The sequence below is a fragment of the Thunnus albacares genome, chromosome 21 (assembly GCF_914725855.1).
Source record: "Thunnus albacares chromosome 21, fThuAlb1.1, whole genome shotgun sequence".
NCBI lineage: Eukaryota > Metazoa > Chordata > Actinopteri > Scombriformes > Scombridae > Thunnus > Thunnus albacares.
The window spans coordinates 27083281-27215749 of record NC_058126.1 but is presented as its reverse complement, the minus strand read 5'-3'; the positions used below and the strand labels follow the sequence as shown (position 1 = coordinate 27215749).

At 38.7% G+C, this 132469-nt stretch overlaps 6 protein-coding genes and 1 long non-coding RNA gene across 11 annotated transcripts in view; 3 read left to right on the top strand and 4 right to left on the bottom strand.

The window, feature by feature from the left end:
- abcd3a (ATP-binding cassette, sub-family D (ALD), member 3a) overlaps positions 1-10630 on the top strand; it is a 26088-nt gene extending 15458 nt beyond the window's left edge. For all 4 annotated transcript variants that reach the window (XM_044339406.1, XM_044339404.1, XM_044339405.1 and 1 more), the window contains 10 exons: positions 386-477; positions 584-656; positions 760-823; positions 1032-1109; positions 1203-1268; positions 2066-2155; positions 2289-2408; positions 5971-6075; positions 6568-6624; positions 7895-10630. In XM_044339406.1, the coding sequence (XP_044195341.1) occupies positions 386-477; positions 584-656; positions 760-823; positions 1032-1109; positions 1203-1268; positions 2066-2155; positions 2289-2408; positions 5971-6075; positions 6568-6624; positions 7895-7972 (823 nt within the window). In that variant the 3' untranslated portion in view covers positions 7973-10630. The remainder of the gene's footprint in view (positions 1-385; positions 478-583; positions 657-759; positions 824-1031; positions 1110-1202; positions 1269-2065; positions 2156-2288; positions 2409-5970; positions 6076-6567; positions 6625-7894) is intronic.
- Positions 10631-12593: 1963 nt separating this feature from the next.
- Positions 12594-18199, top strand: acp5b (acid phosphatase 5b, tartrate resistant). The gene is made up of 6 exons (XM_044339870.1): positions 12594-12858; positions 13405-13595; positions 15337-15464; positions 15678-15869; positions 16058-16205; positions 17211-18199. The coding sequence occupies exons 1-6, from the start codon at positions 12783-12785 to the stop codon at positions 17448-17450; spliced, it is 975 nt and encodes a 324-aa protein (XP_044195805.1). The 5' UTR covers positions 12594-12782; the 3' UTR covers positions 17451-18199.
- A 2404-nt stretch (positions 18200-20603) lies between these two features.
- On the bottom strand, positions 20604-27159 carry f3a (coagulation factor IIIa). The gene is made up of 6 exons (XM_044340291.1): positions 26942-27159; positions 24750-24861; positions 23919-24112; positions 23210-23388; positions 22947-23115; positions 20604-21308 (listed from the first exon to the last, which is right to left on the bottom strand). Exons 1-6 carry the CDS (start codon positions 27015-27017, stop codon positions 21157-21159), a joined length of 882 nt encoding a protein of 293 aa, XP_044196226.1. The 5' UTR covers positions 27018-27159; the 3' UTR covers positions 20604-21156.
- Positions 27160-44322: 17163 nt separating this feature from the next.
- Positions 44323-45207, bottom strand: LOC122972873. Its single transcript, XR_006399864.1, has 2 exons — positions 44686-45207; positions 44323-44573 (listed from the first exon to the last, which is right to left on the bottom strand). It is a non-coding gene; the product is annotated as an uncharacterized LOC122972873 (long non-coding RNA).
- Positions 45208-73548: 28341 nt separating this feature from the next.
- cnn3a (calponin 3, acidic a) lies at positions 73549-99522 on the bottom strand. The gene is made up of 7 exons (XM_044340120.1): positions 99281-99522; positions 77678-77799; positions 77480-77546; positions 76099-76236; positions 75862-75978; positions 75353-75499; positions 73549-74653 (listed from the first exon to the last, which is right to left on the bottom strand). Exons 1-7 carry the CDS (start codon positions 99335-99337, stop codon positions 74312-74314), a joined length of 990 nt encoding a protein of 329 aa, XP_044196055.1. The 5' UTR covers positions 99338-99522; the 3' UTR covers positions 73549-74311.
- An 8319-nt stretch (positions 99523-107841) lies between these two features.
- Positions 107842-117013, bottom strand: alg14 (ALG14 UDP-N-acetylglucosaminyltransferase subunit). Its single transcript, XM_044340481.1, has 4 exons — positions 116827-117013; positions 115810-115961; positions 115011-115133; positions 107842-108164 (listed from the first exon to the last, which is right to left on the bottom strand). The coding sequence occupies exons 1-4, from the start codon at positions 116969-116971 to the stop codon at positions 107934-107936; spliced, it is 651 nt and encodes a 216-aa protein (XP_044196416.1). The 5' UTR covers positions 116972-117013; the 3' UTR covers positions 107842-107933.
- Positions 117014-118021: 1008 nt separating this feature from the next.
- steap2 (STEAP family member 2, metalloreductase) lies at positions 118022-129785 on the top strand. 2 transcript variants are annotated; one of them, XM_044340441.1, is made up of 7 exons: positions 118022-118607; positions 118784-120033; positions 120167-120618; positions 121533-121699; positions 124696-125223; positions 126400-126564; positions 128384-129785. In XM_044340441.1, the coding sequence occupies exons 3-7, from the start codon at positions 120225-120227 to the stop codon at positions 128675-128677; spliced, it is 1548 nt and encodes a 515-aa protein (XP_044196376.1). In that variant the 5' UTR covers positions 118022-118607; positions 118784-120033; positions 120167-120224; the 3' UTR covers positions 128678-129785. The 2 variants fall into 2 exon arrangements, with proteins under 2 accessions (XP_044196376.1, XP_044196375.1); XM_044340440.1 differs by lacking the exon at positions 118784-120033.
- Positions 129786-132469: the final 2684 nt, after the last annotated feature.

The following is a 132469-nucleotide window of genomic DNA, read 5'->3' as shown; positions in this document are numbered from 1 at the left end:
GTCTTTATAAACAGGAGTTCAGCCGACTTTGCTACATTTAACACTGGAGCTGAGAGCATCAAAGTTCGTGCTGCTGTCCTCCACTTCCATCATCTCACACAGATTCATTTTGAAAGAGCAGCAGCTAACGGAGGAATTCCAACACTTTGCTGGCTGACCGGTGATGTAACTCCATCACTCACTCAGGCACTCACTCAAGGACAGCCATGGTTATAGGACTGGTCCCTGGCCGGTCCAGCCCAAAACAGCAGCAGATGCAGCAAGGTAGCAAGGGAACAAAGAAAATGATCTCACCTTCCAGATGAGACAGAGCTACGATCTCCTCTGATTATTTCAAAAGTGTCTGATCAGATCTTATTGATTCTTGCGTATGTCCCCCCCACAGATTCACAGCTCGTATCACTGAACTGATGAAAGTCCTGAAGGAGCTGAACTCTGGCAAATACGAGCGCACCATGGTCTCTCACCAGGAGAAGGGTATGCATGACTGCAAAGAAATATGTCATAGAAATGAGTTCTCATCTCAGAGCTGAGCAATGACTTACATTCATTGAGTTTTGGTTCATTTCTTTTACCTTTTTAGAATCTGACACTGCAGAGAAACTTGCTCTGGTACCAGGAAGTGGTCAAATTATCAACAGAGATAACATCATCAAGTAGGTCTCTCATTCTTGAATGGAATGTACATCGTCTTGTTTTTTTTTTACCTCAGTTATTTTCATGTGCTCAGCTTTTAATGAACATTTTTTTAATTTGTAGATTTGACAGTACCCCACTAGCAACACCGAACGGAGACATCCTGATCAGAGACCTCACATTTGAGGTAAAGCTTTGACCTTTCAATGTCATACAGTATTAGGCTAACTGAATAAATGAATGATTTGAATGAACAAATAAACGAGCAATTTGTTTGAACTTGTTTTTATCATACATGCATTACTTTGCATGATTTGATGAGATAAATTGAGTGAGACAAGTGTATCTCTGTAGTAATGGACTCCAACATGTCATTGTGTCCTTGTTCTATGAAGGTGAGTTCTGGCACCAACGTTCTAGTGTGTGGACCAAACGGATGTGGCAAGAGCTCACTGTTCAGAGTGCTCGGAGAGGTGAGAAACTCTGTTAAGTGATGTACATACATTGATAACGTTTTTTTCTTTGGTATTGGTAAAAAATGATGCATGTTTTTTTTTTTTTTTAAGCTGTGGCCGCTGTTTGGAGGACAGCTGACAAAACCAGAGAGAGGGAAGCTCTTCTATGTTCCACAGGTAAAAAAAAAAAAGCATCTCATCGCTCTCCTCTGTAGGCCTTGTTTTCTGTTCCACCTCTAATGAGTGAAAACCTCCTCAGTTCCAGCTATGTTCCAGCTTTTAGCAGCAACTGGCTGCAATCAGGAAAATTGAACTTGACAAAGCAAATTGTTATCCAGTTTCCTGGTGAATGATTGATCCTGGATTTGTAACGACAATAAATATTTCACTTTGATAACAATATACTGGTTGATAATTGTGACAGATATAATATGTACTGAGACAGGACATTTACTGATTATAACTCAAGATCATAGTAACAGTGAACCTCACTGGAGGTTATACCATTATTACCGTTTTTATAAATGATACAATATTATTATATTACACATAAAAACACAAAGACAATATATCATTTCATTATGAAAAATAAAGAATAGAATTACAGCCGCTTACAGATTAATGTACTACAATTTCTTTTTGCATATTATCCAACATTTATGTTGATTATTTTAGAAAAAACACAATATATACTCACTGAATGAATATAGGTGGAAGTCCACTAACATACAAATGAAATATTGCAACAATCAGACACTGCTGGCAAGAATAAAACCACAAGGTTTATGGTAGCATACTTGTACTGGATGTTTAGGAGTAATATCTGTCACAGTTCTGTTCAAACATGCTCAATTCAACAACTCAAAGAAAATTTAAAAAAATGAACATAGCTACAATGTAAGAATTTAAATAATTAAAGTGTCCATATTCTGAGATATGCAGTTTGAGTTTGATTGGACTGTGTGTTTGTCCAGAGACCCTACATGACTTTGGGTTCTCTGAGGGACCAAGTCATTTACCCTGACACTCTTGAAGAACAGAGGAGGAAAGGTATCTCTGATCAGGTAGGACACAACACACTCTCACACACACAAATCCAACCTCTCTTTCACTTGCATTCTCTGTGTGTGTGTCTCTGATTACGTGCCTTATCTTCTTTGTGTGTGTGTGTGTGTGTGTGTGTGTGTGTGTACCCAGGTGTTGAAGGAGTACCTGGACAATGTTCAGCTGGGTCACATCCTGGACAGGGAGGGCAGCTGGGACGCGGTCCAGGACTGGATGGATGTGCTCAGTGGAGGGGAGAAGCAGAGGATGGCTGTAAGGACTCACTCATTCCCCGTCACTAGGCTTTACTGGAAACATGACACAGTCGACCCAGTATTTGCTACAAAGTCATTTACATCACACAATCAAGGGCTTGATTTCGCCACTGATCTCCCAATTTGATTCAATTTCAATTCACATAGTCCAGAATTGATTTGATTCGATTCTCATCCCAGTTACTTCAGATAAATACTAACATTTCATAAAGCACTTATCAGTTATTCATGGGAACTTAAATGACTTAACATTACAGGCTGAACTGTAAACACATTTCCTGGTTATAAAACTATGGACCAAGGATTTTTTTCTTGAGCAAATGCAAAAAGACTAAAACATGATATGTGGTTTAGTCTATGATTATATTTGTTACAGTTGAACGAGAATGCTAAAATACCTGCACCTCTTGCAAGGGTTTCATCATTATGCATATTTTTAAAAAAAAAAAGCTATCCCATACAGCCACACAGTACCTGTTGTTTCAACTTCATGATCAGTATGAGTACAGACAGCAGAAACTGAAAGTCTGCTCACTGATTCATCAGCACTGTTTGTTTTTGCATTTGTGTTGACAAGACGTCAGTCTGATATCTTCAAACATCTGCTAGCTAGCGTTAGCTCCCCATTAGGGAATTTACGGACCATCACAGTTCCTGTTGTGGGTCCACAGACTGTAACTATTGACACCATGGTTTACAGGATGCACAGTTTTGCTGAGTAAAGGCACAAATGCAAAGTTTGATCTCTGGATTTCAAGAATTGATATTGGATCATTCAAATAAGAATAGCAATTACTTTTTTTTCTGTTTCTTTTTTTTTTGTTTAATCCATCCCGACAAAAAACAAACATCCATCCATTTTCTTGGGCATTTTCTGCCTAGTGACAGTGGAGAGATGAAGGGGAAGAGAGATGGGGAGGGGGCAAGATAAAACAAAGGTCACCTGCTGGATTCGAACAGCGGATGTTGCGATTATGTGACACGCGTGTTAACCAATAGGATACTGGGGCACGCCCCATCTATCCATTTTCTAAACTGATTGTCCTGTGCAAGGTGGCAAGGCATTGTACCTTGGACAGGTCATCAGTTGATCATACAAACAGTGACGGTGGCTGAACCACTGATCAGGTCATGGCATTCAGATGAAACTGTCTATCAAGCCAGTGGAACCAGCCACTGTAGTTTAGCATGAGCAAGTACAATGTAGATATAAGACCGCTGAGTGTCTGCTCTTTGCTTTGGGTGAAAATAGAATTCAAAGGCAGCTCACAGTGCGTTAGGTCAGGGTTAGATTAATGAAGGCACAGCCTGATACCCACTGCAGGGCCTAAAGACAGGTCAAAACATCATTTAACAAGAATATTGGCCTTTGAAAGGAATGTTCACCCAACTTCCTGCACATTTCATAATGTGCATTGATAACTGTCACAGGGCACACATAAATTTCAACTCAGGCTGTGTTCAGACCGACATTAGCTCTGCTTCATAAAATGCAGCCCTCTCATTCATTTCAGTGAGTGACACAGAGAGCTCCTGCACAAAAATAAATAAAAATAAATCAATCTCAGGGGCATTCATTATAAAAGCTTTCAGTAGCTCAGCATTTGCTGTAACTCAGTGTCATCAAGCAAAGTCTTCATATGTTTAATGCTTTGTAACAAGAATAGTGTCATTACTATTTACCTCTCAATCATTGAGACAGAGTTTGAAATTATATTTACTTTGATCATTATCCTGTCTCCATGCAGAAAGACAGGGTAGATTTAAAACCAAGACCTTCTCTCTGTGAGGTGTCAGTGCTAACCCCAGTCCCTGTTGTGCCCTCCACAATAGTGACCTGTAACACATAATACTATTGTTGGGCCTCATACCACATGCATGAGACAAAAGCAGGCCTGCACGCAGTCACAAAGCCTGATAACAAAGACAAGCGCCAAGTCAGACAAAAGGAGTCCAAACAGGCTTCAACTCCCATCATGCTTTTGCTCAACTCACACTTCTAATCCACTAGAGTCAAACTCGGCTCCCGCTGGACAAGACCCGCCGGAAACCACAGGGATTTCCCCCTCGACGGCCTTGATGTCACTGAGAGTAGAAACACCAGAGGTAGCCCCCAAACTGTGCTTCCAGCTGTTTTGCCCGGCTAACGTAAGGAAGTAACACCCGTACGCACGTAGCTGGAACTAGGCTGCACAATCTCAACTTCGCTGGACAAGTAGAGATTTTCTCTGTGTTCAACCAAGCACGTTACCAGATCCAAAGAAGACCGCTGCGCAACCCAGCACTCTCCCACTTCTCCTGCAGAAGAAGGCAAAGGATAAACTCTGTGTTCCACTCCCCCCTTTTAAGTGAGTCGTCTCAGCTGTTCCATTCACAACTCCGCAAAGGATCAGCTGCCATGAAAACCACAGACAGAGTGAGAGGACGGTCCTGTCATCACCGAGCCCACCCCGAAAGATGGACTGAAACACACCTTACTCGCTTCCGTAAGAGATCAAAGTAAGAGGCTTATGTCTGGGCAGAGATAGGATACTAAAGTGTGTGTTATTTTTAGCTTTATTGCTGTTGTTGTTGTTGTTGTTGTGAAGTTAACGGACCGGTGAGTCCGGTTGTTGTTGTTGCTGAGAATACTGTGAAAGTATTATTGTTGTTTGCTGCTTGTTTGCTTGTGTTTATCACACTAAACTGCTGGGAGCACTTCTTTGCCAGGGTGTGAGTAGCAGGGCTTAGTGATTTTATTGTTAGAGACACGTGTTAAGCCGGCAGACGCCGTTAGCCTTTGTCTCCGTTCAAATCTCACGGTCACCTCCTCTGACCCCAACTCTTGCATGATGTATTTCCCTCCACACGGGTCACATCTGCCATATTGCTCCTCCCCCTCCTCTCTTGCACACACATACATATCTACATGTGCCATATGCTTGCTTGTTGTTTATACCTGCTTGTGTTGGATGATAGATGTTTGTTGACTGAAGTGCTATTGATTGTAAATTGATTGATTGACATTTTTAAAGCGAACACCCCCCTGTGTGGTTATTGGTCCCTGACCTCAGGGTGCTGCCCCGTAACTATTAATTCATAGTAATAATTGGATTGATTTTTAATAATTACTAATTATTTTTGATAATTATTACTTATTGTTAATAACCAAACCTGCTCCTAACTGAGTCCCAACACTATTTATTGTATTATTTACAGTGTGTTTGTATATTGGAAACAAGCCTCAAATCCAAAACAAAAAGCCTCTTAGAGCAGTGATTCTAAAAATCTTTTTTTTATTATTGTTGTTTAATTACATTTTTTTTAATGGAGCAGTGGGTTGATGAATCATAATGAGATCATTGATCCATTGTTCTGGTAAACTGTGGCCTGTTCTTTTTCTGTTAATCATGTCACAGTAACAGTCTGCTATCGGTCATTTTTATTGAGTCAAACTAGGCAGGTTTGAACATGTTAAAGAACACTGTGGATCATACTTTATTCTTAAGTCCTTTAGCCCATTTGGCTTTGTAATGTTTCTGGTGTCAGCAAATGATGAAGATGTGTCTGTTTCTATATAGATGGCCAGACTGTTCTACCACAAGCCCCAGTTTGCCATTCTGGATGAGTGCACCAGTGCCGTGAGTGTGGATGTGGAGGATTATATCTACAGCCACTGCAGGACGGTATGACCCAACCACACATCATACAGGCTCATACTGTACATCTCTGAGAAACACCATCATAGTTAGTCTCAGCCTCACATCTGCAGTCACTCTTTGACAGTATCAGTGACTGGTGTGCAGGTTCACACCAACGTTTTTATTTCCTCTCGGCAGGTTAACTATCACCCATTGCTGTTTTTACTTCCTCTCTGCTTTTGCATGAGGACTGGCTCTCTGTCTGTTGTTGTTCAGTGAAACCAACAGACAAACAAAAGCAAGATGCTTCTGGCAGCTGCAGTTAACACAATGAAACAAACCTAACACACGCACAGTAGAACCCGGCACACACAGTCATGTAGAGCCCAGTTGAGGCTGCCACAGTTTATAAGAGTCTCTGTTTATGATCATTAAATTGTCTCTGTGTCTACATCCATCAGATATGAATAGTTTTTGAAAGGTTTCTGTCTTGTTGGTATAGAGCTCAGTAGTAATTGTGTTGTCTTTGATCCACAGGTGGGTATCACCTTGTTCACCGTGTCCCACAGAAAGTCTCTGTGGAAGCACCACGAGGTAAGGACTGAATGTCATCCATGACTTCAAAGAAAGTCCTCACATTCACACAGCCATATTTTCTGCTCTCTCTCTCTACAGGCTGTTATTGTTGTTGCCACAAAAGTTTCCTGCTTTGAGCAGATTTTTCTTTTAGTTTAAAGTGTAGTTTTTGCGTGTAAACAACTATGAATACATTTTTTTTTTTGGACAGATGATGCATTCTGAACAGATCCGACAAACATCAAGATTTTTGCAGTAATATTCGCCCCTCCCCCGAGCTAACACTGATTAACACAATTTACCACACCACCACTTCTCAGACTCATAGCTCAGCAGAAATACACACACACACACACACACCTCGCTACAGTTAGTGGAATTCACTCTTTACTGTGTTGTCCTCAGATCTTGGCTTATAATCATCAGATTCAGACAACTTCTTGATTATCAGAAGTACTCCAAGTCATTGTTGTGTGTACAGTGCGAACAGGAACTACCAGCGTTCAAAGCAGCAGGACTGTTCATGATGCAGATATGACGGAATATAAACCAACAGGCTATTGGTCAGAGGTGTAGATAATTTTAAGTTTCATTCTGAATATCTCCCCGTCAGTTTTCACCTTTAGTGGTGCAGTGCTACTGAAAGCTTAACTGATGTTCCACATGAGTTATTTTTACCTCATGATGATTCAATAGCGAAGCCTGGCACCGTGTGTGACTGCACAGTAGATGAAAAACTGAGGAGATGAAGTCAGAGACCATCTTAAAGATTCATGCCGAGGAGGCCTCTTGGATTTTTGTGAAGTGCGTACTGTTTTGTAATTTTTTTTTCATTGACACATCAAACCAAAGTTATTTTCATCTAAGCTTCTTCCCATTATAAACACAACCTCCAATTTTTAAAGAAAATCATGCAAAATAAGCCAATGCAATTCTGACTCATATTTTTCCACTAATCTCCCTCTCTTCTATTTCCACCCAGGTGTTTAACAGTTTCACAGCTTTTATTTGTTATCAGTTTAGACAATACTCTACGTTAGATTACAACAGGGCTGCCTCTAAATGTCTATTTTTAAAAGCATTAGTTGAGAGAACTCCAGTTCCAACCTCACTGTTTTCTGCTACCTCATTATACACAGAACACAGTTGTACAAACCCTGTCTTGTGTCTTTGTTAGCCAAACAAAAGGCATCAATCCAACGTGTCATTGCTCATAGCCTCCTCCCGGCTGCTGCTCCTTACTTTCTTACTGACATTATATTTCTTGTCATCTCATCTGTCATTTCAGTATTACCTCCACATGGACGGGAGAGGAAACTACGAGTTCAAGCCCATCACAGAGGAGACTGTGGAGTTTGGCTCGTAACTGACTCCTGGTTCTAGTTGCAAATGCACTGCTCTAATAAAACCAGTCCATTAATTCTTTGCACTCAAGACAGAAGGTATATCTAAAACTAGAAATGTTTTTAATCATTTGTAACTCAGCTTTGTTTCCTGTATGTTTTCTGTTATTTAAAGCATCACTTTAGTCCTGTCTAATCATGCATTTGTTGAGTGTGATTGTAAAAAAAAAACCTGTAATTTATATTGCCAACTTCTAGGTTGTGTTTTACACATGCAAGAGATCTGTAAGAGAAGGTGGAAGTGTAGTGTACTATTTTAACCATCTCTGCACACGTGGTTATAGTAACAGAGGTTAGCCCGTAGAATTAAGCTAGATATAACAGTGGTTGTTGAGGCATATTGTCCCATACTAAACTGTGTCCTGCACAGAAAAATAATGATGCACACACAACATGATGCTTCTTAGATAAGCACTCACACAAGTGATGCTCCTGGCGGCCTTGTAAGTTCTCATTAACTTTCCACAGCAGACACATGCTGAGCAGCTGAGGGTGCTAATCATTTTCAGGTCTGTTCACATCAATTTCTTAAAATACCAAATTAACTTTTTTTTTTTTTCTTTGCGAAAGGAAATGCCTTTTTTTTTCTCAAGGCCAGATAATGAGAAAAGCCATTGGATTATCCATGAAGTAAGGAAAACTTATCCTAACATAATGAGACATGGACATCATTGTCACCAGAAAACAAGTATAATATCTCCAGAAATCCTTGGAATCAATATCTTAGGAAAAGAGGCTTTAAACTGAAACTGAGCTGTGATCACATGACATAGGGCCTAAAAATAGGAGTCAACCACAGCTGCACTGTAACTACTGGATAAACTGATCACTGGAACTCAGTGAACTTGTTCAAAGCCAACTCCAGACTGAGCTGGCCGACATGAAGGTTTTTGAAATGTTTACAGTGTAACATGGCAGCAAGCCTCTTGTGTAAAGTATGAGCAATCTGGTGAATGAGTCGCCCTCTTTTCTCTGAGTGTGCTGCAAGGTAACCCCACTCCATAACCATCACTGTCTTGTATAGCTAGACAGAACAGGAACACTTCAGTCATTCAGAACATTGTTGAAAATATGAACTCACCAGAGAGAAGGGGAAAAAAATCTTGACCAAAAAATGACTTAGCCTGATGCACATGTGCATATTTCCAATGATGTCAGAACAGCTCACATTAAATCAAAGATGGTGCGAGATTTCCTCCTCACTTAACAACTGGATTGCTGCCTATCAGCATTGCCCTCAGTGCTGCCACTGGTGTTGAAGATATTTTACAACAATACTGGCGTAGAAGCATTGACTGTTGCAAGGCAGACCTCTGCCACTTGTGGAAGCGCTCCACTCCCAGTGATCTTCCTGTAATGCATTTTATGAATGCCTGAATACGTAAAACGTTAACGTGTGTGATGGCCATCCAGGACCCTGATATGTAGTATGATGATGCTGCGTCAGGTGTAGCTGCCAGTGTAGCTGTTCACAGCATTGAAACAGCAAATTTTTGGACCAAAATCTGTTCACATCAATGGAATCAGTGTGATTCACTAACAAAAGAGTTCAACTTTAATGAACATGTGAATTGGCAAAGTTGACCAACTGCTAACAATCATAGCAGTGCCATACCAGAAAGAAAGAAATCATGTTGCTTCATCCAGTTCATGAAGCCCTGCTCCACAGTTGTGATACAGCATTATCTGCTGTCAAAAGACAGCAGTTGATTCAATAAGCTCTCTTAAATGAACTCTGTTCATTTTTCACATGGCTAGCAATTGAGCTAGCGACCCTCACAAGTAGACATGATCTCACCAAGCTCCCAGCACCACCTTTTCTATTTTCACAGTGCCACAGCTACAAAGTGAGGGACTGGCTGATGATTAAACATTTTAATAAGTGATGTAACTGAATAAACACAGCCAGGTAGAAGGCTCTAATAAAGAGGGGCCCCCTTCTGAGTTTATTTTTAGTTCCAACAATTAATTCGTTCTTCAAACATACATTTTTAAGATGCTTTCTTCTCCCCTGTTGTGTTTTAAATGAAAGTTGTCAGATTGTAGTGGTTAGTGTCAACTCCATTCTGTTCTTGCCAGGTTGAGCTGTAATTCATGAAACATAAGGCTGTCAGTAAGGAAACAGAACACAATGAAATCTGATATTCCCTAGTTGCTCAGCTGCATTTGACTACTTCTCCTCTGGCTTGTTTATCAAGTTACCTGGAACATGGGATTCATATTGATTGAACAGTAAATAATAATTATTATTAAACATGTTTTCTTCTTATTATAAACTCATTATGGACTTTTTCCATTAATTAAATTCTGTTAAAAATGTTATGTTTCCTGGGTGGTGGTATGAAGAGTTCTTCCTAAATTTTGGATAATTATCTTGATCTATGAAGCTGGGGACTGGATCTAAAGTGCAGTGATGGCTTCTCTCAGTTGATCACAGGTACATGAACATGCAGATTTCCCCAGCCTGTCTGTTCAACACCTTTCTCTTCTGTCAATCTGATGTATTGTCACTTTTTTTTGGAAAATGTAAAGAAGCCTCACCTCTACTCATGGTTTTATATTGATAATAATACTGTTATGATCTCACTCTGCATTCAAAAATAAACTGTAGGAGTAATTAATTTTCAGAAAGAGGTCGTCTTTTGTCTTTGACAAATGTCAGTGGGTTGTGTATGTGTGTGTGTGAGAGAGAGAAAGTGAACTAATGTGCTCTGCAAGTTTCAATGAATGACTGTTTGGTTGACATCTAACTCGCTCTTCTGTTAGCTTTGTTGCACCTGACATGGTGTTAACATAGTTATTTTTACATGGACACCGATCACATCACGTAATTCCCAGTTCAGCTCTGCCTACTTTCAACCTGAGGATAGGTTTAATCAGCTAAAATATCTGAAAACACGTGTGGATGTGCATGGTCTTTAAACCTCTGGTGACCATTAGAATCTGCTGCTGATTGCATGGAAATATAGCAGTGCTTCTTATGATATATATGATATGATATCTGTTATTGTAGCTGAGCTAAAACAAACAAGCCATGGTGACCAGAGGTGTGAGGAATAAGGATTCATATGTTGCACTGATGCATTTCTGCTAACTGATGACATCAGTCTGTTAAAAGAAACAAATTAAGATACTCTGACCCTGGTAATAATCAATATGAAACACATCAAATTGAACAGAAACTACTCCCTCTGTTGCAAAGATTTAAAGGACAGGTTCACAATTTTCCAGTGTGTCTCAAAAACATCATTCAGATGTCCATATGAACAGTGAAAGAGGTTTTCCTCACTGTAATCATTCCTCCTGTTCATACTGGATATTAAAAGATCCTTCAAATGTGCTTTCAAGGTAAGTGATGGAGGCCAAAATCTACAGTGTGTCCACACAGTCATTTAAAAGTTGATCTGGAGCTTATATTCAGCTTCAGCAGTCGGTTGAGTTAGTCATATCAAGTGGATATCTGACACATTTAGCATTTTAGCATCAAATCCCTCTTTGTGTTTCCTCGGACAGTGTTTCCCTGTTGAGCTGCGGTAGAAGTATAGTAACAAAAAGAGGCACTTTGGTGTTGAAAGATATCTACTTGATTTGACTCATTTGGATGCTTGAAGCTTCATATTAGCTTCAGATCAACTTTTAAATACATTTTTGCACAGAAGGAGGACTGTGGATTTTGTCCCCCATCACTTCCATTGTAAGTACATTATGAAGGAATCTTCTAATGGTCAGTATGAACAGGAGGAATGATTACAGCAAGAAAAACATGTTTCAATGTTCACTTGGGCTCCTGACTGTTGTTTTTAGAAAGACTTAAAAAATTGTGAACCTGTCCTTTAACTGAAACAGGTACTGTCACTATTTCTATTACTGCTACTACTGTTTAGTAATACTAGTACTACAGGTCCCCACTGCTGCTGCTGTCACCATTACAACTATAGTAAAATGTTTGGTCAGGCAGACATTAGTTAACACACTTTGGGACATTGTTTCATTCTGTAATTAATTTTGTTATTTATATTCAGTATGGCATCTTTAGATCTCTGTTTTTCTGTACAGTTCTATAAAAACTGTCCGACAACTTCAGTGTTTGGTGTTCTATTGAAATATGAAAAAACAAACATTACTTTTTGTCTCCAATTTTAGAATATGTTCTTAAACATAATTCTGCTGACTACTCATGTAGAGGAAAAAGGATAGTTTCAAAATGTTGTACATTATAAAGTTTAATGAATGCACAGCTTTGGCTTTAGTTAGTGTACTGAATCAAAATATTCAGTATTTCAACTTGATTTTATTTTTTGATCAAAAAATCAAGTTGAGAAAGAAAAAAATCACTTGTGAATTAAATGTCCTTCTTACAGGCTAAAATTGAATCAAACCAAACCTCTAGTGATATGGTAAAATATAATAAAATACACAAGACACAAATGTATCTTGATGTCCAAACCTTTGTTTAGTGCTTCACAGTTTCACAGGTTGTGAATGTATTAAGACACTGGACATGCAAGCTGTGTGAAAGAACATCCAATGATTTGTGCAGCTCACACCTTTACATTCTCCCAGCTCTCACTGTGATAAAACAGCCACATGTGATGAAACACGTGACGAGTAAAGACAAGTGCAATAAATGAGTAACTCGCATTGACCTGCTGATCAGCTGATATTCTGTTTTTCTAGCCTAGTCTGACACAGGAAGTCATACTGCAACAGCAGAGAAGTTACTTTCACATTTAAACAAAGCAGAAACAGACAAATTGACTCTGGTAAAGAGTCATGGACAGAACGAAGTTTGTGCTGTTGATACTCTCCTTCCAGACCTTCTGGCAGCTGCTTCAAACTCTGGAACAAGGTACTGTACTGCAGTGTGCACACAACGCAGCAGACAGGGTTAACCGGAACTGTGTGTCACCCTGTGTATCTAGACCAGCAACCACCTTATGTGCCATGTGATCATTTACAGTATTTGGTATGACTCAATGTGACAAAGTAGCCATGTGCTGAGAAATCTAGTCTAAGCAGCATTTCAATAGTCCAGCTTTATAGTAGTATTTAATTCTGGTCAAGTGTTTGTGGATATGCTATGAGTCAGTCCACACATTGTGACGATTTTTTCATATGAACTAAATTCACTGTAAAATATTGTTCTCATAAGAGTGGCAAGACACAAAGGCTAATAGTTAGGAATGAGATTGATTTGATGTTTCCCTACTTATACGTTTCATTTTCTTTTTTGTAATCTTAAACAACATGTCAATAGTGTTTCAGGAAGTGTGATGTAAGATGTTATTCTTCAGCAAGGAAGTCTGTCACAATCTCTTGAAACCTCACTAACTGCCCAGAAAATGAAACCTGTGAGAGAGAGGAAGTGACAGAGGAGTGTTGTGATTTTCCACAGCTGCTCTGCGTTTCATTGTGTTGGCTGACTGGGGCGGTGTTCCAGTGCCTCCGTACTACACTCCTCATGAGGAGGCTGTTGCTGCAGAGGTGGACAGGTTGGCCCGCACTGAGGGGTTGGACTTTGTCCTCAGCCTGGGAGACCACTTCTACTTCAATGGGATCAAAAGTGTGGATGACCCCCGCTTCAAGGTCAGCACACAAAGCAAACACTCTGAGAGGGTGGGACACACCATGGATTTATGAAGTTCATATCTGGTAAATGTTTGTTTTGTAATGGTCTCATACAAAGTAACCATGTTTGTTTTTATGGATAAATGTCATAAAATGTCAAAAATGCTTTCTTCCTTTAAGATCTTTTTCCTTAAAGTTAATGTTAAAATAATAAGTCCCAAATAGAAATTATATACTTGACATATCCCTCTTATCCCCATATCTGTCCCCACCCAATGTCTCCTTATCAACACATGCCTCCACCTGGCTGCTCAGACAGATGCGGAATGCATGGGACAAATCACTATTACTGTTACCATTATCATCATCAAAAAAATAAGTGAATAATAGCCAGAATGTTTTGTAACACAAAAAGGACAAAACGTTACTCATTCCACATATGCCACATCATATAGCTCCAGATCAAACACAGCAGACCTCTCTTTTTGGAGACACTTTCTCATTCAAGGGAATGGGAAGGTGTGTCCAATTTTTTGACTGGTACTGTATGTATTCACTAATACAAAGGAACATTACAGTAGTGCATTATAAATACACATAGTATATATATATACACACACATACAAACATAGTGTAATGTGAGTGTGAACATTAATTGTTAACCTAAGGATTAGTAGTTGAATAAAATAATCTAAATTTCATTATAGACACTGACCCACTAGCTATAGTGATATATTCAAAGAGGCTATCACAAATTTTATAAAACAAATGAAATGATACCCAGATGGAACAACAAATCTTCAGTAGACTAAGACATGACATGAAGTCATTCAACCAATTAGAATACGTGGAGGTAGGGCTGCTTCCCTCCACTTTAACAAAGTAGTCTAACATGCCAGAGTGGGAGGACGTTTGGTTCTGCTCACAGATGTAAAGCTACAGGTGGTACACCAAACCGTGCAGGTTCAGTTGAATGTTGTGTAAATTGAGGTAGATGGTCGAACAGAACTCTCCAGAATTGTTGCAGGTTTGAGCAAGACCAACCCTGGCAATGCACTTAGTGTATATGAGAGAGACTCCTGCTAATGGAGATCAAGATGATGTAGTGCCGGGGTGACCACCTCAAACATCAGGGTTTGGTCTAGAGGCCCTCTCCTTTCTAATAACCAAGAATGAACCCAGCACCCAGAGTCCAAATGATATTCAATCTAATAAGGTCTGGAAGGGTCTTGTTATATTGCTGCAAGTCTCAGTCTCTGTGTGTCAATACATCTTAAACATAAGTGGATCCAAGCAGACTCTCTATCAGAGATATGGGGAGTCATCATCATCACACAGTTTGTGAGATTCCAAGATTATAAAATAAAATCAGGAATTTGGCTAAATATGTGTAATATGATAGAACATGGTTCCTTGGGTTTGATTTTTTTCATTATGTAGCTTTGGTTGGAACATGAACGTTCAGTACATACAGTTATATTATTCCGGGTTTTTTACTAAATAAAAAAAACAAAACATTGAAGGTAATTTTTAAGTGAGAATTAAAGATTTAAGAGGTTAAAATAACATGAAAGGATGAAACTACTGGCTGGATTTTAGGTTTGTGGTTGACTTCAGATGTGTTCAGTTATATTTATTTATTGGTTAAAAGCAGCATATCCTTAACAGCAGAGCAATTCCATTTTAAAAATTAAATACCATGTTAAATGTGCTAAGCAGAATAAATATGACACAATAATTATCTGTTTCCTGTCCACAGTACACATTTGAAAGGGTCTTCTCCCAGCCCTCAGTGCTGGATATCCCATGGTACCTCATCGCTGGAAACCATGACCACAGGGGCAACATCACAGCTCAGATAGCTTACTCTGACATGTCACATCGCTGGTAAACATCAAACAACACATACACACAGTCAGAAGAAACATTTGGAGGCACAGATGCAGCACACACCAAACTCTCCTACAACATTTTAGTCTAACTATTTTGTTATCAGTTTTACATGCAGTGACGTCAGACTTCTGATTTCATGATCTTTTTACATCTCCCTGCTGCCTATGACTGTATCAGTATATCAACAGGTCTGTTTTGTCTCTTTAGGAACTACCCCAGCCTCTACTATGACCTTCTATTTACTGTTCCACACACAAATGTGTCAGTGAGCATCCTGATGATTGACACAGTGGTGTTATGTGGAAACACCTATGACCAAACCCAGCCTTCAGGACCTGATAATCGCAGAGCAGCAGACCATCAATGGGAGTGGATCAAGTCTAAACTGGCCAGTAGCAGGTGAGCCAGTGTGTTTAAAAGGATTTAGAGAGTGACATTTCTGTTGCTGCGTGCTCCAACGCACTGGACTTTAAGTTACAAAGTCTTCCAGATTTAGAGGACAAATGAATATGAGCTTGAATGTGAAGCAGTTGACTGTGCTCGTGTTGCCAGCCCACTGATGAGACTGGTTGTATGACTCGCCCCAGGTCAGACTATGTTGTGGTGGCTGGTCATTATCCTGTGTGGTCCATGGGCCATCATGGACCAACATCCTGTTTGGTCAACAGACTGAGGCCACTGCTGAAGAAGTACAGAGTCTCTGTGTACCTGTGTGGCCATGATCACAACCTGCAGGTATGTACTGTATGCTCAGTAGGGGTGGGCAGTATGGCCCTAAAATAAGATCACAATATTTAAGGTTATTTCTGGGGTAATGATATTCTTGATGATATGACAAAATACTCCTGGCGGGAATTTTGGCTCTCCTTGTATTCAACCAGATGCTTCTGCTTGACGTGGTGTAATGCGTTTGTTGTATTGCTGCCTTTTGTTTTTGCAGTCTTCTTGCACTTCTTACATACTATCCTGGTTTGTTGTACATCAGATCTTTTGTAACCAAACCACCTCTTAACTACTGAAGTTGCTCCCCTTTTTAACTCCTCCACTGTGGAGCTGATTGCAATGCTACTTTCACTTTCACCCATGCTTTTTGTTGACATCAACAAATTGGAATATTACCATCATCACATCACATCATCCTAATGCTCAGTCACATAAATATTACCATGTGTCCACAGATTCAGTCAAATAAATGTATGTGTTTGTCCACCAATTGATCAGTCCAGGCGTCTGTCCTTCTGTCCATTATTTACATGATCTTGTGAGGAGAAACCACATATTGGTCAAAGACACATGCTGGCAGGTGCTACAGTGAATGTTTACTTGTTGCATCTTGGTCCACAGCTGGTTTGCATCATTCTTGAGCAGGTCTGCTCAGCCTTTATAGGCCTGTAGTCACATTTTGAGTTTCAAGACCAAAACAACATTCCAAGTCCAAAATGTTCCCAAATGAAGACATTAGAGACAGGCCAAGTTGTCACAGTAATATTTATGGTATTCTGTTGTATTTTCATTTTTCATTTTCAACACATAATTAGGTGCCAGTGGAGTTACATAGAATGTATGTTTAGTTACAGCGCTTCAGTTTTAGAAATGCAACGCCATCTATATATGACAACAAGAGGGTCTGATATATTTTTTTTTTAATCTAGTGAAGTTGTTGTAAATACAGTACAGCTGAGACTGACAATTTAGATGCCTTTTACACTGTCTGTTTGTTTGTTTCTTCACTTCAAACAGTTTATCAGAGAGGATGATGGGAGCTCGTATGTGGTCAGTGGGAGTGGGGCTGTCAGTGACCCCGCCACCAGTCACAGGGAAAGCATTCCTCTGTCCTGGCAGCTCTACTCCAGTCCTGTCAATCACACAGCAGGTGGTGTGGTTTACTTCCAGGTCACTGAGCATCACATGACAGTCGGTTTCATGCAGACAGATGGGAAGTGTGTTTACCAGGCAGAGCTGCCGACACGCAGAGTCTGAGGCGTTTCATCAGTCTCCATCAGACATGTTTTGCTGCAGTCACAGTTAGAACAGGTGCCATACATGTATTGTTTAGACATTGTTTATTCTCTTTCATAATCCCATGTATATACTGCTACTTCACTGGCAGAACATCATTTTAATGCTGTTGTCCTATTTTAATACTGTCACCATTAACGTGGCTCACTGGCTTTGGAAAGGCCAGTAACATTGGTGTAATGCTGAAGGTGATGCTGACGGTTTTGGGTGATGTATTCTGTTTTTGAGTCAATTAATATCTAATTACATGATGAAATAATTTATACTGTATTTACTATACTATATTTTATGTTATGTATGTATTGAAAGTCTGGCTATGTACAATAATGTAGTTTTGGCATTTAGTCTTGATGATCAAAAACGGTCAATGACTGAATGTTGACATCAGTGTCAGTGTTTGATCAGATAGTTCCCGATGTAAATCAAAATGTTGTGCAAAATTCTTGTACAGCTGCTTGTGTTTAGACGATTTAAAATTTGAGAACTCCTCCTTTTGTGACATAAAATTGAGCTTTGTAGATAAACAGGTTCATTTTCCTCAAAGATGAATTTCCTCAAAGGTATCAAAAAAGTATTGATTTAGTGTCAGTACCAAAATTCATTTATTGCATCAGCACTGGTATTAAACGACAAGTTCACAAATTTTCAAGTCTTTCTTAAAACAACAGTCAGGAGCCAAAATGAACATTGAAACATGTTTTTTTCTTGCTGTAATCATTCCTCCTGTTCATACTGACCATTAGAAGATCCCTTCATAATGTCCTCCTTCTGGGCCAAAATGTATTTAAAAGTTTATCTGAGGCTAATATGAAGCTTCAGCATCCAAATGAATCAAATCAAGTAGATATCTTTCAATGTTACAGTCTTTTTAGTACCAAAGTCCCTCTTTTTGTTACTATACTTCCACCACAGCTCAACAAGGAAACACAAAGAGGGAATTTGATGCTAAAAAGACTGTAAATGTGTCAGATATCCACTTGATATGACTAACTCAGACTGCTGAAGCTGAATATAAGCTTCAATAATATATGAATATAAGCAACTTTTAAATGACTGTGTGGACACACTGTGGATTTTGGCCTCCATCACTTACATTGAAAGCACATTTGAAGGATCTTTTAATAGCCAGTATGAACAGGAGGAATGATTACAGCAAGGAAAACCTCTTTCACTGTTCATATGGACACCTGTTGTTTTTAGACACACCTGTCCTTTAAGACAATTGCTACCCAAACCCCTATTGCTGAATCGTTGCAAATATTTTGAGTATTTTGAACTATTAGCATGAACTGCATAGTAGTTACAATACAAGGTATTCTCACTATGCAATATTCACTGATTGTAAGGAATGGTGGCCACCTAAATTTGAGAAATGTCAAAAAGCCTGAGGACCAGTGTGGAGGCAAAAAGAAGATTTCACATTGTCTCTTTTTTGCTATGCCAACTTCTCCATGTCTGCCTTTTTAAGCATTGAAATGTGAATAAAAACAGGTGAATAGAACTGTATTGAATGTTTCACTTCTCCTGTCTCTCTTTACACTTTACACTTCATCACAGTTACTTTACACTTACTTATTACCATATATTATTTCAGGCTAGCTTGAAAATTCAAAAACTAAATGGCACACTGTGCCTGTTTCATTGTGTTTATAATTTTCAAAATATTTGCATATTTTCTGTCCTGTTCTTTGAATGCAGCATTAGACATTTAAGGTCCTCTTTAAAGCTTCTTGGCCCATGATTTCATGAACTGGAGCCAGTTTTTTTCAATAGAGGGCAGCAGTGAGCTGCAGAAGGACAGCTGCTAAAAACTGTACAAAGTTATGTTAAACAGACTATATTTTACATCAAAACTACATAACTCAGTGACTATATTTGGTAAACATACATTTCAGAGGGGCAGTTGATCTATACAGTACTGTGCAAAAGTATTAGGCACCTTACATGTTTAGATTTTTAGCCATAATGCAATACCAACAGGGAGGCATCTGGGTGTCTTTAACGTATTCTGCAGCATGACAACGAGTCCAAACATCAGCCAGAGTCATAAAGAACTATCTTAAGCAACAAGAAGAACAAGGAGTCCTGCAAGATGGTTTGGACCCCACAGAGCCCTGATCTCAACATCATGGAGTCAGTCTGGGATTCCATGAAGAGACAGAAGAAGCTGAGACGCCTAAATCCACAGAAGAAGTGTGGCAACTTCTTCAAGATGCAGGAACAACCGACCTGCCAATCACCTGAAAAACTGTGTGCAGGTGTACCGAGGAGAACTGCTGCTGCTTTAAAGGCAACGCTGCTCACAGCAGATATTGATTTATTTGATTAAAAACTATTCACGGCATTCCCTTTTTTTTTTTTTTAAAGCATCCTCACTTTACTTTTAGTGCTTACAACTTTTGCACAGTACTTGCACAGTAAAAGCCTGTCCGCCTGCCTGCATGCTGCCTTTAATACCGGTTTGACATCGTTCTTTAACCTGTCTTTATTATTCCTTAGTTCAAAATGAGTTTGTCCAGACAGACTACACATCAAATTTAGGAATTTTAATGTTACCAGAGTGTTAAACTGGGTTTAATGTTTTAGTCCCATCACTGTATCATGAATGTATTTATATCACAAAATGTGGCACATAATTTCTTTCCTTGTTTCCTTTCAATAAATCCCACTGAAGATTAATCAATACTGTTTATGTAAGTGCCAGCACCTGATCAGACTCAGAATTACTAATAGTGCCTGCAAACTCCCTAAATGCCTGTCTGTCTCTCACAACACATCCAGTGTTTTGAAGGTCAACAGAGGTCAGTTAAGTTCCAAAACATCGACACTGAACTGAGAGGACATTTTGGAGGCAGACTTCACTTGTAGCCTGACTTCTACAGCTCACAAACATTCGGTTCATACAGCATTATGAAAGTGTTTGTATCAGACGATCGTGTCACACTGGTATATGAGCACTGGTTAGTACGTGTGATGATGCATCACATTTTCTGGTCCATCCCAGCTGTGTTTGTGTCTGAGGCTTGAATCTACCTGATTTACGGACGTCTCTTCATCTGAATGCCACGACTACACTGTTTTTTTCAAAATTGAACCAAATGACAGTGGTTGATTCTTGTTCTGTAAAATGTTTATTACTTTTTCAACATTAAATGACATAAAATGATCTGCAACAATCAGAAGTATAAAACAGCTAAAAATATCAATATTTACAAATATGTTAATTCCCACTGAACACAATAAATTAAGCATTTGATACAAAAATAAAATATACTAGGTCTTGATCCCATGAAGTGTAGATTTCTCCCCAAAAAGCATTTAAAGTTAGAAAGTTCACAGTAAAGTGAAATAAATAGGAACAGTTGGTAGTGTTTATCTAAAGTCATCAGAAGTACCGCTCACCAAAAGACAATGAATAAAATATTACAGCTTCAGCAATATGATTCGTGTACAGCAGTGTTCAAACAGTGTTTTCCAAAAGTCTCTTCATCTGCAGCATGAAATGATATAGAAAGAATAAAATATGCCTGACAGGATCAGAGGCAGTTTCACAGAAACTAAGGAAGGATTGATTCCGGTGTTTGACAGTGGAATGTTATACTAGATCCTGATCCATCCAGGCCAGCTGTACCGCATGTTCCCACAGTGATGTGATGGAATACACATTCTATACATTCTGGAGTGGAACTCCTTCTTTTCCACTTCTTCGTCCTTCAGCGTTCTTCCTGCGGTTGCAGCAGATCACTGTGACAGTGATGATGATAGCGATCAGCAGCAAGATGACTAAGATGGCACCAGCGATCACACCCACTGAGTACTCTGTGGAAGACAAAACAAGACACCATTACTTTAAAAATGAGACGTTAGTGATTGATGTGAAAAAAAAGATAATTTTTGCAGTAATTGGATGTGGTATGAATAAAGATTAAAAAAAAAAAACAGACACAAAGTAGAGTCTAAAATAAAATAAAAAATACACACCACTAGGGGTTATACTTCATTAACTGGGTGGGCTGTGCCCAGTGCACTGAAGCAGCACTTTTGGTGTGGAAGATTTTAGAAAGATTCACTCAGTCTTAATCTGTCTTGCTGGTATTAATCGAATTAACATGTTTTTTTGTTGTTGTTGTTGTTGTTTTTCTGTCAGCGTAGAATGAAAATAAATGAAACAGACGAGCAAAACATGAAAAAAGAAGTTTGCGTGATTTTAGCGAGGCTTGTGTGAGTATAGGGACAGAGCTGCAATACTCCCTATTCCCCCAAAGGGCTTCATCATAGCTAATAACACAAACATTACGCACGGAGAAGCTTCTCTAGCATTTACAGTAAATACATGTAGGAGTTGGTCACATGTAAAGACACAGCCCATAGGGAGTATAGCTGAACTGCATTTTGTTACAGTTCAAACAAAGAGACATGAGTAATCCTTCCTCCCAACATCCCATCATCTTCTGAGAGATGTGTTGACCTCCAACTAAACAACCACCAACAACTAAAGATTGAGGTTTGTGGGAAAAGACATTTTTAGTTGCATTATCATCTGTATGGGTGCAGAGGGCAAAGAAGAAGAATTCCTCATTGATGCTTCTGTCTGAATCAAAGTTTGAAACCTAAATTCCAATCAGCCTGGTTTGTACATTCCATGTCAGTCTGACACCTGCAATGTGTACTTTCATACATATTGACTACTGCAACTGATATGTGATGAGAGGATTGGCACCAACGATCCATTTATGTCCAGCAGAGCCTTGTCTTATATCCTAAACCTGTTATCCTAAAATTGAGAAAATGAGAACTAGTTGCAGTTCAAGGCTGGATAGTTAGCATCAGATCAGGCTTCATGTCTAGAAGCCAAACAAGTAACTCAAAGGATACCAAAGGGGCTGAAGGCTGCTGTGTGTCTCTGTTGTACAGCACTTGTACCTGGAAACACTGTGATATAAATCCTTAGCTGGGATTGGATAACATTATTTTTTTTCACACAGACAGCTCCTTCAGTGGTAGAGGATCTCTGTGCAATAACTTAAGCATAACTTGTTTTGTTTAAGCAGTGCTTTTGTTGATATACTGATTATCTCTCTATGTTTACTTTACACTGTAGTTTATAACAGAGGACAGAGCCATGTGAGTCTCTTTGTCAGATGGCTGCTAAATCAGCATGAGTGTTAGCTGTGATAGCGAGGGGACAATCTGTCAGCGCTCTCCATCATCAACTCATTACTTTGCTTATGTAAGAGTCTTTGTTGTAAGAGGTCTTCAGTCAAAAGTTGCACTTGAAGAAACTGAACATTGACCATGAACACGCTGACCGTTAACATGCATCTATGTTCTGCTTCTGCAGGAAATAACTAGAGTGAGATCTGGACGTTCACTCAGAGGAACACCTGTACACATTTTCTGCTTGCCACCTCTTGTCTGTCTCTTTTAAAATCCTCTTTAAAATCCTTTCCTCCTCACCTTCAAAGATGGACAGGTCTTTGTCTTCGGAGCACTTGGTCTGGCTCAGCTCTCCCAGCTGTTTATCGGGGCTGCGGCTGGAGATGAAGGCCTGGACGTTGAAACAGTAGCTCTCACCTCGGTCCAGATCAGGCAGCTCTATCACATTGGTCTTGGAGACGTACTCTTTCTGACAATACAGAGGGATAACATCAGGCTTACTGCATGTCTTCTTTGTCATTGGTGTGTTTGAGGCTGATGTTGTGGTGTGTGCTGCAGCTCACCTTGCCAGTGCTCTTATTTCTACGATAGGTGACTTTATATTCCAGGTCATCTGCGAAGATATCCCTGATGTTCAGCTGGCGACCATCTTTAAACACGGCAGTGAGTGGGTCAGTCACATACAGCGTGGTCTTTTTGTTTGCGCTCACCTCCAGCTTGAAGTCAAGTCTGCCTATATCAGCTGTGGTGGAGGGACAGAGGATCAGATGTGTTTTACAGGCAGACAGAGAGTTCACAGGTCTATCTCTGCATCTAACGGTGTGTATAATGACCAGTCTGATCATGACAACATGATAACCTTTAACTTTAATGCATTGAACTGACCAATCACAGTTCTAACCCCTTAACTCAGACCTATTAATCCACCTTGAGTACAGTAGGTTAAAGTTGAAGGATGGTAATAATTCTACTGCTCATCTCCTCTTAAATCATCTGACTCCTCTTGTTTTGACTTATTATTACTGAGGAGAATGATGACAAAAGCTATGAAAATAAAACACACATTGTCATAAACTGGAATTATCCTTTAAAACATGTTTGTTGAGGAGAAAACCATAAAGTCACTATGTGTGTAAGCTGTTTGGCTGTATGGTGTGTTCGTGTGTCAGCTGCCTGGACATGCTTCTAAACAGTCTGTATATTATTCTCACTTGACTGTGTGCTTCAAAATGACATTTTTTCCAACACATTATGTTGATAAAAAGAACATACTGTCTTTGTAGGGGCAGAATCGTGGTGAGATGGTGTAGGGGGGCTCAATGACATCAGAGGTCTCCCCCCGCGGTGGTTGAGACTGGACGTCAGCTGTGTAGCAGGCCTTCGGATCTTTCAGAGAGCTGGACAGATCACACACTGTTGCCGATCTCCGGAAGCAGTTAGGGTCGTTCTTTTTGTTCTGACCAACCCTGCAACAGTTTGACAAGACAATCTCCTTATTATACACAGACATGACTGGCTGATATAAATCTAACATATTAGAAGAGCATTCAAATAACAGCAACGTCAGGCACAAGATAAAAGATTCCAGGATTCCAGTAATTACTGCATTCCTGCAAGTACACTGCAAGAATGCAGTAATTACAGTCACAACCCTATATCATAATCACAATGCACAAAAAATGTTTGACAATTCGATAATTTAATGAAATGAATGAATGAAATTGCAAGAAAAAGTTGCCTTTGCCTCAGTTACACTTGTAATCTGTCACTAATATTTCATAATACACCCACAGTTTTTGTTTTGTTTGTTTTTTATTTGATATCCATTCGTCTTTCATGAAAGTCCATGTTCCTTTTCATAATCTTTGTTGTTTAAAGATGACTGGCATAAAATCAAGATTCCCTGTAAAAGCTTTTAGTGGATCAATAATGGCTTCTTATCATGCACTGCTGCCATTTAACTTTCCTTCAAGACTACTCAGCCAGGATGTTAGAGAGGAATGTACTTCAGTCTACACACTAACAACCTGAATGTACTTTTGCAAAGAATGAAGACTGCAATTAAATGTAATTTCTGGTTAGGGTTTGGATGCAACTACTTACGCAGAGAACTGCACAGTGTAGGAGTAATCCGCTGATGGTTCTGGACCCCAGGTCAGTATGGTTTTAAAGTTAGTGGATTTCCAAGTGACATTCTGTGCTCTGGGATAGGAACCTGAAAAATGAAAATAAAGCTGTGTAAAATACTATTTGAAAACGTTGTAAAACCCCTATATAGGTATCTTATATCTGTAGATACATTTCCTTATACATGTAGTCTATGTGGCATTCCAAAAGCTGTAGAGGAGACACAGTCACACACGGTGCCTAACTCAAACACAAGAGGAGATTGCCCCAAAGATTCTTTTTAAACGGTAAATGCTGCACTTTTTATGTATTAAAACTGTAATAATTTATTTTATATTAATCTTATTTTGGATCACACTAACTTATTACTGTGTTATTACATAAACCTTGATAAATATTTGGACGCACCGCTGCAGAACATCATGGTATCTACAAGATGAACATAAGATCAAGCGTTCACACGCAACATTTCATCAGGTTCATGAAGTGATCTCATCAAAGTGCTACCCCTTGCTCTTATCAGTGTTATAAAAGATCTCCGGTCATCAACTTCATGTACTGACTGTCTGCTCTCTGCCACAGACACTTGTGGTTTATTTTTCCAACTACAGAAGAATGTAGAAGACAAAAAAAACTGCTTTGATAACAAAATACTTTCTCTGCAATAATGATAAAGATAAGATGTTGCCAGTGCTTCCTCTGGACAGAGTGGGCAAACAAACACACACACTGATGCCAGTTATGTAATCACTTTGGGAGGTCCTCACTTGTGACAATTTAGTAACTTTGCATTAAAAAGTAGGATGATTGAAAATGAAGACGAATGGATGACAGATTGAGGGGCCTGGGTGGTTCCACAAAGAGCAGAAAGAAACTTTCCTAGCTGTAAGAATCAGTAATGTGCATGTTAGTTTAGGTGTAGCAGCAGCCTGAACACTAAAGTGTTGCAAGTAATCTTCATTTAAAATGGTGAGGTTACACACAAAGCACACAGTAAGCAATTTACATACTAATAATGTATTGCATTTTAAATAAATTATATATTTTGTACAGTATGGGCAGCCTCTTCTTAAAGATATCTAGATATTTATAAGCATGTTCATTTGTGCTCAAAAATCCAGTTTGCAGAGTGTGAAGTGACCTGTTGATTAACCATTTAAAATAAATGAAACAAAATTGTGGTGAAGGAAAAAAACGCTTAACATGAAAACAATTGTTGTAAGTACCCCAAAGTAGACTTTCAGCAAAGGCAACGCAAAATAATTATATATGTGTGTAAAATATGAATATAAATGGGAGGAAAAAAAGTGAAGGCAGAGTGTGACCTGATGAAGGACCTCTGTAGATGCACTAGTTGTATTTAATGCAACTACAAGTGACCTTGGAGTCCTGATTGATGAAACTCTAAACTGGAAGTCATATTCGTTTTGTTTACAATAAAACGTCCAAATCTATTGGCATCATTTGAAAATGAAAAAGCTGTGGAAAATTTATATTCAAATTGCATTTCAGTCTACTTCTCTCTAGAATTTCAAATAAAAGCTTAAGACCTGTCTGATGAACCAAACTTAATTATTCAAACTTGTCATATCTGACTATAATTGTCTTTTCTCTCTCTCTCTCTCGTAAGGAGTTGACTTCAGTGCGCCTGCACGCTCACATATACGCCAAAACACACATTATCATTAAATTATTTTATTTATTTTATGTATTTATTTGATGTCTTTACTTGGTTGATGCTGCATACTTTATGTTGCTTTTTGATCTTATGGCTACTTTTGTTTTTGCTTGTAATGCGTAATGAGGTGAGATTCCTTTTCTAAATCTCACCTGCACAATTTGCTTCTTCTCTCTTGTTGCTGTGTTTCTGCTGCTTTCTTTTGCCATGCAAATAAATATATAAAAATAATCTTTACATTTTCTATAAATTCAAGCGTTTTTTTTTTTCTTTTTCTAAATAATATATAAACCACTATCTACATTTCACTATGTTTTCTTCTTTTTCATAGGCCTACTCAATTCTACTTTTTTGTTTTCATATTTCAGGCGCGCTGCATTTCTAATATCTTATATTGTAGACTAATCAACATATACGTTTAATGAAAATAGCTTTCAAATACTGTTACAGTCCCTGCTAAGGTGGTATGAATATGGCTGGTGGGACTCACCTGAAGCTGAGTTTGTGAAGAGAAAGAGGAGAATAAAGAGAGCCAGAGAGGCTGCGGGTAGTCTTATTGTTTCCATGTCAGCTTAAATTAAAGGTAATGTAGTCCAGTGAAGAGGATTCTGCTGTCTCTCTCTTCAGTCCTTCGTAGAAGTAACGTGGTGGTTGATCGTGTGTCTTCTGTGAACCTTTCCCTCCGTCTGGGTCTGATGCCTCTAACGTCTGGGTATAGCAATTTAACTGCGCGGGGCTTCACCATATAAGGAGCGTCCGGCTGCGGCGTCACCAGCTTGTGACAGCTATTGTACGTGCCTGTGTAGCTGAGCTCATGGGCGGTTAGAGCTGTAAGGTATTCTGCTGCATTACCGCCACTCTCAAAACTCAACCATGTGACTTTTAACTGCAACCATCTAACATTCTGCTGTAAACTCAGTAGTGAATTACGCCTCATGTCTGGAGAGAGAAAATACGCTTTCTAAATGTACTTAATAACAAGGATAATAATACATTTCTTTTGATCAGTATTACTTGCTTAATGTATTGATTAATTCAACTGTAATCTGTTAATTCAGTCAACTTTTTGATTCTGCAATCAAAAAGTTGAAGAATGGAACATTATGAGTCGGAAAATGTTCACTTGTTCACTTTCCGTTCTTACACATCATGTTCTTCCCCCCGTTTCTTATGTCGAATGACTCAAAACACTACAATCCCCATGAGCCATGAAATCAGCTCTACATATCCAGAATACTCTATTAATTAATCATGAACAAGAGAACTCCATTGAACAAAACTGATCTAAAATCCAGTAGTAAATGAATACAGATGAATTTGCCACCTGATTTTATGATTCATCCTCTCATTCACCCTGCTGCATCAGCAGGATTTGAAGTGTACTACTCCTTGGAGTTAATATATGACTTCTCTCCTAAAGTTTTCCAATCAGTGTCTCACTGTTTGTAGTAATGACTCACCTGGGAGTCTATCCATGTCTATCCTTGTGCTCCACAATGTCCCAGTGGCCAATCACCTTACACTGTATATGGGAAACATGAATAGGACTGTTGCTGCTGTAACTGCTGCTCAATATAAACCCCTCTGTTGCTCTATAGAACTTAGCAAAGGTGGGAGTAGCTCTCATTAGGTCATGTTTTTCTGTAATGCCATTGATACACTGAGTGACACTCATGTCTGAAGTCTTTTTTCTGCAACAAAGTGACTGATATTACAATGTATACTTCTAACAAAAGACTTACCTGTACACACTAGGCCTGAGATAAAGGTTCCCTTGAACAATAGCTCACTGGGCCCTGTACTATGAAGCAAGTTCAACATACCCAGGATATCTGTTCATTATCTGGCTTCACTGAGCCAGATAACCAGTACTATGAAGCTGCTATCAACTAGTTCAGTCACCTCTGGGTTTTTCAATCCAGCTATGAACACGTTCATGTTAGAGAGGCAAGGGTTGTTAATTATGAGCGACATCATCAGAACCATGAATGAACTTCATATGATATGAGAGGAAACGGTGATACCAAGTACCTGCGGAAAACTTCTGTTTTAGGGACAACAAAAAGTCATATTTAACGAAATGAAATCTAAATGAGCCTGTAATCATACAACAGAAAAAGAAGATCAAGAAACACTAGAAATAATTTCCACATATTAACAGTAGACTAATAAGGCTTAAAATACATGTAGGTATTATTATATATGACTTAGGTATAGAGCAAGTGTTTTTTGTTATTTAGTTGGATGATGAAGAAACCATCTGAATATGTCACATAAAATAGTAACGTCAGACTGTTTCTGCTACTGAAGAGTGGAAAAGTAGTTAACGAGTGATGAGGTCTAACTGACCCAAATGTTGCTTTATAATCACAGGAGCCAATTAACAGTGCAGATTATTTTTCTAATAAAAGACAATCTTTGGTTTTTATTTCTAGTTATAATCACACAGTTGTCTCATGTTATTCTGAGCTGCAATGATGGAATCAGATTGTAAAATCATCATAAGTTACCATAGCGATGTACCCCAATACACCTAGAGTTAAATCTGCTTTGTGGCACATGCTTCTGGGCCTCACTAAAACATTTCCCAGCTGCAGTGTACCAACACCTGACCACTTTATTTCTACATGAACAGCTTGGAATGGTGTAACATCTCTTTCAGTTAGTGAGAAATTTCCTCACATATAGTGCAGTGCAGTTTAGAGCAAATCTTTAAGATGGTAAAGGACTTAAAAAGAACAGTGGAAACATACCGTTATGATCAGACACCCAGAGACAGAAATGACCAGAGAATGAGAACATATGAAAGATAACTTCAAGCAGTGTTGTTTTTTTTTTGTTGTTTTTTTTTTTTACCATAATTATATTTATCTTCTGTCCTATTGGTCTTGTAAATTGGTCTCTATAAATGAAAGAGTACAGTCTAGACATACTCTATGTGAAAAGTGCCCTCAGATAACTTTCTATGGCTCATGACTTGTTTCTCTCATTCTTCAGTCAGACCTGTATAGTAATCAGTGTAGTCATAGAATGGATGACATGCTTTTTAGTGGTATGCTGACCAAACAGCCACACTTACTACTGCATTACGTAACAGTGGAGAGAAATACTGTCTACCCCACAGAAGCCTGCTTGGATTTTTCAACTGTGACAGCATCATTATGGATCTGACAGAAACTGCAACGCAGTGCATGAGTCAGGACGTGCACTCATCAGACAGCTTGAGTGGGTGAACTGGAGGTCTTTTTATAGACTCAGTTGTTGTGAAGTGTTTTAGAAAGCTTTATCTGAAATCTGAAACCTTTTTCAAAGTTACTGACCTCAGTCTGCACTCACAACTGCATTACCATGCTATATATCATAACCTGTACAACAATGTAACAACAATAAAAGTCTCTGCAAGATGATTTTCTGATGAACTGAAACCAGTGGCTGTCTGGAAAGTAGGAGGCTCAGTTCAGCTCCATTCTTATTTTCCCTCATGGGAAATCTGGCTTACAGGAATTGAAAAAACAGACACATCAAAACAGACTCTTCCATCAGCAAAACAGTTTAAAAAAGAAATATCACTTAATAAGTATGATAACAATAAAAAAAGAAACCGTAAATTAAAACTAAACTAATTGAAAAAGATTGGGTGTTCAATGAAGTATGGTCCTTTAATGTGGCTTTTGTTTTGCTTAGTTTGGAGCTGGTTGAGAATATCTGTTTGGCATTGTGCCAGACCTTGTCCCCCTGCCCTCATTATTCATCCCCCACCGTCCCTGGCAGTGAGGGGCCCGGCAGTAGAACAGTCCACCGTGGCTTTGAATACCAAGCAATCCTCTGACGGGAAAGGCTGAATGCAAAATGCAAGATTTCCCCAATTCTTTCCATATGAATACAAGCCCAGTACACACACACACACACACACACACACACACACAGTACAGAGTTCAGAGTACTGAGTACAGTCCAGACAACAGTCAACGACTTAGATGAAAAACTATATCAAATAAAACACAACGCTTTGGAATATGACTCTTTCACATTAAGAAATGGGATGACAGTAAATTCACCTGAGTGGTAAAACTGATTTTAAAACAGTGACAATTAAGACTAAATTCAAGATCAGAGAAAAAACTCAAATCACATTCCTTGTTTTCAGACCTTTTATGGAGTCCATTTTTCCATGATAAATTCTACTGACAGGATAATGCAGCAACTAGTCAGAGTGCAGTGCTCTATGTTGATGGATGGATATTAAACCACCATGTTCTCAGAGATCAAGTTACTCTCCATTAGCTTTATATACTAAACACAAAACATCTACAAACACCCTAACATTAATACTTCACATCATCTTGAGTTGTTTCCCAGCAATAGCCTTCCAACAAAGTGATCTACCACACTGAGCTGCTTTCACGTGGCTCTGTGCTCTATTGCATTATAGGAATATACAATGGCATGACATCACTGGGCCTCTCTGTCTATTTTATGAGACCATGCTCTAGTCAGGGATAATCAGCTCTGCCTGCCGGATTTCTGCCTTAAATACTTTCTCAGTCTCATTCCCAGAGGGAAGGAGGGGAGCAGCTGTACAGAGAGCCTTGGCTGCTAACACTTAACTGTTAACTGTTGTAATCAAGGCATCAGCAGCCAATGAAAGGCATGATGTGGGCACTAGTTCAGACAGCACAACGCTTCTGCATTAGTCATAGTTGCATCAAAATCAATCTGAGCTTTATCTTCTTTTTCTGAACAGCAAGATTTCTTATGAATGGGTTCATGGACCACTATTCTAATTACTCTCAGGTTTTAGTCCTTACAGTAATTCAGATCTCACTGCAACTCATGGGCTCATTCTTCATTATCTTCTTGAAGTCTGATTCGCAAATTATCATCTTACATATTTATTCCTTTTTGCTCACATGTAGCTTCTCATAAGCCAATAGACTCAGATTGGAACCCAGATATCCAATCTTCAAACTCAGGTTATAACTGGCAAAGAGTCTGGAGAATCTCTTTTAGCCATCAGACATATTTGAAATGCATCTCTCTCCGGAAGATGGTGTTTAATGCAGACCAGATTATCAGCAGACTCTAGCTTTTGTTCCTGGGATTAAAATGATTCATGGGATTCGGCATTTACCCATTTTCTGAAGAAATGTATCAAAGTCTTTGATTTTCGGTAAAAGTATTCCATGTGCATCTGTTTCCATTAAGTCTGGTGGTCACTGAAAAAAGAGAAGAACTTGTGTACTTGGCAGGGATTACAGCGTGCAAGAACATGATTTATATTTGGATCGGAGTCGCTTTTATGTTGTTTATTTTTCTCCTTTCTGTATTCAGAGGTCATCTTGGTTTTTAGGAGGAATTTTGTTGAGGTATTTATGCCTCTGCGTTAATGACTCCTGGATGTGTTGATAAAATTACCCAATTGTAAAGTAATGAGAAGACGAGATAAATTTGACATATCACAGTAAAAGGAATGCGGTCTATTGAATGGTCAGCAGAGATCCCAGACTTTTCTCTCATCTTTTTTCTTCAGCACTTAGTGAGAAGGTAACAATGATCAGGGTTAAAAGATCCACATCTTCCCTGAATCATAAAACAATATGTCATTACTCACTGACAAAAACTCAAGGCGTATAACACATTACGTCAGGTCTCACAGTCAAGAATTGGTGTTTTCTTCAGAGCTCAAAGTGGGACTCAGCCTTTTCTAACAGTGTACCATCTTCACTTCTAATGTTTATTTAAAGGTTGACGGAAAAGGAAATTGTTTCCTTGATTCTTGGGGGGGAAATGTCTTAAAGACAAAGGCCTCCAAAGCTGGGTGTGCTCCAAAACTTCCTGTTTTGCTTGCTGGTTTGTTGTAGCATATTTACTGATAGCCTTAGTCTACCCCCTACCAGAGTGTGTAAACATCTGAGCAATGAATGTAGCTGAATCTGTACATCACTGCACTTTGAGAGTTAAGCAACAAGTTGAATGAGTTTGATTCAGGTAGCTGTATAAATCAGAAATCTCATAAAACAGAATGTCATTACGGTTTGGTGTGTATTGTGAAACAGAGGAATGTGGGAAATTATGTGGAATTCATTACATAAACACTTCTTCCTTTGGTGACTTCCAACAAGGGGAAGTGTGTCTTTAAAATGGCTTTTCCCTCCAAATTCAGATTTCCACTAAATCTCAGAAACACACAATGTAGACTTATTAGCCTATATAGTGACTAATAATAATAATAATAATAATAATAATAATAATAATAATGTCTAATCCAAGGCCTAATCAGTCAACAGCCACAGAGAGTGTCTACAGCCAGGTGGCTTATAATAAAGCTCAGATGACTGATAAGAACTGAACGCTGGGTTTACATTCCTGTGATGGGAGATGCTTGGACACAAATAGGCATTCATACAGTACAATTACTTATTATAGTCATCTTCAGAGGCTATATTTTCTCTACAGCTTTAATGAATCACGGAGACAATCAAAGTGTTTTAATAGCCTAACATTAACCATATCTAAACTGTCCTTTATTGGGCATAACTACAGTTTTTCTTGAAAGCTGGATTGTAGTTCTGCATTAAGGGGTTAAAGTGTAGCTATGGAGCCCAGGCACATAGTCCCTGTACAGCAAGCTATGCCACAGCTGACATGCACCTTCTCAGAAATGTAACTACCCATCGGGGTTACAGTGGCTACAGATGGCAACACATGGACCACAAGAACTGCGACTGGTCAGCACGGGCTGCTTGTGTTCTCTCCTACAAGTTTCTGATTATTGACAGTGAAGACAACATGAAGCAAGATGAGGAAAAATTCAGTGATCTCCTGATCTTTAGTAACACACATCTAGCAGAGACATCTACACTGCAAACCTTGCGCTCACTGAGTTCACCATTCTCTGTTACAGCAGATGAAAGAATGTCAACACATTGACTGGTGGGGACATCTGTCATGTCATATATACAGTACTATGCAAAAGTTTTGGGCACTTTATATGTTTAGATTCTTATCCATAATGCGATACCATTAGGGAGGCATCTGATTGGTCTCAAATTTATTCTGCAGCATGACAACAAGCCCAAACATCAGCCAGAGTCATAAAGCAAAAAGAGGAACGAGGAGTGCTGCAACAGATGGTTTGGCCCAGAGCCCTGATTTCAATATTACGCAGTCAGTCTGGCATTGCATGAAGAGACAGAAGCAGCTGAGACGTCTAATTCCACAGAAAAAGTGTGGCAACTTGGAACAACTTTCCAAATACATGAGAAACTGCGTGCAGGTGTACCAAGGAGAACTGCTGCTGTTTTAAAGGCAAAGCTGCTCACAGCAGATATTGATTTCATCTAAGTTTCTTCTCTTTACTCAACTTTGTATGAAGTTAATTGATGAATAAAAACTATTCATGGCATTATATTTGAAAACATCCTCACTGTACTTTTAGTGCCTAAAACTTTTGCACAGTACTGTATATGTATATGTTTGTATGTATATTTTTTAACAGAGGTAATTGAAAAGGCTACTATACTGAAAATGGATCAAAACACCTCTTTGAATAGGTAATTTAAGAATTTCTTGATGTATGAAATATGGAGATCTAACGTACCTTTGAGGACAAACTGTTCTGCGTGATCTGAATGCTCTTTCTCTGTGATATACTGTAGGAGAGAGCAAGAATGGACAGTGTTTCAGGAGTGATAGGGAGGGAATGGTGACTGTATTTAATGTTAATATAATTTGATCCAACTACACAAAACAACTCCAAAACATAAGGTTTTATGGGTAAAAGGAGAGAAGATGGCAGCTGAAAGCCAGCAGTCAGTCTGAACCAATGCTTATACTTAAGATTTATTCATCTGTTTGAATAGAGAAGGGCAATCATGGTAAATAATTCAGCTTAATAATTTACTTCCACACATCACAGGGAGGTCTGGTGGTGCAACAGTGAGCAGCTCTACAGCTTCTAAGCCACAGGGAGTGGCTACAGACTATGCTAAACAAAAGCCAGCCATGTTCCAGTGAGGCTGGAAGTGCTGAGGTGTTACATTCCCTGCACAGAGATAATGGCTAAATGAAAAGCAGCCACCGGCTGTAGTTTAGCAGCAGAGAGGTCACCAGAGATAGGAACTGTGTGGGAGGCCTCATGTACAGTCAGACATCTCCCACGCTTGAATTAATTTATCCAGTTTTGAGGATTCATGTATTGTTTCCAAGACATTTTCTATTTTAGTAAAACATCATTTATATAAGGTCATGACAAAGGAATAAATCATGTTTTATTTTTATGTTAGTATTACAGTATCTTCAAATTATTGGATAACACAGGGAAAAGGTCAGTTCATCCAAATTACAAACCATATTATGTCCCCTTTGTAGTGGTATCTGTCCATTTATCCAGGTTTTCATATCAGTCTCTAGGATTCCTGCCTCCACCCCGATACAATTGATGTAAATGAAATTAAGTTTGTGTTGTTCACAGCATGGAGAAACAAAATTTAATTAAAATTTCAACTGCTATCTCTTTCCAGGAGCAATGTCCCTGTCTAGGATTAGGACTACAGTACCAGTCAAAAGTTTGGACACACTTCTCACTCAAGGGGTTTTCTTAGATTTTTACTATTTTCTACATTGTAGAACAATACTGAAGACATAAAAACTATAATTAACACATGGAATTATGTAGTAAACAAACTGAAAAACAAAAAAAAACAAAAAACAAAATATGTTTCATATTTTAGATTCCTCAAAGTAGCCACCTTTTGCTTTGATGACATCTTTGCACAACATTGGCATTCTCTCAACGGGCTTCATAATGTCATCACCTGGAATGCTTTTCCAACAGTCTTGAAGGAGTTCCTCAGGGATTTCTGAGGCTTGTAACTCTAATGAACTTCTCCTCTGCAGCAGAGAGAACTCTTGGTCTTCCTTTCCTGGAGCAGTCCTCATGAGAGCCAGTCTAAACTGAGAGTTTGATGGCTTTTGTGACGCCACTTTTCTGAAATTTTCCGGATTGACTGACCTTCATGTCTCAAGTAATGACGGTCTGTTGTTTCTCTTTACTTAGTTGAGTGGTTCTTGCCATAATATGGATTACTACAGTAGTGGAATAGGGCTATTTGCTGTATACCAACATTACCTCAGCACAACACAACTGATGATCTAATGATGTTCTAACACATTAAAAAGACAAGAAATTCCACCAATCAACTTCTCATCAAGCATGAGCTGCTGTTAGCTGACAAGAGGAGAACACGGCTAGCTAGAGGTGAGAGGAAGAAAGTTAGCTTGGAGCTAGAGAGACAGCTGATTGATATTTGATATTTGACTGTGCTGTTAACTGGCTGTTAATGTTTATATCCAGTGTAACATTACCTCAGATTTGTTTAATTTTTAACTAACACTGGCCATATTTCCCGGTACTTGACCGGTCATACTTCACACAAGTTATATTGAAATGTATGTGTAATGTTTCACAATAAGACTCAGGAAATGAAGGCTTTAAATTTTATTAATAGCATAATGCAGTGCCAAAAATTTAACAGAGCAAACGGAAGCAGATCAGAGGCTTCGTACTAAAATATGAGCAAATATACTTATCAAACAGAGGGAATTAGGAATAAAAGCCTCTCTCTAATATAAGTCTGCTTCTAGTAAAGGCCTGGTACCCTCTGCGGTTGACGTAAATGACTCTCACAGAGCACAACAAATGTACAAAGTAAACAAAAGAGAGCCGAGGGTCAGACTGAGGGCTTTCAAGTCACTGGGTTTTTTGATCTGGCTGGGCTTTCTGCTGTGTGTTTACAGGCCAGACATTTCCTCTGTGTGAATTCAGCCTCCACCCACCTTGCGTTTAGGTGTTTGAGCTGAGGCTGAAATCACAGGAAGGCAGAGAGAAAATTGTTCTCTCTGACCTGAGGCAGCACACGGAATAACACTGACATCAAAGCATTCCTAATCAGAGATAGAGGCACATTTTTTTAATCAAACCTCTGAATTTAACCCTCCTGTTGGCTTAAGGGTCTTAAGGGTTTTTTCAGCATTAAATTTTGACCTTAACTGACATCACCATTAGGAAAAGTCAATCGCTGACCTTTTTATATTTTAGAAAAGTACATCATCAGGCTTCATTACCGACCCAGCATTTATAAAATGATTTACACATTAATTGAAGTGTTAATACAGGGTTTAACCCTATCATGTGCAAGTGCCGTATCAGCCCGACATCACATCAGACTCAGTTTTAGACAAAAACAAATTCTTGCAGGAGAACCTTGTTTTCTCACAGGGAAGTTTGGGGGCAAGGCTATAATGTTATAAAGGTGCTGCATGTCTGTTCACCAGTGTGTCTTTGCTGATGCCATGAGTGAAGTCTCTGCAGCACATGTGAAAGGTGAGCAGCAAGGCTTTCAGGAAAAGCGGACAACTGGTTCACTTTGTGCCAGTTTGCCTGGGGGATTTGCACCATTAAATTATCAACTGGGTCTTGTGTCATATGTCAAAATCTGTTTTTGTTTTTTTGCTTTTTTACATCTTTATATTGTGTTCACATGGTACTGTTTTCTGAGCAAAGTTATGTTTAATTTAATTAGCACACACTAACTGACACACAATAAACCTCGGGCAGCTAGTATTCCAGTACAGGAGTATTGGAATACTGGTATAAAATAAAGCTGCAATCTACACTGTGCACTGCTCTTGATGGGAACTTGGAGACAAAAAGGACAGTATATATTGTGTCCCAAATAGATTAATCCAGCCAGTCATCAGGGGATTAAGTCTAGTCCTGATCCAACTGAAACTTTGTAAAAGGGCTGTGGTAAGGGTGAGGCAGTATACAGAGTATGAAAACATCAGGAGGATTATCAAGATAAGTCCCACTGAGCTTGAAAACCTCTTTGCAACTTCAATCACATCATTGGTTTCTTTAAATCATGACGGTGACCTTCCTCTAACTTTAAGTAGCTGGACATTAAAGTTCATTGCTGACCAGAGAAACTGTTATTTGACAAACTGATATTGTCTCAAGATGTCTCAAATGAAAAGTGATCATTCATTATAATCCACTACATCTGCCAGTACTACCACTGCTATTCAGTATGTGCTGTACAGTGGTTGTAGCATTAGGGTGGCACTAATCCAGTAACAGCAGTTTTGTGCAGACGGCCCTTCCTGTAATAACACATTGTACTGAAAACACACTTTGAAAACCATCCTGTCCCGTACTGCTGCCAATTCAATTAGCCAGCAATTGTACTCATAAAATGCTATGTACACATTGCTGGAAGAGTCATTTCTACTGGGTGACTACATTTTGCATGTACAGTATGTTCTGTTCTAAGGTCAAAGGCTGGCATGCTTGGAATATACATAAGAAAACAATAGTTTAGATTAGATGAATGGCCTTGTGTACACCATCCTTATGTATTCCTAGCTCTGTGAAGTCCAGGTAAACACACAGTGCAATGTCAAATACTGCAGCGCCAAAGGTGTGGGAGCAGTGAATTTCCACTCTCACAGACTGGGATGGTGCACAATGCCTCAGCTTGCCCAGGAATGTAGACAAAGGTGCTTGTTTGGTGTGTTGGCATGCTGGATGTTGGGGGAGCAGAGGTGGGATATAATCACCTGTTTGAACATGACTATCTGCACCTCGTTTCCAAAGCCGAGCATGAAAGCAGAAATGGAATCACATAGAGAGATAGGTTTGTCTGTTAGCATGACGGATTCCTGTTGAAGAATTACGGGATGGTGGTGAAGCAGGTTAGGACATACTGTACCATGAAACCTGGGGGATTATCTGATAAAGAACATGCCAGTCTGAGCTGAGATGACCTCAGCTGATGAACAGTAAGGTTGTTTTAGTAGCAAACAGTAAAAGGATACAGCAGTAGCAATGGCACAGAACAACATCGAGGTAAATGTTAGAAACACACTAGTTAGATTATACAGTGTTAACATGAAATGAAGCACTGAGGATCCCTTAGCCAGTGAAGCAGCAAATGCTAATATCAGCAAAACACAAAAAAGAAGAAACAATAAATAAAAAATAGTAAAAGTAGTTAATGTAAAGATGCTCAACAACTGCAGTGAAAAAACATGTTGAAAGAAAAATTCCAGTTTATAACAACTTGGATCTTTTTTCATCATGTTGCACACATTTAGATCACTTACAAACTGTGACTCTATGACATAGTGTATTTTTTACACTGTAAAATTAATAAGTGTATTTTTTACACTGTAAAATCTATTTTTATGTGTTGTGTCATGTGTTTATATTAAAATGAATATCAGCTGATATATTGTTATCAGATTTTTTGATTGTAAAAATCATGGTATGATTTTATATATTGCTGTGTAGTTTAATACATAACGACACATCATAATTTATAAACTGATCATATATTTTACTCAGCAAAGTAACTATAGCTCTTATAAACAAGTACTATATTTCCCTCTGAAGTGTTGTGGAGCTGAAGTATCAAGTAGCAGAAAATGTAAAGATAATTGTAAATGAAATGTGAAAATACCGTATTTGAGTAAATGCATTTAAATGTACACATCTGGATTTTTAAATGTAGTTTTACTATGTTTCATTCAGCCACTGGTTTAATTTCAGTACGCCTTGAAAGTCAATGTGCAAAACTCAAATTCTTGAGATAGATTCACAGTGAACATCGTGTTGCTGCTCCTGCTGTATTGAGTGGAACCTACTTGCTGGCAGATGAATGATTTGGGAACCTTATGCAAAAACACTCAGTCCTGAGCCTTACCCTTTTCAATTGCAGCTCAGCAAAGATCCAATGCAGTCGGGCAAGAACGCTGCAGCCAATCCCTACTGACTGAGTAAAGATGAATCCTCACATAATGTGACTGGTGACAAAGGTAGAAAACATGACTCAGGGATGACAAATTTGCAGCAATACTATACATGCAACAAATGCAGGGCTGTTTGATGATCGATACCTCTTAAATCAATAGAAAAGAAGCTGATGTGTGTGTTTGGGCTCCTCTGTGTAATGGGGCTTGAAGCGATGGTAGACTGCTTGGATGCATACTGGAGATGTTTTCTGAATCAGTATGACATCCAGGTATTTTTGGCATACTGCAGATTTTGCTTTTGTTTGCATGCACGGTTTTAAAGGGGTGGCTGGGGTGGCCAGTGATTGATTGGCCACATCTCTGCCACGTCATTGGCTTCCACCCTTCTGTGAGGTGAGTGTTTGGCCGGTACATTTGGTCTTACCAAAGCACTGTGGCTGTATGGTTGACAGAGGAATGAGGAATCCCCTGAAGGCTGACTCACACTGTCTCAAAAGGTGCAGCGACAACCAGTACTAGGAAACACCACCCCACACAAGGGGCCCCATCTCATTGCTGTCTCTGTGACCACTGTTAAAAAATGTGAAAAAAGGAAGAGAAAGAAAGAAGAGGAAGAAAGAAAGCAGGACAGAGGTAAATGGAGCAGATTATGTCAAATGATGATAAATGATTATTGATGATAGTAAATGGTAAGACAAAAAGTTAGCAAAAACACATAATGTCATGTAACATGTAGCCTAGCTAACGTTGGCATTTGTAAACTTTATTGTGAAATTCAATTCAAATTCAAAATTCAATAAAGATAAAAAAATGCAAGAACTTAACTAATGCTGACATTATCTAGTAAGCTAACATAATTTAGCTTACTAGCTATTTACCGTGAGATTATATGAGACTGATTAAAACCTAATGTAAACTTTGGTAAGGTTTGTGAAACTGATTGAAGTTAAGAAAATCAAATGAATAAATAATAAAAAAGATGATAGGATAATATAAATGAATAAGGCCTGAATATGCTTTGTGAATATGCTATTGCTGTTTAGTATCATAGAGTAGCTATTTCCTATCACTCCAATGGAACATTGGGGAAGTTCCTTTCAACAGAAAAAGAGAACAAGCCCCCCCCCCCCCCCCCCCCCCCAGGTCCTGAAAGTGATGTGAGTGTGAATGTGAGTTCACTGCATCCTAATAGTACTGATGACATGTGCCATGTCCTCTAAAAATCGTAATGACAATGTGTTCCCTCTTGTTTTTTCTTATCAGGTCCATCAATTCCTGCCATTTTCAGCACTTTAACAACAGCAACTACACCATGCATAACTAAGGAGTTTATTTAGTAGTCAGTCACTTTAAGAATTCAGAAAAGATTATTACATTTGTTTTTTTCTGCTCACCTTAGTGTGAAAAATGTTTAAGCTAGATGTTGATGAGCACTGATCTCATAATGAGGTTTGTTCCCAAAGAGAAAGAACTTTTTAAAGAGTTAGTTTGCATTTGTTATTTATATAATTTTTAATATATTTCATATATTTGTATACTTTTTTACTTTATACTTTTAAGTTGTTAAACTACGTGTTTTTATTGTAACTAAGGAGTTTATTACATTTGGTTTTTTGCTGTTAATATAAATGTGTCAAAATAAAAACGTTAATATTACTCTCGCAGTCTGTAAAGTCTGGATAATGATTATCACAGGTGCTGGTGATATGAACATGCCACTTGTTTAATCCAGATAAGAGATAAATACAAATACTGTACAATATTTGCACTTGTTAATCAGATGCCTATTACTTCCACATTAAGTGCTGCTTGTGCCATTGTTGACACTGCACTGTTCTCTCATCTAAGTTTCTGCAATCTCTCATTGCACATCAACGAGGCATTGTTTCTTTACTGCATCAGTCACAGGCCTTGATATCATCCCCAAATCATAACATACATTGGCTTAGGATAATAATCATAATTATTTTTGCTGTTCTTATTTAATCTGAACAATAATGTGTAGCAAACTTGTCTTGTAAGCTTATTTATTTATAGCAGATGTAAAGCTTTCATGAAGTCAGCTTAGTATTATTATTATTATTATTATTTCAACGTAGCCTACCTTATGGTAAAAGGCTTCATCAGCTCTCTGAATGGCTTGTTATAGATCCATGACCACAAATACTTGCACAGGTTTAGTTACAGATCAAAGCATTATTTATTATAATAAAGGAACCTGAAGATGGTAAAACACATTGTTGCCTTGTCCAAAAGTCACATTCACACTAACTCTGTAACAATGCATTTTACTTATCCAGTCATGCTAGTCTCCTCAGATAAAAACCAGCCTGTAAATAGGTGTTATGTTGATGTACTATGGCAGGGATTGCCTAACACCTTGCAGTTTGCTCTGCAGAGCAAAGTCCATGACTTAAACAACATTAAACTTGGCCAGAATCTGTTCTTTATTCTTCATGCAAAAACATCCAGGCTAATTGTTTTATTATATTAGTTTATGCCAGACATAAGACAGTACCCAGAGTTTGCATAATGCATTTTTGTTTGGTGGATTGCTTAGAACATTTGACCAGTTAATAGCCTTACATTTTGCAAATGAGCTCAGAAAATGGTCCTATTCATTTGTCATTGTCAATGTTAGCCTACTTGACTATAGAGATTCTGCAAAATAGGAGACTGACCATCATCAGTTACATGTATGCATGCAGCCTATACATTTATATTTTAGCCTATTATTAGTAGAATATTAATGCATATAAAAAAATTATGTGTGCTGAGCATGCACATTAGCACACTGTGGCCACTTCTAGACATCCCTTTGCCACCTCTGGGCCACCCCAGTTAAGACTGCCTAGAACCGCCTCTGTTTGTTTGCATACTGCATACTACATGCTACATTTTGGCCAAATCAGTACATATTGCTAGTATAATAGGTGGTTTCCAGTGCAGCCATAGTCTACATTTGCTTAGACCTCCTCCTCATTTCAGGTCAGCACAGTCATCATGGTGGGGAGTATCCCAGTAGCAGAATCACTCTGCCAAATCATCCACAACACGCTGATGGAAACTAGCTGAAACCCACACAACATGAATCACTGATGATCGGTGACATTATTGTCCTCCCATATCTGTGTTACAGCTTGTAAATGTCTCAGTTCTCACATATCAACACTGATCCTAAACTTATATTCTTATTGATAGAGAGGTTACTATGTTTGAACTTTGACCTGGCTAAATGACTATTTGGTGTGTAAGATGAGCACATGTTCCTTTTTAGTCTCTATAGAGACAGAAAAATCCTTCTCCAGACTCTGAGTGTTAGTTTTGTCTGGCCTCATATCGTATGAGTCCATATCAAAGTACAAATCAAAGTCTGGAAGTGAAAGCAGACACACCTGCACCGTGATGGTTGACTGACAATGAGGGCGCAGATACAGACACATAAAAAAGGTGCTCATGGTGAGTGCGTCATATTTGCTTTAGCTTCTCTTTGTATGTTATCTTTTTTGAGCATTACATTGTGAGTTGCTGTGAAACTACTTGTGCTTTGCACCACTGTGAACTCATTATCAACCCACAGCGGATGTGACTAAGAAAATGGTTGGTGAGTAGAGACTGACACAGAGGGATCACTGACACAGAGGGATCACTGGCAGTGGTGCAGAATACAGGTGAAAAAACTATTATGACCTGCTAATATAATCTCCGGCTTGTTTGATGGTTTACACACATTAAGTAGTCTTATTTTCTGAGGTTCCCTTTTGTCAGAGTAACTGGGTTTTCTGGTAAGATGTCAATGGTTTTTCATTTTTACAGCTTTCCTTGAAGTTTCATCTAAGTTTTTCCTAGTCTTCTTACTTAATCCGCCTCTTTATTCACCACCTCTAAGAGCTGATGAAGTAACACTCTTTTCTTTATATACCGCCAGCACTGTAAAACTCTGTAAAAGTAATTGAACTAACTATTGAAGCTCCAGACATGAAATGTTTCATGGAAGTCTTAGGGATCTTGTGGTTGCTTTACATGCCCAGACAGTGACGTACAATGACAGACTATAAATTCTTTGACTTCTTGTAAATTCAGTATTTCTACTGAAATCCTTACATTGAGAAAAAAAATCTAAAATTAGCGAGGGTGATGCAATGATGTTAAAGAGGAAGATGACCCATTTGTAGCATTGCGTCCATTCTCCTGTGATTCCAACGTTTCAGTTTTTTTATGTTGACATGAGAGCCGAAGGAGGGATGTGTGTTTTTTTCTGGACCCAGAGGACTGGTCTTTAATAACCCACTTTTAATCCAAAGATCTGTCCATAAGGGTACGACTATACAGCTGGGGAACAGGAGATGTGTATGTGTGTCTGTGTCTGTGTGCGTGAGTGTGTGTGAGTGTGTCTGTCATAGGCTACTATTTCAGACTAAAAAACAGTTAATTGGGGATATCTTGTCCAATTGGGGACAAAAACCGTGTCGATGTGTGTGTGGTGATGACAGATGACAGAAAGAAAGTGCGACAAAGCCGCAGCCCATATACTGCTATAGAGCTGAGGGGCAGGAGATGTGTGTGTGTGTCAAGTCAATACGCTTTCTTGGCATAGTTTTACTATTATTACACAATATTATTATACTATTTGTATGGGATTTTATGACTGCTATTTTTCTTTTGTTGTAATTTGTGGTATTCATGGTGGTTTAGCAACATTTACTATCTATTTCTCTACATACACAACCCATAATTACTACCAGGTCAAATTTGACCCATAATGATGATGTAACTTTTTTTTAATAGGCATTAAAAAAAAGAAAAATTACAAAAATGTGTTTTATTATATTCAGTAGGCCATTGTAGATGATGTAATGAAGCCTTTTTTTTTTAAATCCGAAAAAAATAAAAGTATGTTTCACACATCTAAACTTGAAAACATTTAAAGTAATGACAGCACACATAGCCTTTGTTTTCATACAGCACACACTTGATTATTGACAGTTTGTTAATTTGAGTGTACACTGTCACAGCCCGGTTCTAGACTGTGGCAAAAAGGGGAAGTCACACGGGTAGCAATAATACAAAAGTAAATTTATTTAACAGAAAGTACTCAAAACAAACAAAAGATACTAGGTAGGGTTAGTCTGTAAAACCAGTCGTGTAGGGAGTGGATGAGTGAATGTATGCTGTGTGGGTGTTGTATGATGAAACAAGAGAAACAGAACCAAAAGCAACACAGGAATGTGTGGAGGAGAGAAGAGAGAGATCTGAACTGGCCGCTTCTGTGTCCCATCCTGATAATTAGCATGCTCAGGAACCTGCCCCTGCAAACAAAGAGCACAGCAGCAACCAGCACAAAGCAGAGGGGCCGTCACAACACATTTTGGTTAACATTCTGTCATTAACATTTCTTGCTTGCATTAAATTACGCTCTACCTTTTCTTTTTTCATGGATCCAGAAAGTCCTCCCCTGGCCAAAATACGTGGCTCCAGTAAAGAGGGCCTCTTATACTGTGGCAGGCAGGAAGTGGAAGAGGTCAACCGGGCATGCCAGAGGGAAGTCTGCCTTTTGGGAACTAGTTAGCTTCAATTATTTTGGGACTTAAAATTTTGTTTTTTCTTGGTTGGACAGTTAGTTTGATTGTAAATCATTTCTTGATTGAAATCTTTGTTGATATTAAGGTTAATTTGTCATAAAGAGTTGCCTTTGTGTTTATTTTATATTGTGTTTATATATTAAACCCTCCCTTTGCGTCATTTAGCAGGTCAGTTTAGGTTGCTGTTTGTTTAGCTGACCTCAATTTGAGCTGAAGGGCCCTAGTTTTGAAATTACTTTTCTCTAGCTTCCCTATTTTTGTATTTTGAAGAAATAATTTGTTACGTTCAAATTAAGTTGTAAATAATTGTTTTGTTTTGCTTTGCTTTACACACCTGGTATTCTTGAGCCTCACAGCTTGGTCTCTGACAATATGGTAACAACAGTTCCACTTAAATGTTAAATGTTTTAATATGTCTAAATGGGAATGCCTGACCATCTTTCTAAAGTTGACCTGAGGTTATTACTGCTGCAGGCAGGGAAGGAAAATGTGTTGCATGCAGCCTCCTTGGTTTGTTAATGTGGTGATTTGAGACATGGGAGCTCTGTTGTTGGATATTTAGTTTTAATGTTAGTGCAGTCTTTCACACTCATTGCTCTACCTAAATGCTGCTTTGCTTTGTTTTTGATTGATCACTCTCTTTATTTTCCTCTTATGTTCAAATAAATAATAGCAATGACTAAAAACATAAATGCACCCAGGTTATTACATTGACATAAAATAATTAATTTATGTTATGAAGTGATTATAGAGACCATCAAAACATTGAAGGAAGTCATGTAGGCCTATATATCCCATAGCCTGTATATAAAGATGGACGTAGTGAGGTGTGACATTACCTGTTGGTTTCATTGGAGCCATTTATGGCTGCAGTTTATGGTTGGTGCCATCTTTTCCATTTGGAGCCAGTACCTTCCAAATGAGGAGCGTGGGGTGCCACCTTTCATGCTCTGGAAACATGCCCTGCTACCTTGGACCCAAGCTAATGATAGCTTACTGGGACCACCAAGTGATGAAGACTTGAGCTATCAGTAATAGTACCGTAACAACATAAGTTCAAGGTCGCACTTAGCCATGACAGTTGCATGGTAGTGATAATGAGGTTTGGAGAAGGTGTCTTTGTTTCAGTAATACATACATATAGTCTTTGCATACAATAGTTTTCAGTATGTGAACACAGGCACACACGCTCACACAAGTACACACAGTACCAGTCAAAAGTTTGAACACACTTTCTCATTCAAGTGAATGAGGTGTGTGTGTGTGTGTGTGACTGGTACTGTATGCTAAAAAGGTATTTTTTCTGAAATGCCAGGATCTCACCTGTATACATGCAGACATTATGTGTTATGTGTTATGTGTTAGAGGATTTGTATTAGCCTGAGTCCACCACTGAGAAGAACAAAGAGTATTACTGTTCAGTAATAACTAAATCTGCCCAGCCCCCACTTAGCTGGTTCACCAGGTGGACAGATTAAATTCCTTTCCTTTTTTGTCACCTCAAAATCTGTCTCGTGCAGTTAAAAGAAAAAAAATAGAAATTAAGAGATCAAAAATAAAAAGCATGTTTTAGTTAAAGCTATTAAGATCTAGCCTTTATTTATTCCGAGTGTCAAATCAATCACTCCAAATGAGAACTCCCACTATCTGTCTGCCAGAGCCTACTCATCTGGGATGAGAAGAATGTTGCTCAAGTCTTAATAAAGCCCTGTGTTTGTTATCTCTAGCTCCTCTAGGACTACAGAGGATGGCAGAGATCTCAGCCCAGCTGTGAGTACTGATTCACTGCTCGCTGTAAGGGCTCAAACATTGAAACACTGTCCACTCTATAAATAGCTGATAGCCATATAGCAGTAAAAAGAAAGGGCTCTGAAAGAATGTGCCATTGCCATGAATGATAAATCATACTCCTCCTGACCTCTCTTGTGTGTAAAGATGGAAGTAACGCAGTATTGTCACATTGCTGCAACTACTGTAAAGCCTCTCTGAGACATGCACTTTACTTTTTAAATGTGTTGGCAATTTTACATGATGGTCTCATCTTTGAATAAGCCCCTGAATCACTTCTCTGAAAAAGTCAGACTTTCTTTTTTCACCCCTCAACATCACTAACAAAGTCACCTATAAAATCATCCGGAAAAAAAATGATCAGGAGACCACAAGTCTAAATTTTCAACTTTCAACATTCATGCCAAATGCTTGAACAACAGTTTCTGAAAAAAGGCTTTATGTAGGGCCTGCGAGAATGAGATGCAACATTTTCTAAATTGTGTTTGGGTTCTGTTGTACTGTAGCAGCAGCAGAAATGTATGTACTAAAAACAACTAATACTTCCTCATCTGCCATCACGTGGCAGATAAGATGTGTGTTTTTCATGGAATTGGGTGACTGCAAGACACCAATTACCAGGCAGCCCCATCTTGCTATTGTCTAATCAAGACAATGCAATATTTCCACCATTTGGTTCTTGCGTGACGTGACTTCCTCCCATAGTCACGTCCGCGCCCCAAACCCTCAACGTCATCATGCCAGATCACGCCGCCATCTTGTCACACACACACACACACATATATTCACCTGCATGTGTTCAACCCTGTACATAGCTGTTTGTGTTTTGTTTGGCAGAATTAGATTTCAGAATAGTTGTTTATTGAATGAAGCATTTGTTAACTTTGTTAATTCTGCTAAGTTTAATAAACACTGTTATATCTGTAAAGAGAAGTTCTTTTGTCATTTTTTGTGTTTAATATATTGTGAAAAGTGGCTGATTGAAGGAGTCAGAGCTCAAATTCTTTGTTCATCCATGAATGTTGATATCTTTCAGATATTAACATTCTAGGTTAACTCTTTTATGAGACTACTTTGTTTGATTATTGGTCCAGTTTTCTGGGTGGTGCCCCATATTTGTTAATTCATTCAATTATTACTAATAACCACAAACATTCCTACCTGTCCCAACAATGCCCAAAACAAAAGTCCACATTTCTGGTTAGAGAGAAAAACACACCTTTTAAAGTTCAGATGAAAAGGCATTTCGAAAGCACAACTTCTGCATTGTGACGTATTTCTGAGTAAACAGGATAGACAGACCAGACATAACATTGGGAGGAACTTGATTTGAACTTTGTGGGCATGTCATAATGAATCTTAGCTCTGTGCCGCTAAAAGTTGAAGATTGATTGATGGGTGGATGTCATGATATTATTGGTTGAAACTGGTTGGTTCAAGCCTACATAAGCTCATGTCATATTTTGTTTTACGGGAAGGAAACACAATTGGAATCTGATATAAGAATACAAAGAAATTGATTTTGTTTTGGTATATATTGTTAAATAGATGCACAATATGACTAGGGGTGTGATCTAAAGGGATTAAAGAGGCATTTTTCATTTCATCTTGACTTAAAACATTTTGAAAGAAGGTTTTTGGATATGCGCAAATATTACAGCGCCGACCTTTATAAGAATGTTGCTGAATGAATGAAAATGGGAAGCTGTCAAAAGTCCCCACCAAGGAGTCACCTGACCACTTCCGAGGCAGAGGAGAAATCAAACGCACCTGCATGGAGGGAACACCGCCTCTCAGCTGAAATCAATCAATTCACACATAAGGCTATATATGTTGCCTTCCTCCCTTTGTTTGTCCTTTTTGACTCCAGCCAGGTGCTGTGTGTGTCATGTGAGTGAGATGTTATTTGATTTATATCAATCCATTCCATATTTTGACATGATAAACTGAGTATGCCTGGCTGCATGTGAACAGGAATATTAGCCGAGGAATATTTTCATTAGCCATGTAAACAGCTTAGTAAGAATATTGTCTTTTTTGAAATAAGGGCAAAAAATTGAATATTTTGTGTTTGTAAATGTAGTCACTGTAGTGTTGTGATCATAGACTGTAAAAAATAATGGACAATGCCATTGTGATGTCACCCATTTGTTTGTGGACTCCCATTTTGAAGCCTCAGGTTTGCATTTTGACTGTCGCCATCTTGGATCTTTGCAGCCAGATGTGACCATATTTGGATGAAAAGGTGGAGCTGACCCTAACGCTAGCTGCTAGCTTGGTTAGTATGGTGCATTTACAGTCTATGGTCAAGTGTGATAATGCTAATGCTAATGCTAATTTTTGCTAGTTAAAAACAGCCTTAAAACCATTAAAACAAATGTACTTACTGGAAAAAACTGAACATCCGACTCCTTAGGGTCTTTAAATACAACCAAATGCAGAAAAAGGCTTTTTTAAGTGACCAAAATGTTACAGTTAACTTTCATGAACTGAAAACACATTGAAATAGAGACGCCTATGCCTATACTCTGTAAATGTGGGGTTATTCTGTGGTTACCTTACCAAACCAATGTTATCACCATGGTAGCTGCTTGCCTGCGATGGCACCCACCTGTCACTCAGAGCAACCAAGCCCTTAATTATACATAATTTTAAGCATCAATGAAATTTAAACAGGTGAGTTATCTAAAAATTCACCCCCCCGTACAGTTGTCAGTGAACGGGGAAACTAGCTATAGAGACCAAAACCTTTTTTTGTACCAGGCTGTAAACATGTTTTTTTCTGCTGTAAAGTTGGGCATTTTAACAACGGGGTCTATGGGGATTGACTTGCTTTTGGAGCCAGTCTCAAGTGGCCATTCGAGGACCTGCAGTTTTTGGTACTTGGGCATTGGCTTCATCTTTCAGCCCCAGAGGTTGCTGCTTGGTTGTGATTTGACACAGGGATTCGAGGATTCAAGGATTCTCTCCGCTTCGTGTCGGGGTCCTGCATCATCCTGTTGGGATTCATTTCACAATAATGACTCGCTGGCTGTACATTATCCCTTACTTAACACACACCTACAAGTTGATTATCTCGCTTATACCATGGTCATTTGCCAACAATATAAAATAAAAGCATTTAAAAATTTTAATGAAAATTTTTCACTCAAAATTGAAAGGTTATGAAGCAAGAGCTTACCGCTGTCATGACAACTTGCCACACTGTACTCACTGCCAGCTTGAACCAACACATAAAATTCATGTAAGGTGTTATTAAGCATAACTGCAGAGTATGTCTCCAAATCAGTGTTCCTTTGTTTTTGGTAGAGAAAGTCTTTCAGTATATTAACTGCCCATTTTGTTGCCTTTTTTGTATTAATCTCATCCTTCTTTTCCTCTATTTATATTCACTTTGTGCTGTTTTTTGCTTGGTTTGTTTCTTTTATTCTGTTTATTTTTCCTCTGCTGTGTCCCATTCTTCAGAACTTCATATTGAGTAAGCTCTGACAGCTGTGTCTTTAATGTTGCTATGGTTACAAGTTGGGTAACGGATGAATTTCGAATTTCGAATTTCAAACTACATGTGCATCAAATGGTTTTGACGCATACCTGCTGGCCAATCAGAAAAAAGTATTCACCTAGACCAGTATAACGTGAAATAGTTTTTCCAGGTTAGTGTAGTTTCCAAGGAACTTATTGTAATCAAAAAACTGTTCCAGACTTTAGGCTCAGTGAGTCAGTTCTGCTGTGGACAGCTGTGGTCTGTAATGACACTCTCACTCACTTTCATGCTCAGGGGTTTTGTAATCTGGCTGGGATTGTCTAAGGTATGATCTTGTAAATGTGTAATATTGCCTTAAGTACTGGACTGTTTTTGTTGCAATTTTCAGCACTACCTACTTGTTTAATGTTGAGGAATGTTGCACTTGGAATATTGCACTTAAAAGAAATTTATATCCATTCCATGACTTTGTTTAACTCTGAAACATAAAATGTGGAGTTATCTACTTTTGCCAAAAAACAAACTTTAAATTTGAAAAAACAAACAAACAAGATTTTTCAATAAAGTTTAATATTGTAAGTTATCTGTATTTTGTTGAGTAATTTTTACTTAATCAAAACAACCCAACTGCAGTTTGACTAATATTATCTGGAGTGCACATATTAAAATTAATAAAAAAAATAATAAAATAGACAGATTGATAAATAGATAGAGAGATAGAAATGAAAGTGTCACAGCAGCCACTTCACATAAATCAAAATACAAAAACAATTAGGTAGGTAAAAGAAACAAATTACAATTAAATAGTAAATTATATGCGATAACTACATAGACTAACTTAAATATGAAAATAAATAAAAACAGAATAGAGACTAGAGATGAGTATATCTAAAATATAATATTTGCAAGATGTAACCATAAAAGCTCTGGAGACTACTTTTTCTAAGGTGTAGAATAAACTTTGATGTTAAACTTTTAAGCCAACATAGACTATAATTCCTAAACATGCTATCAATGAAATCCTCATACAGTACAATCATCAGATCCATCTCCAAGACACCTGAGCAAACTCTATCTGCTGATGAAGAGCTTTAGAAAAAGTTTTCTTGGAGCTGAGGAAGTGCTTTAACATTCAGCTACAGAGGTTCCCAACTTAATCAACTAAAGACAGGACAGTAATCAGCTTTTATTTTACCCATGTACATCATTTAAATGACCTAAATAAATGACAGTGTAAGCTACAATGTCGTATTTTTGCAAACATTTATTTTCATGTTTTAGCTACTTTTCTCTCTGTTTTTAGCTAATAGCACTTTGAATTGAGAAGTATATTTTGATCATTTTCAACCCCCGTCTGTAGGAACATTTCATCCATGTCCTCAAAGGATCTGACTACAACACTTATATTGCACAAGAGAACTCTTAAATTCTTGATGTTTATTAGCACTCACTGCCTCTTATACACGGACTGCTAGACTGCTAGAATCACTAAACAATCTTAAAATATTTGCAGACAGTCTCAACAGCATATCAACAGGATACTATGAACTTCACAGCAGCCCCATTCCCTGAGAGAGCTCCATTTAGCATTTCCTGTAATCGGGCATAGTTATCAAAGCAGGGTCTGTTGTTCCAGATGTTTGATTCTTACCGAGCTGAGACAACAGAGTTCACATGGAGGAGAAGTTGAGAAATGTGATCCTTTTTTTTTGGCTGTGAAGGGGTCATTTGACTAGTGTGGTGAGAAACCAGATGGAGAAATAGTCCAGATACCTACATCATGCTTCTCTGGAAGTGGTCAGTATGGTCCTGGAATCTCATGTCTCATATTGAAATAGTTTCAGAACTGTCTCATTCTTGTTGGTTTCCAGACTTGACTTTTTCTCGGTTTTCTCTTTTTGGTGTAATCCCAGCCCAGCCCCTCCTCTCCTGAGCTAACATGAAGTAAAATAACAAAAGAGGATGTCAAATCAAAGTCAGTTCCCCAGGGAAGACACATTACATTCATCTCCTCAAGCTCACATAGAGGCCATTTTCCATGGTGTATTTTTCTCAAGGCACCATCTTTTACAGAGCGTCCTACATTTGGAGGAGCCATTTAAACAACACATGCGCAAATGTGCACTTAAATAGGACCACATGACAAAACAGTGCAAGTGTCCTTCCTTCAAAAACATCATATACAGATAGATGACTATAAGGCTTTTAGATAAGGCCAGCTGCTGTCACTAGGAGTAACCACAACACATTCAGCTGAAAGTTTCCAGTTACCATGGTGACTGGTTAACCCAAAACACCCGTCAGTGTAACTACTGACTGTGTTGGTTGTGGTTTTTAAAAAATATGAGTGTTCTTCCTAGAATTAGAAGTTATAAATACTGAATTGAGAGTACACTGAGGAGTTGGGATGGGGATGGGGCGGCTGTGGCTCAGGAGGTAGAGTGAGTCGTCCACTAATCGGAAGATCGGCGGATTCCCGGCTCCTCCAGTCCACATGCCGATGTGTCCTTGGGCAAGACACTTAACCCCTAATTGCTCCTGATGGCTGTGCCATCAGTGTATGAATGTGTGTGAATGGTTAGCTTCCTCTGATGGGCAGGTTGGGACCTTGCATGGTAGCCCCTGTACCCATTCAGCGTGTGAATGTGTGTAAATGTGATTCGTAGTGTAAAAAGCGCTTTCAGTGGTCGGAAGACTAGAAAGGTGCTATACAAGTACAGTCCATTTACCGTTTAATCAAATTTTAAAAATCTAATTGTTAAATGGTTGAAAATGAATTTTAACCATATTTTACCTATATTTGACAGCACCCCCAGTTGTTGAGTGGCTCTTGACCTCAGCTCACATGATAGCTTAGCTCTACGACAAAGTTTTAATTTTCTCATTTCATGGACACAAGCCAGCCCAGGCCTAGTTTCAGAGAGCACTTTGAATGCCCAATATATAAAATGGAGTTTTTTGTTTGATTCTTTGTTTGTTTTTTCTTTTTTAGTGGAAATAGTGACCAAAATGAGTCACCTTCAGAGATTACAATACTGCTGACAATCTTGGGCATTACTACAGGCATGGAGGAATGCTTGAAGTGTTTGGTTTCGGGTTTGGGTTAGGGCTGAAAAGACCAACCTGTTCTCATTCATGCATGGGCAACTATTTACACAACCCTGGAGACTATTTGTATCTTTATGATTCTTGGCTTTGTGATTTTATGTCAGCATGACATAGCCCATTCAATCAGAATCTGTTTTATTAGCCAATGCAAGCATACAAAGAATGAGTCTTGATGTTTGCTCCCAAAAAACACAACACAGAAGAATAAAAACAGAAAAAAGTAAGGTAATAATAATAATAATAATGAAATAAGTTATAGTAATAAAGTAATAAAAGTAATAAAATAAAATTTAAATTTTAAAATCTATTTACAGAATGGAATAATCATAGAAATGGGATATAAAACTTGAAATGAAATATTGACTGTACAAAGGAAATATGGACTGTGCTATGGACAAAGATGAGGAAAAATGACATGTGATATGCATAAATAATTAAATATCATTTTTTTATTTTAAAAAGTAGCTCCTATAGTCACAATATTCACAGTAGATTTGATATTTTGCACTTTTTCTATAAAATCACATAGCCTATGTGTACCCCAACATGGTGAATCCTTCATGTGTGGCTTTGTGATCCTTTTTGTTTGTCAGCTGCAGAGCACATACTGTTTTCATCAGTTGGAATTAAACATGAAGCAGCTCAAAGTGTAATGTAGTCAGCCAGGCTTGCCGACGACAGTGCCGCATTCTTTAGAAACTTGGTGACTGGCACCAAGCAACTCGACAACTAAAGACCTGGATCACCCAGCTGGCAGCAGCTGACAAGAGAGCTGGGAAGCAGTAAAGCTGCTTTAATCTGCATGTTGGACTTCCCAGAAGGAACTGGCTGTGGATGATGAAAACAAGATTCAACAACAACAAGAAAGATTTGAATCAAGAGACAACAATGGGATCTCAGCGCTGTCTGTTATATGATTTTTACAACTTCCCTGCGTTATGTTGTTATTATGACTCCAACAGTGACCTTGACTCACATTGTGCCTCTCATACATTCTGTAAATATGTCCAGCAGTAACGGTTGTCATGGATTTGTGAATTGTAGGACGTTGCTCTATGCTGAGTCAACAGCGTGAGTTGAGGTGTTTGACACCTTCCCGCACTGAGGAGCACAGTGCGGGAAGGCTCCACCTCCTTTTTATTATCATGTGAATAGACAGAGAGAGATGTCAGGGATAGGGGACACACTCAAGAGGGGTGGGAAATATAGAAATATAAATATTATTTATATTTCTGTGTGTTCTTAGGTGCCAGACATGTTTAGTATGGTTAAGACTGGAAGCAGGGGGAAACTGCTAGCCTAGCGTCATCAAAAGTAAAACAATTTGCCTCTCAAAAACTCTAAAGCTGCCTCAGACACATGTTTTGTCTTGACTAGAAATAGAAAAAACAAGACAAGGAGAGATCAAAGTTAAACATAACAGTTTCAGTTTAGGGACACTTCCTTGTTACGGTTTGTATGTAAGTATGGTTTAGCATGGTCCGGTAGTTTATTTCCAGATAGGAATGTCAATTAACTATTTTTTTCAGTTAATCAATTAGTGATTCAATCAATAGAGTAAGAAATATTGAGAATAACCCTCACATGCCACCAGATGCTAAAGTGATGTGTTCAGTTTGTTCATCTGGTCTGCAGTCTAAACCTCAGAGACTCACAATAACATGACACATTCCTCACATTAGAGAAACTGTAGCCAGCAAATGTTTGACTCTAAAAAGACTAGCAGGATTACTGAAAATTAAAATCATCAAAACTGGCCATTCATCAATTAACTAACTGAAATGAACACAATATTTTTCTTTTCTTTTTTTATATCTCTCATGTGGTTCTGATTTTCATGCATTGGCCAAACCACTGTCTCCACTGGGCATTTCAGACATACTTTACTGGTAGTGCCATCCATGCACCGCTCCTATTGGACCTCTCACTATGACTACTTTGTTGTAGTGTGGTGTGTGACTGACGTCAGGCTGCTGTAGCCTAGCTGTGGATTCTCCCTCAAACAGCTGAAAAGCATTTTAATACATATAAGCAGTAATTATGTTATAGCAGGATAATTGTCACAGAGGATGATTTAACATTTATTTTATGTAAGCTGCCTGTATCCTCACCATTAGCTCTATTCTAGTACTTTTCATGCTGTCAGCAAAGTCATAAAGTCATATTCAGATCATTTACAGTCATTCACAGTACTTATTAAGTAAGAGAATACCACAATAAAATACAAGTACAGAACTATTATCAGCATGATTTTAAATATCAAAATGAAAACACTCATTATTCAGACTGTTATACTAGTATATGTACAGTATATTATAGAATTGGAATATTATTGGCCTGCTCATGCAACTTGTGAGCATTATTTTATTATTGTTCCTGGTGGAAGTGAAGCTAATTTTGACTATTTCATTTACATTTGAGTATAATCTATAGCAATGTCTCATCAACTGGTGTAATAACCTCCAGCAACTCAGTGAGGACAAATCTGAAATAGTCTTGTTTGGATCATTAAACTCTGATCTGATCTTAATGATCAATTTGATAGCCTTTTGGGAGCTTTTTTCTTTGTAACCTAATCCTGTATGTTGCATTGTGAAACACTCCTTCTTGTACAAGAAAATAAATACCATTAAATTGGATATTTTGGCTCAGGTCTCTATTGTTTAATGGTCATTAAGAAGAATTTTTTTTAACACTCTGTTTACCTGCCTGAGTGTGAAAACCTGCTCACATCTTCAACTCATACAGAATGCTGTATGAGAGCTCACATAACCTTCATTTTAGCCTCTTTGCATTGATTTGAATTGACTTTAAGGTTTTGCTCATTACTTTGAAAGCCCTCCACGGTCAGACTCAGCCAAATATTTGTGAGCTTTAGTGACCACATGTTACCTGCACTTAAAGGAGAGGACAGTTTTTCAAGTCTGTCTTAACACAACAGTCAGGACAACACAACAGCATCCAAATACGTCAAAGATTTCAACATTACAGTCTTTTTAGTGGTAAAGTTCCTCTTTCTATTAATAGTTAGTATTCAGCTCACTGTACTCTTCTCTCTTTGGAATGAATACTATTCATTCCAACCTTACAGTAATTCAGGAATTTATCAGTAGAGGAGGATGTCCATGACTCGTGGTTACTAACAGTGAGGTTAAAAAAAAGGCCCTGAGATGACACATAGCCCTCAAACAGGATGTGTTTCATTAGACATCAAGTGTTGATCTTATGGAGCACCAATACATCCTCAGAGCAAATCAGACAGTTAACTTTAAAGGGAATCAGCAGCAAAGTGTCTGTGAATTATATGTTTTGCATATTTCTCATAACCCCTCTTAATCTAGGTTCAGTTAGAAAATTCCTGACTTCATTAAAATGATACATTTCAGTTTTATAATGCCTCTGAGAATCATTTTCAAAGCATGGTGTTTATGTGAGTAAACAGAAATATATCAAAGGCAATGATGTTAAGTATAGCTTTTACATTTTAACCCAACAATTCCCCCATGAGCAAGCACTTGGCGACAGCGGTAAGGAAAAACTCCCCTTTAACGGGTAGAAACCTCAAGCAGACCCCGGCTCTTGGTGGGCGGCCATCTGCTTTGACCGGTTGGGTTGAGAGAGAGAAAGAGAGAGGGAAAGGGGGAGGGGGAACAGAAGAAAAACAATCACAACAACAACAACAACAACAAGCACAAGCAGCAATAGCCAGGGAAGGATGCCATCAGGACTGTGAAGGACCGCGAAGGTTCGGCCCGGGAGTCAGGGTTTCCTGTGAGATGAGAAAGCACAAAAAACTCCAGGGAAGAAGCAAAGTTAGTGACATGCATTGATGTTACATGAATGCATACAGATGGAGAGGAGGAGGAGGAGAGAGGAGCTCAGTGCATCATGGGAAGTCCCCCAGCAGTCTAGGCCTATAGCAGCATAACTAAGGGCAGATCCAAGGTGAGCCTGGTCGGCCCTAACTATAAGCTTTATCAAAAAGGAAAGTTTTAAGCCTACTCTTAAACATAGAGAGGGTGTCTGCACCCCGGACTGAATCCGGTAGATGGTTCCATAGAAGAGGAGCCTGATAGCTGAAGGCTCTGCCTCCCACATCTCACACTGAGCACAGAGAGAGAGAAAGAGAGGACCTTGAAACAATACAAGAAAAAAATATGAGTTCATAAAAAACTAATAAAACTCAATTAATATCAGAACAGAACACTTTCCTCTTAAATATAAACTCCCTGTGCGTTGTGATTTGTTTCCTTGTTTTTGAAAAAAAGTGAACCAGAAACTGAATTCTCATTGCAGTATGATTAGTATCTGTACAAACAAGTATATTAACTCCATCTTCTCCAATTAGTGATGTGATAAATACAAGAAGGAAATAATTTGTATTTTCTGAAAATAAAAGCCTATCCCATTATAGGACTCCTTACATCCGTTGGATTATGCTGTGCTCTATGACATTTCTAGTTAGTATGTGTCAGACTATGAAGGGGGAAAACACACTGACAAGTCAAACATCCTTGACTGGCACATCTTTTTCAGACCAGTATTAGTATTACAAGGCGAGAGCGTTTCCTGTTTTTAAGTAAGTGACAGTAAATGTTTGATTTAACTACAGGAAAAGGTTCAAGTCTGTATGCTACATATTTCTCAGCCTTTGTCATACACAGTCTGCTGGCTCTGGCTGTATTTTCCAGTCTGCTGCTGCTGTTTCAAGTAGACTGTGACAGGGAGTAAACAAGTGTTGAAGCATGACAGGAATTATGTGACTGTGACTGGGAGACGGGTCAAGTCGAGAACAAAGCCATACAAAGAGCAACAAGACATCAAGTTCTAATCTCTCCATCAGATTACACTCAAACAAACGCTGAAGGTTGTCATCTTTCTTAATCATTGCAAATATTCTGCTACACAAAATTAAATCATCCATCCAATAAATCCATAGTCAGACTGAACAGATTGACTTATCATAGGCAGACAACCTACGGGTTATTTATAGTTTCCAGTTGACTTAACTGGCATGATGTTGGGCTGTGGGAAGGAACCATAGCACCCATGGGAAACACACTGTGTATATAATATTTTAGATGAGCGTCTTCTTATCTCTATATTTTCTACTTGACAGTTTGCAACAACATCCAGATTTCTCAGCTCATTAAAACTGATCTTTTGTATTTATTATAGGTTTGACTGTCATACATTGGTCAGATATGCATGGTTCAGCTGAGTCAACTAAACACATGATATTACTGGGTTAAATTAAACTGTTTATTTTGAATTGTCATTGTCAGACAGCTGATGCATCATCAGAATGCTCACATCCTTATGAATGATTTTGTTTCCTTTTTAGTAGTTCTTTTTTCTTTCTCTTATTACACCACCTTTCCCTGACCTTTTCACCTCTGAAAGGTGTAGGGTGTAGGTTATTAGTGGCATCTAGTGGTGAGATTGCAGATTGCAATCAACTAAATAGCCCTCACTCTCCCCTTCCAAGTGTGTAGAGAACCTACCGTTCAAAACTAGCGAAAAACAGGAAAGGCCCTCTCTAGAGCCAGTGTTTGGTTTGTCTGTTCTGGGCTACTGTAGAAACCTGGCAGCCTCCGTGGAAGAGCTCCCTATGTAGATACTCATTGTTAGGGCTCATTCTAACATAACGAGAACACAACTATTCTTATTTTCAGGTGATTATACACTAATGAATTCCATTTCTGCCAAGTCTGTTCTGCTAGATGCCACTAAATTCTACACACTGCACCTTTAAGTGTTTTTGTTGACTGAGGCTGACCACACACTTATACTGTGTATACTGAATATGGACCATTAAGTGTTTCTGTGTCAGCAAAAGCTTTTCATCATTCATGGAAATGATATCCTTTTATTTTATCTCAAAGTCAAATAGTAATTCTGCAGAAAATCCACAGGAGGTCAGTATCATCACAGTTTAAGCTTCGAATCACTAGACGTTCATTTTGCATATGTTCTATCATGGTTATGTCCTTCATTCAGAATGAGTTGTGCCTATTCCATAACAGAACAGCATTAGCTTCACTGTCTACAAGACACACACACTTTCAGATAAACACCATAACATAACTGATGTGATGTAAATAAGGTCAATCATGCAGATTCATTGTTTTATTTGTCCATGTTCTGCACCAGCTGTTCAGATTTCCACCAACATGTGCACATTTAACAGACCGTATGCAGTGGCAGTACTCATGGAGCCGTCAGTGATCCTTAAGACAAGCAGCTAAATAAATAAAATCAATTAATTTCTATGAAAGGAATGAAATGATACCTTTGTCTATTAAAAGAACCCTCATCATATATCTTAGAACACTGTGATGTAACTGAGCACATCTCAGCAGGCTTGTCTAATTCCCTCTTACATCTTAACATGAGTATGACAGCATGCATGTTTTTTCAGTAACAGAGAGCTGTATGAAGTTAATCCTGATGTGTTTGTAGCAGACAGGCTCACTGATGCTCAAGGTTTAAAATAAGTGAATGTAAAATTGATTAAAGTCCTTTAAAAGAACACTGACATTTTGAGAAAAATGCTTGTCATCTTATCCAGAGTCAGATAAGAACATTGACCGGAGAACATTTCTTTTTTTACCTCTTTACACTCAGTAAAGAGAAAGACCAGGAATATTTTAGCTTAGTTTAGCACAAAGTCAAGTCTGTAAAAGGGAAAATACATACATAAAGCAACATAAAACGCTCATCATAGACCAAAAGCCAAATATTTATCAGGTGAGATGGCAAATTAGTCAGTTACATCAGTTTGCTGATGCTCTCTGCTTTTGAAAACATCTAATATTTACTTACTGTAAAGGTGCTTTAATTATTAAAAAAAAAACATTTTTAATCATGTCTCATGGAAAATGAAATATGCTCACACCAGCAGCCAAATGGATTATATGGAAAGGTCAATTGAAAAGCATTACACAGACTTACTTTAACGTAATATCTCGTTTAATTTGATTTTAAAAGTTAATGTAATAATGGTCTGCAACATGTAATGTAAAGAGTACATGATTTGTAGTTAAGGAGCTAGAAGTTGCAAACACACTGGAGGCTCTTTTGGCATCAATAGCCATAGAGACTTGAATCTTATAAACAACTTGTGACATATGTGAATATAGTTTTTGAATACTGGGTACTTGAAATTGAAAAATTCAGACCACATAAATTCAGATAAATGGTTTTAAAAAATTAAGTATTTCAGTGCCATAAAAAAGTATTAAAATTTCAACATGAAGAATTCAGAAGTGATTAAAACTCATAAGAAGGAATTCAGTTGTTTAAATTATTCAAATCTTGATGGTGGTTATTTGTTTCCGTACTTAAAGCAGTGACTTGAGCTGTATCTTCAACACTCAGCTGAGCTGGCTGCTGCTTTGGACTCCAATACTCTCATTAGTGGGACCAGTTTTGGGGGGCACACATGCAGACCTGGAGGGAAACAAGAGCACAAGATAAAATTTGATTATTTGTTTGAATCTTGCTGATAAAGTGAGAGACAACACTTATCAAACTTTCCTTCCCTCCTCATCAAAAGACAAACTCCAACATACTCTTACCTAAATAATGATTTGATTCACTTACGTAAGATAATCCACGTAACTGATTATTTTATCATGAGACTCCACATCACAAGTATAGACTGGTCAGGGTGAATAAAGTCTTCAAAGGAAGGAGAAATCAATGCAGTTTATTGCAACAAATTGTATTAATCTCAGTGGATTTCTGTGAACTGTGGAAAATTCTGACATGTTCCACCTCATCTGTATTCAATAATAAATAGTTCCATGAGGTGCTTCACATCTAAAAAAAGTTTACCAACACAAATGCACTGAACAAATAATTCTATTGAGCGGGTGAATGATCATCAGAAGTTGGTTGGCTGCAGCATGTCTGATATTTACTGACAATATTATTTCATTCATTGGTCAGCTGATCCAAACTGACATTTTGACTGTTTTCTGAGAACAGTAATGGTTTGAGTTTTAACAGACCACCAGACAAGAGCTGTACACCATACAGTAAATGCACTGTTGGTGTGGATATGAGGGTTTGATGAGTTTGAAGAAAGACTGGAAAGGGTGAAACTTTATTGTAATGCTGCAACAAATCATTATAATTATTTTCATTATAAATTTATCTGCCAATTATTTTCATAAGTAATTTATTAATGTTTTATTTGTAAAATGTCAGAATACTGAACATGAAACTAAACCCCCAAGTCTTCAAATGTCTTGTTCTATCCAGTATTGTAGTATTCCAGTCCAGGACTCGGATTCACGCACTGATGACTCAGACTCAGACTTGGACTCGAACATTGACTGCATTCAGACTCGGAAGTTGAAGACGAGGACTCGAACTTGTTAATTGATAAAGAAGTAATATATATCAGATTTTTTGCCAGTCAGAAAGCTACAGCCACACACACACACACATGCACACACACACACAGACACACAGACACACACACACACACACACACACACACACGCACACTTCTACTACTATGATGTGTGGCCTCTCACTGACAAAAAACATCCCTCATCCCCAAACTCTAAACATAAAGAAAACTCAAATTTCTTCACAAGTGATGAGTTGAACAGAGAGTCAGTCTGCAAAAGCTAATCAATTCTCTTGGTTTGTCTTCAGCCTGTCTGATCATCTGACCTCACCTTGTTCTTGCCCTGTTGGACTGCGTGGTGATGTCACCATAGACAAGTAACAGATGTAGAGGAAGTGTAAATGTTATCATAGAAATAATGGCCAAAAAAAAAAAAGAAAACATAAGATGATATTAAAAAAACAAAAACAAAAAAACGTTTGCATATCTGCTTCAGAATGTTTTGTTCTGTCCTGTGAACAGTTTTATTATTCAGATCTTGACATTTTTGTTGCATATTTTTGAGCTCAGACAAATATACCATCTTTCTTTATTATAAAGTGGAGCTCAAACAATTAATCAATCAAAACTAAAATAATGACTAACTATATTAATAATCAATTAATTGTATAGATGATGGATGAATGGATGAATTAATCGTGTTCATCCTTTTTAACCAGAAATATTGAATATTTTAGTTTTTGGACTGTTGGTCAGATAGAACCAGTGTTGTAGTCGAGTCAGTAAGTCTCAAGTCCGTAGTGTTCGAGTCCGAGTCACCAAAGAAGAGTCTGAGTCGAGACATCCAGGTTGAGTCTGAGTCGAGTTCCAAGATGGGCTCCAGTGCTTCACTCTGGCATGGTCAAAGAGCTGATATACAATGATTTTCTTTATAAAAATTAGTTTTTTTGTTTGTTTTTTGCCTTAAGGTATTACAAATTGTGAGCTTTGTGTCTTCTTCAGTCACGCTAAAGAACTTCCATACCTACAACGATGTGTGTGTGTGTGTGTGGCTGTAGTGTCTTTGTGCTGTGTGTGTGTGCGTGTGTGTGTGTGTGTGGCTGTAGTGTCTTTGTGCTGTGTGTGTGTGTGCGTGTGTGTGTGTGTGTGTGTGTGTGTGTGTGTGTGTGTGTGGTGTCCAGGTATTCCTGACATGGGGACATAAATCTGTTTACACACAGTCACATTTTGAGGACTCGCCTCCCTTATGGGGACAAAAAGCAAGTCCCCTTACCATAAATCATTAATTTTAGGGTGAAGACTTGGTTATGGTTAGTTTAGAGTTACATTCAGGTTAGCGTAAGGGTTAGGCTCAGGCATGTGGTGGTCATGGCTAAAGTTAGGATAATTCTCCAGGAAATGAATGTAAGTCAATGTAATGTCCTCTGAAGTGATGGAAACACGACTGAGTTTGTGTGTGTGTGTGTGTGTGTGTGTGTGTGTGTGTGTGTGTGTGTGTGTGTGTGTGTGTGTGTGTGTGTTTTCTGGTGTTTCTCGAGCCAAGGATTACACAACAGACTGTAAACTCCATCCCGGCAGTCAGCTGAAGACTGGACATGTGTCGTCTCTCAACAAAAGCTGTTGAGCAGATTTGGAGGGGGCAGAGTTCTCTCTGTGGAAATATCTGGAAAAAGAGAGGAGAGAGGACAGATAGTCCATAGCCTTAGTAACATAGCCTGTTACTAAAGACAGAATGATCATATCTAGTACAGAAGTGCTAACTAAGGGTAAGGCTTCCTTAAGCAGCGTAGTTGGGATGGAGTCTAAGAGACAGGTTGATGGTTTAGATTAAGAAACTGTAGAAGTTAGTTCAGGAAGGTCGACTGGAGAAAAACAGTCTAAATATAAATCAGGATTTACAGCTGTTTCTAAGGTTCCTGTGTTTGGGGATAAATTGGTGCCTGTTAAGGGCAGGAGGTGGTGAATTTAGTCTCTAATAGAAGTTAGAATTGATAGTTAGAATTGTATCATTAAAGAAGCTCATAAAGTCATTACTACTGAGAGTTATAGGAATACATGGATCAAGAGAGTTATGACTCTTTGTCAGCCTGGCCAAAGTGCTGAAAACAAACCTAGGGCTGTTTTTCTTCTTCTCTATTAATGATGAGTAATACGTGGCTCTGGTATTACAGAGGGCCTTCCTACATGTTTTAAGACTAAGCAAGATTCTTCTAGTTTGGTGGAACGCCAAATCCTTTCAAAGTAAAGTGAAGTTAGCATAAGAGTCCTCTGTAGTATTGAGACATGGCACTGAGTTCAATACTGATGGAATTGCTTCCTTAAATTTAGCTACAGCACTATCAGATAGACATCTACTGATGACATGTTGTCTAATGGTGTGTAATCTGATGAAAGGAATTCAAAAGTAATGGTCTGATAAAAATAGGAATTTATGGAAATTATTATTATTATTATTATTATTATTAAATGTTCAATTTCTATGCCACAAGTCAGAACAAGGTCGAGGGTGTGGTTAAGACAGTGAGTGGGATTATTTGCACTCTGAGAGAAGCCAGTTGAGTCTAATAATGAGATAAATGCAGTACTGAGACTGTCATTATCGACGTCCACATGAATATTAAAATCACCTACTATAATTACTTTATCTGTACTAAGGACTAAGTTTAATAAAAACTGAGAATTCAAGATAAAAATTCACAGTTCAGGCCAGGAGAACGGTACACTATAACAAATAGTAAAGTTTTCCAGGTTGGCTGAGAGAGACTAAGAACAAGGCTTTCAAATGAGTTATAATTAAATTTAGGTCTAGGGTTGATGATTAGGCTTGAGTTGAAAATGTCGAGTATTAATATGACTGGGGGGAGTGGATTCATTAAGGCTAACATATTCTTCATGACACAGCCAGGTTTCAGTAAGACAAAATAAATCAATATGATGATCTGAAATTAAATTGTTTACTAATACTGCTTTAGATGACAGAACTAATGTTTAAGAGTCGACATTTAGTTCTCTTATTTTGTTGTACTATTACAGTAGTGGTTTTAATTTTTATTAGATTTTTATGAATGAATCCTCTTCTGTTTACTTTGGATTTAATTGATTTAAGTGGTCGGGGGACAGACACAGTCTCTATGTGGTTTTGGGTGGGTAACTGCTCTAATGGAAGCACAGAGAAGCGTGTAGGACTGCAGCTCTGCCTCCTGGTCTCAACTCTGGGTTGTCATGGTTTTGGTCTACTAATAAACGTGGCCATATTTCTAGATATGAGAGCAGCTCCATCCAAAGTGGGATGAATGACGTCACTCCTAATCAGACCAGATCTTCTCCAGAAAGTCTGCCAGTTGTCTATGAAGCCCTCGTCATTTGCTGGACACCACATCGACAGCCAGCAGTTGAATGATGACTTTGGGCTATACATGTCATCACTGGTCAGGTTGGGCAAGGGCCCAGAGAAAACTACAGAGTCTGACATTGTCTTTGCACATATACACACCGACTCAACATTAATTAAAAACTGTATATACGCCATATATGAGGTTCTGAGGTTAATAACGTCTTTTCCCCCTCTGTGTACACACGGTGTTGTACTGCTATGGATGGAGCATAGAAATATACTTGTGGTGTGAAGACCTAAGTTACAGTTCCGAGTCTGCACTCTGTCAGAAAAAGGCCTGAGGCTCCAAATGAATCCCAGGAAAGCGTCCCTGATAGTTTCATGGTTCATGCTACAGTAATTCCTCTGATGTTGACTTTTGTACAATTTCCTTTATTCACTTATTAAGGGTAAGTGTACATCATCCAATACAGTCTGGACAGATCAGCTGTCTCAAATCTTGTATGTATATAAGAGCTCTGTACGCTTTACATTGTAGACTTGCTGTGTTCTACAAACTAGACCCAGAGCTCACTAACTGGGTAAACAAAGGAAGTCTTGCTTCTCCATTTATTGCTTCAAATTGAATCTGATGTATTGAATGTCACACTGGAGACGTAGTGATAGACTGTGTTGCTGCTGCCATTCACTTGATTCCATCTGTCACTGGGTGTTTGAGATCAAAGACATCCCTCTGTTACATGAAACTATAAAACAGTCTCCTCTCACTCCTCTCACTCAGTGTCACTGTGCCAGGAAATGAGGCCTAATATGCAACACAGCACGTTAGACTTGAGATCTATTTTGTTTTACATATGAAACTCTTTCCATCCGTCCTTATCAACCAATCTCTGCTCTCACTGAAGTAATGAAGATCATGGAAAAATGGTGCTAGCTCTGATATTTTCACTGTACAGCAAACACCCAGAGATAAAATAACTAAGTCCTTATACAAACAAACTCTAAACACTCTGGACAAAAAGCCAATGCATTTGCATCACTGTAGGGTACTGGAGAAATACAATTTACTGAGCTTTGACAATTTGAGATTATTCTCAAATTTGTGCCTAGTTTATAAAATTTTAAATGGTTTGGCCTCTCCTCCACTATGTGACTTTGTGTACACTCGCTCAGTAAGTTCTATTAGATCCTCCAGAATATCCTCTATAAAAGATTGTACCATACCATTTCATCACACTGCATTTGGGCAGTCAGCTTTCTCTGTGAAAGCCACAACTCAGTGGAATGTCCTACCTGATATGAAGAACTGTAGTTCTATCAATACATTCACAGCCAAACTAAAGACCAATCAGCTGTGTGACCACATTATTAATTTCTAATTGACATTGTGGGTGTATGTGATGTGCTGTTGTGTGTTGTATTTTGTATGGTGTGTTCTGTGTGTGTTTTTTTGTTTTTGTTTTGTTTTGTTTTGGATTTTTTGTTTTGTTTTTTGTTTTGTTTTTTTGTTGTTGTTTTTTTTGCTTTGTACTGTTTGTTGTTGTGCTGTTGTATGTTATGATTGTGGGAGACTACGGATGCAAATTAGCTTCGAGCTAAGCAAGCTCTTTAATGTTTAAAACTGCACACTGTCTCAATCAATAAATCAAATCAATAAATGTGCTGATGTCCCTGTCTGTGACATCATCAGCCTAAATGATGAAACTGTGTAATCAGCTGCTACACCTGTTATTAATAGCTGTAGTTTACTTGCTCCTGAGTATTGATAGGCTGGCAATATCCCCCTGCTTCCACACTGTGCCAAAGCTAAACACATTTTGGACTTCCATTGCAGGAATTTAATAAAATATAAAATAATGTGTATCTGATGTCTTTTGGTTTTGGTTTCGTTTCCACTGTTCTCCTGGAAGTAAATTTGGACAATGTTCAGGAGCTGGCACTATATGCATGCTCCAGGTACTTTCAGGTTGGCAGTGTGATGTCACAATAATGATCACAACATTAATGACAATAACAGTAACCACCTTTTTATTACTCTTCACTAAATCTGTACAGATCAGGAAAACTAACACTTGTCTAACGCCAGCATGTCCAGGCTGTCATTAGTATTTGTGGGTAGGAGAACATTCAGAGAGAGCTGGAGTCAGCTGTTAGACACCGACAGATGGACCAGAAGATTTATTGGTGAGAGAACATGCAGCCAAGCAGTGGAAAGGAAATGACAGAGATGAAACAAGCATTAAAAACTAAAAAAAAATGAAAAACTTCTAAGTGGTTCCACGTACTAGATGCTGTTAGGACCACTGACCAACTTGTGCTGGGCCCCAGCAGTGATCTGGATACTCCTTCTATTGTTATCTATCCAACCACCACTTCTTATTTCAACTTCAACAAACCCACTGAAAAAATGATATTGAATGTATATTTGAAACATTACAGTTTGTAAAATAGAGTAGAGGAACCTTGTACCAAAGGTTCACAGGGCTCTTACAGGTTCAGGTCATGGGAAGCTCGACAGGGTGGCTTGTTCAGTTCTAACAGAGGTACAACTGATATTGTATTTCCCCTAAATGTCAGACACTTCTTTTAAGTGGAATAGCAGTTTGGTGAAACACATGTGTCATGTTCTTCCTTACCAGAATCAACATTCTTTCTGTGCAGATGTCAAGTAATAACTGTATACTGTGCTGTGCAGGCTGGCCATTTTGTGTCAAAGTCTTCCCTCTTCTGAGTTTGACATGGCCCCCAGCCTTCCTCTCAGCCAGCAGGGGCCGTAGCTCAGGATGATCAGCGGCCTGTCAGCAGCAGGAAATCAAACCTCCACCCTCTCACCGTCCCAGTCGTCCATGTGTCTGCCAGAAGCCTGCACACCTCCTCCCCCTCTCCCCATGCAGAGGTGCATTGAATTACAGCCTGAGGAGGAGGAGAGCTGGAACTCCCATGCTAATAAAGTCCAGGCCTTCCAGGCTGAGAGTGTTTCCACACACACTCACTGCACTACTCTTGTGCCTGGAGGAAGGGCCGCATTTGTCTTGAGTCACTGGATTCTACAATTATTAGGGCCCAACTCAAGTCCAGCCTACACTTACCAAAGAAAACATCAGTCAATGAGTTCAAACAGAATGGGAGAATTTAAAATGTGGGTGCTGGTTAAAGCGTCTCTCATGAGGAAGAAAAATGATCAGCTGTCTCATTCTGCAGTGGCTGAACACAGTCAGCATAAATTTCCAAACCTCAAACATACACCTCATCAATTTTGGTGAGAGGTTGGTGCAATTAACTGATCAGGTCTGACACCAAAGATGTAGCAGCAGAGCAGTGCTGTAGCTGTCGACTGGACTGGTGAAAAATGATACTTTGCATCATTTCTCACAAAAACTGTGATATGTTTTTGGCCCCTAGTAGCATGTGCAGAGTGGGAGGGCACTGTCGGGTTGGTTTCTGCTTGCAACAAGCCGGGCCTGCAGGACTGGTTCTGTTTTTATGCCTTCCCTTTAAGGGCCCTCTGCGGTTGCCGCGGTTACCATGCTTTTTTGGACTCCTTCTCTATAATTGAGTCTTGCGTTTTCACCCTGGATTCCGCAGGCCTGCACAAAGCGGTGATTATTCCTGAGCAGCGGACGGGTTGGGGGGTGCTGGGGGGAGGAGGGGCTTTGAATGAATGCCATTACATTCTCATGAAGCCCATTGGATGCTCACTCTTTGTCTTCAACTTTCTGAAATCCCCGGGTGCCCTGACTGACGCCACACAACAGATACAAGCTTGCTTGATCCATTCATCACAATGAGAGATGACTAAATTTAACCAGCAGCACACAGGGTGCCACTGCTCACTACACCATCACTGACAACCTCTTCATGGCCCTCAAACTGCCATTATTACATTAGACAGCAAACACGCTTAACAGCATGAAAACTATACAAACCATCTGAAGCATTATATTAAAATACAAAGACACACAATCATGTTTGAGGTGTGAAGACAGAAAACTTCTTCATTCTCTGTTATGCTAAGTTTCAGTGTCATCTCTCTGGCAATTCAAGCTTGTAAAAAAAGATCTAGATGTGTAAATATCTATAAAATAAAAGTTTTTTTTCACCCGAAAGAATAAAGATTGTGGGGACTCAACCACAGTTTTTTTCTTAACATTTGTGTTAAAAAAAATGTTCAAAATATTTGTCATGGTTAGTGCTGCATGTCTTCTGTGGCTCTGGAGGAACTTTGTGCAGATATAGTCCAAAAACAGACAAAATACTACATTAGATGTCTGCATGTTCACATACTGTACCACCTGTGCAGTCATACCTTATGGATGATAACAGTTTTGATGTTTCTTGGACATGGGTAGATGACAACATTTACATCATGTTGGCTTCACAGATCCATGCAGATGTCAAAACTTTAAACTGTGCTAAAGAAAAAAAAAAACATATGATGTCATCAGGGTTAAGGCTCAGAGACCACAATTTTAGAACACAAAGCCCTAAGTTGTTGGTATGGAGTTTGAAATGTGTGGGCATTTACAAGACTGGGGGATCTAACAAGAAATGCTATAAAGTGTAGGATGAAACGTAGGATGCAGTGTTTTTGAAGCCCTGCCTACTCTGAAGAGAAACCTCTCATTCACACCTATGTAGCCAAACAATGGAGCATTCATTGCGAATTGAACTGCAAAACATCCTGCTGTCACCACCATGACTCAACGCTTTGTCTCAAAAGAACCTCAGACAAAATCAAGAAAAGTATCCTAATTTTGATGTAACTTAACAAGTTACGGGAACCTAAATAAGACGATGTACAGAAATACATCACTCAGAAAATGAACGACTTTGTCAAACACAGCAATGACAACATGAGAAAATAGTCGTCCAATCAGAGTTGAGAATGTAAATTACCAGCTAAACAAGCTTGAGACTCATGAGGGTCAAGAGAGACTGCCTCCTTACTGGATCTGTATGGGTACATCATCCCAATTCCCTCAAAATATTTTCCCAAACTGACACACCTTTTTATTGGAAATGTGATGTGACTGGACGCTGCAGCTGATCAAACATACTAGGACAAATAACAGAACCATCTCAAGTGTTTTACTTCCAAGTTTTAGATTTTCTTTTCTGATTCACCATCTTGTTAAAAATAGAGGATCTATAGGTGTTATTAACAAAAGAACCACGAACAACCTTTCTTCCTTTATTATAAAGGTTTTTCCTTTCATGATCTGTTATTTTTCCCTTTAATCTGCATTATGGTAATATAGTGAGTGAGGAGAATTCAGTCCCACTTCTGCCTTTGAGTTTTAATAGATGGAACTATTTGTTGAGCTCATCTTTGCCATGGGTTCTAATTTAAAGCATCACACACTATCAGGGGGGTAGGGGCACTCTGTCAGTCATTTTGAAGGAGACAGACACAGATGCAGCAGAAACAGATTTCTTCATGTGCTCCTTTTGTCGTCCCTAAATTTTCGTTTTACACAATATGCAAATTAATTGTAATTTTCCTAAAATAGCAATAATCTGTTTGTTTTTCTTTTCAGATGACACTAATTACATAACTAATAATGTTTTGAGACGAAATAAGTCAACGTTTTGCTATGATGGTTGTTTCTTACAGTAGTTTAGTCTTGGGGTCCCCAGGGACCCGAGTCGGCAGTCCTTGTATATTAAATATGTTGGTAGGATGAGGGTTAAAAAAACATTTGGACAGTGCATATATGTGCAAATACAAACCATCAACAGCCACAGAGCTGTTAAAGATGACTTAAAGCTGTCATCAGCTGCACCACCATCATCAGAAATGGACGCTGCTTCACATGAAGGTTCAGAGAAAAGGAATCTCATTTCTCTAAAATCATGTTTCCTCCTTTCCTCTCTCCTCTGATCTTTGGCTGCATCTCAGTCTTATTCTCTACCACTGAAGATGCAAGGAAAAGACATAAGAGAGAAATGAGGATGCAATTGGGTTTTTATCCTATTTATGAACAGGGTCTAAACGTCAGCATAACAAAATCTGACCGTTCTTTTTTTGTCTTTCTCTTGGGTGTCCTCCAACTTTATGCAAGTGTAATTCTAAATCACTGGTGAAGCCTTTTAACAACTAAATTCAGCCATGTACACATACAGCCATTGCAGCTTCTAATAATCCATCCTGATAGAAACCATGAGTGTTAAAGCGCCAGTATATTCCAATAGAAGTACTTGTCACATTATTGCTTTTATTAGTATTGCTTCTTCCCTTCTCTATGATGACCTGCTTTTCACTTTGTCTTTGAGTCTTTGATTCCACTATGTTAAGACAACATGTCATACGAACTAGTTCTTTTTAAGCATAACTCAGTCCTATTATTCTGTGCCTATCACAAAAAAAGGTCTCCCAGCATCTGCATCAGAGCACCAGAGTGACTTTAATAAGTCATGTACAGTGGGAAAGAGACAGGAGAGAGCCTGTTTACTACAGCACTGTTCAGCAGCACATATGAAATTGTAGACACACTGGTGACCATGGTCACTTACACTAGGAACCTTATGTACCATAGACACATGGTTTCACTTCTTAATCCAAACTACAGATATTAGCAAACAGACTCTATGGTGTTTTGAACCAAATGTGCTCTAAACTTGACTTGGAAAATGTGATGCAATGTAAGTGCAATTTAAAACCATTTCCCACAAAGGTGTTTTAACACTGAAAACATATGAGTCATATATCTAATCTTAAATAAAAAAAGTTAAAGAAATGTCATGGAATACACCTTTAAGTAAACGTGGGAAGCCCTGGGCACATGACAATAAATTAGCATTTGCACTCAAATCTGTGACCCTCTGTAACACTGGGCTACTGAAGTAGGAATTAGAAACAACAGATTACCAGAGAGGTTTGAAAGCCAGTTTTAAAGCAATGTGTTGCTGAAAGTGAACGGTATTCTCAGGTTTTCAGTACGTCATTCTGAGCAGTGTTTGAATACCATGTTGACTACATGTGGATACAGTAACTACATCTTGGAAAACTGGCCTGAAATCTGACCTGAGTGTCCTATTTGGCCTCCATTGGATTTTTCCCAGTGGAAAGTTAGAATTCCTTCCTTTAGTTGAATGTAAATGGATGCATTTTATAGTCACTGTCTCAGTTATTCTTAGAGTGTATGAACAGCTTGCATGCTGCTGTTGGATCTAATTTTTCACTCGCTGAGCTTTTATGTTAATTCCCAGAAAGTCTTGGGACAGGACTCTGTATCCTCTAACACTGACAAAATAGTAGTGTCCCATAAATTCCCAGCAGTTGGGTTCAGTGTAGACTTCAAGGTCAAACCTATCTTACATAAGACCACTGACATATAAAAACCTGACAGAAATTCTAAATTCTGCCCTGTTGGCTGCCTCTAGGGGCTAAACTGTTGATTACATAACGAGGTGTTGGAACCAGCAACACACTGACAATTTTGCTTTCCTTAAAGCCCTACCACAACTGGAATTGGGAGAAACATCATGAGGTCATTGCAAACTAAAAGATCCCCCTGGGTGCATGTATGTGCTCAGCAAATTTTATGGCAGTCTGCCTGGAAGATAGCCTACTCATATCATGTGTGAGTGGTAGATGTTTTATCCACAGACTGGCACAAGAGAAAACTTAATTGAGTGTCCAAAATGAAAATGAATGTTATATGTTATTTTTTGACAATCTTTGAGTCAGATTTTGCAGTTACAAATTTTGGTCTGAAGGTGGTACAAGAAAAGAAAGGTCAAAGGTCACCAAAACCATCATGATTCATCATCTGGAGACTTGCACTGACAACTGCAAGATAAATGAACATACTGTATAATTAAGGCCTGGGACACACTGCCTGCCTCTACCTGATGTGCCCTCTAGTGGAATTCCCCTGTGACACGCAAAGTACATAAGCAAGTGCGTGAACAATTCCGTTCACAACACAGCCAGTTGAGTATGTGAATACGTGGTTAAAAAGCAAGTATATCTCCATGTGCCGCTCATGTCTCACTTCCTGTGTGGATTCCCAGTAACGCATCTACATACTGCTGGATAACACTGGAGTTATTATTCCATACCCTGTCTGTGGCACTTAGTCCCTTTGTTCAAACTGAAGATGTAAATAATCTTTAAAAATGCCTCACAAATATATCGTTTCAACTTTTAAGAAGTCTCAGTTGGCAGGTGTTTTTCAAACAAGAGGAAACAGTACATTTGTAGGGGACTATTTTCAGTGGAGGATTAATACAAAATTGATGTGACTCATTGATGTGTTTTTTTTTTAATGGTTTTTGGACACCACAGGAGCTCTATGGCACAGAGGAATAAGATATATCAGACTTTGATACACACACAATACTTGTTAGTGGCATGCATTCAATGTATTGGACCTGCACAAGATTTGATGTATATTGGGGAAAAGATCGCCAACCTTATTCTTTAAGCTGGTCTCATTTTAAGCAGCTGGACAACTTTTAAAATTGAGTTTTCTATTAAATATCTACATTCCACTTTGTTTAAATTATGTCTGGTCATACATTTGATTCCTTTGTCCTTTCAAGAAATATCAGTATGTATTAGTATGCAGCACTTTAAACTTTCTGTGTTTTTAACAATAGTGTGCAGACAGGCTTCCAGAACTGAAGAATTTAAGGCTTTATTTATAACATACCATTTTTCTTAAAGAACCATATAACAGTGGACTGGTTTACAACAAGAGTCGATGCAATAAATACAGATTGGGAATACAAGGGTATACAATATGAAAATATAGGCTGTGTGATGACATGAGGAAGTCTAGCCCTAGGGTCGAGTTAGCTCAGTTTGGTCACCTGCACTATCTGAACAGCCATCACAATTTACATGCTCATCATTTCAAGAAAAAACTAACTCTTCTAGTGATTATTACGAATTTAAAGAATACCAATATCACAAACTGTGGCCGCTTGTTATGAACACAGACAGAACAAAGAGGGGGGGATAAGCACATAAATGAGCCTATTGTGTAGGACTACATGGATCATCAGCACAGTTTCAGTGCAGGAATACAAACATTGGAATGCAGCAGCTTCACCTGATGCTACATCATCACTCAACAAAGTTATCACTACTTCAGTGTTCCATCATTAATACATCTTTTAAAAAGTGGGTATTAAAAAGAATGTTGTCAAGCTTAAAAAAAACATTTGTATCACTGTATCTCATTATTCTATGCTACTACAACTTCTTACAACATTTGCTGCTCAAATCAAAGAGTTGAGGTGAAGAAGGAATGCACTCAAGGCAACATTTCATTTTATGCTTCAAGATAATAAGAAGACTATGAGGATAGCAAAAGACTTGCTCTGTTGTGGACTTGATAGAAATACACTCGTTAATACTGCTCTGGAGGTTGAGGTCTCCACTAATAGTCAATGCCCTGATCATTGTAATGGGAGCTGTAGTCGTCATGGTAACCTCCGTGGTACTCCTCCTCCTGGAATTCGACCTGATAGTCACTGTCGCTGATCTCAGAGCCGTTGGTGCCAGTGCCCTGGCTGCCGTTGGTGTGTATGACCGGCTCTGTTGGGGGGGCGCAGTACTTGGGGTCATAGACCTGGCGGCCCAGACCGTACACACTCATACCCCTCTGAGACGCCACCTTGTTGGTGCCCATCTGGAGAGAGATGGTGGAGTTGTCCAGAGGCTGCTGTGCCACCTTCTGGTCGTAGATGTCTCTGCGGGTACCGGGGGCAGACATGCCCGCCTGCAGGAACCAACACACAAACTTTACCACATGATACTATGCATACACTCATTTTGTGGTGAGTTCTGTCTAATTGGACTAATATAAATAAAATCCCAGTAAGAATGTTCACAATTCAGCAATGATGGCTTATGCTCATCAATCAAGATTAACATTAAACCTATTTTATTTTCAGTAATGTCAAGTTATTCCACACCTTTACAGACAAAAGTTATGATTTAAGGGGTTTCCTCTCCTCCCTCTGGTGGTTCTGGTTTTATTTGTCCAGGTACTCAGATATCCTATTATGTACGCCTCCACCCCTACACAATAGTAGTGTATGGATTTACATGGAAAAAATTGCAATGAATAATTTCAGCAGCAAAACCTTTTTTCAGACACAAAGTCTGTTACTCTGGATAATCCAAAGACTACACTGGAGACTGTTTTCACTAGAGCTACTTTGACCTGAGGAAATAGTTTCCATGAAAACTGTTGAAGGTGGCTGATGAATTTTTCAAGTACATGACTTTCTGCCCTACAAACAAAACTAATTCCACCTCCATTATATTCACATAGAGGCATAAATAAGAGACGGATATCTAGGTAACAACATGGATACCATCAGGTTTTGGATACATATAATACTTTATATCATTAGGATCATTAGTTGATGATACAGATACAACAACAGCAGGTAAAAGCTGAGGGGATTTTAACCTGGCTGGCTCCTTTGTTGGTTCCCATCTGAAGGCTGATGGTGGTCTGGTCATAGGGTTTGTCAGTCTGAGTCTTTGGATCATACAGATGTCTTCTGGTTCCATATGCAGTCATTCCAGCCTGACTCGCACACTTGTTTGTTCCCATCTGAGGAAAAGAGGCCAACAAAAGGATCTCATCAGATCTAACCATATTTCAGTCTAAATTGTTTAAAATATAGAATCACTGACTTCAAACCTTAATTCATTTTGCAGTAAACTGTTTCTTTATTTACGGATCAGGTGTTTGTCCTGCTTTAGAGAGAGGTCCTACAACTGAAAGTATGGCTTTTTAATGAGAGTTTTAGTGTCCCATGACTGTTTAATTGTAGAAGAAATAAAATTCTCTTGGGAAATCTATTTACTTCTCTGGCACCAAGATATTTAAAGCTGCAATCAAAACAACAGCTCTCAGTGACGTCAGCCTAAAGATATCAGTTCAAGTGTAGTGGTGACTGGTTGCATAGTTACCTGCAGTCCAATGACACACTGACCAGCCTTGATCTTCTCATTGTCGAAATGTCGAGCCTGTTTGTCTGCATATTTCACCCCGATATCAATCTTTGTGTCCATACCTTTGGTCTTTGCCTGAGAGAGAAGAAACACTGGTCACAGAGCTGATGTGACACTGCATTTGGTTTCCTATAACAACAGAAAACGCGCATCTCAGTAGACAATGACCTTGTGTACTGATGAGTGTTCACTCACCATGCTGGCCAGTGCTAGCAGTGTGGTCTGGACTTGAGTCATGTTACCATTTTCAAACAGGTCATTGGCCTCAAAGATGTCATTGGGCTTCAGGCCATAGGCCAGGATAGCTTTGATGAAATTCCCAAGGTTTTCCAGCTGCAGAGGGCAACAGAAAAAAAGTTTTAAAAAAAAAAGGAGTGATGGGGGCTGGGACTGGGACTCAAACAAAACCATGAGGAAGTAGTAATGGCACAAATAAAGCTGTTACTGAAAAGGAGAGCCTGACGTGCTGCGAGTGGTCTGAAAGGAGCTGAATGTCTCCTTTATGATGTTGACTTCTGAGCTGCTTTCTTTATAGGAGTCTTTATTATCAGCAGACGGTGTGACTGAGCTGGAAAAAGTGCAGGGCATTCATCAAGCATCTCAAGACTGGAAATCATTCCTAACTGGTCAGAAATATCAAAAGTCATTGTTTTACCACACACTGAAGACTTGAAAATATGATGACGTGAAATGTAGAAAACAGCAGCATTTTAAAATACAGGCTTTATGTGTATAGGTAAATAAGGTTATATATGCCATAATAAGATGTCTAATTTAATAAATAGCTTAAATATTACAAAAATATTTACCCATAATCCATTTGCATAGGCTGTATCTCTGACAGGATACTCACATGGATTAAACAATAAATTGAAATAAAATACATCTAAATTTGTAGGCTAGATCATCTGATTCACATCAGTCATTCCTGTCCAATCACATCATTTCACACTGCCTTTATTAAAGCCACATCTTGCATGTATTGTGTAATATTGGACATCCAGCAATGATTATGATAAACAGACTATTAACACATGGAATTTATTATCTCTATCATCTGTCCAACTCACCTTTCAACTGCACCTCCTAATGTGTTCTTATAGTTGGGGGAAATGATTTAGAGTGATGCAACGTTGGGAAATGCAATGTAACAATATGAACATAACTTATTAATATTGCCTCACCATCAGTCATTTTAAATAATGAATAATTAAATAATGAATGAATGAATCAATGATTAAACAGGCCAAATAAACCCATGATTTGCATGAATGCTGCTTGTTTTTCCATACTGTCATGCTGAGTGGTGGAACAATGAACGGCACTCCGGATTATCTGCACTGTGTTAGGCCTATTACTGCTCAAACTCTTCTTCCACTGAATGTGCACCTGGAATCTCCTGCCTCTCCTGGAAACTCCTAACAGGCTGGGACTCCTCTGGAGCTCTAAATACTGTCAGAGGTAATGCTTTAACTCCTAAAAGTCAGATTGAATTTGTGTCACTCTGAGAATGATTGGCCAGTTAGGACCAACTTCATACTGTGAGATGCTTGATAAATATGGCTCCAGATCTTACCTTGTGCCAGTTCAGTTGTGAAAGGTTGATTTTCTTTACTGAACCAGGCTGAAGCTTATTAATCAATCTAAGAGAGAAAGAAAAACAAAATGTATCACAACATAATGTGATCAAATATGAAGGATGAATGTTTTGTCAGCATTAACTACAGAGGTCACATAAAAATCCTAACACCACAGTCTTCTGAGACACACTTACTCGCAGAGGATGACTCCATCCTTCAAGCCTTTCTGGAAGTTCTCCCCAATAGACATTCCTGTAACCTCCTCGATCCAGAAGCGAAGCTCCTCCTCCTTCTGTTGGTCATATTTCTGAGCAATCTGAAAGATAAAACATTTCATTAACTCTAAACTGTGGGAAAAAAAACCTATAAATATCAATAAGAACTGATAACTTCCAGCTGCACTAGACCACTTAACCAGTCGGCAGTTCTGTATGATAATGACAGGGAAGTGAAGTTTGAGTTCTTCACGCCCAGAAATCCTTTTAAGTACAGAAATGTCTTTCTGTACCGCCGTTCATTTGTCTTCAGAAACCCAGCTGGTAGATCCTGACTATGTGATAAGTGATAAGAGTGGGAGTAAGACAAGGTCTGAAGCAGTGATTGCTTTTTAAATATCTCTATTTACTTCTCTGTTGACCACTCTCACAGATGTGTGAAACCAGATGCTTGACCTGGACGGTTTGTGCATTCTGCTGAAGTGTTTGCTCACTTGGGAGACACTTTTACCAATGAATTTGGATTTGTCTCTCCCTGAGTGAACATTACCCACAACAGCTGAATGTCATTTGTGCTAAAAGGATCAATTTATATTTTGCACAGAGAGCTGATGGTAAGCTGAGCTTCAACTCCACTGTTATACGAATCTTGCCTGGACTAAACTGCCCAGCTGCCACTTCTGACAATTTCACATCCAAATATGATCGATACCTAACACAGACCAGACAAAACTCACCTCAAAACAACAGTCTCGGCTAAATAAAACCTCATATTCAACTATTCTGATTCTGAAACATCTGTTGTTAGATGACAGCAAGATAAATAGGGAATCACACAGTTCAACCAGATTATCTGAACCACTTATTATTTGGAAGAGAAAACAAAGGTGACTGATGTATATTTTTTAAAAGGCCAATATTTTTTTTAACAATTAACTGGTAAAGAATCCTCTTTAAACTGGGTTACTGAGACATCTGGACATTTCTGGGACATATACCAGAAGTAAAATAATGTAAAATAATCTAGTAAATCTTATTTTACTGTCCTCCTCCCATTAGCTCTCTGGACAGTGTAAACAGTCTTTTAGTGTTGGCTGACACTGCATAAACATCCCACAGACAGCTCTGCTCATCCACAGCAGGACAAAGAACTGCTTCAGTTTATAGTCAGAGAAGGACCACAAGAGACAAACCATCTGCTGTCCAACCTCAGCACAGTCCACTCTGGTTTCCTGTGGACATCCTGCACTTACATACTGTCCCTTTGTCTTTCACACACTAAATATCACAATGTTGATTTCTCTTCAAAGTCTGATGTGTTATTTGGTAGAATTCTTGTGGTTTGACCTTTACAGGCACTAAGGTAACCAGGTTACAGTCGGTTTTCTCCTATAAGCCAATTTCTGTCAAAGCAAACACTGTTAGAGGAGCTTTTCATATGTGCTAGTGAAATATTACCACCTGCTAACATAGGGGAGTTTTACCATTAAATACCTCCAAAGGGTTAGTGAATGAAGAAATCATTTTTTGGCAGTTGTGATAATACCAACTCATTTTCTCATTTTTTCATTTTGTTGTGTCTCCTGTCCTGCTAGAGAACTCTTCACTTGTGCAATTCTTTTCAGTAAGCAAAGTCTTTTTGTGATGAGCAAACCTCAGTCAGAAATGTTTCTTACAGAGGGTGAAGACACAAATTGGAAGAAGGTCATTAATAAATAAATTCCAAACAAAAATAACAAACACCAATAAATCCCTGGATTTAAACAAAATAAAAATGGAAAGAGAAGACACAATGAGCTGCAGGCTAAATATAAATACTAATCAGTCTCCCAGCTGGGTTTTGCACATAGATACAGAATCTTGTTCTGCACTGCTAAATAGCAACCATACCACAGATCAGCTGTCACTGGACACCACACCACAGCTGAGTGAAAACCTTTTTCTCACTCATCAATTAAGATATTGCCAAATATATTCTTTGCAGAAAGAGACATGCCCTCAGTACCACTGTAGATCAAAGTATAGTGTGGCCATTATTATCTGAATTCATCGTTTAGTCTATAAAATGTCAGAAAATAGTGAAACCTGAGTTGGACAGAAAATCTGAGACATTGGAGAAGATGGAACCAGAAATTTCTGGCATTTTTCCTTGACCTGGACGGTTAATTGATTATAGAAATAGTTGTTAATTGACTACACGATTCACTGACTAATTGCTTCAGCTCTAATCAAACCAAAAACTATGGTATTGTCCATCACTACTACTGTGCTTACAACTAGAAATGTGTCTTTAGGTTGAAGCACAATTGTGTTGTGACAATCAGCAAAAGTAAAGTGTGTAATAAACATTGCAGATTATTAGTTTATATAGACTCATTTGTCATTTTTTATTAAGCTACATAAGTCTTGAGGACAAAAACAGCTCTTAACTTTTCTCCATGTCAAAGAAAGGTTGTCTCATGTCCGTCCATCACTTGTCCTCCTACACTGAAGCCTATTAGCAGTCACATCCAACACTCAGCGCCAGTTTCTTCAAAAGCTAAGCCTGTTGTCATGTCATGAACAGACAAAGAATGGAATCTTCATGTGCCCTTCCCTCCTCCCAGTTCCTGTCAAAAGGCAAAGAGGATGTTGTGTTCTAAACTGTGACTTAGTGGAAGGATAGAGTTAAAGGTTACATGTTCTCCGGTCATAATATCAGGGTTGAAAGCTGTGTCATTTAGGAATTAATGTGAGGCGTTTGTGTCTATGGAGTTTGAAAACAGAGAGAACCCCCACTGAGAGGCCAAAGAGCTGGAATGATCGGAGGGAAGGGATTTTTCTCTCTTTACTTCTCCCAGCCGTTATTTTCAAGGAGGTTTACTAAGAACTTGCAGGAAAAAAATGAGCAGGCATTGGAAAAAGGGATCTAATTCTCTTGATGGAACCATTAAAGTGAGCTTCTGAGGGAAAAATCTGGAAGGTTACGGTTCAAGCCTGCTGGAAGTGAAAACCAGACAAACCCTCTCCCCATTTCATCTCTGTACCCAAAAGCATTTCCTGATGACAACACAAAACTGCAAGCATTTGGAAAATGGGTTGAGTGAAGCCCATGCTACTGTCCAACACTCTCAGAAGAATGCAGCGTATGTAGTCTGAACTGGTTTCAGCCAGAAATTCAGTCACACATGATCTAACCAGGGTGATTGTAATCTTAACTGAAACAGTGAGTGTGATAACAAAATCATCCAACCACAGTGGTTAGTCAGCATGAAGCTGATTGGCATTTGACTGATTATACACATGACCGAGTACTGAACCAAGGCTGAGCAAACACACCAGCTGCTATTCATTAATATATAACTATCTCTGAGCTTCAGAAAGTCGCAACATACCACATACTGTGGTGAGAGCAGCATGTCACCAACCAGTAGAAAAGCAACAAGTCAGAGTTTCAGGAAAGAAGAAGAACACATTTTCTGCTGCAACTAATCATTATTTTCTTTATTGATTCATCTGTCAGTTATTGCTTTGATAAATCTTTGAGTCTATAAAATGCCATTAGCATCACAACTTCCAATAGTTTGCACCTACAGTCCAAAACCAAAACATAGAAAAACAGAGAAGCAGCATTTCCTCACACTGGAGAAGCTGGAACCAGAGAACCAGCTATTTTTACTTCATCAATGACTTCAACAATTCATTGAGTAATTCTATGTCTATTGACTAATGTCTTCAACATGAAGTAAAGCAGTCAGATGATGCAAACCACAGTCTGACTGAATAAAGACATTTCATCATTTCTTATCATATTATCCTGACTGCAGTACACAGAGAACCCAAGACTGTACAGTTTGAGCATACACAGAATCCAATCTGTTAATACCACGAATCTACCAGTCATCTAAAAACCCACATGCTTGACCAGACTAAGACAAAGTGAGATAATGACTGACATTAGAATGGTGGACAGGGGCTGTGTGTCACACTGACTTGACGCAACAATCAGCCAGGTGTGTGCGGTTGTGTGAAAACAACCAGGGTTTGAAGTTGACAGGTTCTCCTTTTTCATTCTTCACACTTTCTGTCTCTTTTCACGTGTAAGTGCAAAACTAAGGAAAGACTGTCCATTTGAATGATTTGTCCAATCGAGACGGCAAAGACACAAAGACACATTTATTGGAGAGAGATCATGGCTGTTTGGCATTCCATACAGGTGGAAACACTTTGCCTTAAGTCATAGTCCGATGGCACGTCACATGGCCTAGATCTTTTTTTTTTTTACCCATAACAGTCTAAAGCCCCACTAGCGTCCCCTAGAGGCCACAATGTTTGTTGTATCCACAGGTGTAGTGTTTGGTATACGCAAGCATACTGTATATACCCACCTATATATCTGGGTGTCATCTTTGACAACAAACTTCACTTTGACCAACAGGTGAAGCTGGTTGTTCAATCGTGCTTTCTGCACCTTCAAAATATTGCGAAAATTAGATCTCTTTTTATCAGCTAATGATCTGGAAACTGTCATTCATGCTTTCATTACATACCGCTCAGATTACTGTATTTCTGTCTCTCCAAACTTCAACTAGTCCAGAATGCTGCAGCAAGACTTCTCATAAAGTCCAATAGAAGAGTCCACATCTCTACACTGGTTACCTGTACGCTTTAGAATCGATTTTAAAATTGTATTGATTACTTTTAAAGCACAGTTGGGGTTGGCCCCTGATTCTGTCACCTACTTACTAACCCCTTATGGGCCTGAATGCAGCCTGAGATCCTCCGGCAGAGGTCTGTTAGTAATTCCTAGGTCAAGGCTAAAAAGCAGAGGAGAGCAAGCCTCAGGGACAACATGCCAGCTCTGTTTCTTTTTTGAAATCTCTCTCTTAAAAACACACTTTTTTAGAATTGCTTTTTCTTAAATCAGTTATTCTTTTTGTTTTTACCCTGTTTCAGTTATTCATACCTCTCTTGTTGTTTATCTGGTCATTTCTCTTGTTTTTATATTTTTGTAAAGCACTTAGTAACTTGTTTTTGAAAAGTGCTATATAAATAAAGTTATTATTATTATTATTTACAGTTACCTCCCTAAAATAGCCAGAGATACCATATACTGTAAAAAAAAAAATAGATAGAGATAATAGAATAGAGAGATACGCATTCTATTTTGCTGAACCATGCATTTTACACACGTGCAAATTATATCTGTGTGCACAAACTTTTTTCACACATGCACAAAATATTTTTTACTGCTGCAAAACTGAAACTTATTACACATTCATAAACCATTTCACAAGCTAAAATATTTATGACCCTTATTTGATTCCCTACTCAAGCAGCCCAAAGTTTGACTCTGCTTAGAACTACATTTACACTAGTTGTGAAGTTGTGTAATGGGTCTGGATTGATTTGCCCTTCTGTCCAGATAAGGACAGAGGTCCGGACTTTGAGAAGCCCTGGTCTAGGCTGATAAACATGTTATCATTCCGGGGCTGAACAATAGTTTAAGGAAGGGAATCTTTCCTGTGAATCTAAAATTGGAAGCATCTCGCTGACATCATTACAGACTGGGTAATCACAGAGCTGCACTTAAAACAACACTGAGCAACAGGACTCTGGTGTCAGCACTTTGCATGGGAACTGACATGCTTGACTGCTAAAACTGCAATTCCCATCAGTCAAAGTGGAAATTTAAACCAGGATGGACCTGGGGCTTGTATCATGAAGCAAGTTCAACTTTTTCTTTGGGTTTGATACACTTGAGTCACCAGCTTTGGGGTTCTGGGACATCAAAAGATAACTTCAGGCTGTATTTGGGAAGATAAGACACCAAGGATTAAATATAGAACCTTACAAAGAGACAGGAAGTCAGGAAGCCTGGGAGTTCCAAATTACAACTACAAATTACATACAAACAACTTGTATTTTTGGTCTTTTACATCAGTTACGGCAGCTTGGCACACCATTGAGGAGAATATAGTTAAACCATGGCACAGTATTCCCTTCAAAATCACTGAGGCCAAATTTGTTCAGTTTGTCTCAGAAAAATATGAAGTCCCTCCCCTGACATCATTCTCAGTTTCTTCTGTTCAGTAACTAGTTTATCAACTGGTGGAAAGCCTTTTTCTTCCCCATAGTGGAGTGGCTCTGACAACATTTACCCTCTCTCAAAATGTACCAGTAAATTAAAAATAAATTATAATTTTGTTTAACTCTACTTCCAAACAGCTGACACTTGGAGAGGTTGGAGTGAGGATATACTACCTTTCAATGCTTCAATTAATGGATGCAGAGTTTGGAAAAACATTCAACTTTCTTTGAGCAACACTCATTATTCATTGATCCATTATAAATATCTAAAGCATATTTTACTCCTTGGATTTTATACCAAACAAAGTTGTTGGCATCTACACAGCAGGAGTTATGCTCCAATGGTTCCACTAGGACATACAGTATTAGCTCACAGTATGAGCATACCAAGAAAAATCTCTGTTATGGAAAATAGTGAGCATGTAATGTGTATAATTCTTTAGTTCCAAGCTATCATACAGCCGAATGAGTCTTTGCTTCATTTATCATGATTACTTCACAGGTCTGTCAGCTGCAGTGGTTGCTTTGATGGTTGGACATGACAGTAACCAATGTTCAAAACAAGTAGCAGCCAGGAAACATGGGGCGAAGTCAAAACATTTAAAAAGTATTTGGGGGGCAACTTTTGCCCTCAGGTCTGTTAAAAATATTTGAGGAAATAAAAGGCAGTGTTTCACAAAATGCAAGCTGGTGACCTTACAAACAAATGTTTTAACACTGCAAATTGCTAAAGTAATAACCAATAAATGCTTTTCTGACGTTATTTAAAGACTAACTTAACAGCAGCTGAGATGCTTTCTGTTTTTTCACTGACCTCCAGTGGTTCAACTTGTCACCTTGCAGCAGTGATGTAGAAGTGTGCTGCAGGGTGTGTCAGTACAATGTAACATCACCAATGGCAGTGACAACACACAGACAGCACACTACTGGCCGTCAGTGAGATAAACCAGACTTCAACTTGCACCTGGAGAGGATAGTGACACACTGCTCAGCCTGGTGTTACCCTTTCATTATCATCTCTTAACAGTTTATAACTGCAGTAGGAAAAGGAAAAAAAAATAAATTGGTGTTCTGTGTGCTATAATGGTTTGTGTTATCTGGAGAGACCACAATGCCACCCTCTTTAAATCTAGACTCTAAATAACAACATTCAATATTTATGAAATTCTTTTCATAGAAAAGAGGAAGTTTCAGAGTGAAAAGCTGACCATCACTGAGCTAACTGACATCATTTTGAGGTTTCAACAATCATAGCTGTGCCCAAAAAAAAAAGGGCAAAATTCATTAAAAGTTGATTACATTCAGACCTTTTTAGTTAACTGAGTACAGAAGTCTCACAAACAATGATTTGATTAAATCTGTCAATCCAAGTGGTCAGTGTGTGAAAGATACTCCTACTCACAGATTTAATATAAGCTAGTAATCATATTTTATTCAGTTTAAAATATTATTAAGGGGGTTATTTTTATACTGCGTAGTGTATCCTGATGTCGGATGTTAAACATGGTCAAAGTTCCAAAACTTGAGGTGAACATATGTAGAAATGCTGCCTGCAAGTCAAAAGCCAGGGCTTCAGCATGCCTGAAAAAAACAGTCTGTTGTGTAGCCTTGCTCGCTGAGGTTGTTGTTAAGGTTTTTCCATGTGTTGTTTAATCATTTCCATTTGGCCAATTTCCTAGAATGAATCCTACTTCCATTAAGTTACAAAAGGTACAAATATGCAGTGTTGGGCAATAGCATCACTACAAGTAGCAGCGTTACTAGTTGAACTACATTTCTCATTAGCATGGTGCTAGCATCTCTGTTTCTGTCTCTGGGTGCAAAAGATGAATTACAATGAATAAAAACACATAGGAGGGAAGAGATGGGAGGAAAAGTTTAGATTACTCTGAAATATTATTTTTGTAGTTTTTTAACATTGACCAGCAGAGGGTACAACAAAAATGCAATTCTGTACAAAACCAAAGTATGAAATGTATGTACATGTAGATACTAGTACAGAGTGATCTCTATCTAAGTGATACCACTTTTTAAACTGCCAATCATATCAAATACAATAATAATGAAATAAAAAAAATATATAAAAGTAGCTTTGATGTACCAAACTACTTTTGTCGTGTTGCTGTAGCTTAACTTGCTACATTTCTCTGGAGGATAGCTTTGGTGTAGCGGAGCTTCATTTCATGTAGAGTAACAGGTAGCTTAGCTCACCACACACAAACACAATCTGTCTGCTTGATTAGAAAGCCAGACGCCCACCCAAAGGCAAACTGAACATGACGGCTGTGAAAACAAACAGGATGTATGCTGTGGTTAGTATTTCAAGCCGTTTTTGAGGCTGTATTCAAATTAGACCATACACACTTCATCAACAGCAATAAGAACACTGTTCAATAGTTTCCCTTTAATACATTCAATGCAAAACACATAACAAATATGCAAAGTTCGGTTGTATGAACAACGCCCAAGCATGCTCCCGCCTTGGCTCATAAACAGCCTATCATATCCCGTGATAATGGAGTGTGCTACAAGTGACACAGTAACAGCCAATCATTTAACAGGAGTGTTGTTGACATGTGACACAACAACAGAAACAGCGTGGAGTGAGAAAATAAGTGCAGACAGTGAAATTCAAAGTAAGGTGGTTCAATTCAACCTTTTTTTTATCTTGGTCTTCATTAAAAATACATCATAAAAACTTATCAATAATTATCAATATCAACTGAAATGAAACATTTTACTGTGATACATTTTTCAGCTATATCGCCCAGCAGGGTTCAGCATTATGTAGATGGTGATATAATTGTTCCATGAGGCTTGAAGGACACATTAGAGTCTGCTTCTGCTTCTAAGAAGAAGAGACTAACTGGCAGAGCTTGATGAGCCAGTCAGCACGGAGTCCATGACCCTGGTGAAAGGAGCAGACAAGCTGAGAGATTCATGGGAGAGAGCTTTCCAGTTGCCAGACCAGTCAGTCCTTTAAGCCAACACTTCAACCACAAGTCAAGTGTGACCGCTTGGAAAAAAAGAAAACAACAGAAACGATGGACCTGGAGTGACCTGGAGTTCTTGAGAGGAATGTGCGGCGGTCTCAGGTTTCGCTTTTCTTTTGCACACAGAGCAGGATTAGGTTACTTTACTTCAAGAGCTGGCTTTTAAACTGAAAGTGTATGAATAACAGGACAAAGTCAAAGTTACAAACAGTTAGGCTTTGACAAAATAATGTGTCCTTTCAAAATATTCCGTTAGGCCAGTTTCTAATCGTTGTTGGAGATAAACACTCAACCACTGGAAATCATGCTGCTTTCCATCTCCTCCTGACATCTCAAAAACACACAGACCTTTCTCTCCTGAAGGTGAAGACAGACTTTATAATTATTGAAACCTACAAAGACTAAACACCCCACACATAACAACTTATTTCTACTAACATACAACACACAGACATGACAAGAACTACAGAAGTGTAGACTGTGATAAGAGTAACAATCCCTAAATCCTGCCATCAGTTCACTTTGCATGCAAGAGGTAAAGTGACTGAGGGCACATGAGAGGTGAGTGAACTGTGTAACAGAGAGGTGAACACCTGGACAAACAGCACACTGCACTTTTTTTACTGTTTCATGTTGTTTGTAATGTTATTTCTACAGTAGCAGCGTGTGTGTGTGCCGTGTCCACACAGACAGAGTTGCTGCTGCTACATAGAGTTTGACTTTGATAATGACCATCAATAACAGAATGTTTCATAATATTTCATTATAAATTTCAACTGACAAAACTGACAACAAATAAGGAAAATAACACCACCGAATCTCTATCTGAGAGCAGGTAAAACAACAAGCAGTTTAAGCTGATATCACAGAGTCGAGAAAAGAAGCTCCGTGTGTCATCTCATGTCTATGTCGTCTCTCTGTCCCGGCGTGCAACCTGCAGGCTGACCCGCATGTGTCTGTGACATATTCTACAGATATAGACAGTGAAACTATAGTGGAGGGTGTATTGTTGCTGGTATGACATTAATATGACTATCAACAGATATCATTTTCACTGTCTATTTTGGATGAGAAGCGTGTGCGTCACATGGAAAGCTCTGAATGGTGCGCTGCTGCTGCAGCCGTGCATTAGGCACCAGGCTGGAGGTTCCTTGACGCACACGCCCTGCTAACACATACACACTCCACTAACAGCTAGACAGTTACATGTTCACCACATCAGATCTTCTTTTTGAATGGATAAAGTCCCAGTGTAAATCCAGTGTTGCATTATGGGTTGTTTGTAGCATCAATGTTGCTAGGCTAGCGAGTGTCTTACAGGCTGTCTATAGTGAGTGTGTTAGTGTTTGGTTAGTCCAGTTTAACCTGCAGGACTTTCTGAAGGCTCCTGAAACCTGCTTTTCTGCCACAGAGGAAATAAATTCATGAGGAGTGAAAAGGATCTCTGCTGCAGAAACGGAACATGTCAAGCTGCCAAATACCACAGTCACAGATGATAAGGAGCTTAAAAAGACAAACAGGCAGTCTTATAAATCATTGAGAGAGAAAATCATTGATTTTACTGCTTCCTGACAGAAGAGTCTGTGTGTATGTAACTATGATGTTTCTATTCATACCTCCAGTCCGAGTATGTTATGTGATCAAGAGCTACTGTGACTAAACACATTGAAGAACACTTTGAGGAGAAAAAGGAAGAGCTAAAATTCAAGCTAATGTTAGCTCTGACCACCTGCTGCTGACAGCTCTCACAAACGCAACATACATCACAACTTTTCTTCAAAATGAACCAGTTAGTTACTGGTTAATGGGTGTGTCTGTCGAAAGCAAAATGAACCAAAACTGACATCCCTAGGTCAAATCCAACATGTTTGATAGAGATGAACCAATCAACTGGGAGAATCTGTTGGAACTCATCATCACTACGTACAGTAACATGAGTCACTTGTCACTAAAAACTCATTGTCCAAATGAATGGAACAGGTAGCAGAAACACTGACTCCTGTGATTACATTAAGAAAGAATCTGTATTTCATGTGGATCAGTTACGTGATAGCCAATACCTGATCCACTTGATCCATTTAACAATAACAAGTTGTACTTGTATTGTTTTTATTCAACCCTTCAGTGTGGAGGCAGACGTCTCCATCGCAGAAACTTTCCCAGGAACTCAGGAGCTCAACTTTTGACCAGAGGAAACAGGAACAATATTAGTTCCTGTACAATAGTTCTAAACTAGTCTCTCCTTTGGGGTTACAACCTTTTAATAGTTCAGTGACTTTAGACCATTACCCATTGATTATTAATATTAAAAAAAGAACACTTACATTTTTGTTGCATCTTAATTTGAGCCCCCAAAGACACAATGAGATTTCAGACTCTACAAACCCAGGAACTGAACCCTCAAAAGAGTCCCTTCTGTCAGCTGGTCCTGAGACTTACTGATCAAATAACACCCAATACTATTCAACCTCAGACCAGCACTGCTTTCCAACCACCAATCACAGTCAACCAAATTATTAAACTAACAAAAGATGCCTATCTGGAACACTGAAAGAATCAAACCACAACTCCAAACAAACTTAATTGCTATCTGGCCCTAAACCATGAGTATAAATTGGCAGAGTATCTCTTTACTGTCAGAGATACAAAGCAGAAACAGATCCTGAGTGACCACAGTGGAGCCACAGAGAAAGCACCATACGACAAGTCAAAGAGTCTGTGGTCACTGCACGACAGGTGAGGAAGACTCAGAGATGCACTTCCTCCTAAAATGTGACAAATAGAATAATATGGAATACTTTAAGAAATTTGATTAACAAATCAAATTTATTTGTTAATACCCTCCTTCATCCTCCCCTAAACTTCATCAGCACACACACGCACACACACACTCACACACACACACACGCACACGCACGCGGACAGTTTTGATATTGATAGATTGTCTTTTATCTAATATTGTGTTATTGCTAATATTACTGTTTTTGTGTATTTGGTCTGTTTGTTCTTTTGTAACTTTAATGCTATTAAAGCCTTTGAAGTGAGAGAGAGAAAGAGAGCAAGAGCAAGAGAGAGAGCAGAGAGAGAGAGAAGAGAGAGAGAGCAAAGCCCTGAATTGAGTTGAGAATTACAATATAGAACATTCAATAAAATAAGGAACTTTAACAAATTCAACTCTAAAATTCCAGATTTTAAAAAGCTTAAAGGGACGTATTATGCTTTTCCATATTTTCAGACATATATATAATGTCACAATGTCGAATATTCATGTTAAAAGTAGCTGATGTGTCAATTAATGAGGTAAATATATGTAGCAGTAATCCCTGTGAGCAAAAAGCAGCAGCTTCAGACTGCTCTCAACACTCTGTTTCCAACGGTTTTTTCTACTTCCTGACTGAGCTGATGTCAACTTGTGACTGATTTCTTTATATGGCCATCTGTCACGTGCACAGCGTGCGAGTTTGCTGCTCCGCTCCGGGAGTAGTTATGCCAAGCCACGATGCCATTACACAGCACAGTAAAGTAAAATAAGTATTTTACCTGTTGGAGCTGTGCTGGTCATCTGCAGCTCTTTATAAAACATCTCACTGTGGCTGTTTCTGCTTATACTGTTCCTCCCTGCATTATTTCTAACTGATCCACTGAACAACTAGCTCAAATAGCTCCATATGTTGTTTCCATCGGTTTTTAGCACTGCTAACGAAGCTCCACGACTTTAGTGAGGAACATGATTCACTTCCTATAGATTCTTCACAATAAAAGTCTCCCATTATTTAGTCATTTAAAAGATTTTAATTTGAAGCAGTAAAGCAGGAAATGTTTGCTTTGCTTTGGCGGTACTCTGCTTTGGCACAACTCTGATACGTAAAGCTGGCCAATCAGATCAGAGTGGGCTCATGGGAGGAGGGCCTTAAAGAGACAGCTAAAACCTGTAAAAAGAAACTGTGTACACTGAGGGGCTGCAGTATAAGATAAATAAGGAGTTTTTTGAACTTTGAATCATGCAAAGCTACTCTAGTGGAGTCCAGAAATAAAAATGTAGAGCTGAAATGAGCATAAAAGATCCTCTTTAATGACCTCTCAAAATGAAAAATACTCCTTGGAGAAGGAGACAGGATATATCTTGCTGCCCAATATGTATCAACATGCCACAACCTAAGACACACACACAGAAATACATAGATATACTATATAACAGTGTTTCCCCTGTATTCATTCTGCAGCAGCACCAGTGCAAAATTATGCAAATAAAATTTCACACAATCATTAATATCAATGGGCTACTAATGATTTTCACTCACACACAGTGCGAGGACGATAGCACCCTACATTACCATGTTATCCTCCCTCTCTTCATTCTTCAAAGGACATCTACATGAAAGGTGCTGTTATAAGAGCAGTGTAAAAAAGAACATACACAAGGGCAGAACATCAGGGGAACCTTGGTGTGATATAAAGGAGATCTTTGTGGGTTAGATCAAGGTTAGATCAAACCCTGGGCATAACTGACAGGGATCTATATCTCTGTGCTATTTATATACCTCCAGTAGATTGTCCTGATTTTGATGAAGATGTTTTTGAAACTCTCCAGTCAAAAAACACCTATTTCCAGGCCCAGAGATACCTGCTGCTTCTAACTGGAGATGTGAATGGATGAACAGGAAGTGAACCTGATGTCACCGACCCACAGGGCAACAACCATGTGTTTAGTCAGTCTCCCCTGTGTACCACACCAGTCCTCAGCAGTTGGAACAACCTTGACTCTGAAATAAATCAAAGTGGTAGGGTGCTAGTGCATCTCTGTTGGGCCTTAGCTGTGTAGGAAATTTAAAAAATAATTGGTGGGCAACTTTTGCCCTCAGTTTATAAAACAATGGGGCAATTATAAAATTTGGGGGACACAAAAATTGTCATTAGTGCATAAAGTTGCTGTTTTTAAAGTGAAATGAGCCCAGATTAAAATGGATACAGTAATAACCACCTTAAATAAAAAAGCAGAAGTGTGTGTATGATAGATATGTATAGATACCATCTGGATGTGTGAGTGAAATATTATCTCCTAACAGCCTTTGTATAATGCATTCGTTTATAGATCAGTCTTTCACATGTACTAGTTTATGGTCTTTTTGAAACATCCTCATTAGAAACTCTAGAAGGTCTATTAAAAATATTTGAGGAAATAAAAGGCAGTTTTTCACAAAATGCAAGCTGGTGACCTTACAATCAACAACATTTACACAATTCTGTTATTGTTGTAACACTGCCAATTGCTAAAGTGATAGCCAATAAACAATTAACTATTGAATAAGTCAGTCACAGCAACCAGCCGTACTTCATGGGCTACTTGAGTAGAAGTCATATTATACATGGGTCTCAAATCGCATACTTCTGTACTTTCACTTAACATTTTGAGTGCATAAGTATGGAAAATGCAGTGCACTGTAAGTACCTGGATGGTGCACTCAAAACGGTCATAAAGTTGAGTGTGGAACAACGGACACTTCTCGCTCTCAATGGTCTCCATCTTGGCTATGCAGGTGAACTTAGCCACATTATACAAATGTGAGTTATACATGTGTTTTTAGCACTAAGCACCACTATACTGTTGTCAGATATAAGCAATCAGTATATTTTTTGGGTTAATTTAGCAGTCTAATGATTTGGTAGCGTGAACGATAACATGAATGCTAATGCTAGCTAATGCTAATTTGCGATCATCATTTCCGGTAAGTGCACAACGGCTGTATTTGATTTGAGACGACACTACTCTGTTGAAATTCACACACTACACAAGTAAGTACATAGTGTACACAGTGTACTACACAAAAGTGTACTAACGGAAGTAAGTGATTTGATTTGATTTAAAAAAGCAAAGGCAGCGTAATGATGGATTCTTACCAGATACAACGCAGTATCTCATATATATGTATATATATGAGAGAATGTAGAAAACAGCCTGTATAGAACGGCACTGATCACCCCACCAGTCACACATGTAGGCTATAACATTAACGTTAGCTAGTCAAATTACTTACACTAATGTTAGCTAATGCACCAGAACAAAGACGTTTTAAAGTCTCTAGTGTTAGCGTTAATGTTACTAACCATAAGCAAATCAAAGATGCTTGTTTGGTGACAATGAGCTGAATACTTTTTAACTTGTTTGCTTCCTTTAACAAAGTCGTGATTAGCTTTCAGCTGTCCAAGGCTACGTTTGTGTGGGTAAGCCCTGCATACTTTAGGAGAGTCATCTTATTCACCTCTTCAACACCAGGCCAGTCTATTTACCATTTTTCAATTGTAGAAGCAGCAACTTTCTTTGCCATCTTATTTGCCGGGGGTGGTGTTGGTGACGGCCCTGGATTTAGGTTGCTGTCTTCAGTAACAGTTGGAGCTTTTTAATGAGGTACCAGTCCATCGCAGCAGCAGGACAGCATGGCCTCTGCCAGGTATCATTATAGCAGTGTAGTGTTTGTGTGAGTGTGTGTTAGAGATGGAAACAGAAATTAAATTAATTGAACTGAGATAAAATGATGGCTTGATGTAGGATTAGGATATTGGTCTAAACTGGTAAATATAAAATAATTTTTTCAAAATCTTGGGGGCAATTTTTGCCCTTCGATCATGGTATTTAGGGGCGTTCTGAGGCCTTAGGCCTGTACATAGTTAACAGTAGGTTCAGAGGGGACTCTTTAGGAAGAGAGTCTAGTGTAGTAGACTATACAATCACTGACAGGGACCCCTCCACTATCAGTGCATTCACTGTCAGACAGTAATTCCCCCTTTCAGATCACAACCAAACAAACCTGTTCTTTAAACTCTCAGGTCAAATGAGAGACACAGAAAGGGAACCCAGTAAGCTGTATAAATTAAATCCTACTTGGTGTAAACATGATCATTGATGATATCAATATGATATTTCATAAGGCAGTTATTAAAGCTGACCTTACAAAACAAAAATGGAAGCCTCTTAAAAGGCAAAATGCTGACAAATGGTTTGATGAAGAATGCAAAACCATCAGAAAAGACCTGAGAACAATAACCAAACAATCTGGCCTTACACATTAGATACAATGAAACTTTAAGCAAATATAAACATACAATTAGGAACAAAAAAACTAAATTATACCCACATGAAACTTGAAGATATTGACAACACCATTAATCAAAATCAATTCTGGGATATTTGGAACAACTTCAACACAAAACAACCACAAGCATTACCTATCCAAAATAAAGATATACCAACAAATCTAATTAGTTCAGATCAATGTCTTAAAAAGAAAAACTCCAAACATTAAAAGAAACAATTAAAGACAACCAAAAGCCCCTTGATTTCCCAAGTACTTGGGAAGAATTGACCACACAGATGAAATCTCTCCGGCCAAGAAAAGCTTGTGGTCCAGACAGCATTAAAATGAAATGTTGAAATGCAGCACCCCAGAGATGCAGGGTGCAGCGTTGAAGTTTTTCAATATCGTATTACAGTCAGGATGTTTTCCTGACATCTGGTGCAAAGGGCTCATTTCCCCCCCCCCCCTTCATAAGAGTGGGGACAAATCAGACCCTGATTGGAGACAAAGAAACTGAATTCTTCATCCAGAGAAGAAGTATTTGTTAGGGCTACAATTTCAGTCCGACTTTATGTAACGTGTATAGAAATGAACTTACTGTTCAGTTGGATCAATGTGCTGTTCCTAGACAGAGAAGTGAAGACTCTGTTTTATACTGATGACCTTGTTCTACTGTCTCCTACTGAACAAGGACTACAGCATCAACTGGACATTAGGGATGTGCAGAGAGCCCAGTATTTGTATTTGTATCTGTATTTGTTGAGACAGCAAAATTATTTGTATTTGTATTTGTATTTGAATAAAAGTGGAAAGAGGCTTAAAAATCCTGTTTTTGTTTTTGTTTTTATTACGCTCTTAATTTTAGAAAATTAAAGTGTTACAATAAGTGTTCATAATGAAGGAGGTCCCCACACCGGGTCTCTAGCTGGAGTCTCCCAGATCATAGATGACTGCACTGACTACTGAGCTAAAACTTTACTCATCACCTCATTGCAGACAGACCTCTAACTTACAAATATTTTTTAAAATATTTGTATGAAACAAATATTCATATAAAAAAAAAAAAAAAACATTATTTGTGCTTTGCTGAATAACGTATTTGTATTCGGGCACATCCCTACTAGACATAGTAGGAAAGTTCTGCATGTAAAGCAGAATTAGGCAGATACTCACTAATAATTAACATTCACAAGAGAGCACTCACATTTTTTAATCACCTTAAATCCAGCCCCCTAGACACCCTCCATTTCAGAGCTCTCCAGACCCAAGAGCTGAGCCTAAAAACAGTCCCCTATGTCAACTGCTGCTGAGACTAACTGGCCCCTCTCAGACACACTCTGACCAGTCTCACACCAACACTGCTTTCTAAAACACCAATCAGAGTAAACCAAATGATAACGTAATGTAAAGAAACCTATCAGGAACACTGGAAAGGAGAAACTAAAAGCCAAAGCAAATTAGAATGTTATCTAAGATTATGAATTAGCAGAATATCTCTCTACTGTCAGAGACAGGGACAGGCTCAGTGACCACAAACTGGCCGTCCAAAAAGGACGACACAACAAAAAATCATGACAACCAAAAGAAAAACAGAATGTGGTGGATGTTGGACAGGTGAGGCTGAGACAGAGGTACACTTCCTGCTACTATGTAAATAATTCAATGAAAGAAGGAACAAGTTCAACTCTGTAACCTCTCAAAATTAAAAAGACTCCTGGGAGAAGGAGAAAGGACATATCTTACTGCCCAATATGTATCAACATGCCACAACCTGAGGGACAGTGAATGAACTAGACACACACACACATATGTATATATTAATATATATCAATATTAATATAATTCATGTATATATACACACCAATCTTAATGCTGTGTTGTATGTTCATATTATTGTATTTTGATGCTTTGGCAACATTGTTCTCTAAACTTTCATGCCAATAAAAGCCATTGAATTGAGCTGAACTGAACTGAGAGCAAGAGCAAAACAGAGAAAGAGAGAGAGAGAGAGCTATGGTCGAGCGAGTTAGGGAATGAATGAGAGAGAGGAAGCAGTGATGAGAGAAGGAGAGGGGAAAAAAAAAAACTTTTTTCACTAATAGCTTCATGACAGGAAAAAAAAACAAACAAACAATAGATTGTCACTGGAGAGCGAGGCATTCTGGAGTTTTCGGTCTCATTTTCCATCTCTGCATGTCTCCTTTTCATTCATAAACGTGTCCTCTTATGTACACAATACCATGTACTGACCTGCTTTCCTTCTCTTCTCTCTTTCTCTCTAGTGTCTCATAAACCCGTGTGGGCTGGGCACCTTTGGGTGTATGACACTTGAATAAAGACAACATTCATTCATTCATTCATTCATTCGTTTCGTGCAACAGTTAATACAAAAAAACAACAGGACGACTCTGTTTCCTCCCAGGAGAAATATGCTTTTCAAACAGTCATTGTTCAATCCATCATGGATCTAATTTGCCTGATTTTCACTGGAAAATAGTTACTTCATTGAAATGATTTAAGATTAAAAACCAATGTATTCATCAAAAAAAAAAAAGCCTTTTTATCAGAATACTCTGTCATTTGCACCAGCATACTGTAAGCATGTCTACTATCCAAACTATAAAAACACTGCTGCCACAGAGCAGAGGAGAGAGTGAGATGCAGCGGGCTGGTGGATGGGGTCCTCATCGAGGGGTTTGTGCTGAAGAATTTCAGGAATGTAATGTATGCAGCTCGGAGAAGAGCATGGACTACTGATCACACCTTATGCAATGAAACCCAGATGGGCCCCTGCCTGTCCTACTCCTTTTGTGTATGTGCACTCTGACAGAGGAGCTCTTCTCAAATCAACTGGGCCTCTGTAGACTGTAGTTGTGGAAGAAAACTGAGTCATCACACTTCACCGACAGCTGCCTTTAAATGGAAAAGAGGAATCCAGAATTCTTTCAAATGATCATCTGTCATACTTCATACACAAGGACAACAACGGTCAAAGGTCAAAGACTGCTGCATCCAGAGTGGACATGAATACGTCACTATCAAAGTGCTACAGGATGTAGTGACATTTTTGTATTCTCAGTGATCATTTGTTTTTTTTTACTTGCCTGATAGATTCCATAACAGACCTGTTTCCATTTAAAGTATATTGGATGTGTAAGTGGATGTGTTAACACGTGTAGGATGTGAAACTAGTCTTTTTGGACTGTGCTCCAACAGCCTTTAACAACAGCTTTCATCCAGTGTATCACACTCTCAGAGTCAAACTTTCCAATCAGCTGGAGTAAGACAGCGTCCTAAAATCTGACAAGCCATATAAAAAAGTGGGGGGGGGGGGGAAGACATGACATGAGTGGGCTTGCGTCAAATCCCCGTACTCATTCTCAGAGACATAACTGTCAAATCTGAACACACAGACATGATACACATATTCCTCCTGAAGATATCATCATCTCAGACATGCATCGTGAATAAACACCCAGAAGTCTGCTTACTTGCCTGAGAATCATCACATATGAAGTTTTCTTCAGTATCAAAGTAATCCAGTTACAGTTGTGTGTACATCCATGTTACACTGCCAACAGGAAGTGACAACACATCATGTAGGATGATTTTAATGGTGCCAATATGCCACAGTGTGGAGTGATGATAATATTAACTTTTTTCATGTTGCACTATCAATGATTCTATGACATTACTAACGCTCAGAATCTTATATAATCTAACACAACATATACATGTATAGTTTAGCTTCTACATGTAGCCGAGGCTTTCAGGACAGTAGCTTTACCATCCGCATCATCCTCTCATTTCTGTGTGTGAAGACCAAAGAACTCATTTCTCAAGATGCCAGTTCTACTCCTGAAAGTTCAAATGAGTCACTTCCTGTTATGAGAATATTTTCCACAGTGACCTTACACACGCTTGGGGTTTTAAATGGGATAACCATGAACGGGGAAAATCTACTGCATCACTTTGTATCACTCTTCGGTTTCTGTTCCAGCCTGTGTTTGCACTTCTGGCTAAAATATCACTGGAGGTTGAACTTTTAAACACTGGCTGATGCAGCTTTACGCAGCACACACGCCTTCTCTCCTCACTATACTGACATGCCTGTCATGAATGCATGTGTGAAAAGGGTTTAGTTGTTCTCACACTTAACATGAAGTGAAGTGAAGTGAATGAAATACAGAATTTTCAAATCAACCTGTTCATACAACTACATAACCCTGTGTTGGCAGTGTCAATATAGCAATGACAGCAGATATGCTGTTCCTTGTGATACAGTACCAAACTCAAGCAAACTTCAAGTCACTATATTTCACAATACAGAGAAATCTACAGCAGTCCATGGCTGCTGGGATGATGGAAAAACATTCAGAAATAACTAAAACAACAGCATGCTTTCAGAATGGAGAGCAGTGATGTCAAGTACATGTCATCTGTAGTCAATGACTGATGATAACATGCAAAAACTGTTTTAGTTCTCCTCTAATGAGCTTCTCTAGAGAGAGCTGTAGCCAGTGATGTACATGAGAACATGACAGTGATGCACAGTGAGGAGAGAGGATAGCCCACCTGGAGGAGGATGTTGTACCTGCGCAGTGTGCACTGCTTCTGATGATGATGTCATCATTTCAACTTTTCCTACAACTCCAACAATCTGCAAACTACAATCACTCTCACATCACCTTTCATTTGTTGATTTTCTTTACTTTGCTACTGTTGCATATTAGCCTTAATTATCATTTTAATAATAGCAAGCGCCTGTAAACTCAGTGTGAGTGAATCAACAGATACACCCCCCCCCCCCCCCCCCCCCCCCCCCCCACACACACACACCCAATACACACACACACAAACAAACAAACAATGCAGTGAAGTAGTTTTTTTAAATAAAAGATAAGATTATATCTGTAATGCAAAGATTAACATGAGTGTTTTATCTCTAAAAGTGCATTTTGAACAAAGACTGCTGTGGCCCAAACAAAGAGGACAGAAGGAAAGAATAGTTTCCCATCACTGAAGGAAAAAAACGTTGCTTATTAGTCAACAGATAAACTTTTCTACAGACTTTCATTTGTTTTATCAGCCCAGGCAGACCTTCATATTCGCTAAAATCTCTACGTTTAAACTCTGTTCACATTTCTGGCTTTGTTGAGGTAAAGTTAAAGAATTAAAAGGTTGGGAATGGCACTTTTTTTCCCGAAAGCAGCGCGCATTTCTTTATGTAACAAAAAAGGTTCCCAAAATTTAGGGGAAGCTTTGGAAAGTTTGTGCAGGCTGTGTGAGAGCTGAGAGGACATTAAAGAGCCTCTCTGTGACTCTCTCACTTGGACAAAGAAGCACAGCTAACGGTTAAGACAGCACTGATTTATTTACATGCCCTATGAAGTTCGTTTTTTTTCCTCTCTGAAACACAAATGTAAAGACAGGACTGCAACACTTACTTTGCTTCTCACTTCAGCAGATAATCCGTAGGCTGGTCCCTTATTAAAATGAGTCATTTTCTTGATTTTTTCGCGTAAACCCAACTTAATATCCTCAGCTACAGTGTAGCAAAAAAAAAGCCCGCTGTGGAAAAGTGCTACCAGGCAGCGGCTTCAGACCCTTAAACACTCAGAGCAGGAGGAAAGTAATCCGTAAGCTTCCGTGAGCAGCGGCGCACCACACTCTCCACTATCTGCCGGACAGGCTCAGTTTGCAACAATGTCGTCAAATGATTGACGCTGCCACGAAAGCCAATCAGAGCAGCTGATTTGTATCGGGTTCCTCCCCTCTCCTGATGCTCTGTTCTCAAGGATGGGATACAGTTCAACCTCAAAACCACTGCAAGTATTTATACGAAGTATTACTGATACACTCACTGAGTATTGTTTACTACTAGCTACTATCAACATACAACTGACTTCATGTCAGTATGCACATATTTGGGTCTGTCTGTGATTTAAGATATACTGAGGTAAAAACAGTATAATAAGCTACAGTATAATAAGTTACAGTATAATAAATAAAAATACGTAAATAAACAGATCTTACAAATAAAAAACATTAAAATAATGAAAAAATAAGTATTTCTAAATCATGAATCATATCACCTGCACCCTCAGTTTGTAAAATGTTAGAATTAATCAGATGTTTTGTGTTTTATTCATTCAGTTTATTTTACCTAAAATATCCATCATGTGTTTATTTTGTTTCATCTTTATTATGTTTCATCTTATTTTTGTTTTATTTTCTTGTAACTGGCCCAGGTCTCTAAACCCAAATATTCCAGAACCGACATGACCAACTGTCCTCAATGTCTATATCTTTGTTCAGTTAATTATGTGTTCAGTTTTAGTTTGTAAATAGTATCTGTTTATCTATGATTTAAAAATGCTAAAATAAACTTCTTTACAGAAGTACATTTGGAAAGCAGTCCAATCAAACAGCTAACCTGGAGGTGGGATGGGAGTTAACGTACAACCTGTTAGACACAAACCGTCAACAGGATTCACTGTTGCAAAGTTTGTAATTGAACTTTTGAGACCTCTGCAGTGACTTTATTTCTCATTTATTTGCATTATATGGTTCATCCCTCCATAGCAAATATATTAATATGCAAATTAAGAGCAATGTTATCCGTCAGAGTGCATATCACAGTGGCCTGTAGTCAGTCATTTTTCTAGAGTGTATGACTCCAATTACACTGGATCAACTCCCTGGGAAATTCCCAGAATGCACTGAAAGTGGCAGAGGGCATATTTGAGGTGCTTCAATGACATATTTCCTTTTTCTACTACTTTATATTTCTACTCCACTACAATTAAGAAAAGACATATTGTAATTTTTCACTTTGCTACATTTATTTGTCAGACATAGTGCTTTGCATATTCAGATTTTACAACCAAAATATATAACCAGGTTCTAAATACACAACTAACACAAGACATAAACACATCTTATCTCTACATGGAAGAGAAGATTCCACCCTGTTACACTGCAGTAGTATATACACATGCACATACATATAACTATTTACATAAAGACATACATTTCTGACTGCCTCTTGCTTTTTAAATAATGTCTGAATATGAAAGTAACTGATGTTTTTGAGGTAATATTACATATATCCATGTTTACCATGCTTCAAAAACAGAGACTTCTTGGCATTCCCAAACCATATGATAACATATCCCCATACAACCACTGAAGTATAGTTTCAACTATGAAGATGCCGTTGTGGCCAGTATGTTATTTGATTGGTTGCATAATCACAAAAGTACCATTTTAATATAGTAGCTTATTGAGATGGAGCTGATTTACTTATGACCTAACAGGATAGTTCAACTTAGCTCCAACTCAATCAGCTACAACATGACAATACTGCTTAACTGTTAATGTATCCAATCAAATAATATACAATCTATAATAGTATAGCACTCTGAAAGGGGCCATTCTAAATAATGAGTGCTTTTACTGATAAAACTTACAGGACAGGTTCACAATTTTTCAAGTGTGTCTTAAAACAGCAGTCAGGTGTCCATATGAACAGTGAAAGAGGTTTTCCTCACTGTAATCATTCCTCCTGTTCATACTGGATATTAAAAGATCCTTCAAATGTGCTTTCAATGTAAGTGATGGAGGCCAAAATCTACAGTGTGTCCACACAGTCATTTTGTGCAAAAATGCATTTTAAAGTCTCTGTGAAGCTTATATGAGGTGTCAGCAGTCTGAATTGGTCATATCAAGTGGATATCTGACACATTTTCTTTTTAGCATCAAATTCCCTCTTTGTGTTTCCTCAGACAGTGTTTCCCTGTTGAGCTGCAGGTGGAAGAATAGTAACAAAAAGAGGAACTTTGGCACTAAAAATACTGTAACATTGAAAGATATCTACTTGATTTGACTCATTTGGATGCTGAAGCTTCATATTAGCTTCAGATAAACTTTTAAATACATTTTTGCACCGAAGGAGGACTGTGCATTTTGTCCCCCATCACTTCCATTGTAAGTGCATTATGAAGGGATCTTCTAATGGTCAGTATGAACAGGAGGAATGATTAAAGCAAGAAAAACATGTTTCAATTGGGTTCCCGACTGTTGTCTTAAGAAAGCCTTAAAAAATTGTGATTCCGTTTTTTTAAGTATATTTTTCTGACACTATGTCCATGTATTTACTTCAGTAAGATTGTTTTTTTTTTAACACTATGGTTAAGTTTTCTTGAATAAATGAACTAAATACTTTGTCTACCACTGCCAATAAAATAAACTATTCCCTACAGTATATGTCAGCATTGCAATATTTCAGGCATTAGTATAGTGAAGTAAAGTAAAGTACTATACTTCTTCTTAAAGAGCCAGTATCAAACATGCATGTTGCTTTCAGTAGGTAGACTTATCCATTATTATTTTTATGAACTGCAGCTGTGTTTAGCTTCTGTGACATACGAGTCTGTGAACAGAGCAAACATGGAAGATCAAACTTCATTGAAACAAAGCATATGTTTCACAGTCTGTGTTTTTTCTTTCTATGGCTTTTACACCATCTCCCCCCTTAACAACTCCAGGGAGATACAGTATGTAGCTATGTGACATCCTTGTCTTGCTATGCCTTTGAATTGTGTCACAGGTCACAGAGTCATCAGTTTCCCAGAGTTCACTGAATCAACTTGGCCAGTGTTGGGAATCAAGTTCACTGTAGTGATTCACTACCTGCTGAACCAGTTTCCGTGGGAGATAACCCGGTGTGAGTGGTTCAGTGTGAGCAGGCAGTGAGGAGTCTAACCCTCCTCTGTTATCCTGTGAAGCAGCTGCAGTCCTGTGTTTCTTTTCCACAGATACTCAGATCCAGTATGTCCTATAAATAGCCCCAGATGTCAAGCTGGAGCAGCAACTTTTGCTCCCTCTCTTCTCTCCTCCTCCTCTTTGGTTCCTCCTCCTTTAGTTCAACAAATTGTCCCCATGCTCTTCCCGTCCAGTGCTCCATCCAGGAACAGGAAACACAGCACAAAGAAAGAAAAACAGAGCAGTGACAATGATACCAAAGTAGCAACATTTTAAACAATACCCCTTTACTGGTCTAACCCAGTAAAAAGCTATTCCTAAGTTCCTATAGGCGGTAACAGTTTTTAAAGTCTCAACACACTTTTTAATTCTCAGCCTTTATGTAACTGTGGATTCACAGCAAAAAATTCTACATAGATTTGTCTTCATTACAGGGAAATAAAAATAATTTTCTTTTATGGATGAAATCAACATTTTTATATATAACATGAACAAATGTAATTTTTAGAATATCAATGAATAAAATTAATTTGATACTGAAGTTAATTCTTAAGCTTGAGAATAGTTGGACAAAATAATCTTAGCTCAAGGTCCAGTTGCTAGCTTTTTTCAGAGCTTTCAACTGCACCTCATGGGTTTCATCAATCAGCAGATGGTATTTGCTGTGTTGTCATGGAGATGGATCAATTATTATCATTGGTGTGCTAATAGGTGGAGATGGTAACCTCTAAATGCATCCTGATTCCATAAAGCATACTAATTACACACAGTATATATTATATACTACAGAAGTGGGATTTTTTCTTTTATTTTTGCATTCACTCTGATCCATAGAGGAAGGCTGAACTGTATTATGATACAATATCATGTATTATGAAACAGTTTAGCTGCTTGTAGCACAGTGCGAGTGGGTGCATGCTCAGCTGTGATTGGCTCAGCTGCAACTCTGTATCATTGAAGCTAATTAGTTAAGATTGAACCTATGTAATGTCACATGTGATGTCATGATAATGTTTCGCACCACTCCGGTCATAAGATCCAGTTGAGAATTTCAACTGGCCAAAAGATGATGCATGTGTAATCATTTCTAAAGGCAAGGCATCATACTGACAACAGTTAATAATCAGAAAACTTTGTATTTCATGGCAATATACAGTTGAAATTAAAAAAAAACAATCTCGAAGCAACACTACCTTTACTATCAACTGACATTTCAATAGATTGTAATAATTTTCTAAATACATGTTTCACTCAAAGTCCCCCTCCACTCAAAGGGGGACTTTAGATGTTTAGATTCTTATCCATAATGCAACACCATCAGGGAGGCATCTGATTGGTCCCAAATTTATTCTACAGCATGACAACGAGTCCAAACATCAGTCAGAGTCATAAAGAACTATCTTCAGCACCAAGAAGAACAAGGAGTCCTGCAACAGATGGTTTGGACCCCACAGAGCCCTGATCTCAACATCATGGAGTCAGTCTGGGATTAACATGAAGAGACAGAAGCAGCTGAGACGCCTAAATCCACAGAAGAAGTGTGGCAACTTCTTCAAGATGCAGGAACAACCGACCTGCCAATCACCTGAAAAACTGTGTGCAGGTGTACTGAGAACTGCTGCTGCTTTAAAGGCAACGCTGCTCACAGCAGATATTGATTTCATTTAAGTTTCTTCTGTTTACTGAACTTTGTATGAAATGAAATGATGAATAAAACTATTGATTTGAAACATTATTTTTTAAAGCATCCTCACTTTAACTTTTACCTCAAACCTTAATCTTTTGCACATTACTGTATGTTCAGGGTTTGTTTTCACATTCATCTGCTGAAGAAGGAACATTTCTCTGTGCTTACTTTAAATCCAACTTTAACACGTGCACTTACTGACTCTTTTTTGGAACTTACACAAGTGCGATGAGGAAACTTGAAGCCTCCACTGCACATACACTCAGAATGGTCTTTTTAGTGTAGTAGGAGACATCTTGTGTCCAGCAGTTTTACAATAAAAAAATATTTTTTTCAATGAAGGAGAAGAAGGAGATGTCAATGTGAGGATTATAACAAGGTAATTGAACTGTCTTTGTGGAAAAACCAAATTAGACATAAATTATTATTCAAAGCAAAGTATTTTTAAAAATCTTAAAACATATCTGGAGGGGATCTGTAAAAATAGTCATTCCAGTCAGTAAGTCTTCTGAGACTAAATTACATCAACCATGATTATGTTTGAGAACTTCACCAAAAACACTAATAAACAGAGACGCTTGGGGATTTTGGGGGCAATAGATTACTCAGTAAGGTTGAGTTAATAACAAATGTTTCCACAACATGTCACAGGATGTGGTCAACCAAATGTTTTAACATTCCTTTAAAAGGGCAGAAGCTGGGGTTTTCAGAGTACAGTAAATGCAACCCTGCACCTCGACCTCACTTACAAGAAGACAGCAAGAAGCTGATGTGATTTGATGCAAGCAGACAATAATGCTCTTAATTTGTACTTGCTGCTCCCACCGACACAGACAGGCTATGATGTGTTGTCGCGTAAGAAAAACAAGTTGTCAAAAAGCCAGCAGATATAAAACATGAGAGCATCACCTTTTCATTCACGCAGGAGGATCATTCAAAGCACTTCCTGCAGAGTGCTCAAAGTTATTATCTGATGGAGCAGAGAGGTGTTTTTATCAGCCTATCAATCTGCCATCTCGACTTTTTTGCTTGTCGTGGAATTCTCTCCAAAGCTGAACTGTGGAGATGATGTAATACTATCAGCATTCAGAGACTACAATAGGTTTGACAAACAGGCTCATGTTTTTCAGAGAGCTCTTTTGATGATGTGTTGAAGCTCTGCTTTTTGAATAGTTCGAGTTATATTGCTTTCTCTATTGACCTTCTCTATTCCACAAACTAGGATTAACATTAAACCTGGATTAAATCATGATTTATTTTATAATCCTACTGCATCAAGCTTTACAGCTAACTTTAAACTCAAAGGAATTCATTTGTAATCTATTTAAATCACAGTTCAGTCCTCTCTAAATCTAGATTCATATCAGCTCTGTTACTCTGACCTTTTCAGCTCCGGTTTAATCTCTCATCACTGACTGACAGACACCCTGCTGTGGCTGCAATGTCCCTTTATAATTAATTATTATAAAATTATGGAGAATTTCCTCGCTGCAATCATTCCTGTTCATACTGACTATTAATGCATAAATGCATTTAAAGTTAATGTGAAGCTTATATGAGTCTTCAGCAGTCTGAGTTAGTCATATCAAGTGGATATCTGACACATTTACAGTCTTTTTAGCATCAAATTCCCTCTTTGTGTTTCCTCAGACAGTGTTTCCCTGTTGAGCTGGAAGTATAGTAACAAAAAGAGGGACTTTGGTATTGAAAGATATCTACTTGATTTGACTCATTTGGACGCTGAAGCTTCATATTAGCTTCAGATCAACTTTTAAATACATTTTTTTGCACAGAAGGAGGACTGTGGATTTTGTCCCCCATCACTTCCATTGTAAGTTCATTATGAAGGGATCTTCTAATGGTCCATATGAACAGGAGGAATGATTAGAGCAAGAAAAACATGTTCCACTGTTCATTTGGCCTCCTGACTTGTCTTAAGATAGACTTGGAAAAACTTTGAGCCTGTCATTTAAGGCCTATTCTTGTGTTTCTATGACTTGAAAATGACATAATCCATATGAAATAAAGACTTGTAAATCTGTGAACACTGAAAGTTTAGACACACAACAGCAGCCCCTTCAGGCTATACCAATCATCCTCAATAATAATTACGATAATGTTACTCATTGTGGGCCTAAAAATGCAAAGTTTGTTCTGAGGGTCATTAAAGGACCAGTGTGTAAAATTTAGTGGCATCTAGTGGAACGGACTTAGCAGAAATGGAATAAAATATTCAGAAGTATGTTTTCATTAGTGTATAATCCCATGAAAATAAGAATTGTTGTGTGTTTGTTACCTTAGAATGAGCCCTATATATCTAAATAGGGAGTGGGTCCTCTTCCACAGAGGCCGCCATGTTGCACGTTTCTACAGTAGCCCAGAACGGACAAACCAAACACTGGCTCTTGAGAGGGCCTTTTGCGTTTTTTTGTGAGTTTTGTGACCACTGTAGATTTTCCTACACACTTGAAGGGGAGGGGTATTCAGTTGGTTGCAATCTGCAACTTCACCACTAGATGCCACTAAATCCTACACACTGGTCCTTTAAAGTCATAAGGCTGTACGGTAACTTTGGCATAGAGGCCACAGCTGGAGTTGCAGTATACACTGTTCAAAAATATTTTTTCCATACACAAGAATTACATTTGTAAAAATATATTTTTATGAATGTGACTCACCTGTATAGTATGTACATAATAGCTATAATGTTAGCTTATCTTTCTTCAGCTGTTGTCCTTGTTTTGGCTGTATGTCTCTATGCCTCTAATTTGCATGCTCTGTGAGCCCAAAAACACCAAGTCCTAAAAAACATTTTTGATGTATGCACCCTGTGAGCAATTTACAATGAAATATATGAGAATGAGCAAAGTTACTGGACAAGTAATAGTTCCTTGAAACTGTATGACTTACTGGTAGTTACATTATTGTTACATTTTTGCATTTGTTTATTATTAAAAGTTGCTTGAACTTGGACGAATACGTCTACATTATCTGTGATATATCCACATCCATATATGTATGTCTGTGATACAGCCATACTGGTGGGGGGGTTCTTTTGTTTTGTGTTGTTTGCTTGTTTGTGGATGGGCTATACTATTACCACGTACCAGTTTGCATCCATTGCATCTCTCCAGATCTCTCTCATGTTTTGTATCTCTTTATATAATAAATACTTGATCGCCCAAAAAAAAAAAAAAGAAATAAATGGGAATGTCATCTTGGAACACATTATTCAGTTCTCTTAATCTGTGGGTTTGTCCTTATAGGAGCATGGAGTACCACAAAAGTATCACATTGATATTAGTACTCTAAAATATTCTTTGACTGCAGCTTTTTAAAGACATGTACCTGCAGTGTGAGTCTTAACTCTTCTCCTTTCATCTTATTCAACCAGCAGCAGACAGAAACCTGTTAGTGTTTAGTGAAACTATCATATGTTCATGTTTTTTGAATGGAAGCCAATATTTTTGTATGTACCTGTGGTGTTGAACCTTGCACTCTGTATGACACGCACCTTCATAGATGTTAAATGATAACAATGCATACACAGAAAGCAACAATAAAAATAGAGCATTTATTCAAGAACATTAGTACATATTAGATTATTATATTTCGGTGTACTTTGTGCCCACATATAAAGGATGTCTTCACACTATTCTTCCAAGGAAAATGGATTTGGGGTATTTGTCCCTCAGACTGGACCACTGCACAAAGAAATAGTCTGATATGAGGTAGAGGATCTTCCCCGTGAGCGACAGCGTCTCCACACGGCAAATGCTTTCAACGTAAACTATCAGGACTTTCTTCATTCCCAGAATTCCAAGCAGGAGTCCTGCCACGCACAGGGGAACGCAGGTCCCTGGGCCGTTACACAGCACCTGAAACAACACACAAAGAAAGGAGGGTAAGCACAGTTCCAGGAAGCGATAATGTTCTTCACAAGCTACATAGAAAGCAGCATCCAAATGCTGTTCATGAAATCTGTGACAGAATTCTCATGTCAAGTGGCAGAAACTGATTAAAAGTGTTTGACTTCATAAGCCCAATATCAATTTAATCACTGTGTGATTTGTTTTTTTTTAATCAAGAGATACTATTTCCTTGTTCTCTATGACAAGCAAGAACGCAAGATCCACTGCTGAAGCCTGCAGTTGTCTCCAGCTGAACTGTGGCGTCTCCAAACAACACAAGAGTTCACATGAGAAATATTCAGGTTTGCCAAACAACACATACACACACACACACTTTCTGTATGTTCACCTGTTTTCTAGTTTGTAAATCACTGGTTCACAATTCAATACTTTTGTAGTCATGTACCCAACAGATGTCTGACTACTGTTGTATCAATCAGGTTCAAATATTTATTTTTCTTATTACACATACAGAATGTTAGAAGAAAAGTTCATTCTAAAAATTGACAAATTGCTATCTGCATCAGAACTAAATGTAGTGACTAGTGGAAAGGATGTAAAAGTGTCTGAGAGGCTGAGGTTGAGCCTTGTTTGCTGTTTGTCTGACACGCCACCAAACAAGATGAGCTGAGATCAAAAAATAAGTTTAATTAACTTTTATTCATGAAAAAGATCAACTTATTATAACGTGCACAAAGTCTAATCAAAATAATCACAGCAATCAGATGTAAAACAGCTGTCAGCTCTCTCTGTCTCTGTCTCTCTCTCTCTCACCCTCTCTCTCTCTCAGGGTGAACAGGTGAACAGGTGCTTATATTAACTATCACCGCCCATATCCATGTGACCATTATTATTATTATTATTATTATTATCAATCAATAATAAATAAACCAAAATAACCCAAAATATAAACCATCAAAAAAGAACTACTTTGCATCCATTCATGGCTCCTACACTAAACTTTCATTCAACAGTGGCTCCCAGCCTAAAGGTTGGGACCTCCAAAGGTTCCTATGATAAATCTGAGCCACAAGGTGACTTGGGTATAAAATACTTCTGTTATCTGTCATTTCTTGTGAAACACTGGAAAATGTGACCTCTTAACATCCTTCAATTGATACAATCCAAGAACCATCCCTTTTGTGCTCACAGCTTATGTCCACGACCTTTGAAAAGGGGTCACAGGTAGTTTCATTTTAAGGGATCACAAGCCAAAAAGGTTGGGACCACTGAGCTGAGGATAAAACAGGAAAAGAGGCTGTGTTTGTTTGTTGCACTGAGATCTATGTTATAGTTTGCTTCAAGCTAAATATCACTGAGATGAATCTCCCATTAACACTCAGAGAGAAGAAACCTGTTAAATACTTAGTCTGACAATGAAAAAGGACAAAGAGAGCAGAAAGTCACAACTCACATTTTGAGAGTGACTCAAGAGGAGCAGTGAAGGCCGTGCAGAGACAGAGTCAGAGGGGGAGGGAACTGGGATGAATGAGTAGCCTCGGGGCTGAAGGAGGCTGAGGGAGTTAAGGGAGTTTGGATTAACAGGAAACCAGACGAAGCTGCTGTGGAGTCTGGAGAAGTCATCATACAGCTCCACAGTGCAGACACTGCAGCAGTGTAATATCTTCTGCACAGTACAGAGCTAAACTCTTCTCAACACACATACTTCATACACACAGAATGAAATGAGTTATGCATTACAAATCTTTCACTTGTTAATTGGTGAGATGAGATGGTCTGTGCATTCAATAAAACAAGCAGATCTTGGAGTCTGTCATGAACATCAACAGATTTCACCACTTGATCTTAAGCTCTCTCTGGCTGCAGTGAACTCTGAAACAGAGATGGAAATCTTATTTCTGCCACAGAACTCCCGGAAGAATTTACACTTATATAACCTGCTCATTGTCAGCTCTCTGCATGAACTCATTTCTTACACTATTCAAAGGAAAAACATAGAAAATTAGTAAATAAAATTAGTAATTAGTAACTGAAGAACCCTGATTTCTTGGCCACATATGCACTTAAGGCCAATTCATACTTTGCACATCCACGTGACCGTGAGGGTCTGCGCGGCCCCTCTGCAGACGTCGGAGTGCCGCAGACTATACGCACACAAAGCATGTCAACTGCGCATGTGCTAGAAAAGCAAGCAGGAATGCCTGTATCGTCTACAGTAGCTTTTCTTTTTTTGACTTGTTGTTCAGCAACATACAGGAACTCCTCAGCTGCATTCTGACTGAAAACAGTCCTGTGTAAAACAATACAAGGGGCTGTGTTGTTGTTGTAGACGTGTTGTTTAAAGTGCTGGTGAGACAATGAAATGTGATCATGCAAGTCCGGTTGGAATAACGGATTACTGCATTTAAAGGCTGATTAAAAAAACACTGCACAGCAGTTTGTAATACTCACAGACTGGATTTTACAACTCTGAAAAATTATCAGGCTGCAACTCTGTTTACTGGTGGGAACATGTGGAACGTGTCTGTGTCCACAGACCTCCAGAAACAGTATGGATGGAACAGCGTGTGCAGCTGTCTGCAGACGCGGAATGCTGAAAGCATGAATTGGTCTTTAACCTGGATTGTTTCTACATGTGTGCGTATGCATGACAACGACAGGGACAGTACTGCAGTGACAACAGCAGTGCTATGTCACTACTTAGTCTGGAGTGTAACATATCTCAAATAAAATAGCTGCATGTGAACACAGGTTTAACACAGTGTTCATGATATTCTGCCATAACCTAAAATCTCCCAGTAAGCTGGTTTCTTTAGCGCCGCAGTGGGCCACTGGAATAATGACAGTTTTACATTGTTTAACTGTAATCAAGTAATACATTGATCAATTTAATTGAAGCTATAATAAATGAAGTTAGAATTCAGTTTATGCATGAATAAACTCTCAAATAAATATTAATATTTGGTTACTTGATAAAAGTTAAAGAATGAAGATCATTTTATTTGCTGATTAATAAAAAATATTCTAGATTTAAATGAGGAGTTCCTCACATACAGTGTGTTTGTCATTCTGCTCCTTCACAGTGTCTTTTCACTGTCGTTTTCTCTCTTCCTGATGTTATATCTGAGATTTCTCCCTGTGAAAGTTTCTTTTTGTTATTTGAAGCGAGGGCTTAACCGTAGACGCTTTGACATGTCGTCCACATTGTGAGGCAAAGTTGTGACTTTGGGCTGTATAAATACATTTTATAAAGGAATTGGGTAATTCCTTTTTTAAACGTCTCAGATCATGGTTTTTGTAATTCCATTTACTAATGAGTGCATGTATTCCATGTATCATTTATAGAAGCCTCTGTTTAATGGAAGACATGGGAGTAGTATACCTGTCCAACCCACAGAGGAGCAGCAGGAGCTCTGATGGGCCTGACCCATATCAGACACATCAGAACCTCTCTGTAAAGCAAACACCACTTCATGTCTGCATTGTGGTCTACACTGTGGAAATTCTACTGGCTTCAGTTGTCTAAAGATGATCTGCTTCCCAGCAGTTGCACCAGTAAAATCCACTTATGATAGAATCAGTACCAAGCTCATGAGAGCGGCTGGGGGGTTATGGCTGTTCTTCAGCCGCGCTGCAGTCATAAGCCTGGCTGGAACATTCCTGGCATGACTGCCCTGGCACTAAGTCCCCGGCTTTGTTTCCAACCAGCCACCAATAATCAGAGGGTTCTGCTGGACAGCCCCGCTGACGTCCAGAGTGACAGCACACAGGTCAGGAATCTGCTTCCAACAGAGCTGAGGCAAGCTGCATTATCTGTACTTTATCACAAGTGATGAAAGATTTGATTTTCCCTGATAATAAAAAAGTGCAGGTTGTCTGTCGGACAAAATAAGACACAGGTTGTGTTTGTTGTTGTAGGGAGTACATACGGTGCAGACCGTTTATACTGTCACTCAAGTTAGAGTCTTATTACAATACTCAAACACAGTGTCTTTAGCCTTCTGCACTGTGTCTATATTAGTAATGTTGTTGCTATTAAAAAGGTCAAAATCCAGAGAAATTAAGCATGAATGTCTGTTTTTGGCTAATCCAGTAAATTAAATACCTGACAAATATAAGGTACTTTGAAATGTTAATCATTAATTATGTAAAAAAAAAAAAAATCAATATCATAATAAAGCAGTCCTTACAATGAATTTGCAACATCGCTCAAACTTTTCCAACGCAACCACAGACATTAAACTCCTGACAGTCTATACACATGTTTAAATATGTTATCTTGAATTTATAAATAATATGTTGTTATTAGATTATTATTTCTCTGGTCCCTCTGGTGGTATCCATCTATGCAGATAGATTTGCTTTTATTTGTCCAGGTTGGACATGTCTGCCTCCACACCAACACAATGGACGTGAAGGTTATTGTGTTTGTGTTGCTAACAGCATTGAAAAATGACATTTAAGAAGTTTAACAGCAATATCTCTTTCCATAATCAGAGTCCCTGTCATTCTGGATAACACACAGAACACAGTCCACTATTGTCACAGGGACTATTTCTTTGGTATTAAGACGTTAAAAAGAAAGGAAAATACTAAAGTACAGCAGTATTCAGTTGAAGCTACAAGCGGACATGAGATGAACTAACCTCAGAAGGCCAAAACTTTTGTCACAAACTCAGTTTGTACTATAAGATTTAGTCCAACAAACATGTAGTGAGGATGGGGTGAGTCACAGTGACTGAGCCACCTGAACCTCGTGAACAATCGTTGAAACTCAGCATTACAGCTGTGACAGAGAGGAACATCATTTTCATGCCTGTGCCGGGTTGAGTGTGTCATCTCCACTCACACTATCACTCACATGTTTGTCTTGATCAACTGCTGCTTTGCACAGCTGCCCAAAACAAACACCTGCCTCTGACTGTGCCATTTCTGCCTTTATTATATCTGACAGCTGCCGCAGTGTTCCTTTTACACTCTATTCTATTTAAGTTCTATTTAAACAAACAATATGATACAGCATGAACCGTATCTGTATCAGTCAGAAGGTGAACATAGTGCTTCCTTTGATCTACCATGTACAGTATGATGTGACCTTTATGACCACATATGAATGTTACAGATGATCAGGGGTCTGGAACAATGTCAGCACATCACCATTAATCAATCAGATTCATATCATTTAACTGACACATTCAACAAGACAGCATGGGGAAAACTGCTGCTGTTTGCCTGTTAGCAGTGTGAGGTATAAGGCTTGGATATATAGGCTACACATTCCTCTCCCATCAAAGCTGTAGCTCTGTCTTTATTATCTCTGGCTTTATTATGTCCCTGTGAGCAATGCTGGAAGTGAATGAGTAGAACTGCTTTATGGTAATATTGGATTTTCAGATCATAAAACATTTGCTAGATCCAGTTTTAAAATATTGTTCTTCACTTTCTCCACACATAAAAAACTTTGCTCCATCGTGCTACTAGTGGTCTACAACTCCAGAGGGTACCTTTGATTCCATTTCATTTAAAATGACTATATCACCATATATATCACAGTCTACCCTGCACTGTGATGAATCATTTTATCCATATTGGCCACTATGAGGTATGACACCACTGGGGCTAGCTTGTTGCTTTCGCTATGTGAAGATGGACAGAGAAATATCACACAAGTCTATTGTGTGTTCACAGTGAAGCACATCAACAAACTGCATTTACAGGTGAAACCCAACAAACCCATTCACCATTTCTTCATGGGAGCCAACAGATGAACCATTCAAATACAGTAAATGTGCCTTGTTGTTATTTTCCAGGCAACCCTAATACCTCTGAAACCCTAATATGTTCCAGTGGTGGACACCATCGTTAACTCAAACAGAGACATCATTAATAATCCCTCATTGCACAGGAAAGCTACACAGACTGAGAACTTCAACCAGTCTGAACACTGAATGTTTTCAGCAGACAGCTTAGAGCATTCTTGGAATGTTGACCGTCATTTTCTCTGTAAATTTCACTTGTCTGATCATCTGACAGCTACATGACCTGTTGGACCTGTTGTTTCTGGTGATGTCACCACATCTCACTGATGAAGTCATGTGTACACAAGTGTCTGCAGTTTTTTTTCTTTTGCCTCTACATGTTTTAGACACTATTCCACCACATACACTTGTATTCTTATGAAGATTAGTCTTCTTCTTTGTCCTGGTGAATGGAATAATAAACAGCATTCTGCACTCATTAAGTTTGCTTGATCTTGGAATGAAATGTCTTTCAGAGGCCAGTCCGTTAACAAGCTGGAGGTTGTGTGATTCAATCAGCATGATCTTGTTATGCTCTCTGCCTTCTAAACTCCTCATAGTTAGCTTTTTATGCTTCTGAACAGCCTCATTACCTTGTAAAGAAATATTCAATGTATTTGTTGCCAATTCCACACATAGTTTTTGAAGCTTCCAGTCTCTGTTTTTAGTTTTGTGATTGACAGTGTTTTTCTCTTTCCCATCTGTTGATCTGCACTGCTGCTGCTTACAGTTGCTCTTACTGGGATAAATACATGTGTATTGAATTGAACACAAGCTAAAAAGTCAACACTTTTTCAGTGTTCATATCTGTATGTTATCTGCACATACACCCAAAAAACTGCAGGACAGAGTTGGATGGGTTAGTGCTCGTCTGGGTGAAACTAACCTCTAAGGTCTGCTCTGGTGATTTAGTATTGTACGTCTATGATTTAGGGGACTAACGAGAATGAAAACTGAAGCAACAGAGGCTGAAATTTCCTGACTTTTGGTTCCTTGTGCGGGTCAAGATCCAAAGTAGCAGCACTATCAGTTCTGTGGAGGAACAGCTACTCACCATGTCAGGTCTGAGTCTGAAGACCAGAGGGAGAGAGTAGCACGTGGCGCTCAGGGTGCTGAGCACAGAGGAGCTCCATGACTGATGCACCTCCCGGCTCCGCGGGATCCGATAGATGGTGAACTGGGAAACAGTGAAACATGTCTGTTACAGGCGCTCACACACACACATCACTGTCTGTATCAGATTATAACGTTCCATGAAGATTTTGGTTATTGACGTGTCTTCAGTTGAGATATAGATACAGCAAAGTCTTCTACTATTCCATATTATATATGAAATAGAACTACTTTGCCATGAAGATAGTTTTGATGTCATTAAGAAGGTTGTAGTAGGAACTTTCCTGCATTGTAGGATATGATTATTTGGACTATGTTTCTGCCACTTTTGTTTATTTTTATATTTTCATTTCTATTTCTGTTCTATTTTTACAACATGTCTCTTTGTAATGTCTGCTTTTATAATATAAATATCTACTTGTAGCCATGTACCAAGCTTTTCTTCAATAGAAGCTGTAACACAAAGATTTTTGACAGTTTATGAAGTTGTTTGTAAAACGTTTGTTCTCAAATGATCAATTTGTATGAAATGTGAGTAATATAGAGCTCAATTAGATGATGATATTCAAACAAGTAAAGAAGACGGTGTGTTGTACTTCAGTCACAGGAGAGAAGCATAGATAAAAAGAGTACTCATGCCACCTGCTGGCAGTTATTAAGACACCCTCCACAGTATCTCCTTCATGTCATCAGCCTGTCATTATCATGAAGTCATTATTTAGACTCAGACGGTTGTGTACCTGTGACTTGGAGTCAGAGTGTTGTTTAGAGTTTTCAAAGGTACAGATTTTTTCCTCACTCATCCTGTCTGTTTCGGCGATGACATAGTGTCGAGGTGTGTAGGCTGCAGACAGGCTCTCCATCAGCCGCAGGATCTCTGTAGTGTGACCACCTGAAAACACAGCAGACTCACAGTCACTTACTCAAACACACCGTGAAGATGAATGTGAACAGCTGAGAGACCTTTCTGATACTATGACATTAAGACTTGACTTGCCGGAAGAAAAACTGGCATGGAATCGATTTCTAATCGCAGTCTACATGACAGATTCCTCTGCTTCTTTTACTAACTCCTTATAATGTTTCTATGATGGAAAATGATCAGGTATATGATTTTTCTTTATAAAAATATCAATTATGGCAGAACAAAATCACCCCAACATCAGTGTTGCACCTCACTGATGCTCTTGTGTCTGATGGGAGCAAATCCCTGCAGCCAGACTTCAACAGTAGCCTGGAGGCTGTTACATGTTCAACACTTACATATAGCTGGAATGTTTAGGTGTCTACATACTTTTGGCCATATAGTATATCTATTGTCATTATTATAATCAGATATTCATGTGTTCTGTCTTATTCAGTTTCATTCAGTTCAGGACTAATATTAATTGAATGTTTGCTCGTCACAGTGCCGGGAGACTATAATATATTAAATTATTCATTTCAAATGAATTATTTCTGTAAAAAGCTCCACCCCCAGCCCACCAATGTTTTGATGACGTTATGGCTACAGGCCAGTGGGATACGTCTTGTTAGCATGGAAGCTAAGGAAGTCAGCAGTCAGCTAATGGCAGAACATAACTAATATTCTTCATGGTGGCGCCTGTATGCTAGAATTAGAAATTATGCCTCTGCAGTCGGAAAGTAGGGTCTAACATACACTATGTAAGTTAACAGTTAGCTGAAGATATAATAATGGAAGTGTGTTATCAACAGAGAACAGAACACAGCAGAGCCGCTGCGCTTCATAACGTTACCTGATCCTGCAACGACAAGAGCAGCGACCGGACCTTTGGTTCCAGGTTTATGGTTTGATCCAGTCTTCACAACAATATATAAGCGGATAATAAACAACAAACATATCAGTAAAACAGCTACAACAGCTCCTACGAGGAACGTCATGTCGGCTACGGCAGCTCTGAAGGACCAAATCGGATCATGTAGGCTTGTGTTGCGTTATTTTAACCCCTGAATATAGGCTTTCAGGCACATCCTCTACACAACCCATGTAAGACATGATGATGTGGAGCTCCCCTTCATGGATATTCCCCTTGCAATATCAATATATCCAAAATCACTACAAGTGGAAATAAATACACTGACGTTTGTCTGTGGTTTTGAAAATATGCTTTATATCCTCCATGTAAATATTACACAAGTAGCTTAACAAGATTTATATGAGAGATATGCACTTTTCAATGAAGTTCATCCAGCGGTCTAAAATACTTTACTGCTGGTGAAAAAACTCCAACAGTAAAGTGAACTATACAATATAGCATGCAAGTCCAGTTTATACTTGCATGCATTTTCACAGGTTAATTATTCATGTGTTATCTCAAGTGAAACTTCTTTTACTTTGCTTGTTAGGAAGAATCATCTTGTTAACAAGCAAGAAAACTTTTCAACTTCTCATACACGAATGAAACAGAAACCTGAAAGGCATATTACAGGGCAAAATACACGTCTCTTCTTCTCTGCCTCAGCTGGTTGTGTGAGTTTTGTACTGCCCTCCACAGTCACTGCAATCATTTCTGTTTCAACAGAATAGTGTGTAAGTATTTGGATGGTGACTGATTTACTGTCTCTGTACTGCAGAACATTGCAGTTGAAATGAAACTGAGGTGTTGACTTTCAGCTGCAGGGATGTTTCAGTGTGGAAATCATAACCCTTTTACACTGTGTTCCCCAGGTTCTCAACTAAGGCCCAGGGCGGTTATTACAGTTACCCCAATATTGTATAGTGAAAAAGTGCTGTAGAAATATAGTATCAGTCAAAAGTTTGGACACACCTCCCCATTCCCTTGAATGAGAAAGTGTATCCACACTTTTGGCTTGTATTATATTTATATATATTATATATATCATATTGTATTATATATTGTATATATATTATATATCATATTGTATTGTATGCTGTTTTGTTTTGGATTTAATGACAGAGTACAAGTCAAAAATGTTGTTGGTTCTGTTTTGTGTGTGACTGTAAATTCACAGTTACAAACATTAACTAAACTGGAAAGATCAATAGTTTGTTTGGTGATCAGTCACTATGTAAAGGATAATTGGCTTATAAACATATTTTCCCACAGTATAATCTACATTAACAGGAGTATTCAACACAACAGTACGTCTCAGTTCTACACATATAGGTGAATGGACTGGAATGAACATCTTTTCAATGCAAATGGTCATTTACTTACATATATGTCAATATAAGCCAAATACACAATATACAGTGGTTCTTGATGTCAAGGGGTGTTGAACATGTCTTTCAGAGGTTTAAACTGGGTACTTTTGTGCTCTCTTTGTTAAAAATGTATATGTAAGTTCCATCGATAAGAACAAACGTCACTGCTCTTAGTCCCTCAAAAAACAATGCAAGATATTTTCGAAGTTGGTGTGTACGATCTTTGCCACAGTCAGTGAACACAGCATGTGTTCAGAGCGGAGGCTGAGCAGCAGCAGAGCAGGATGGGCAGCTAGCAGCTGGTCTGAATCTCTGCGTTCACAGCAGCATCCCTGAGAAGCTCGATGACAGGTGGGTAACCAGTGTGTCAGGTCTGACTGTGGACGTTTATCTCTCAGTCGTGTGTGTGTGTTGTCTTCAGCTTGCCGTGCAGTGTGTGTGCTGCATGGCAGCGCAGCGGCGGCGGTGCTGCAGCGCTACAGGTGCACATTGCGCTCACACGGCCGCGTCCTTCACTGTCTCTGCAGACAGAAGGTCATAAGAAGACGCAGCTTCTCCCGGAGGACGATGTCCTCTCATCGGCTGAAACCAGCCCAGTGCCGTCCGATGGAGAGCAACGTACAGGACAACGCAACGACCCCCGCCGTCCTGACCCCTCCGCACATAAAGGCACACACGCACGAATCCATACAGTAACTGAGCAAGAAAAACAATTGGCAAGAGAGCCTGTCGTTATGTGTTGTTCTATAATAACTGACAGTGCGTAAAACTAATCAGAATATCACAGTGTTGTGAACTGAAGAGCAACACTGGGCCTTTAGCAGCACAGCATCTGTCCGTAAACATACTGACAAGTTCAAATATAGCATCAGTTGGTAGCCTATACAATTCACCTGCTAACAGGTAAACTGTCTTTTTCAGGAAAAAGCTTCAGAAAAGCATCTTTACTCTGGTCATTTAATTTTAAAGCATTCACTGTTGGACCTACATCCACACCAAAATCCTAATTGCAATTTACTGTAGTCAAACACAGCTGACTGTTTCAGCATCACTTTATAATAAGTCACTGTAGTATAAGTTGTAACTAATGGCTTTATTAACAGTTAATAAATTGTTTTCATCATAAATCGGTTATAAGCTATGAAAGAAAATTGGGTCGTGAAAAATAATTGCTGTTGAGTTATTAATCAAGTCAGGCCATTATTAGTTATTAATTAAATGTTTATAAGTTCATATTAATAACACTATAAGCATTAACTCAAGCAGAGGTGAACATTAGTCAAACTGAAGCAGCAGAGGCAGAGACATCCTGACTTTTAGTCAAGACAGTATGAGTCAAGCTCCAAAAACATGGGATCCTACATGTCCCATAATGCAGCCAGTATAGCATCACTGGACCTGCTGTCTGGTAAATGCCAACAGCTGTCAAACTCCCCACCCTCAGTTTCAGTTTCTGTGTCTTAAAGCCCAAGCTGAGATAACCCTGATGCCATCACAATGACATCATCAGGGTTTATTTTCAGACTTGACAAAGCTCCTCCAGCCACAGAAGACATTATTCAGCTGTTTACACAGGCTGTGTAGTTGTCGACTCCTCACTAGGAGTAAACTGATCTTCATCTGGCCTTTCAACAGCAAAACCAGACTCTGTCTGTTTATGTGGAATGCAGTTGCTTTTTATTTGTGACAGTTATCCTGATGTAAAAGTGTGAATTCAGACTTTGAGTGTAGGTGGAAGGCATCAAATCTGAGCATGTGCAGAGCTCATCACTGAAAGGTTTGATGTCATCTTTCTCATTAGCGAACACCTAATGTCATGATGATGCGTAGTTATTCTACCTTTTTTTTATATGTAGCAGCTCAAGAATAAATTCCCCAAAAACTAATTAAATGAATTCTTCTCCCCTTAGACCCACTGAAATCCTCCTAAACAGAAAACCACAGAAGAAGAAGCGACAGGGAGGAAGGATGGACTCCATCTCTATGATGGGCAGCAGCAGGAGCCCTGTGTTCCTCACAGCATCCTCCTCCCACCTCCTCCACCAGGGCCAGGCCTGTTTCCTGCCCAACAGCATGAAAAACGGTGTAGCTGGAGACGCTGGGACCACCTGTCTGCCAGCCCAGCCCACAGTGGCCATCCTGGGCTCAGGTGACTTCTCCAAGTGCCTGACCATCCGCCTGTTGCGCTGTGGCTTCCATGTGGTGGTGGGCAGCCGACATCCCAAACTGGCAGCCCAGTCCTTCCCCCACGTGGTGGATGTGACACACCACGAGGATGCTGTAGGGAAGGCCGGCATTGTGTTCTTAGCCATCCGCCGAGAGCATTACTCTGTATTGTGGGACCTCAAGCATTTACTGGAAGGTAGATAACAACACACACACACTGATAATAGAACACTTACTGTTGATTTTATAGTGTACAAAATGAAGGAAACCAATGGCTGACTGAGTGAAGGACTGGTTGGTATGATTTGGTATGACAGGTGTATAAAGTATATGTGTTTTGTATAAAAGGGATGAACACATGCAAGAACACAGATGATATGGTCCATTAAAAGGCAGAGACGGTGCAGACTAGTAGTCTGGAAGGCACCCTGATAACAGTAGTGTAGAGCAACAGCATCATTTCCTGCAGAGATGGGGGTACATGTTCACCTCACTTTTCAAAATTATGTTTTATTATCCACAGTTTTCAGTTTTCAGTATCAGTTTTTTTGATTTCTCAATGTAAACACTGTCATCTTACTGTCTAGTTGCCAAAATCCAGATGGGAAAGGAGCTTATACCATGTTGATCATTAGGTTGCCTCTAACTGTTACTATGTGCTCTCTGCAATAAGCTTTACCAACAGCAGCAACATTCATCTATTCATTCATTTACAAATACTTAATTTATATTCTGATTTAGTGGTGACAATGCATAATTACTGTATAATACTCTCTTAAGTGATGCTACTGATTTAACATGAATTAAAGATAAGGCAAACTAGTTGTCTTTAGAAAAAAGATAGATAGATAGATAGATAGATAGATAGATAGATAGATAGTCAATAGTAATGAATGAGTCAAACATTCAACTGTAGGAACAAGAAGAAAAACACATTTTTGAGTGGAGGGAGACTTTAATATAGTATCTTCCAGTCTGTTCTCCAGTAACTCATCATTTCTACCATATAGTCCTTGAAAAATTGTTGTTGGTCCATATTAGAATATTGCTCAGTATATTAATAATGTTTTTACCACAGAAGTCATGTGAGTTTGGCTTGTCGTTGTGCAGGGAAGATCCTGGTGGATGTGAGCAACAACAGAAGGGTGAACCAGTATCCAGAGTCTAACGCTGAGTATCTGGCTTCACTGCTGCCAGACTCTATTGTGGTGAAAGGATTCAACGTCATCTCAGCCTGGGCCATGCAGCAGACCTGCCCCAAAGACGCCAGCACGCAGGTGCAAACAAAACAATCAACTCAAAGTCCATTTCATAGCTTTTTCTGAAGATTTACAGTCAAATGTTGCCACTTAGATTAAATCACTCTGTTCATCTTAAGTAGACATCATCACCTGTGTTTTCTGGTACAGCTAACACTGTGGCATTGACTGTTCAGTCTGTGTGTCTGTCACATCTCTGACACATTCACTGTCTTATAATTTTAGCAGGGATTATAAAAAGGCCTGTGAGCCTCCACAGCCAGAGCAAATTAATTCCCACACAATAATAGAGCATCTCTGACTGACTGATGAGGATTTTTCTCTCCTGAAATAATCACCCAACCAGTCAGCTCTCCTTAGCAGTGGTTTGGATTATAAAATTATGACTTCAGTCCTGCCATTAAGAAGCTTCTTAAACCTAACATCAAAAGCTTAAAGATGGGTTTCATGGAGAAAGCTTAGTAGCAGTAATATTACAGCAGGAATGATTATTCAGGACTCAACTAGTGCTAGTGCATTTGAACAGGTTAGGTCAACTAAAACATTACATGAATATTCCCTGATTGCCCTCACAAGACATTATGAGTATTGCAGTGTTTGGTATTAATACAAGTTCAAATGGTAAATGGACTGTACTTGTATAGTGCCTTTCTAGTCTTCCAACCACTCAAAGCGCTTTTACACTACAAATCACATTCACCCATTCACACACATTCATACACTGAATGGGTACAGGTCCCAACCTGCCCATCAGAGGAATCATTCACACACATTCTCACACTGATGGCACAGCCATCAGGAGCAATTAGGGGTTAAATGTCTTGCTCAAGGACACATCGACATGCGAACTGGAGGAGCCGGGAATCGAACCGCTGATCTGATTAGTGGACGACCCGCTCTACCTCCTGAGCGACAGCCACCCCTTCAAGTCAAGGTTAAAGTTCCATGCATTCATTAGATCAGTGGTTTTTTTCAGGGGCCTTTGAGGGGACACAAGAGAAATCTGAATAGGCTGCATTTCAGTTCCACAAAATTGTCTTCCTTTTTTCAAATCTTTGCTTTTTCTTGTGAAAGAGTTTTATTTCTTCAGGACTCTTAAAGGGAACATATACATGCTTTTTGTAATTTTCTGTTATTTATATACAGTAATGATGTCAGATATCTATGTTAAACATGGTCACAGTTCCAAACGTTGAGGTTAACATATGTAGAAATGCTCCCTGCAAGTCAAAAGCCAGGGCTTCAACCTGCTCGCCCCAGGTTAAAAATACAGACCTGTATAAATAATCACTTTGCATCTTATATGGAGCTGTCAGACATTTTGTTAAAATAATTTCAAAAAATGTGAAAACTCTCCCAAGGAACACTCTTTTTATTCTTAAATGAAACAACATCCTGATTCTAAACATTTCAAAATTTGTGTTACCATTTTCTAATGTGACTGTTGAGAGGATCCATTTAGGTTCAATTAATGATAGGTTCATGCATAGATTACATTATTCAAAAGAAAAGATTTCTGCATGTATCTGATATTTGTGACAGATATAACTTCTAAAAGGTACTCCAGGTCATCATTTCTGGTTTTGTCCTAAGATTGTCTCTTTTTGGCAGGATATCATTATTGTAAAATGTATGATTTACAGATTGAATCTGATGCACTCATTGCCTTGTTTGGCTGTTCTCAAGCTTCTCACAGCCACATACCATACAGCAGACCTGATGTTTGGTATATTTATAATTCTCAAGGAATGGAAGGCTACCAGCACTCCTTGTTTCTCTGGATGGTTTAGGGAACTGCCCCTGCTGTGTGATATCCCGTTTTGCTATTCTTCACCACATGCTTTTCCTTTAATGACAGGCTGAAACATTGTTGTATTTTTCTGTATCTAGTCTGGCTTTTTGTGGGTGTTGAACGTGAGGTGTGTATGTTTGTGAGTTTGTTAGTAGATGTTATTTTGTTGTTTGCGTAATGAAAATTTATTATAATTAAAAAAAAATTTGACCAATATGTCCCACTGAAATGAAACAATCTGAGGAGGAAACAGTTGGTTAAACTGCCCACAGCTCATAGACGAGGGCAGTAGTGGCCCAAAGGTTAGAGAAGAGGGCTCGTCAACGGTTGCCAGGACCAGCAGGATAAATGTGGGCAGGGAAGTGAGCGCTTGCTCCTCCCTCATTAGCACCACTTGGATGCCCTTGAGCAAGGCCCTTAACTCCAGCTGCTTCAGTGGAGCTGCTCAGTGGCCAGCAGGTCAGACTGTGGTTATACTGGGCAGCTTCTAGGTGTGAATGTGTGTTACACATTGTGTGGTCAGAATGTTCCTGCAAAAGAGAGCTGGGCTCTCCCTGAATAAAAAAGTGAGGTGATATGGAATTAGCTTGACACAGCTGACCTGACACTTGATCCCAGTGCTGTTTAATAATCATGTAACCTGGGAAGAGTTGAAACTACATTTCACAAAATAACACAGTATACCTCAAGTTACAGTTGTTATATCAATAATATCAGACGAATGACCAAATAAGGTCGGTTAGATAATAGAATCAGATTTTTCCCTCTCACTGTAAACTACATCAACACTACTGACTCTGAAACACACTGATGTATTCAGATAAAAATGAAACAAAGTCATACTGGCATTCACACAGTATTAGAAGTGAGGTTTAATATCTAACTTGGTCCCTTGAAACCGACTATAAGTCTTTACTTGCTGAGACATTTCCTAAAACCCAATTTAGTAGATCACCAGTTTGAAACAATAATACAGATCAACTTGTCAATTTTATTTTTTATATATAATATATAGATATATATGTATGTATTGTTTTTAGAGAATGAAGTGTGTTCCAGGGGCTGTATCTGTAAGCTGACTGTGGTTGGCCAGTCAAGGTGGAAGTCTGGGGCTGTTATTATAGTTGAGATCTGGCTTTGTCAGGCATCCTCCCCTGTCTGTTCCTTCCGCCTTCTTTGTCTTCACTGCACCTTTAACCTCTGTACTCCTGGCTCTGTGTAGGTGTTCATCTGCAGTGACTCTGTTGAGGCCCGTCAGCAGATTATGGAATTGGCCCGCCAACTCAACTTCCAGCCAGTGGATATGGGCACCCTGTCTTCTTCACAGGACATTGAAAACTTGCCTATACAGTTATTTCCTGGCTGGAAGGGCCCCGTCCTAGCTGCCGTGGCCCTCTCCATCTTCTTTTTCGCTTACTCATTCGTACGGGATATCATCCACCCATATGTGAAAAACAAGCAGAGTGACTTCTACAAGATCCCCATAGAGTTGGTGAACCGGACATTGCCCACTGTTGCTATCACCCTGTTGGCTCTGGTGTACCTGGCGGGTCAACTGGCTTCAGCCCACCAGCTTTACTACGGCACCAAGTACAGGCATTTCCCACACTGGCTGGAGGGCTGGCTGCAGAGCCGCAAGCAGCTGGGCCTCCTCAGCTTCTTCCTGGCTGCTGTCCATGTTCTCTACAGCCTCTGTCTGCCCATGAGGAGGTCTGAGAGGTACCTGCTGCTCAACACTGCCTACCAACAGGTCAGTTGGGAACCATGTCCACACAGACCCTCCACTCATGTCTGTGCATTAAGTAGGGAGTGTTTAAGATAGCTTAGCATAAAGACTGAAAGCAGGGGGGAAAAACTATCCTGGCTCTGTCCAGAGATCAAGAATAATTATAGGAAGAAAGCAAATAGGCCTATTTCCCCATACTGTTCCTTTAAAGATCCCCTCCAGACATGTATTAAGACATATAAAAATACTCTGCTTGGAACAATATGTGTGTCTGATGTGGTTTTTCCAGAAAAAAAAAGAATTACCACGTTAAAATCCTTAAAATGGCATCTACTCTGTCTCCCTCATTAAAAATTCCATAATCTATAAATCTGGCTTCAAGTTTCCACATCACACTTGTGTAAGCTGAATATTGGATCACAATTGGCTTCCATACTAGTTGTGATGTCACAAATCAAGCTCAGAGGTACACCCCTTAAAATGAGATTTTCAGTGAGCACAGAGAATCTTTCTACTTTGAGCAGATGAAGGTGAAAACAAACGCTGCACATGCGTCATTCTGCACAGTGAAGCTCAAACATCAACTGTTGGAAGTTTGTTTGGAAATCATTTTAGAGTGGAGGGGGACTTTAAGCTTTTAATAGACATGAGGTTCTGATTGGATAAGTTAAAAAACACTTGTAATAGTTGTGGCCATCTTTCAGTATAATCAATCATTATTGCTAGCCAATAAAATGACAACAATAATAATTCTTTTCTTAGTTTTTATAAGGTAGTATACATAACTGCACTGCTCTGTACAAGCTTTTGACATGTTCTTTCAACCACTGAATTATGTATATTTATGAAAAGAAAGTCTAATATACACAGCCCTTTATATACTAAATACATATACAAGAGACGCTGACATCATTATGGACATTGTGACATGTGTACGTATGGACCATGTCTACGTTCACACATCAGGCTCTCTCTTGAAGAGAGAGAGAAAATACAGTTTTAGGAAATTCATTATTGCAATTTTGTGCTAGGTAGTATTCCAGCATAGACCACTGCGGCACATTGCATTATGGGTAACAGGAGGTTAATAAGGGCCAAGCTGCAGTTTTACCTCTCTAGCAGGTTAATGGTTGCCATGCATAAAAAAACAAGTGAAAGATGATAAACGTGATGAATCTTGAACATCCCCTGTGCTGGCAGGTCCATGCTAATGTGGAGAATGCGTGGAACGAGGAGGAGGTGTGGAGGGTGGAGATGTATGTTTCTTTTGGGATCATGAGTCTCGGGCTCCTCTCCCTCTTGGCCATCACCTCTATCCCGTCTGTCCACAGCACGCTCAACTGGAGGGAGTTCAGCTTCATACAGGTACAAACATACTGTATATGCTTAAATGTAACCTTGTTTGTCTTTTGCATTTAGTATAACCCAGAGGTTTTCAATCTGTGAGGCCGCTGATTTGGCTGCTTATCAACACGGTCAGTAGTTGGAGCTGCAGCAGTAACTGTGACACACAGCTCACTGAGGCAATGAAGGTACTTTAAATGCCACAAATTGTGTCAAAATTTGTACACTTTCTCAGGGTCATAAGTCAGTCAAATCTGAACACAAAGACACGATAAACATATTTATGTTTCTGTGTGATTTATACTTTCCAAGATATTATTATCGCTGATGTGCATCATGAAGAAATACCCATGAATCTCTGTAGAAATCATAGAAAAAGAGGCTCCTTGTATGTCCAGAACCTGCCTGAGAATCATCACATTTTTAAGCTTTTGTCAGTATGAAAAGAATCCATTGATGGTTGTCTGAGCACCCATAGCTAACAAACAGGAACTGTTAATAACTAATTCAGCATATTTTTAATGAAAACATTTAAACAACAAATGAACAGTATTTATCCATGTGATTCTCAGTGAAACTGTGTATGATTCATATTTTGTTACTGTGAACAGGTTTTGCAAAACTTTGTATTTGTGTCTTATTAGCTGCTGTAACTGTTCAGACCACCTTGTATGACTAATATTTGAATGAATAAATGTGAACAAATACAGGTTAAAAAAATGGAGCTCAAATTGTAGCCTTCATATAACTGAGACATGGTCAAGTTTTTCCTTTCATTTGTCACTAGTCTGTATTCTTACATCAGACAATAAGAAAACAGTGAAGATAAGAAGCAGAGAAACAAAAAGTCAATCATATGTCTGAGAGCCACTCACAGTTTGTCAGCCAACTCACACACATGAGTTTATCTATGTGATGTGGAAGTACAGCAGTGTCGTTAACGTGTGGTGTCATAGCTCTGACCTCATCACTCCCCACAGCATACATCTATGGGTGATTGCATGGTTATGATAACGCATTCACTCCCCTCAAAACTACATCTCATACAGAGTCTGACTCCTGGATTATAATGAGGAATCTTTTCTGCGTGAGCTGATGTGAGTGTAGCCTTTCTCCCTCTAGCACCTCAGACCTTGAGGGCAATGTACTGGGTACATTCAGTTCACTAGATAGTACAATCTGCTGTGAACTAAGATGGATAATCTCAACCTACAGTTGCAGAGTAACATGTTTATTGAGGTGATACAGGAACTCATTCATTTTTTAGCAGACAATATCTTATTCCAATGAAATCTAATCACTCTCTCCAGGAATTCATGCTCTTACTGATTTATTGCAACAATCAACAACATATTGAACCAATATCTGCAATACTTGTTAAAGCATTACTGCAATTTTTCCACATAAAATACTCACACTGGAAGACAGCTTGACATTTTACTAGTCACTGCAGTTTTCCACATCAAATTAAATTCATAAACATTTTTACAAGCCAAAGTTGATGAAAAATTAAGAGTCAGTTTCAACAAACCAACTTCCTTGTAACTACAGTACAGTAGGAGAAGAGTCAGGCCGACGACTCATTGAACGTTTTTAAAGTTACATCACCAAACCAGAACAATCTCTAAGCTAAAGCTAACCATTTGTGTTATGGAGCTTGCTGGCATTGATACATATGTGGTATGGTAGCAGTCTCTACCTCTCTGTGTAGGATATGTGTTTGCAGAGAGTGGACTGTGTCACACGTTCCTGAGCAGGCTGTCTTTACTCTCTTTGCTGAATGATACACAGCAGTAGTGAGCATGTTATGTACCACCATGTCTTTCTTTCTTTGCTCCAGTCCACTCTGGGCTACATCGCCTTGCTCATCGCTACTTTCCACGGCCTGCTGTTTGGCTGGAAACGAGCCTTTGAGGAGGAGGCCTACCGCTTCTACCTGCCCCCTAGCTTTGTCGTAGCCCTAGCCCTGCCAGTGTGTGTCATACTGGGGAAGGTGCTGATGCTGCTCCCGTGTGTGGCCCGCAAGCTCCACCAGATCCGCCGGGGCATGGACAGCAATCAGTACCGGTGTCAGCGCCTGGAGCCAGTGGGCTCAGCTGCCCATGTTTCACCTGAGAGAGTCACCATCATGTGATCACTGCAGCACAAAGCTGTCTGCTCCTTTATTTGGATTTGCACATATACAGTTAACTGTTTCATTGAAGCAAATGAACAATATTTATTCATGTGATTCTCCGTGAAACTGCGTATTATTCTTATTTTGTTACTGTGAACAGGTTTTGCAGACGTGTGAACTGTGTATTTTTCGCCTTATTAGCTGTTGTAACTATTCAGATGACCTTGTATGACTCTTATGTCACAGTTGTGTTCCCATTTAAATTGTAAAACTGAAGATGCATCCCTTGTCAGTATCTTACCAATATACTCCCAATATTGTACCAATATTTTACCCTGAGACACCAATTGTTGGTCATTACTTTAAGGGAGGAACTGAACTTTTTTTTTTTAACAGGAATTGAACTAGTTGAACCTGTGAAAGGAGCTGTATAATGTGTAGTCTGAGAACATAACCCTGATGATGTCAGAGTGATATCAAGGAGGGTGCAGACAACATTTAGAACGGAAATCTAGTGTTTCAAAAATGTGGGCAGGTGTTTATAAGACATGTTGTTCACTGGGCAGGGTGGATCTAATGAAAAGACACTGCTGAGTTGCAGCATTCAGTGCTTATTCTAGGCATTGTAAGGATATATTGGCTTCTGTTGATTGGATTTTTGACCATTCTTTTTTAAAATCTGTCTCTTGTGAGTCCATCAACGTAATATACTAGGTCACTGTAGCACCACTTTAATCACGGATTTCAGTTTATAGGTTGACACATCTACTCAATAAATAATTATAATAGTGTTTTTTGTTTGGTTTGTTTGATGTTTGTTTCGATTTTTGCCTTTTGATGCTTTTGACCACATCTCATGAGTTTTGGAAGACCATGCTATGTGGTTGAGAGCATTTAGCTTTTTTTAAAAAAAAAATTATCACTAAACTACTAATTCCAAGGTGAAGAATGAACTTTCTCACTCTGTTTCAGTGGTTCCTCTCACAGCCCACAAAATAACATGGAATTGTCAAATATGTACAGAATAAATCATTTATTTATCAGTTTACAGAATATTACTTGTTACTATTATCTTCTCCAGTGTTTGAAAGCATTCTCATCATTAAAATGTCCCACTTCAAACTGATAACCAATAGGTGTTTTGGTATCTGTTTACCTGTGTTGTTTCTGCTTTGTATGACTGTACTGCTCAGTGTTGTGTCCATCTGTCACACTCTAGTCAAAGAGAGATGGCTTTGATTAAGAATTGAACACATATTTTTTATTAACTGTTACCACTAGTCTTGTTAGTGACGTTGCAACATACCTGAGAGCAGAACTACAGTAGCTGATGTAATGATCGAGGTTTACCTGTGAAATAACACCACATCAAAATCAGTTTGCCAACCTCATTATGCTTAAATCCTTGTCAGTGTATTAGATGTATGTGCACACATTACATCAGCACTGTGGGTATAAAGTTTCATAGTGGTTTGATTCTGTTCTTTTCAACACGATCAGTCAAATGTTGTATCTTCAAGACAGCCCACACATACAAAACGTTTGAAATCAGTCCGTTCTTTTAATTGCAGAAGCTCAGAGTGATTTTCACTGTGATCTCATGTTTCAACTATCTGCAGGTTCATTCTCAGACTGTACTGAGATGTGTCAAAAGCAATGGCTGCCTGGCTGTCTTAATGTAAAGTATATGTAAATGTAATGAGGACAGTTTGGTCCTTTTTAGTCTGATATTTGATGGAGAAAATGACAAAAATGCTACCAGATTTAGAAAATACAAAAAATAAAAATGATTGTCAGAAACAAAAGGTCCAGTTTTAAGAGATGATGATGGAGCAGCCAATAATGTAATAACTACTGTTAAAGTAATAACTGACAATAACATATTTCCATTCTTAATGTAATTAAAGTTGATCATTTAATAGCTTTCCCATAATGTAATAACATTTATAAACCAATAATGTAATAACTTTTTGCACATAATGTAATAAGTTATCAAATTATTAGCTGAGTTTAAAAAAATATAAAATGTAATTACTGGAGCCGATAATGTAATAATATACTTATATCACTTTATTCAAGTTTCTAGGAATTATGACTGTATATTTGTTTGTGGTACTTGATGTTAGGCTGATTTCCAGCCCTGCCTTCTACTCCTTAACCATTTGAGTAACAAATGAAGTGCGAGCACATCTTTGCAAACACAGACAATTATTCTTATGTCATATAATATGAAATCTAAACCTCTTTGAAGATGCTTTGTCCTCGAATACAAAGATCACCATCTCTTTTCATGAAAAATCTCATCTTTAATTAAACATATTTAAATCACTTTTTCAAGCTAACTGTTTCAACCACACTATTACAGCTACTCTAATCTGTAATAATGTGGTTGAAATAGTTGACTTGAAAAAGAGATGAGTGAAATGGTTAAGGAGTAGCAGGCAGGGCTGGAGATAAGTCTAACCATCAAGTACCACAGACAAATATATAGTCATGATTCCTAGTGAGAGAGTAGGTGTGTGTGTGTGTGTGTGTGTGTGTGTGTGTGTGTGTGTGTGTGTGTGTGTGTGTTTATGGAAGTGGGACACTTTATAGCCAATAAATAAAACTTAAATAAAGTGATACAAGTATATTATTACATTATTGGCTCCAGTTATTACATTTTTTATGATTTTTTCTTAATCCCAGCCAATAATGTAATAACTTATTACATTATGTGCAAAAAGTTATTATGTTATTGGTTTAGAGATTTTATTATATTATGGGTAAGTTACTACATTATCAACTTTCATTACATTAAGAATGGAAATATTATTACGTTATTAGCAGTTTTTACATTATTGGCTGCTACAGATGATATAACCACCATAATACATGAAGACAACAACACAAGAGAAAAGAAGAAAAGAAAAAGCACGAACTCCAAATAAAAACTACAAACTGTAAAATACATACAAAAATGAAAACACAAACATTATTTAGTCTACTATTTGTATGTATGTCTGCTGTCCTATCATCTAATGTTCTGCTTACATTCTTGAGGCAGCAGTGACCTCTGCTGTCTGTGATGAAACCTGCCAGCACTTTCACTTCACTTTCACTGCTTCACTTTCACTTCTCTCTCTCTCTCTCTCTCTCTCTCTCTCTCTCTCTGTGTGTGTGTGTGTGTGTGTGTGTGTGTGTGTGTGTGTGTGTGTGCGTAATTTACACACAAACACATTTCCCCTGGCCTACATATGCTCCTCTCTCATATATGAAACTGAGACAATCTGTCTTCCAAATGGTCTTTTAATTCCCCCTCCACTCAAAAATCTTTTTGTCTCACAGTTAGATGTTTGAGCTTCACTGTACAGAATGATGTACGTGCAGAGTTTGTTTTCACATTCATCTGTTGAAAGTGGGAAGTGGAAAAAAATCTGACATCACAACTTGTAATGGCAATTTTTTTCAACTTTTCCAGTGTCCTTTTTGCTGTTGCCATTAGTACACTACATAGGTAAGGATGACATCTCATGCAGACCCAATACAATAGATTTTCCAGTCAGTATCTGTGGTTTAGTTTGTTGTTTATTGAGGTAGCAAGCAGTTGTACAAAGAGATGAACATACCAGATGAAGCTGGTCTGTTCCTGGTCTGGTCAGAACTGTGTGTGCTCTCACTACATGTGCCCACCATTTCACATATGACCCTCCATCTACAACCCTATTGTGTGGTTTCAGCTTCTTGGAGCAGATATATCTTAGTTATCAGTCTTTCCACGATGTTGCTGTTTGTCTGAAGTCAAACTATGTGCACAAAGCCTTGTGCATT

What these genes read in the sequence shown, in the direction of transcription:
- acp5b (XM_044339870.1), top strand. Translation starts at nt 12,783, where the DNA reads ATGGACAGAACGAAGTTTGTGCTGTTGATACTCTCCTTCCAGACCTTC. An exon ending in TCTGACATGTCACATCGCTG is followed by an intron (nt 15,465 to 15,677) that starts GTAAACATCAAA and finishes TTGTCTCTTTAG; the next exon opens with GAACTACCCCAGCCTCTACT. An exon ending in TCTAAACTGGCCAGTAGCAG is followed by an intron (nt 15,870 to 16,057) that starts GTGAGCCAGTGT and finishes GACTCGCCCCAG; the next exon opens with GTCAGACTATGTTGTGGTGG.
- f3a (XM_044340291.1), bottom strand. Translation starts at nt 27,017, where the DNA reads ATGGAAACAATAAGACTACCCGCAGCCTCTCTGGCTCTCTTTATTCTC. An exon ending in ATTCTGCCCCTACAAAGACA is followed by an intron (nt 23,389 to 23,918) that starts GTATGTTCTTTT and finishes CCTCCACCACAG; the next exon opens with CTGATATAGGCAGACTTGAC. An exon ending in GAAATAAGAGCACTGGCAAG is followed by an intron (nt 23,116 to 23,209) that starts GTGAGCTGCAGC and finishes CTGTATTGTCAG; the next exon opens with AAAGAGTACGTCTCCAAGAC.
- cnn3a (XM_044340120.1), bottom strand. Translation starts at nt 99,337, where the DNA reads ATGACTCATTTTAATAAGGGACCAGCCTACGGATTATCTGCTGAAGTG. An exon ending in CACAACTGAACTGGCACAAG is followed by an intron (nt 76,237 to 77,479) that starts GTAAGATCTGGA and finishes TGCCCTCTGCAG; the next exon opens with CTGGAAAACCTTGGGAATTT. An exon ending in CCAACAAAGGAGCCAGCCAG is followed by an intron (nt 74,654 to 75,352) that starts GTTAAAATCCCC and finishes TGGTTCCTGCAG; the next exon opens with GCGGGCATGTCTGCCCCCGG.
- alg14 (XM_044340481.1), bottom strand. Translation starts at nt 116,971, where the DNA reads ATGACGTTCCTCGTAGGAGCTGTTGTAGCTGTTTTACTGATATGTTTG. An exon ending in ACTCTGACTCCAAGTCACAG is followed by an intron (nt 115,134 to 115,809) that starts GTACACAACCGT and finishes ACTGTTTCCCAG; the next exon opens with TTCACCATCTATCGGATCCC. An exon ending in TCAGACTCAGACCTGACATG is followed by an intron (nt 108,165 to 115,010) that starts GTGAGTAGCTGT and finishes GTGTTGTTTCAG; the next exon opens with GTGCTGTGTAACGGCCCAGG.
- steap2 (XM_044340440.1), top strand. Translation starts at nt 120,225, where the DNA reads ATGGACTCCATCTCTATGATGGGCAGCAGCAGGAGCCCTGTGTTCCTC. An exon ending in TCAACACTGCCTACCAACAG is followed by an intron (nt 125,224 to 126,399) that starts GTCAGTTGGGAA and finishes CTGTGCTGGCAG; the next exon opens with GTCCATGCTAATGTGGAGAA. An exon ending in GGGAGTTCAGCTTCATACAG is followed by an intron (nt 126,565 to 128,383) that starts GTACAAACATAC and finishes TCTTTGCTCCAG; the next exon opens with TCCACTCTGGGCTACATCGC.